This window comes from Dysidea avara, chromosome 1 (genome assembly GCF_963678975.1).
Source record: "Dysidea avara chromosome 1, odDysAvar1.4, whole genome shotgun sequence".
NCBI lineage: Eukaryota > Metazoa > Porifera > Demospongiae > Dictyoceratida > Dysideidae > Dysidea > Dysidea avara.
Genome location: NC_089272.1, coordinates 64020969 through 64165147, shown reverse-complemented (window position 1 = coordinate 64165147; position 144179 = coordinate 64020969). Strand labels below are relative to the sequence as shown.

Sequence of the window (144179 nt, the reverse complement as noted above, 5' to 3'; positions counted from 1 at the left end):
TCTACTTAAATATCTAGGGTTGGTATGAGGTCTACACATCCTACATGAAGGCTGAGTTTAGGTATAAGCCAAACTTGTTCTGGGCAGTTCATGGTGACACTTGCAGAACTTCACTCATAGCTATGTATACACTTACAGCTACTAGTTATAACCTGCTAGTGGTGTGTGAGGTACCTAGCTAGCTCATACAAGGAAACAGCTAATATACAGTAGATGTGTATTGTAGATCTATCCACTGTAATGTCTCAGAACACAAGCAAACTGGGCATAATAATCTAGTTTCCACTGAAGCCATAATCCTCAAGGGATGCTGTTGGTTAATAGGTACTTTGTTATTCAATTTGTTAACTGTGACTGATTACCTGTTGAGCAGCTGCACTTTAATTGGACAGTGTACACATTACAAATCATAGCATTGTTTATACAATTAACTCAGTGAATGTTACTGTACTAGCTGTGTATGCTGTGTAAGTGATTACTATCAACGAGGAATACTTACATGCCTCACGAATACTTACATGCCTCACGGCAATCTGGAAGTTTCTGCCCAGTCTGTGGGAGAAACAAGCGTTGGACGTTGTTTGTATTATTATGTAAACATAATTTATAAAGAATGTGTTTGATATGTGTAGTTAATTTTAGGAAAGAAGCCATAAACTGGTGTTGCTAACAAGAATTATCATGCCTGGCAGAGTTAAGCATGCAGGTCACCACAAAGGGAAGCTGCTGACTATTTTGTAGAACATGACAGCTGTGATGATCAACACCAAAGTGACAATGACACGAAGTTTATCAAAATGAAGATTAGTATTGTAATCTAATTATATATGCACTGGTCATGATTAGAAGTGTTCAGATATGCTACACTAGTAACTATGTGAGGTGGTGCAGTACGGCTAACCCTAGAGCCTATTGTGTAGACCCTTGCACAACTGTGACTTTCCAGTAGATGTTGATAATAATTGTTATTGATATGCCCCAGTGGAAGAGTCTGCAACTAGGCCGGATTATTGTTTAGCCCAACTTAACAAAAATCACAGATTGTAGCTGAAAATAAAAGTTGGCTATATTATTTCAATGACCTTGCCATGTTAGCTATGGAAATTGACTGTATTGTTGTGTAGAACGTAGCAAGTTTGGTGGAATTGCATCAATTCAGACAACACAGCAGTAACTGGCAAAGCCAATCCGAAAGCAACTACACCAGACAAGGTACACAAACAATAGCTTTTCAACAATAGCTCTTTGTTCTTGTACTCAATTATTCAGTGAAGTCATACAAAGGACAAATTTATAGCATATTTGAATTTGCCCAAGTGTGAGAGAATAATGGTTACCATAGTATCACTAATAACATTAAGTGTTTCCTGGCCACCACCTCTTTTCATGTGAGATATAGTTTACCTAATATGGTAATGTTCTATATATAGCTAATAGCACTATACACTGTCATTACAGATCAGTTAGACTGTGTTGCTAGTCATTGCAACTGTTTACCTATAGTGAAATAGTTATGATGATGATGAATGGAGGCCAATGTACAGATATGATGGACAAGTGATTCTGACCACTATTGGCCTACTGTACATTACACCAGGAACTGCTGTACAATGTACACTAGTAAAGCTTCATCTGTCACGTTGATAATCAAATTACACTCCTAATACTGACCTTAACTAACTCCATCATTACCTAACAATACTGTCCTGTCTTAGTCCATCTTGAAACAGCATTTTTATGTTGAGTGTAGACTGTAGTGACATCAAGACTGCTGCTGTGTACTTGTGGAGGTCACCTGTCTAAATTTGTCATTAACGTGTAAAGTGATTATCCACCTGCCTCACACTAAAGTGAAGCAGGTCTATCATACCAGCAATAACAGTTACATGTGAATTAATATTCATAACAGCTATGAATAACACAATAATGATCAGTGGACACTGCACAAAGCCATAAATTGATCTAATCAATTATTCACTTGTTCACAGAACTGCAGATATCTATCACAGCTGCAGATGTCTACACAGCTCATAATACAATCCAGTATATATGTTATTTCATTGTAGCAAGCTAGAAGTAGTTATCAAAATGTGGTCTCTATTGTGGCACTTGTTTACTGCATTGCTTTGTAAGGGGGTGAATGTCGGTTTAAGACTTTGGGAGGGAATAGGCTATACAAAAATGCACCAGCCGGACTACTGAGGTGGTGACAGTGTACATAACTACTTCAACACTGAATAACGCTAATACTTGTTGGCTTCATCTAGGCGGATCTGGTGACAGGTGTGGGTACATTGTTGTAGGTTCAATGTTATCATAGCAATAGTTTTGTGATAACATTTAATGATAATGGACTGTACTAACTTGTAACCTCAGGGTTGACTTGGTAGTGATACGTGACATGACCCAATGCGACAATGGAACATGGAAAAAGCTCATAACTTTACATATAGTCATAGCTAACTGCCTGTCACAGAGTATTCACATGCAGACATCAACTCATTACAGCAAAGCACACATTGCATTTAGTCTATTCTATTTTAATTGGAGAAGGCAGCAGATAGCATGATATCAGGAGCTTCTGATGACATGTACAGGTTACAAGGAAGATATGAAATGATAACGAAGTTGTTTTGTCTCTGTGGACACATCACTACTTAACTGGTAACCACAAAATTAGCTGAGAAGTCATATAAGTCCAGGATGACTAGTTGATGGCCTTGTATGGCTGCTATTACAGCAGCAAGCTATCAGACTTAAAAATCATGTTGACAATTCCAACTGTGCCATTCAAACTATGTACTCTTGCCAAGTTGTTGACAGTTGAATAACTTTATCAATTGATACATATAAATTAACAGCCAACTACATACACACAATATGTCATGCTTGTAACAAGGATGGCTAGATGGCTTACAATCGATGACATCAACATAACTAGCTACTGTATACAAAGACATGTAATCAAAAATGTAATAAAAAAAACATAATATTATACAGTATATTATAGTAGTAGCATAGGTAAGGAGATGATGAGTTGTGATCACATTATACAACTATATACTTTGGACCAGTTTCTGATTGGTTGTTGACGCCATTACTATGGGAACATGATACACACTAGGCGACGCACTCTAAATAATACCCACCTTTCATGTTTGAACGTTGCCATGATCTTTTCTCGATGATTGGTAACTATGGGAACACAAAATACTAAACAAGTTAAGAGTATAATAGCTACTTACTCTTGTCCATTTCTCGTCGACGCATTTGAACATGTTTTAATGCTAATATCAAGATGATCACTAATAGCACCACTATGACTACTGCACAGAATGCAGCTACATAGAATATCCATGTGATGCCGTCATCATCATCATCATTAATCTGAGATTCTCTTACCGGTGGTACTAGACCTAAACAAAATGAAACCATATGATGATCAAATATGATACCCGTCAATTTATAATAGGCAACTTGGAAAGTCACAAAGTAGGGCTAAACAAGTTCTCCTAAGGATTTTGGTATTGGCTAGCAAATGTTGGACTTTTCGTGTACTTGTTAAAATGTACTTTGATGTGTGCGCATGCGTGTATGCATGTGGATGTAGTGTGTGTGTGTGTGTGTGTGCGTGTGTGTGTGTGCGCGCGCATGTAAGTAAACTGTTGTGCATCTATAAATCAAACAACTTCTCTAAACTGATTACTGGACTGGATACACCACGGGGATACGACAAGCTCAAGTGAATTGCTAATGGAATTATGTAAAATGCTTAACCCTATTAAAAATCAAATTCTACATACTCTCTGGACTACCCTTACCCTCCAGCCCCTTATACAAACATCAAACGTCACATGTGATCTTAAAATACATAATATGTTTTATTCCAGCCCCCAGAGTCACTTACCCACTTCTGTCACATTAATAGTAGCAGTATCAGTCCAGTCATTTCCTACTGACATGGTGATGCTCACTTGAACACTGTCACCATCTAGTGCTAGCGGCAGCTGCACATACTCAGATAGCTTGGTGGGATCCCTGATTTCCACCTGTTGGTCACCAACTTGTATTTTAAGTACGATGTTGAGGTCATCTGGGATGGGATCCATATTGTAGAACTTCCAATAAATCCAGAAGCCTTTATCAAATGATTGATTCTTGGGGATTTCAGCTGATATCTTTGGCACTATTTGAAATATGATAACACACAAGCCACCGTAACATACATACAATACACACATCAGGGGTCGGGTCATCTGAATTAAATCTAGGCCACTGAGTTACATTTTGTCCTGTCTCATCCATTTTACAAAGGATCTTGGATTTGGGTCATGTGTGATGAAAGTCCACAAGCAGCTTTGAATTGTGAGGCCTGGAGGCCACATATAAATGTACAAGTAAGCTTGAAGAAAAGGCTTACCTGTGTATGCGTTTGGTCAACATATAAATGCTGCTAAGCCTACACTGGCCTACAGTGGATGTGTGTTTAGTGTTGTATGTATTGAGTATGGTACAACAGCTGTGGATGTGATTAACATTCACACCTGATAAATGTACAATCTGTGTTTATTGATTAACCAAATTAGTTGTATCTCAGGCCTGATGAAAGTGGCAGGAATACTGTTAGTGTCCCTGTTCCCCCTAATGGCTACAGTGTGTACAAGACCATCTTTGGTGACAAGACTTAACAGTATGTGTACTAACTACTAAATAACCACACGTGTGTACACATTTGTAGCCAATAGACCAGCAAGTTTATAGGAAAACAACATCAAGAGAACAACAGAGACCCACCCTCAAACAACTACAAACTTACCTGGTGTAGTAGTGTAACAGTTTAACAAATATCCATCATGTCCTTCAGCTTTCAAAGTGACAGTATATATACAATCTGGTTGTGCATTGAACGTCTTCTCTGTGAAAGGAGTGGTAACTACTTCACGACCTTCACTACCAGTTCTACTACAATGGTAGGACACCTAGAAGAGTGGCATAGCAACATATTAAAAATAGATAAAGAGTGTAGATGAAAAGGTGTAATCGCATGGGAAGTTGGATTTATAGTTGATATGGAATATGCTACGGACTTACAACAGGTATCAATTTGTTTCTTGGATTCAATTTGGCACCTGATTTGAACAAACTGAGTGTTGCATGGCATATAGACAAAGGTCACTATTTTTAAGCATAAAATGAACTGTAGAGGACACCAAACCTCAGATCTGTGATGGCTCTATATCTCAAAATACACTTTATGGTAGACAGGTACTACTGTATTGACCAGTTAATAGCCGTGGCTTGTATAATAGCCGCTCCCTGGACAGTAGCCACTCCACAGCTTATAATTATTGTCATAAGAGCCACCCTCAGATAAGAGCCACGACTTGTATCTGAATACATTGATGTAAGTGCTGATAAGACACATTGACATGTTGAAGCAGAAACCGGGCAAAGGAGATGTTTTAAGCCAGGGCATTTTTGAGAGGAATGATAGATGATTAAACAAAGTTAGTCACTTGTGAATCTGTACAAATGCCACGGACTGCTACCACACAAGCCCATAGTACCTGCTTCTGATAGTAGCCGCCCTTTGTATAGTAGCCACAGGGATTTCCTTCCTGAAAGTTATAGCAGCTGTGGCTATTAACTGGTCAAATATGGTATGTGTAAAGTTTCATAGTTTCTTCACAAAGTGCACCATTTACTAGCTATGCTGCTCTACTAACCTGGTATCTTGTCACTACAACATGTTTAGTCCACTGGTAGCGTATAGCAAACGACGAAAGGTTAGTACATTGTAGATTAGTGAATGGCTTGATGATTGCTGGGGATGACAAGGACATACAATATTAATGAAACACCCACACCAGTACTATAACATGATAATGTTGAGTTAATACCTAAAACCTCATCATCCTATGAATGGACAATATTAAACACACACAAGAGATAGCCACCTCATTAGCAGTATTACTTACATCTTGTAGGCTCTTGCATTTAAGATACAGTACTTCATAATCTGACTTGCTAATTTTATTCACACTTAATAGTAACGATGTTTTGATAAGCTAAAGCAGGATACGATGTACTTGGTGGTACAAATTTGCAAAAAAAAGCTAGCTACGAATTTGATTATTACATTTTAGTCATGTCAGTGTTGTTACTACTACTTTAATGTACTGAGCACTACTACCACTTCATCAAGTTAAACTGGTCCTTTATAATCAAATTTCCATGCAGGAAGCTAGATACGCAGTACTATATCAGATTAGCCATTCAAAATATTATCCAATATCAAGAACGTCGGCAAAATATCATATCGGTGTAACACTAATTTTCACTAGCAAAACAGTAAATCCTTCAAAAGTCTATAAAATACAATTACAGTGTACCAGGCATGAGCACTTCAGATGGTTTGATTATGTCATACAATACACATGTACTATATTAGGCTTACATGAATAAGTATCGGGGCCATCCCCTGCTAGATTGTACGTCCATATATAGACATATAATTCAATAACATCCATCAGCTCTTTATTAGAGTGGTCTATTAAGAGTTGTGTAGCATTTTCAGCTGTCAATGCAGCAATTGGTCTATTTATTGACTCGTTACTCTGACTACTCCAGTGTAACTTGTAGCCCTTGATGTCATCAGAGATCACACGATCCCATTCTACTAGTACTGAGTTGTCCTTGACCCATGTGAGCTTGATCCCGCTCACTTTAGTAATAGGTGTAATTGCTACAATAACACAAGACATCATGGTAATAGTACAACATTACCATCTAAGTGCGTTCACCTGAGCACTCACACATGCCAAAAGGTTTAGGAGTACTGGAAAGCCCTTGAATTACTTATCAAAAAAGTACTTTGATATACTAGAAAGAGCACGATACTTAAGCATAAGAGTAAAGAAATAATGATCTCAGGTGAATGCAATCAGTTTGTTTTATAGACAAACCTGCTGGACTTGATGAAGGGCTGGGACTTGCCATTGTGGAGGTAGAGCCAATCAGAGAGCTGCTTGAAGGGGTGGGGCTTGTCATTATTGAGGTAGAGCCAATCAGAGGGCTGCTGGAAGGAGTAGGGCTCATCATTGTGGAAATAGAACCAATCAAAGAGCTGCTTGAAGGGGTGGGGCTTGTCATTATGGAGGTAGGGCCAATCAGAGGGTCGCTTGAAGGGGTGTGGCTTGTCACTGTAGAAGTAGAGCCCATCAGAGAACTCCTTGAAGGGGTAGGGCTTGTCATTGTGGAGGTAGACGGCAACTGAGTGGATGGTCCAGTGGCTACAACAAGTTACGACTAATATAACAACAGCTGCTACGACGGACTAATGGAGCTGATTATCAAGATGTCCTGATTTTCCAGGTAAATTTAAGTACTAAGGGATACTTTGGGACCTTAACTGAGTGTCTGGATTATGTAGGTGTCCTCAAGTGTCCACATTAACAGGTTCCAGTGTACATGTAATATAAACTTCTTGAGATACAATTATTTTTGTTAAGGAATATTATAGGGACAGAATTATTTTTGAAGATACATAGATCACCTTTTAGGTGATAAACAAATAACTTACTGGTCATGCTAATAGGACCATCACCAGCAGAGTTATATGTCCACATTAACACTGTCACATTTCCACTAGTTAAGAAACGATCGTCTACAAATGTATGAAAACTAGAAAGGGTGTTGATAACTTTTCCAGACATTACGTCACCAGCCACCCAGGATATCTTGTAGCCGATGATGTCATCAGTGGTGACACGATCCCATTTTACTAATAGTGTGTTACCTGACACCCACGTGAGCTTGACTCCACCCACTTCACTGGTAGGGATGGTCACTATGGAGACAGAATATTATAAACATTGTCAATATAACACATGCTCCTTTTGGGTATAAAAGAATGACTGAACCTATTGTATTACTAGGATATCCTGAAATGTAGATTACTTGATAATCGGGATACTTGTCCATGGTCCCATTTGTATTAGTGTACACACATTTATTTCCCTGAAATCAGGACACCTCACTAATAAGGACACCTTGATAATCAGGACACTTGTCCATAGTCTCATTATTAGTAGGACATGATGTCATAACGCATATAGTTTTTTTTTGGCATAATGTAATTAAATTCCAATGATAATTACATGATGAAAAACTAATGTACTAGCTACTTGCATCATTGTAGACACCAAAGTTGATTGTATTTACTAGCAGTGACTAAGAATACAGCAAATATTAACACAGGTACCTGAAATATGATTACAATGTATTCTAAATAATGCCCTATTACAAAATTTATTGTAAAATCACTCAAGCTCAATGAAGCTCAACACATGAAACGATTTCTACACTGGTTAATTACTATTTCTGACAATGCTAAACTTCACAATTTACTAGAACTATACCATATGGTAAAAATGTACAGTACGCACATGTCACACAATTATTGTGACATCATGTCCTCCCTCTGATTAGTGTACACACATTTAGACAGACCCCTGGCTTGAAAATCATGATACAGATAAATTTATTATGGTCCACAAGTCCCTAAATGGTTCCACTGTATAACAAGTTAATCATGTGCACATAAAATGGTAAACATTTACTTATTTATTACTATACAGAATGACAAACCTTGTGGGGTGGGTGTGGCTACAGGTGCACGACTGGAGATTGCAGGGACAGCAGAGCTCACCACACTGATCACAGTAGAAACATGACTAGCCAATGTTGAGACTTCCATTGAAGGGGTGTGGCTGTAAATACTTGCGACAGAACTACTTGCAGGAATAAAACTGGAGATTATTTCAACAGAGCTGGTTTGGCTGGACACCAAAAAGCTACTTGATATCATAGGAGCAATGGAACTTGAAGGGGTGTGGCTGGATGTTTGTGTAACAGAGCTACTTGATGAGGCGTGGCTGGATGTTAATGCAACAGAGCTACTTGAAGGGGTGTGGCTGGATATCACTTCAACAGAGCTGGTTTGGCTGGACATCAAAGAACTACTTAGAGCAATGGAACTTGAAGGGGTGTGGCTGGATGTTAATGCAACAGAGCTACTTGAAGGGGTGTGGCTGGATATCACTTCAACAGAGCTGGTTTGGCTGGACATCAAAGAACTACTTAGAGCAATGGAACTTGAAGGGGTGTGGCTGGATGTTAATGCAACAGAGCTACTTGAAGGGGTGTGGCTGGATATCACTTCAACAGAGCTGGTTTGGCTGGACATCAAAGAACTACTTAGAGCAATGGAACTTGAAGGGGTGTGGTTGGATATCACTTCAACAGAGCTGGTTTGGCTGGACATCAAAGAATTACTTGGAAAAATAGAACTTGAAGGGGTGAGGCTGGATGTTAATGAACTCATTGAGGGGGTGTGGCTGGTCATCACTGTAACAGAACTCATTGAAGGGGTGTGGCTGGTCATCACTGCAACAGAACTTTTGGAGGGGGTGTGGCTGGTAATCAACGCAACAGAACTCATTGAGGGGATGTGGCTAGTTGAAATACTTGAGAAGATGTGGCTGCTCAGACTGATTGCACTAGAGACTACACCAATTGGCATGCTTGTTGAGAGGAGGGCATGGCTGGCTATTGTGCTGGAGGGGGTTGGAACATCAACATCTAGTTCATGACGAGCACATCCTGCTTCACTGATCACCACACACTGGTATATCCCACTAGTAACAGCTGTTACTGTCAGGGTATTTCCCTGATTAGTCAACGACATCCCTGAAGGTGTGTTTAACATGATCTCTGGGGTAGGCTTACCAGAAGCCACACAAGTAACTTTTAACTGGGAATCTGTTTGCTCCAAAGTGAAGTTGGTAATTCTGGGAGGATCTGAAATAGAAAATTTTATGTGAGAGCAAATCACCACAAACACACACATGCATGACACAAACCACTACACTACACATGTGTGCGTGCACACACACAGAGAGCAAAAGACAATGGTAGCTGCTACATGTTAACCAAACAATAGCAACACAGGATCACATACATCACCGTCCGCACCAAACAACCACTGTCACATGTGATTCATTTCAAGACAGACCTGAGCAGCATGAACGCACGCACACACACACACACACACACATGCATGAACGTACACACATACATACACACACATACCTACACACACACTAACCTATAACAGTCAGATAATACTGACGTTCCCCAGTTACAGTTTCACCATTGTATGACTGGTTAAATGAGCACGTGTACACACCCTCATGGTCAATAGTAACATGACGAATTGTCAGTATACCACCTTGCCCTGCTCTATTGACAGTACTATTATTAGGAAACGGTGTCCAGGTAATGGAGAGTATATTGTCACCATCTACTACACACTCCAACACAGCTTTTTCCCCTGTAGTGGCGGTGATATTGACAGGAGTGTCACTTTGAAACTCTCCACTTCTGGATTCACCTGCAACAAGAAAGACACTAATGTTAGGACAAACATAAGACACTTACTTTGTTTAACACAATAATAAATTGAGCATTTGTTAGAATTACATCACAATTAGTGTATGTTCTATTAGAGTATTACAACACCATTATAAACTGAAATTATCACTTATCTGAACAATTTTACTATTATCATTGTCAAAGACCATTGGGAGTTTCATAATTGAGGGAGCATTGTAGTCAAACCTTTATCATCACTACCACTTAACATAAGATTCTTATACTGATTTGCTACAGTGACATACAGTGTGATTACCATAGCAACTAATATCAGGAGCTCATCGAATCCTATGGACAAGGGAGCAAGTAACTCCGTACGGGCAAAATTCAAACATGGCATCCAGTGTTACTATGTACATAATTGGTTACATCATTCCTACGCACAACAGGGATACACTGAATGGGCTGATACTCCATCGTCTTATCACTATAATGTAAAGCTGCTTCGATAGGAGATCATCAAGTCGAAGGTAGAGCTTGGAATAGGCAAGTGGGATAATCTCGCGTGATTTTACGTGATTAGTGACTGTAGAAAGACTGTCCTGTTAACCCTGTGCTACTATTTCTCCGTCATGCCATTGAACTTCATTTCCCTAGCTTCGCTTCGTCGCAGCAGAAACGTGATGTATTTGAGCATGCGCCTCTGCAAAATATCCTAATTAGGAAATTTTAAAAGCTACTTATTATAGTACACAGCAGCCATGTTTGAATTTTGCTGTTTACAGAGTTACATGCTCCCTTGTCCATAGGATTTGATGTGCTCCTGCTAATATGGTACCACTCAAATGCAACATCATCTCGCAAGAATGTGAGCAATTATAAAATACTTGCTAATTAAAGAGTGTGGCATCCGTTTTGCTCATGAGTATTCAAATGATGTCACATTCTTTACTTAGTAAGTTTTTTTTATTGCTTGTACTCTCGCAAGACAACATTGCATTTGAGCAGTACCATATAGTTGAAGTCATGAGGTTACACATTAAGTGGTAACTAACTAGACACCATATGAAGCCATTTATATGAACCGATATCATCACACTTTAAACAATAAGTAAAGGGCACATAGAAGGACTTGGAGCTCTATGATGTATTGTAGTTGCTGCTGTTGAGTGACATCAAATAATGAAATCAAGTCTGTAGAGTTATGCTTGTTCGAAGAAAATCGGCTGTCAGATAGTAGTTTGATTAAAATTCTACTTGTCAGATGGCCTTTGGGCTGAATTCTACCTAACCAACATCTTGAAGGAAAGGAAAGGTCAGTGTAGTTATTGTGTGGTATGTTTTGGGGGAAAGTATAAATCCTGCTGTGCTATGTGATGCTAAATAAGTTAGAAAATGGTATTATACAACAATATTATGGCTTCCTGAACATGCCACAATTGAAGCTTGTAGGAGCTTTATCTGCCAAATCTGTTGACCACTGAGCCAATAGCCATGGCAAATTGTCAGTAATAATCACAACAGTGAAAACATTGTTAAACAACATAAAACTCAGTCTAATAGAAGATAGACCTTTCCCAGTCCAGAGACTCTATTATTCAAAAGGCTACTGGCTACTACACACACACGCACACACACACACACACACACACACACACGTACACACACACGCACACTGCTTACTTTGCTTAGTCACTGTCACTGGTGGACTAGTCCAATTCTCTCCTGATACACTATTAGTAGCAGTACAAATATACACCCCATCATGTCTTCTGTTCTTATTACCGGAGAAGGCTGCACCAGATATCCGTAGGTTGCCTGACGGCAGCACTATAGCCTTTCTGGGTAGTTCGTTACTACCAGTCTTTCTCCATGATATTTGTGCCGGGGGAACAGAGGTCACATTCTGGCAAGCAGTTAATACAACATCACTTTTTTCAAATACTTTAATTGTTTGTTCTGCTGCATTGTCAGGAGGTTTGAATTCAACCAATGAAACATGAGCAGGACAAGTCCTTAGCAACGTGTTGTTATGCTCTACAGTACAGTAGTACGACCCTGTTGTGTTGACTGTTAATGTGGTTGTATTGTCAGCAGCACCTGACCACCACAACTAGGAAACAAGACATACACACTAATGCACAGATCATGATTTATAAATTATAATAAATTATAATTGGAATGTCACATTTCAAACAAATGGCTATAAGGCATTGTTGTATGGCATTTAATCAAATTAGAAGCCACAGGTGTCTATTACTGAAGACCTACATGAGACTAAATAGAAGCCATGCTGTTTATTACCCATAGCAGGTTTCTGTTGAACACAATACAATCAACACATACTGTGACACAACTATGTTAGACCCATTGTATAGGGGCACAATGGAACCTGTTAATGTGGACACCTGAGGACACCTACTCTGGTCAGTATCTCATAGTACATAAACTGACTGGGAAAATCAGGACACCTTGATAATCAGAACACCTTGATAATCAGAACACCTTGATAATAAGAACACCTTGATAATCAGGACACCTTGATAATCAGAACACCTTGATAATCAGGACACCTTGATAATCAGGACACCTTGATAATCAGGACACCTTGATAATCAGGACACCTTGATAATCAGGACACCTTGATAATCAGGACACCTTGATAATCAGGACACCTTGATAATCAGGACACCTTGATAAACAGGACACCTTGATAATCAGGACACCTTGATAAACAGGACACGTTGATAATCAGGACACCTTGATAAACAGGACACCTTGATAATCAGGACACCTTGATAATCAGGACACCTTGATAAACAGGACACCTTGATAATCAGGACACCTTGATAATCAGGACACCTTGATAAACAGGACACCTTGATAATCAGGACACCTTGATAATCAGGACACCTTGATAATCAGGACACCTTGATAAACAGGACACCTTGATAATCAGGACACCTTGATAATCAGGACACCTTGATAAACAGGACACCTTGATAATCAGGACACCTTGATAATCAGGACACCTAGATAAACAGGACACCTTGATAATCAGGACACCTTGATAATCAGGACACCTTGATAAACAGGACACCTTGATAATCAGGACACCTTGATAAACAGGACACCTTGATAATCAGGACACCTTGATAATCAGGACACCTAGATAAACAGGACACCTCGATAATCAGGACACCTTGATAATCAGGACACCTTGATAAACAGGACACCTTGATAATCAGGACACCTTGATAATCAGGACACCTTGATAATCAGGACACCTTGATAATCAGGACACCTTGATAATCAGGACACCTTGATAATCAGGACACTATTGGCTGGTCCCAATGTGTTCATATTACACTGTAACCTGTTAATGTGGACACTTGAGGACACCTACATTTAGTTAAGGTCTCAAAGCATCAGATAAAAGGATTACGTCACATGCACAGACACTCTCTACACTAACACAAAATTACACAACCTTACATCATTGTCATGTGTGGGAACAAAGTCAAGAAATGACCTCATTATAAAAACATTGCCATTCACCACTTCCACAACAATAAACTATCAAAACCACACAACCACAGGAGATGTGTTACTCTTTGAGGGCAACTTGAGGCTACCAGTAGACCAATTATGGCCAAACCAACACAGTTAGTGGAGAACTCTCATAATGGACATGTCAGGACCAAGCCCACCATCGCTGCAATAAAGTTGTCCTCTTTAGAGCTAAAGGAGACGACTATGAAGGTTTTTCTATTGCGTCCTTCCTTCAGTAGGGAAGTTTCATTTGTGCGTATGTACACCAAATATCTGCTACGTGTGGTCACAGTGTGGTCTGTCAATACAGAGCTGAAATGGAATAGTTTGTAAACAACTTGAATGTGATATACAGTAGTACACTGGCTGGAATTACTTTTCGCAAGAAGAATTGAAAATATATACAGAAACACACTTAACTACAGGTAGAAATACAAACAGCTTCCCAAAATCTTATCACAAACACCACAATGTACTGCAATTATTTGACATAGCATTAACAACTTGTATGGAATGTGGCCAATAGTATACAATGATGATGTCATTAACATGAAGAATTACTATTACCATCACATACCAAATCCACACACATACACAGCATGTATACTACTAGTGCTGAAACAATTATTTGGTTATTTGACTAATCGGTCAGCATAACACTATTCAATTCGTTAAGACACTATTCGAATATTTATTAGCACTTTGCACACTGTGATTAGATGGATAAAGCCAGTCTTGAAACTTTGGAGTATGAATAAAGTGGCATGTATGATGCTGTAAAGATTCTGTTTTAGAAGAAATAGCTCTCAGGCTTTACCTTCCTCCCTAGCAATACTTATTCAACAGAAATACATGATTAAAGAATAATCAAATATTCAGTCATTTTTTTGTTCACAACTATTCGAATAGTAAATATTGCTATTCGTTTCAGCACTAATGCACACACTACACGCACGCACGCACGCACCCACACACACACACACATTATATACACACACTACACACACGCAAACACTACACACACACACACACACACACACACTACACACACACTACACACACACTACACACACACTACACACACACTACACAAACACACTACACACACACTACACAAACACACTACACACACGCGCGCGCGCGCACATATACTACACACACACAACACAGTATAATTATGTCAATATTTTACTCCTGGGAAGCTATACTTGACAGCCTTGTCTAGTAAATTAGGTGTGCGTATTTTACTGTCACAAATCACAAAGTGTGGTATGTCTGAATTCTATAAGAACGACTTTCTACTCCCAATTAATTTAGCTCAATCCATTCCAGCAGTAAGTTTCAAGAGCACTACATAGCCCAAGATAGATGATTATGCGAAACAGCACAGATATTTCAGTAAATATCCAATTATACAAAATGACATTTGAAAACGCAAATGACAACAGGTATTGTTTGCCAGTTTTCCATGTTATTCAACCAGTATTCAACAGTTATTGTACACACAAGCTCCAGTGTTTTCACTTGGTTTAGTTATACAGCAACCATTAATGCATAAATGTTCTTACAAGCTAACATGCCATTCAACACTCTTGGATACTACTACACTATTGTTTATGGTATTCATTCCATTTAGTAATGGTTAATTTTGTGTGGTCAGTTGCCAAAACAGTAGGAAATCACCTACTTTGTGTGGGTATGGGTTTCCCATCAACCTCGTTGATGACATTTACATGATGTAATAATTGTGTGTGCAGTGCGTATGATGGGGGATATCCTTGTCATGGCCACATCGTAACACACCACTTGACCAGAAGAGTTAAGGGATCCCATTACAGGCCAACAACAACAACAACAACAAGAAGGCATCATGCACACATACTGCTTGAAGTAAAAGCTAGGATATAGTAACTAAACAAAACAATTTACCTTGAAACACTGTCAAGTCAATATGTACTTTGTCTGGTGATACCAATAATATTATGATTGGACATCATTGTAAACAACCAAAATGGAACATGCTCAGACAAACATCAGATGTCCTACCATCATATCAAGCACACTACATGTAAACACTAGCATTGAGGATAACCCAGGCCTGAATATTGTCCAAGATGCTTTCAGTGTCCCCTGGCTAGTCTACCAGAACTTTTAGGCAGGCATTAGAGAAGGTGAAAGAAGCAACTACAAGACCTTCACAGCAGCACAATACTCAGTAACACACACACTAAGGTAATACAAGGCCAATACATTCCTCAGTTAAGCTCAATTAACGCCTCACCAATAAACTATTAATTATCAGGCAATAGGTGTTTAGCCTCCCACAAAGTGTCACACTGGTGATCACCATTAGGTCTAGAACATCACAATTTCAAAGGCCCCATATTTTACATTAATAATATTATCCCTCTCACTGCCACCATACCATATAACCTATTTAAAGCATTTACGTGAGCGAAGATCAAACAAATAAGAGTGGTATTATTTCATACAACACTGAAAGGAAAATACAGCACTGCATATGGAAATTACAGCATTGTTGATCACGTGTCTAACTTTTTAAATCACCAAAAATAACCAAAATGATGCAATCCGTTTGTTTATGACCAAACTTGTACTATATAGACACTTACCGATTGTCTGATGGGTGAAAAGCAACATGGTTTGAGTGTACAAAATGAACGCTCCAAACAAAGACAACCAGAAAGTACTTTAAACCAGTTAATTAAAGCACCATCACGCTTGTGCAATATGAAAGATTGGCACTCTGGTGTAATACAACACTCGTGCTATATTAGTCTCTTGCCCACAGCCTCATGCTATTTTTTTTCCATATTTCACTCGAGGGATGTTCAAGTTATATAATTACTCGCTAACAAAGAATTCGATAATCAAGTTGTTGTTCACAATCATAACCACAAAGCCATTATATAACTTGTAAATTGCAAAAATTAACCCCCCACACCAAATCCCCAACAGTTGAAGCGACTATCTCCAAGTTTAGTATTCAGGCATTTGAACAAGTGCGTATGCACACCACATATACACATGAGTCCACTGATAAGAGATGTACAGTGTTGCACCACACCACACATATAATCCAACTCTTTATTGTCTCTCTTCATTAGCATATAATCAACTACTATGATCATCTACATCAACCTTCCAAAATTGTGTGAAGTGCAATAGTGTACGAGGGACCACTTATCCCTGTTCCTGTTCACTTTAGGGTGTGACCACTACAGGACAATATACTAAAACATTCAATAGAAGTTACAGAGCACTTGTATCCCTGCATTTATCCCTGTCACGGTCACATTCTTATGTGAACCCACCATATGGCAGAATTAGAGTGTTTATAAAGTGATACGACAGCAGTTTACAATCAATTCCACCATTCTGTGGTTATGGCGGTGAGTAATTTACACAGGTTCCATTGTATACCAAAACACACACATGGTGTTAGCCATCACTTCAAATATTGACAGCAATATTACAAAGTTGTTGGAAAAAGACCATTTATGGACAATAATGAGCTGTCTCCATGGTAGCTCAATAAATAAATTATTTAAAGCCTCTCAGTTATGTACAACCGAAATGTTACATCAAATCCTTACTATACACTAACACCCACAATGTGTCTACACTGGGGGTCTTCTATTGTACCAACTTACTATCCTCCCATTGCACGTGAGCTGACCAATATCGGTAGAAGAGAGTACAATGTCCTCAGGTTTACTCAAATCCGGAACACTCTCTACAGTATACGGAGACATAAGGAGGTAAGGCTATGTACAATCACAATATCTATTAACACAACCACTTACAACACTTGCAGACACTATATATTACTAGTAAAATATAAAGTTAGCGCCAAAACGCCAGGAAATCACTCCATAATGACTGCCCAGCGTGTTCCTACCTGATAGTAGGGCGAGTAGTAAGAGTTGGCCGACCAACTTTGTGAATTTCATCGCCTACAACTGTGCTCCGACGAAGATGTTCAGGGTAGCAGTTACACGAGAGGAATACGCCAAAGTGGGAGTACCCGCTGTCCTATGATTCTCTAATTAGACGAACACAATTCGTAACTACGTCACTATGTAAATATGTAATTAATAGCGGAAGCCCTCACTTAAAGTTCCATCCTGTTTGCTGGAGAGCTAGCTATAGGATTGCTGATCTTACATCTATATGTATTAGTTAGCTAGCTACTGGACTGAGTTTTGGAACACAGTTACTGTTGGCTGAATTTGACCACCTAAACATAGCTATCCCCCATTACTATGAGCCGGACAGTTGAGATGAGTGCAGCTGGGCCACTACCAGCTTTCTACAATCAAGAGTCTACTTGATTTTTAAGTTAAATTTTGCTCATCCTGAGTTGAGTACCTACATCGAAGTCTTCCATCAAGAAATGTTTATTAGACGATGCTGCCAGATTTTTCTGGCAAAGGATGTAAGGAGCTGGAACACTAATTAGGTTAAACAGCTACTTATATCAGTTCTTATATTTTATTTTCCTACACATTGTTCCATTCATGGTCCTATTTGTGGTCACATGTTGTCAGAGGACTCACATGCTTTCTTTATTTTTGTACATGTACCATTTTCATCATTCTTCATGATAGTTTTTCTCTCCTTTAATGCTGTATAGCTACACTGTTCACAACAGATGATAGACTGATATAGTGTAATGATATAGTCAGGCTTGATATAGCTTATAGTCAATATCAGTCCCCTGTCCTATATGAAGGGCCTGAATCTGCATGCATACATGTTCTCCCAAAAATTGATTTTTGTGTGTTTTCTCCGGCATTACATATTTTACATGTTAAGTTACTGTCAAATAGCAACTTTTCAAATGATAGCTGATTGAGTGACTGTGACTGATAGCAACACTGTCCTGACTGATTTGTTCATCCATGCTGTCCTGAGCCGGCAAAAAAAAAAAAAAACCTGCCATTTTTGTCGGAATTTCCCAAAGCTACATTTTCCAAAAAACCATGCAGTGCATGCCACAATTGAAGTAGACGACTATAATAACCTGGGTCAGCTTTCTTTACTTTTAGCTGCAACATGTTTTGCCAGCTTGTATTCTCAGTGTGAAGTATTGAGCAAGTATAAACATTCAGTGGAAAAATGTAGCTATAGGGCTAGTATCCGTTAGTAGTAGCTATAGCTACTCATGTATAAAAAGAAGTTTCATGCATGGTAAAAATTGATACTATAATTTGTCAATTAGGCTTGTTTCTCATCTTCCTCATAATCTCATGCTCCTAAAAGTCATGTGTATCTCCATGTACAACCCTGTAAGACTGTTATTCATCACTGAACATCTGGTTCAGCATCATAATTGTGCTATATAATATAACTTATTCACCTTGCATGCATGCAGCTCTAAAGTATGCAATTAAAACTACCTATCACCAGCTATGTGTTTGGGCAGGCACATTTATATGGAACAGTAAGGGCATCTTTGTTATTCAATTCTTTGCCATTCTTGCTTACTCATGCATAAACACTGATTAATTTGTAAAAACTGAAGTATCCGCTGGACACCACCCTTATCACCAGTGGTGTCCATATTGGGACATTTTGGTGTTCAGTTTTTATGTTGTTGCTGTGAACAACAATAATAATAATCTCCAGCCTGTAAAATTCAAGATTTGTGAGCTAGAAACAAGTAGCTAGCTAATCAATACAAGTCATTTGCCCATATGCAGCCTTGAAATTAAGTATTCTATTTTAAAGTTATGATTGCTCCATCATGCATCTGAGCTTCTTTGAAGATAATGAAACTTGGTATGGGATTTATCAATGTGCTGAACATTGCATAAATCTTGGTTTCTTAATTGACTGCGGATCACTTCTAAGTAAATTTGGTGTACAAAGCCATATGCTGATGGTACAGCAAAATATCTCTTGTAAATGTATCAGTGTTATGTGTTATCACAAAACTATTATTCCAGGAATTACAAGATGAAAGTACAAGACTAACAAAGCTTCTTTTATACAATCTGCTAGTTTAATAATTTGTGATTTCATGTGGTACTGCTTCCAAATAATAATGAATCACCCATGCACTTATCTATATACTATATACCTGCTGAGCAGAAAGACTGCATGAATTCTGGCTGGTCACATATAGCCGGTACGTTATTGAGTGGCTTCACCATCAGCTAATCATGCACATGACCATCACACATGTACAGCACTATAGCTCCATCCAATTTAACTACACTAATAATATAACTGTTCTCTAATAATTTACTGAGCATATTATGTCAGTACTGATCTGTATAGGAGAATAAAACAATTTCTAGTAAGTTATATAGTTTAACTACATGACTGGCATAGTTACGTAGCTATACACTTAAAATACTCTTACAATGCCTATACAGTGTTGGTGTTATACTCTGTTATACAGTGTTATACTGTGTTATACAGTGTTATACTATGTTATACAGTGTTATACTATGTTATACAGTGTTATACTGTGTTATACTGTAGGCACAACTGCATGTATCCGAAGATAAAAGGACAAACTTATTACAGCTGTAAGTTTTATTAGTCAATTTTTTTAACCATTTATACAGAAGACAGATTTTTTTTTATTATCTTAACCATGAAGCAGCTGGTTGATACATACTTGTGTATACACTCTTTCATTGTTTAATATGTTAACAGTGCTACATATATGGAGCTACTTTGCATAAAATAATTATTTCAGTGCCTCAGTAAAGAATCTCTTGTTAATCATGATGACCAGAATGCCCACAAGCTCGTGTTCTCAAACACATTGTTTTAGATGTGGACCTCAAAATCAGGAATTCACTGTTGTAGAGATGTGCATGGTAGCTATAGCTACAATGATGCAGTATGCTGAGCATGTATATGATCCAAGTAACTACCAATCCATATAATGTGATCTCTCTAGTAGAGAAGTGTATTGACTGTTTTATTAGAGTGAATCTTGGGTTCATAATAGGAACTGAGAGAGCCATCATTTATGAAGGGTGTACAATGCAACCACAACAATGATCCTAAAAAAGGCCTGCAAGGGTGTAGTGATAAATAATTACAATAGACAAATTAAGAATTAATATTGGCTGGATCCAGCCACGCTCTACATGTTCTTGCCAATAGTATTCATATAAGCAGTGTGTATAAAGTGTGACAACAGATATTCAGATTGGGGGTCCAATGCTTGGAGGCAGGGCAGTGCCCTGGGGCCTTTATCAGATGCCACACCAGGTCTCTAATGGTTACTTATTACACTTCGCTGATCATGATGACATTAGAGCATTTATTATATGATATCATGCACAAGAGCAAATTGTAATTCAAAGGCTGCAGGTACATAGCTACAGTTAATAATATAATAGTATTGTTGATAGAGGTAACAGCATACTATCGTACAGTGTTAAGCTTAGCTGTGAAATGTAGAGCAGTATCCATGCATTATTAATATTACTGTTATTGGTTAGCATTAGCAACAAGGAGCAGTTCTTCCTATATTGAATATATGTAGCTATACAGTGTTCACTAAATCATGAGTTATATTCATCCTGCTCAACCTTTTATATACACATATATATTCACATTTACTATTCAGTGCTCCCTTTTGTCTAAAACAATTATTGGGTTCACACAATTCAAATTGAACACGACGGTCAGAACTTTGATGCATACAGGTAGGGATCGATGGGAAACAAAAGAATCAACTGGGTACCCTGCACATGTGTATATCACATGCTATACAGCATGATGCTGCCTACCTACAGATGTTGATAACTGTACTATCATATTGAACACTTAACTAGATTTGTACACTATAGCAATACGTACATACAAAGTGCAACAGAAAAGCTGGACAGTAGATTTTAAGTAACTATGTAGACACAAACCTTGAGTATACAAATACACTTACTTGCTTGTCTTTCTACAGTTTATGTTGTTATTATATAATCTAACTACCAAAGATTTCACTCACGATGGTGCTACAGAAACACCATCAAGGGATTACACCTAATGGAAGTGAATATAATACCTCTGAAGGTGCCCTCGGTTTTTAGAAAAATATATAGGTGTTGTGGTACCACCTTAATAGTGTATTAAAATGTTTATAATCACTCTAGATCTAGTGTGTAGAATGAAACTCAATCATAAATTTTGCTTTCTGACTGTTAGCTAGCTATGTGGTTTATAACTGACAGGTATTTTGCACTTAGATCATAGTTAGATGCTCATTTATAGTGAACCACTTTTTATTGTGAACTGCTGTTCACAAGATGCCCATATTTGTAGTTGGTGCATGGCTATAGTATGTTCACGTTGAGCTGAATCCTCAAAAACATTAAACTCATGGATGATGCAATTACACACGATCTTGAGATTTGGCTCATTTGTAGTACTGCTTGACCCGCTAAAAATATTTCAAAATCTTGTTGTTCAAATGTTTGACGTAATATTTACGGCCAATCAAAATTTCACAATACATTTCTTGTGTGGAAGCCATATAAGTACAGTGCCCTTTCCCGGACTTGTAATGGAGCCAAACTGTATGTGTCTGTTGTTGACTACCAATAATCCTCTGGTTGGCTGAAATGTTAACTCTGTTGAGAAAAAATCCACTTTTAATTTTTTAGCTGTTTTTCAGGATTCAGCTCAACATGAACATACTATAAATGTGCATGTAGCCAATGTTTAGTGTGTGTTCATGTATGTGAACAGTGTTAGCAACAGTGTGTCAAAACAATAGATCTAGACAAAAGACATTAAGTTCGATACAACTATATCTACTAGGCAATCATCACCTATACATATGCAGTCCTACTTTTTTTTTTTTTTTTTTTTTTTTTTGCAGCAGCAGCACTAGCTGTATACACAACAAAGCCTCACTAAGTGCATGCCATATCAAGTAGTGCATTACTACATCTCATGGTACTTTATGCAGTGTGTTTGGCAGAATAAATCTTGTACATACAACAAACCCTGCAGCACTTTTTGTATACATTGCATAATGAGATTTTATATAAATTTCTGTCACTATATAGTTAGCCGGCTGGTCCAAAATTGTCTCCAGTTAGTCTATTTCATCAACATTTAGTTTGCTGTGAAGAAATAGCTTCAAATCATATTCTCCTGCACTGAAAAGCAAAACATTGTAATGTACAACACCAGACACTTTATGAAGCTCAACAATATGATCCGCTGCATGTGTTCTGAGCATTAAAACCACTTCTGGGGCAGTAAACACTTCACATGGTTTTGGCTTAGTAAAACAATATAATATTTACTATAGTATAAATGTGTAGAAGGCTTGATGAACATTGCCTTGCTTGCAACTGAAAAGAAATGCCTAGACCCAAACCGCCAAGCTGTGAAAAATGGTGTGGCTAGACTAGAGAAAAGGATGTGTTTAAAATCCAAGTGGGCTGGCAGCCAATGCATGGCTGTATACATGTCATTGTGATGGTGTTGATAATTTTTTTTTTTTTACCAATGGCAGAAACTGTCTAGAGTTCACTACTTTTTACAGGAACCCCATACCTGGAGGAAATTTCTACTGCAATAATTGAGTGTTCGTGCATGTGCACAGCAGAATTGTGCTAGTATGTGTGAAAAAAATATCCCTTCTAAAATTTCACATTCTCCAAAAAGGATGCGGGCGGTGGACCAGGTGTGGCCTAATGGTATTTTCAAAATACACAAGCGAAAATGTTTCTGTAGTGGAAAAGTATTATAATTATAAGTGGGAGTTTCCCGATAGCTGAATCATCAAAAGTCGTAGTTTAAACGTGATAGTACCAGCAACTGATTGGACATTTCATTAGAATAGTTAAACACATTGCAGGAAAAACTGTTGAATATTGGCGGACAGCAGTTATCTCAGTACAGACGAGGATACGTGGCTCTGTGACGATATGAAGCAGGCGGTGGCCGTGACCTTGCTACTGCTGTGTAGCACTTCCCTGATTTGTGGAGTACCTCCAGGTAGGCGGCATGATCAACACTATAGTAATGATGTTGCTGGAGTGTTAATAGCTAATTTGTAATTCAATAATGTAGCTAATTGTATTTTTGGATAAATACAAAAGGCCTCACATCCAAATCATACACAATTATACCCATTAAAATCATACATTTTGTTACTGTAAGGCCACTCCAAATATGTTTCCCGTCTACCGCCCGCATCTAGTTACTGTCAGCTCTAAATATTCCATCATTCCGTATTCTTCCATTATATTCCGGTTATTCTTGCATACTGACAGGCTCAGTAAAAGTCATCTTGAAACAGGGTTGGCTCACGTGTCAGCAGTGCTATCAAGTCGGCATAAACTTCACGTTTGTGCTAACAAGCTTAAGCATGCTTTTTATGGTTGTGCCAGGCAAATGAAAAGCTGCCAATCGTATAATGAAATAATGGAAATAGACCGCCCGCCCGCATGCAAATATGCTTGAGTCCAGGACGGGAAACAGAGAATTTATTTGGAGTGGCCTAATGTCTGTCTGTTAGTATTGCAGGTTATGACGACTGCAGTGCACTCAGTGAGAATTTGTGGGATGTGATTAGGGATATGTATAGGTGTTGCAGTTTGTGCTAGTGGCTGTTTGTTTAGGTTTTGTTGTTGCAATGTGACTGGCCTGTGGTGTGTACATGTTGTTCAGATGCTTAAATAGTTACTCGTCACAATCAGATACATTGATAGTAATCACTGCTGAAGCCACAGAAAAGGATATCTTGTAGCTTTACATGCATCTGGATTAGTCTAGTTTAGTGTAATAATTCACAGGCTTTAGCCTTCTCACAGGTCCCTAGTGGGATAGCATTCACATAGAGAATGTTAGCTGCAAAGCTGTGTTCTGTTGATGGTAATACTTTATAACAATTTGTTATGTTCAGCAGCTATAACTAGCCATTCAGTAGTAGCTAATCATCAGGTTTTCAGTTTCATTTAAAGAATTTGCTGGAATAGGTTAAGTGTAAGTTAAACAAGCAGTTTCTGCTGGGCTAGGAGATTCGTATCAGTATATATTATATGTATGTAGTTTTGGATACTGTATAGCTACTGTAACAAATTGTTCAAGGTGGAAAAATTTCGCAGATGCAGTAAGCTGCCATAATTTGCTGGAAAACTTTAAATTTGTAGTTTTTAGGTTTTCTGATTTAAAGTCCACGAGCACTGACTATATTCATGGTAAGTTTTGCGGTTTGCTGACAATCAACAAAACTATTCCACTTTGAAAATTCGCAATATACGGTAACTTAAGGGTACATGGTTCAAAACAAAGGATAGTAGTGGAACTTGGTGTCAAATAACATGTAAGAATTTGTACCCATGCACTGTTGTACCTCTGGAGGCTTATTTAAAAATGCAATGATACACTATCTTGTTCCAGGTATAGCTCCAAGATTCACCATAGAACCAGAAGATAGAGTGGTGGTTGCTCAAAGGAACAATGTGAATGTCATAGAGAGGTTTCCATGTAGTTTTGATGGTTCAAACATCACAGTGACATGGTATCGTAATGATGTGGTAGTACCAGCAGACTCCAGTCATATTATACATGATAATGGTACACTGGAGGTTACTGCCATTGTAGAAGGAGTTGATGCTACTATAGCTGGAGTGAGATATCACTGCGTGTTGTCTAATGAAGTGGGTAGTATTAGGAGTAGACCAGCTCTGTTTCAACTAGCCTGTAAGTTATGCAGTTGTATGTCTTTTTTTGCTACATGCATACAAGTTACTGTATAAAACTTGCAGGAAGAAATTTCAATTAGGCAAGACTTTTAAATAATTTGGTAATGCACATTGCTATTTCTACCTCAGTCGTGTGATCCAGGGTTGAAACGTACTACTGACCAGAGGTCTCACTGATTCAGATAGTACTCTGAGTGCATACATGGAACCCAATTTTGACTCTTATGTAGTTTAATGAAAAGAAATGTGCATCAAGAGCTAGATATTGGCATAGATACTAAGAGGTGTAATTTAGAGAAAAGGTAAACAAATAGCTATATAACAACTAAACAGTACTGTAGAAGCACAGAATCAGTGATCAGTAAATGGGTGTGGCTCCACAGATGGCAGCATACATTTCTGCATATGGTTCCCTTATGTGTTCTTTTGCAAACAGTTGCACACATTCCCAATAAATAGCCATGGAATTACAATCAAGCTTGTTTATTAATCACAAATGGATCAGATTTGGATATTCCAAAGACCCACTTGACCCAGATAAAATGTGACCCAAATGGCCTGGAATATTCAAATGACCCAATTGCTCAAGAGTTAGTAACCACAGAAAATGTTTCATTTCAAAAGAAGACTATTAGTTATTCAAGTTGTAAATCATGCCTATCATTAAAGAAGGAATGGTAGAAGGCGATCTAGCTGTAACACTAGGGATAGTTACAAATACTGTCACAAGACAAGTTCCATTGTATCAGGAGTGATGATAGAAACCTTGACAAAATTGAACCTGTGCATGCGAATTGATTACAAAGTGAACACATCAGAACACTATAAGAAGTATAGTACATGTTGCATGTCGGTTGTCAGTTGTACTATAAAAACTCACATAAAAATTAGCTAAGACACATTAAACATGTTAACAGAATAGTGCTATACAGTTACAAACAAATATGATTGCATGGAACAAGTAGTGATCAATACATAATAAATGACTGGATCCGAAAGAGCCCTACATGTTTAATGCACAAGCCTATATTTTGTGATGGAATTAAGAAAAATACATAATAATAATTATGTGAAAATTATTTTAGAGCTGTTAAAGTGGTTGGTCACATATTATCCCGATGTAGTATTTACACAACCAAGCGTTGTTCCAGGTGCTAAAGCTTGTTTAACAGCTAGGAAAGTAGTACGTTGTACTGAGACTGAGAAGGCTTGTAAGGGCCCTTAGACATATAAACTTTTCTTCAGAACAATTATTAGGAGGTGTCAATGTTGAATTAGTCCCACCAAAAGACTAATGGTATAATGGCTAGAGGGGGTCAATGGGCAAGTTGCTTTGTGCTTCTCTTTAGGATCACTGATATGAATATTTCAAAACTCCTTTTGCTTTGAAGTTTTTTGTCTTTAAATAGTTCTAGAGGAGGTGGAACATGCATCATCATCCATCCCAAAGAAATTGGAAATATTAGCCAGTAGCTTCTCTACGTGTACAGAAATTCACCTATGACTGTGTTTATATGGCCTCTATGGACTAAGGAACTCATTTGGAATGTTTACAACATTGCCTGCAAGATTATTATGAAAGATATGATCAGCTATTAGCACAATATTATCTCTATACATAAGTAAATGAGAGTGCACGTCACTTGCAATATCTTTCATCAAATAGCCAATCAATTAACCCATAACTTTAATTAAATTAAGTGTCCTTTTTTTTGTTTATTCTAGCCACCGATGTAAAGAAAATACCTCAAAATAATCACCTATATGCAGTACTTGACCCTTAGTTTGTTGTTGCAATCTGTTTAGCATACTGTGGTTAATTGGCTAAAGTAGGAAGCATATAAATGGTGATAGTCTCCTTGTTTAATAATTTGTCGTGCCTACAAGGGAAACTGCTTTCTGGAATAGGCGGCATAAATTTGATATCTAGTTGAATATAATAATTGTGACAAGAACTCACATGTTCACACATAAGAACCTAAACATTGAGCAGCCCGATTTCTAGCAAGAAGGGTGTTCAAGCTTAGAAATGGCATTGATAAAATTATATTATGAACAAACATAATTCATGTTTGCTTTATGATACAGAAATATAATAAATATTTACCCTCCATGAAGAGGCGAATCCACTGCTTCATGAAGTATTTCTTCTTTCATTGTTTTTAAACATACATAACTACTTTTGTAGCATGCATTTTTCCAATGTATTTATTTCAATGCCAAAAAAAACAGAATTACGCAACTACAGTTGAGTTTTTGCTCAGTGCATAGGAATGAAACATTGGGGTGGGTAATATGTAGCTAGGAATGTTTGGTCATTTATATATATATATATATATAATTCTTCAATTGTTTGTGATATACATGTGACACACTCGGCAATTGCAATACTAACTACATTCATAGTCATTTTTGTGTTTAATTTTGTTTGTAGCTTTTGGCAATGACTGGAATAGTGTTCCCTCAAACACCACCATGGTTGATGTCACACTTGGTTCTTACATTTTGTTGCCATGTAACCCTCCAATGGCCAACCCAGCTTCAATGGTTACTTGGACACTTGATTCATCACCGATAGACATTTCTACTACTGACAAGTACAAGGTGTTACCATCTGGTGATCTCATTGTTGGAAATGTTAATGAGGATGATATTGGTGATATGTATCGATGTCATGTAGTAAACAGATTGATCTTTGAGACTATTGATAGTCCTTATTCTTATCAACTAAGACAAGTTGGTAAGTTGTGTGTGTAGTTGTGATTTACTTGTTTAATGACTGTTGTTTGTTGTTTAGATCGTTACAGTGAAAACCTTGCCATCTATAACACACTAGAGAATATATTTTTACAGATTGGGTCTAATGCAAAACTTGTTTGTCTAGCTATTGCTAATGATATCACTAGGTTAGAGTCTTTATATAATAAAGCTGGATTTCAAGATCTAGATTACAACATGAGAGCGCCAATGTCAACTACTAGTACTAATATTGATCGTCGTCATACTTTGTTTATTGATGGAGTGAGAGAAGATAATGCCGGAGAATGTGTGTTCAGTGGGAGATTTTGTTTCGGGATCTACCACTATACTGGATATAGTGCCATTTACTATTTCAGTGTTTGGTAAGTACGAATATCAAATACACTTTAAAACACATTTTGTAGTGATACGTGATGTATACTGGCGACATAATCACATCAAGTTTTTAATGTGACAAACAAGTCTTCATATCTCACATTTCCTTTAGTAGCCCTGCAATGAAGCAGTGGCTTTATTTATTATATCCAGGTCATTTCCAGTAGGTAGCTTCATACTTACAGTTTATCAGTTTGTAAAGAAATGATAGTAGGATGGGTCTGTTAAGGTTTCAAAACTATTTTTGTCAGTTTACAATTACTTATCCTAACTACTGAATATCCTAAAATTTAATCAATACAGTAGACTTATTTAAGTATTGTTATTCTCTATAGCTCCTCTGATGATCACCTCATCTCCTGATGACATCACAATGTATACTGGTGACTCCATTGCTATACCATGTGTAGTTACTGGCTTACCTGCTCCTTCAATATCCTACCGTGTAAACACCAACATGTTGTCAGTGACTGATGGAATGTTAACTAGTGTTAGTGTTACTGATAGTGGAGCATACCAGTGTTTTGTTGAGAACATTCATGGTGTTGTCACTGCCTCCTGGACGATAACTGTGAGAGATCCTGGTGAGTGTGTCTCAGTTAGGCCTGTAAATGAACATGTTGTACAAATACAATACATCACTTATCATCCTATAGCTGTACCAGTGATAGAAAACATGTCTGGTGATGGTACGGTACCAGAGTATGGTAACCTTGATATCTTTATTGAAGTTAGTGCTGATCCTATGCCATCAGTTGATTGGCTACTAAATGGTGTCAGCTTTGATTCATCAAGTAGGCAGATGTTTACAATGAGGTAACACAATTACTGTTTTCAGATAATATATTCCATTTAATGCTCTCCATATATACAGACAATACAATACTGCAGCATGTCCAGTCACTTACCTACTAGAACTCAGAGTGATCAATTTTACTGCAAATGACTCAGGTCAGTATAGTGTAGTTATTACCAACAAAGCTGGTACCACACAACCATCCTTCATTCATCTCTTGGAAGGTTAGATAGATCACATGATCTCATCACTTGTATCATGTGATCCCACAGTACCAGCTGCAGTTATAGATTTGAAAGGTTTTAGTAGTAGTTGTATCATTAGAAATGAGAATACCAATTTGACTTGTTTAGTTACTGGAGTACCTACACGAACTATTCAATGGTTTAGGAGTGGTGGTGATGATGACAGGGTAACTATAACAACCGACAGTAAATACACAGTGATGGATAACATCCTAATAATAAACAATGTCAATAATGGTGATGCTGATAGATATGGTTGTACTGCTACTAACATTGTTAATGGAACGGAAAGAACTGATACTGCATTTTCTGTGTGTGGTGAGTCTGAAATTTTATTCTGTAGTACATTGCAAGGAAACAGTAAAAACTCAAGTATGAATCCTTATCCCACCTCATGTGTTATAAAATATTTTGTTGCTTGTAATAATGGTGTTTTTTATGTTTTACTAAGGTACTAATAAATTATATAGGTACGTAGGCGGATCTAGGAGACACTGTCAAGGGGGGCCAAGAAGTTTTAATGCACAGCAGTGTTTATTCCACTAAGAGGATAAGAATGGAATTCTAGTACACAAGTTATATTCATTTGCATAACTTTATTCAGCATATAGCTGGATGAATGATGGACATACAGTTTTTAAGACTGTAGTTGGAGAAATGTTATAAAAATTAGACCTCCTAGGTTTGAATTTGAGAGCATTTTTGATAGTGCTTAGCTAACAAAGTGTATGCTTTGCAAGATTGGTTAGCCTATCTGAGATAAACCTGTTTGATAGTAAAGTGTATACTAAATTAAAATAAGGAATAGCTAGTTTTGTTATGATTTGTAAAAATTGTAAATTGATGACGTTAGAATTGCGACTGTTTTGTTAGGGTAGTGACTGCTCTATTAGAGTATCTCGATCTTGGCACAAAAATTCAAATTTATTTGCTTCACTTTCTTTACAGCGTACAGTTTAGCTATAACTGTAAAGTACATTTATAACTGTTGTCTTCTATTTGCCCATTGGCTTTCTATACTTCTGAATACAGTGTGAATGCATGATTCTAGTTTCTGGTATCAATATAGTACTGTAGGTCCAAGGGGGGCAAGAGAAGGGCCAGGGGGGCACAGCACCCCTTGCCCCCCCCCCCCCCCCCCGATCTGTCTATGTAGGCATATACGTACACTATACAATGAATATAATTATACAAAGATTTTTTGGTATAGGAGTTAAATCCCTCCTGAAGTAATATATTTTTTATAATTAATTCAGCATTGGCTGTACATCTTCGTCTGATTAAAAACACATATGCGACTGGATCTGGGAAAACCGGTCTTGTCACCTAAGACAACAGATTTGATTTTTCACCAAGAACACGAGCTACGTACATGAATAAACTATTTCACAATCAAAATCAGCTGGGCATAAGTGGTCTGCTTTTGCTGGCTGATTTTCCCAAGCCCAGTGGCAAATCGTGCAAGTGATCTAGGACCTTAATGGAGCTCTATCCAGCCTGGAGATGACTGTATGTGAGGCTGTACAGCTACATGGTGTTGAATAAAAACCTGTGCTGTAAATGTCTTATTGTTTTAGTCAATTTTGAGACCACAATTTGGCCCAATTTATCCCTATGTGTTCCTCTTTCATTTTGTTATGTAAACAGCCTCTTTTCCTCTCCTCTATCCCTTTCCATCACCCCTAATGAAGCTTGCCTGACTCTCAAGTTAAACCCTATCTAAAATGGCAGTAAACGTAGCTGTTGTACAGTGAATGCTCTGGAAAGCAAGGAGTCAGTGTAAATTTGGTACCTGTAGCTTATACTATTGGCAAGCTACAACATGCAAAATAGGTGTTAAGCTATTCCTGTAGACATCTTTAAGAGCTTAATATAGTGGAACCTGTCAATAAAGTGAGGACACCTGTGTACCTGGTATGGTCCAACTGATCTGGAAAACCTTTGGTTGGTCTCTAGGTGTCCGTAATACACCGATTTCCATATCTAATGATACTTCTATGCTCATAATTTTAATAGTAATAGTAATAGAAGCTTTACAGTACTGCACAATAGAATACAAAAGATAATACTTTTGTAGATAACATGATTATTTTTGCTTTACTTGAACAGGAAAATCTGATGGTTCATAGGTTTATAGATTTAAGGTTTGTATTTGCTGTGTACTGAAGTGATTAAGCTGTACCTGTTTTTAATGTACATAGCACATGCATTTTTACCTAGTGTAGCTATTTCAATATGTTTATAGTGAAACAGAATTTGTAAACATATGGTGGCTTTTCACCTACTAATAGGTGGTCACAAATGTTCAACCAATCCAAATAGTTTGTTTTTATGCCCTCAATGGGATAACACATGTAGCTATAATGTTTGTGGGACTGTTTATTACATGTCACTATTGTATTAAGGTGACTGCTTAATTAGAGTATCTTAATATTGCAGTTTGCATCAAGTAAATTTGCAGTGGAGGCATACCTTAAAAGTATCAACATGGTCACTGTGCTTTGCTTAGAAAACTGATCATTACAAGTGCAGTTATCAACTTCTTTTTATAATAGAGTGAGCACTCCAAGTAGTTATTGTGGAATTATATAATATCTAGTGTCAATACAAAACTGTTCAGGTATAAGTTTTCCTCACATGAAGAAAATGCCAAGATATGAATGGATATTTGTTGGAACCAAAAAAGCACTTGCCATACATGAACTTATATTATGCCAAAACATGATATATGTATTGTAAGCCTCTAGTCTTTGGACTATGATAAGGCTGGGATTGAAGGGTGAAGATAGGTCAAATCTTCTGGCTAACGTTTAGTCTAGGGTCTAATAAAATGCAGATGGATTTGCATTGGATCATGTACAATAAAAATTGTGCTTAACAGGGTGACGAAAGTGTATATCCTCAAGCTGTTTGCTTGAGAAGAATACAAAAGGAGTGAAATGCAAGAGCAGTTTTGAATCAACTTGACTGCTCTATTAGAGATATTGACTACTAAATTTCAATTGCATAATAATCACACTATAAACCCATTAACTATTTCCATTATCATTTATAGTATATTTGTGTTTACTAGATACTTGAAACGTCATGTAAGAAACCCTTCAGAAGCCTTGTAGCTCAAAACTCTATTAATAATAATAATAATAATAATAAATTGGCTATTTATGACTGAATTATATCCAAAGTGTGTGTAATTATGTGAGCAAATTGTACTTAGTTGCGCTTTATATCAAGTCATAATGTCATCTTCAAGTTTTAGTATGCCATTCAGGGGACAAAAACAACCTTGTATGTAGAATTTCACTAGGAGGGGCGAACAAAACAAAGTATGAAGTTGTAGAGAATATTTCAAGCTGATAGAGAAGAGAAGAAGAACAAGAGACCTTTTGACATCGCTAAAGAAACATCAGAAGTCTGATAGAGAAGAAAAGAAGAACAAGAGACCTTCTAATATTGCTAAAAGGATATCAGAAGTAAGTATTGTAATATGCTATACATAAGGATATGAGGTTCACTAAATGATGAATACAACAGGTATGTATTTCTCAGTGCTATGTTTAAAAGGCTCAAGCTGAGCTGTTTGATAAGGGAAGGTTTAACTCTAGAAAAGAGGTAGTTACTTTGATGAAAATTCTGGTTGGCAATTTTTACATCACATCAATTGTTGCTTTAACAGGATCATCTAAAGGATGAATTAAGAAATAGATAGTTGCTTTACCATAATTATGCGACATGGGTTCAGATACAAATGAGTGAACAACAAAACTAAGGTAACATACATAGTTGTAGTACATCAAATTTAGCATTTATTTAGGGCATAATTATTATGAATAAGCACATATTGTCCAGCAATGTCATGCCCATTGAGGAAAATGAGAGCTAATGAAGGGAATGACAACCAGTGGTATTTAGATGATGTGATGCTCATGATGGATAGCTTATGAATTGGGTAGAGCCTGATCCTATATGGAAAAAAATGCAGGGTTTGTTAAGCATGACTGTTTTTACATAGGTGTGAACATATTTGTGTTTTATCATATCACATGTAAATGCAAAAATGGATGGCATGAACATCACATCATCTAAATACCATTCCCTTCATTAGCTCTCAACCATCCATTGGATGGTTAGATGGTGCTGGAAAACTACATAAAGCATACATTGAATGTATGTTCACACAGAATATGACTGGGTCTTTAAATCAAGGACTACCATGAAGAAATGAATGCCACCAGTTTTGAAGAATGATTCACCGATAAGTTATTTCCGGCTCTATCTCCCAACGCACTCATTGCAAGCTACCACAGGTTCTTCAAACACATTACAATATGTACAGCTATATTACTTTCATTTCCAATACCAGTTGAGAAGAAAAGATGGAGAAAAGCTCAATCTCAAGGAATGGCTTGATTCTAAACAAAAAACCAGATTAGCAAATATAGTATTTTATTGTAACTCTTTTTCAGCAAAGATAGGATACAAATTTAAAGCTTGTTCTGAAGCACATTGTGTAGAAACAGAGTTGTATGCAAGAGGATAAAATGTTTAAACTGACTGCATCAAAACTGACATTGATTCAGGTACGTACATAATATACATATACATTTTAACAACATCTTTTCCTATTTTCAGGTAAAGATTAGAGCTGAGCGATAGTGCAACTATCACTATTCACAACTGATAGTAACTTTTCAACACGATAATGTTATCAAAGACACTCAACCTCACCATGAATAATCCAATTACACACCACATGTCTGCTTTTCTAACACTATATTGTTATGTATTACAGTTGTAATCTTAATAGTGCATGCTCTACTGGACTTTCACAGTTACCTTACTTTAACAATATCATGTTTACTTCTTTTTTGACTAAGCACAGATATGTATAATTTATCATGATAGTATGATAACATACCATCATAATAACAGTTGTTACTCACTATAACGATAATTGATAGATTGCAACTATTGCTCAGCTCTAGTAGAGATGTCTGCTAGTTTTCCTTTCTTTTCTCATACAGTACAGTAGTACTGTATAGTAGGGTTGGGCTTTCTTACCAAAAATATCACTCCGAAAACCAGTCACGGCTTAACGTTATTGGTTAGGCATAGCCAAACCCAAAAAATGCCCTCAGACCCAACATTAAACCCTTCCAACAAGTTTAATTTCTACTAACTAGTTGACTAACTGATGCTTTTAGCCAGACTATGGTTAACACTGTGGGCTGATTTTCTTCACTGTTTGACATCGCTTCGACCCAAGATATGGCTTTTTTGCCAACTGCAGCAGCTACAGTGTATGATTCATGGACTTACATTTGTCCTCCTTTGTGTCCCATTTCTTTCTCCACCGCTGCCACATAGGTGTTGATTCTTGGTAACATGGTGGTGGCTTCAGTGCAACCTGGCTGTCACAAGAATTGTTCACAATTTCTGTAGTGAGTGGAATGATTACAGAGGTGCTTCTTTGTTTGTAACACTGTATAACACCTGAAAACAAAGTGGAATGGTCCTTTGCTTCCCAGCAATTGATAATCAGGTGTGTTTTATCCCAATCTGAATTCTGAATGTGCTTCTTGTACTGTTCTTCATTTGTAACACCGTATAATGGATAGCCAAAGCTGAAAACGAAGCAAAATGGTTTCCAGCATCTGAAAGTCAGGGCATGCATTATGTCTGGCCAGCACCATTCTTCCTTTGATGTGGTATGTGTTGGTTTACCAGTCATAAAGTTTTAATAAACAAATGTAAGGAAATTTTATATCTGAGTAGGGATCACAGATAAAAAAAAAGCAGCAATGAATCAATGGAGGTCATCTACATCAGCACACCTGTAGTGGACATTTTATCTCTACTTTCAGTCATGGCTATACTCTATAGATGACTAAATCACCAGGTATAGATTACCTCCCTTGTTTCATTGTTTTTGTTGTTTTTTTATCTACGATTACCACTAAAATATATAGTTTCTAAATTATTCTTACACTTGTTCTTCATTTGTAACGCCCCAGCTATCAATTGTGAAGCAGCAATTTTGATACAGTTCCAGATATTACAAATTAAGAACAGTACAAGGAGCACCTCTGTCAATCAATCCAGCCACACTATGGAAAGTAAAGCGCTGAAGCCATGCTGTAAGTTATACATGTATTGTAGCTGGATAAAAGGGCTAAAACGATGTCAAACAGTGAACATAGTCTTCTTATCCATAGTCAAGTAATGCTTGGCTGGAGGCATCACTCAGGCAACTAGTTAGCAAAAACTTCAGTTAAATATTAATTTCATAGAAACTTCTTTGAAGGGTTTGGAGTCACTCTGAAGTCCTTATGGGCTTGGTATATATATAATTATCAAATTCACTGTGCCATTATCAAATTCTTAGGGAGACTGTTCTAGCAAAATGTCTCAGTCTGTGTAAAGGAAACATGGCAGCGAACTGAATGTTATGAATGTATCTGCTCAAACACAATAGGTGGTTTTAACTGCATAGATATTATGCTAGAGCTTGGTGAATAAGTTAGTACACAATCTATATATGGTGTTGAATCAGAAGCTCAAATGAAAGCCAGTTCATGATGGCTTACATGGTGCATTCATCACAATATTTGGATGTACGGAATTATGAAGGAGATGAAAATCAAATTTCTTTGGAATCAATAATCAACACCCAAGCTTTACTGTAGTTGGCTTTTATCTCAATTTAAATTTGTACTGTAAAATTGCTTTTTACTGAGTATAGTGTAGATATATACCACTGAATGTTTAGTTGTGGAGTGCACATGTTGATGGTGTAGCAAAACAACACTTGTAAATGTGTCAGTGTGCATTATACATCATCACAAATTGTTATTCCAGGAATTGTAATTAAGACAAACTTACTTATATAACAAAGCTTGTGTTTATGCAATCTAGCTAGTGTACATGTGATTATGAGTAGCTTAAAGTTCCTTAAATAATGGACCACTCACTCACCTACTTGTAAATAGGCTATATCCAGCAGCAAGGTCTCAGTTAATAATTTCTATATAGCTGATGTAGTGTGACCATCAGCTAATTTAACTGTGCAATATACAAGTGGTCTCTTGCACACTAATCATATTGCTCAGTATAGAGGACCTTGTGATTACTGTGATCTCATGACATTCAGAAGGTTCTCAAACATTTTGTATTAAATGTAGAAATTTCGGACCTCAAAATCAGGACATCACTATATTATAGAGATGTGCATGCTATAACTGGTCTCAGTATCATGGAACTATTGGTTGTTGGCTTATGGTTGATCGGTGGATATTTGTCAGGCCCAAGTTTGTTGCTGTATGCTAAAATGAAATGGGTATCTATTTGACAGGATCCATACACTATAAAAATTCAGGTGGCAGTTAAATAGACTGATTTAATTCTGTTGAAAAATTGGCTGCTTTATTAGAATATTTTGATATCACAAATTGAGAGAGCAATAAACTACAATTCAAGGGCTGCACAAAGTTCAATTGCAACTAGTGTACAGTTAGTTGTTTCATGTTGATAGATTGGGATCAAATAATGGCATAATACTATATAGTAGTGACAACTTGTGTAATGGCTTCCAGGGTTCGCCAATGAGTCATGTATATATCACTTACTATAGACAAGTTGGCATTAGCCACATGTAGGAGTGGCTGTACGTTGTTCACTCTATTGCATCCTGCACAGCCTTTGTGCCTGACTATTCAGTACTACCCAACACATAAAATGTTGATGCATTCAGGTAGGATGGGAAACAAATGAATCAAGTATGATCCCCATGTATTGTATTGTATGGATATACAGTATGATACTGTCTGTTTGTGCACCAACCAACCTCAGAGACGTGCTCAGGAGTGCTAGAGGTTGATAACTGTACATAGTTGCAACAAAGTAATACAAATAAATGTGTCCTCATAGAAGTAGCTAGAAGCTGAGAGTAAAGGTGGACATCTGAGATACTGAAAACAACAAAGATTGTATAATGTGTTGTTATTAGTTACGCATACAGAACTAGCCACATGTGATACTACAAATCACATGTATATAGTCTACATGTTGTTTGTTGTATGTTCAGTTAAATTGAAAACCAATAATACCGTGTTAGTGTACCCCCTCAATCAAAACCAATAATACCGTGTTAGTGTACTCCCTCAATCAAAATCAATAATACCGTGCTAGTGTACCCCCTCAATCAAAATCAATAATACCGTGTTAGTGTACCCCCTCAATCAAAATCAATAATACCGTGTTAGTGTACCCCCTCAATCAAAACCAATAATACCGTGTTAGTGTACCCCCTCAATCAAAACCAATAATATCGTGCTAGTGTACCCCCTCAATCAAAACCAATAATATCGTGCTAGTGTACCCCCTCAATCAAAACCAATAATACCGTGTTAGTGTACCCCCTCAATCAAAACCAATAATATCGTGCTAGTGTACCCCCTCAATCAAAACCAATAATACCGTGTTAGTGTACCCCCTCAATCAAAACCAATAATATCGTGCTAGTGTACCCCCTCAATCAAAACCAATAATACCGTGCTAGTGTACCCCCTCAATCAAAACCAATAATACCGTGTTAGTGTACCCCCTCAATCAAAATCAATAATACCGTGCTAGTGTACCCCCTCAATCAAAACCAATAATACCGTGCTAGTGTACCCCCTCAATCAAAACCAATAATACCGTGCTAGTGTACCCCCTCAATCAAAATCAATAATACCGTGCTAGTGTACCCCCTCAATCAAAACCAATAATACCGTGCTAGTGTACCCCCTCAATCAAAATCAATAATACCGTGCTAGTGTACCCCCTCAATCAAAACCAATAATACCGTGCTAGTGTACCCCCTCAATCAAAACCAATAATACCGTGCTAGTGTACCCCCTCAATCAAAACCAATAATACCGTGCTAGTGTACCCCCTCAATCAAAACCAATAATACCGTGCTAGTGTACCCCCTCAATCAAAACCAATAATACCGTGCTAGTGTACCCCCTCAATCAAAACCAATAATACCGTGCTAGTGTACCCCCTCAATCAAAACCAATAATACCGTGCTAGTGTACCCCCTCAATCAAAACCAATAATACCGTGCTAGTGTACCCCCTCAATCAAAACCAATAATACCGTGCTAGTGTACCCCCTCAATCAAAACCAATAATACCGTGCTAGTGTACCCCCTCAATCAAAACCAATAATACCGTGCTAGTGTACCCCCTCAATCAAAACCAATAATACCGTGCTAGTGTACCCCCTCAATCAAAACCAATAATACCGTGCTAGTGTACCCCCTCAATCAAAATCAATAATACCGTGCTAGTGTACCCCCTCAATCAAAACCAATAATACCGTGCTAGTGTACCCCCTCAATCAAAATCAATAATACCGTGCTAGTGTACCCCCTCAATCAAAATCAATAATACCGTGCTAGTGTACCCCCTCAATCAAAACCAATAATACCGTGCTAGTGTACCCCCTCAATCAAAACCAATAATACCGTGCTAGTGTACCCCCTCAATCAAAACCAATAATACCGTGCTAGTGTACCCCCTCAATCAAAACCAATAATACCGTGCTAGTGTACCCCCTCAATCAAAATCAATAATACCGTGCTAGTGTACCCCCTCAATCAAAACCAATAATACCGTGTTAGTGTACCCCCTCAATCAAAATCTAATGGACCTAAGGGGACTGGACTACATGTGAGCAACATCAACTATTTTGGCAGTCTTAAAATAATTGTACCCTAGAATTCTAATGCATGCATATCTCACTCAAGGGTAAATGATGACTAGTTAGCTTCTAAGAGGTACATGGAAGCTTAAGAAACAAATAGCTACAATGAGTGTCTTAGAATCTACACTCCAACCAGAAAGCAACTTGCATACTATAGGAATTGTGCACCTTATCTTAGTATTGAACATATTAATTGACTGAGTAAGGATCTTCCTTGCACACATTTGCCACATTAACTATGCACCCATAGTAACACCTAGCCAGACTCTTCATTGGGTATAGTGGTCTGGTCATGTGAGACTAAATAATACACCTTATCAATAGGACCAGTACTATGATGACTGGCAAACAATTGTTGCCATGTGACATCAATAATCACATGTGATTTTCAAATGTGATCATGCATGAAGTACATGATTCACTATGTATGTACTCAATGTCCTATAGCTACACATATACCATATATACCAATAAATGTGGATGTGTCTACATTTTAAATTCTTGGTATCAAAGAGGCTCAATTTTTACCTCCTTTCATCATCTAGTACTAAAAACTACACACTCTATTATATTATACTATGTTTCATTGCTTAAACTTACATGTTACAATACAGCATGGCCTAAGAGTGATTCACCACATGACTGCATTATCACGGTGTGTGTTATGACAAACATTAGATAGTAGCAGATCATAATCCAATGGGATATGCATAGTAGCTGCTAGCTTGGCTTCAACTGTGACATGAACGCATAATGTATGCATCAGTATTGCTTATCAGTTGGTGCAGTTTGTCATCACAAATAGCTATTCTGGTGGTATGTATGTTTATAGTTAGTGATAAAATACACCAGGCCAGTGTTTACTACACTGGGAATTATTGCATTGATAGCTAGAATGATATTAATTTCATCATATGTTACACATGTGGATAGCTATGTATATTACTGCTGTTACACAAACACTGGACGAGGCATAGACTATGGTACTTACGATAACAAATTATACTGCAGTTAATGGCTAATTAGTTAATCTATACATATTATCTATTTCAGTATAGTAACTTTAATAACACTCTACATGTGAATTGTTTACCATCAGTATATCACCATGTTTACATGTGTGATCTTAGCTAGTGTAAACATTGTCCTATTAAGTATAAACATATTATTTTAGCCACACAGTTATGGGATATCACTTGACTGGTGATGTGCAGATATGATGTTATTAGTAAATAGTGATGTCCTTATAAGGCATTATGTGGTATTGATGGTGTACATATAAAGTGTATCACTTGTCCATCTTACCACACCATATTTGGTGTTTAGATGATCTGTATTAGTCAAACTATTTGGTAACATGATGACTAACTTAGTGAATTCACTGACACTCTTTTTAGGGCACAATGATTTCCTGGAAATTTCTTATAAACTACCTGTACTACTTGTAGCTTACGGGCAAATAATTTCTATTTTGACACTTGTGTATGATACCCACTTTATTATACTGTACCCAGGTATGGCAGATGGCACGCATACACATGCACACTATATTAAACACACACACACACACTACATACACAAACATACTACACACACATCACTGACATAATGTACTACCAAATTACCCTTGAACCATCCATACAACACAATAATAATGGCCCACTCATGACTTAATTACATTACATTCCATTACCAGCAGCTACCCTAGTGAGCTCTGAATCACAACAGTCAATAGATGATCTCCATCCAGTGAAGTCTAACTAATGACATTCCATGAATTAGATCAGTAATGGAATGATCATGAGTACTTAGTATTTGTTAACTTATATGCAAAAACCACCAGACAACTGGACTCTGATCATGAGATGAGACCAGTGAAGTAGCAAAGTATTTTAGTTTGTCTTTTGACCAGCTAATTGGCCAATGAAATACAATGGGTAGATGCACTAGTCAGTTCTATGAATCATTATGTCAGGAAGCCAGTGTAGTAATAGCATGCATGTAGTCTCCTCTCTCATTAAAATACCATAATGGAGGGAGATGTTGATGCCTTATCTGGTGTAACACAATCCATCAACAAAGAAGCAGACAAGATGCTCTCATTGAAGGTCTCACCTGGTGAAAAGAGTTCATGATGTTAAGGAACTCTTGGCAGTGTTGCATAGCAATGGATGTAACGATAGCTACACAGGTGTTATGATTTCACACGGCCAAGAACACTCAAGTAAATCAGTGTGCCTGGTCATACATTGAACTTGCACAACTTGTAGCTACATGATTTGTCCATTAGTATATTATGGAATTATGATAGTGTACACTGTTGGATATGATAACATCTACCTAGGTTTCATCTTTCCTTGTGAGTACAGATAGGCTGAAACCTCCCTTACCACTACAAAGCCCATACATCTAAATGTCATGTTACACCAGAACCTCCTACCAGTTTGGTGTTCACAGTTATGAAGTTTACAATGTGTAACATAGTAGACCACAGCAAATTGTACACTACCTCATAATGTAACAGTGTTCAATATCCACCAGGTTGCCACAATACATACTGTCACACTACACATCTAACATGTGTAAACTTAGTGAATCCCAATCACTCCAACATGTGGTTTAAATGAACAAATGTGATTACTATATTTGATCACACTTTGTACACAAACAACCATATAGTTAACACCCTATTGCCATGATGTCAACTGTGGTTGTCTATTATTAATGAGATAACTGCTGATGTGGCAACTTGACTGAACCAGCTTAACTGTCAACCACACATCACAAATGACATATGGTGGCACAAGTAAACTATGATGAACCTTCATCACCTCTGAACTATCAACATAATATGAAATCATCGGAGGCGTGGCTTGGTAGCTAGTATGTCCATACATACAAACACAGAGATGTCTGTACATTGTCATGTGTGTACACGTACATGGGTATGTAGTAGCTCTCTCTTCACACACATGTACATCACATGTAATAGACACTGATTCATTATCCACACTTATCAAGTTTAGCTATATAGTGTGAGAATCGTGATCATTTAGTACAACATTCTAAATGTCTATTCCAAGGAAGTCTAGCCCTTTAACCTAGAGTTCTAACTCTTAATTGTTTAAATACATTGTTTCTTTCTTATAATGAGGGGGTTAAACACAAAAATAATAAGAATACTATTCTGGGATCACACTTTCTCACCTATTATTTTAACCAGTTAGGCACTGGAGGGTGAACACAGACGGTAGAGTCCATACAAGGTATATATCATTATAGCCTATCAAGTGAAAATCCTTCAGTATAAAGTTTGTGAATAATGTGTAATTATACAATTTAGCAGGAGTGTACCCTTCTTATACTTTTATCACTTATTTCCTATCTAGTGATTGATGGTGACTATGTTTTGAATTGTTAGGGTAAAGCAACTGCCAGCCATGTAGTGTGTGGCCCCTCATATAGCATAAATAGGGTTTCGCATTCACAACACTAATTTAGTAATATAGATCAATGCAGTGTGACTATCACAAGTTTACAACAACACATGGTATCAATGTATGTAGCATGGATATCAGCAAGCAGTTGATTCTAGTAATTTGCTTTCTGGCTCTTACAACATAACCAACGGGTACTTTTAGGAGTGCACCAGTGCAGGATCCAGTTTACAGTAGTTTAATTTAAAGTACATCACTATATTGCCGACTCATTTGACCTGTTCTTATTAATGCACAATATATTCAAATTTTGACGCATGGCTAAATGTGAATGATCAATAGCTAAATGTGAATGATTATTATTATTATCAATTTTGTCAAAATGACAAGGTCGTAAGAAGGACAAACCTGCAAACGTACGTAATGATCAACAAGTGTAGATGTGTTGAGAGTGTATGATGCATACTGCAACTTTACTATACAGCAAGTACACGTTTAAAGCTTAATGCAACTACCCACATGTTGACAAGAGTTCAACTCTGGATGTTGACTCACTCTTCATCACCCACTTTCAGCCACCTTAAGTGAATAAATTAATGCATTGGTGCTTCTCAAAGGTTCTCTTTATAGTATAACACATTTTATCCTCAGATAGATTTAATCCCTTAATATGAACAGCATTCAGGGTGTCCTGTGGATCAACTTAGGAATTCAAATCAGATTTAGTATTGATATAGCTAACTGATGAACATTTTAGTCTAACAATATTAAACACCATCACATCGGATTTAGTTAAAGAAGTTAGCCAGATATTTGTTAGGTGAGGAAACTATAGCTGGTACAGGTATGTTTGCTGTACTGCATGGCTTCGATTGTGCGTTTGTTGCTGTGATCTGTTACAGTCATTGACTCACTCAGTATTCCATACCATTTAACTGTAGTACTCTGAAGGTAGCCTCAATAGACGATATGCACACTCTATTACTCGAACGAAAATTGATCAATTAAGCGTAGACGGCGCAAAACTCGACGGTGACTTAAAAGCGGAAGTCCCATACAAAAGTATGGGAAGCAAATGCGGCTCGAGCAATAACTCACCACTCGAGCTAAGGACAGGCCATCTCGCTCGCCATACACTTCTTTTGCACGGAAAGAAGTGTATGGCAAGCGAGATGGCCTGTCCTTAGCTCGAGTGGTGAGTTATTGCTCGAGCCGCATTTGCTTCCCATACTTTTGTATGGGACTTCCGCTTTTAAGTCACCGTCGAGTTTTGCGCCGTCTACGCTTAATTGATCAATTTTCGTTCGAGTAATAGAGTGTGCATATCGTCTATTCTGGCACCAGTTTTTCTACGTGTCCAACACTTGGCAGCCAGGTGCCAAGGAAGTTCATCTATAGTTCAGGAAAACATGAAAAATATATAGTAGTACATCAACACCAGGAAATTGCCTAGTAGCTATCTAAATTTAAAAAAAAAAAAAAATTTTTTTTAATTCTGAGCACACCAGCATGGCTGAATGCTCAGTCAGAATTTAATAACAAAACACTAACTGCCTCATGTTTCTTATTTATCTTACTAGCTGTATCAGGATAGCGGCCACCCATTGACAACCTCGTCTATTGTTATTATCTACTTTACCAATTAGCTAGACACTGGAGGGTCTATGAAATGAAAAGTGTCATACATTAGCCGGTTACGATTTTCAAGTGTTGATGACATAGCTACGAACATTCAACATTGTTAACGAAAACAGGTAGCTATATACCTCCACTGTGTTCTCATCTTACTTCGTCATGCCCCAAGGCTCATCAATACCTCCATTATTGTCAGTCATTCGTGGGTGGAGACCTGTAATTACCTAATAGTGTTTTCAAAATTTCAAAATACACAAACGAAATTGTTTCTACCTATAGTAGTGGGAGTCACCACTGGAAGTGATTGACGAGTAGTAGTTTAAACGTGATAGTAACAGCAAAGAAAACTGGTTGAATTTTTCATTGGCATAGTTAAACACATTGCGGGAGAAGCTGTTGAATATTGGCGGATAGCTCTGATCATCCAGTTATCTACAAGTTATAGCTACCGAAACGATATGAAGCAGGCGGTGGCCGCGACCTTGCTACTAGTGCTGTGTTGCGCTTCCCTCATTTGTGGAGTACCTCCAGGTAGGCGGCGCGATCAACACTAGTATTGATGTTGCTGGAGTGTTAATGTTGTGGGTCATGACGACTGCTGAATGGCTGAGAATGAATTTTAAATGTTTTGTGGGGTATGAAGTGGGATACGTAGGCTGTGGGATGCGGGCTGGATAGCGGTATGGTTGCGGTTTGTGCTAGTGGCTGTTTGTTTAGGATTAGTTGTTGTAATGTGACCGGCCTGTGGTGTGTAGTACATGTTGTTCAGATACTCGCCGCGATCAGATGAGCTGATAGTAATCACTTGAGACAAATGAGTTCATGGGAAGCCATAGAAAAGAATTCTTGTGGCTTTGCATGGCATCTCTTCCATCTGGTCGGGAGGGATTAGTTTAGTAATAATGTTTAGAATGAGCATACTACAAAGTTTTGTGTATTGTTGATGGCAATCATATGCAGCTACACTATTAGCTATTGTATAAGATCCGTTAAGTTCAGTATAGCATTAGTGACTAAGTCATCAGATTGTTCAATATAGATAAAGATTGTGTTGGACTAGCTATAGGTTAACAATGTACTGATGTAAGGTCACTCCTAATTAATTCTTTGTTTCCCGTCCACTGCCCTCATCTGGTTCCTCTCAGCTCTTAATATTCTATATTCTATTTATTCTTACATTTTATACCGGCCCAGATCTTGTAATAGTGTCAGCTCACATGTCAGTGTGCTATTAAGTTAGCACAAATTCACGTTTGTGTTATTTTTGAAAGGAAGGTACAAGCTTAAATATGCTTTTAGCTTTTTATGGTTGTACCAGGCAATCTTATAATGGAATAATGAAATGGATTGCCTGCCCACATGCAAATATGACTGAGTCCGGGACGGGAATCAGAGAATTATTTTGTTTGGAGTGGCCTAAGTATTTCCACTGATTCGTGTATGTAGGGTGGTTGTGGATAATATGATATACTGCAAGTTGTTCAAGGTGGAAAGATTTAGTCGATGCAGTGTTTATTTCACCAGAAAACCCTTTTGTTTTAAATCCATGGGCATTGACTAGTGGTAAAGGTTTTGCGGTTTCCTGACAGTCTCAGCAAATTCTGAGAAACTTTTCCACCTTAAAGTATTTGCAAATATAGGTTGGTTATAAACAAAGGTTATAGTGGTAGTATCAATTACCTATTGTACCTCTGGAGACTTATTTCAAAATGTAATTATTCACTGTCTTGTACCAGGTACAGCTCCACGATTCACCACAGAGCCAGAAGATAGAGTGGTGGTAGCTCAAAGGAACAATGTGAATGTCATAGAGAGGTTTCCATGTAGTTTTGATGGTCAAAACATCACAGTGACATGGTATCGTAATGATATGCTAGTATCAGAAGACACTAGTCATATTATACATGATAATGGTACACTGGAGGTTACTGCCATTGTAATGAATGTTGATGCTACTACAGATGGAGTGATATATCACTGTGTGTTATCTAATGAAGTGGGTAGTATTAGGAGTAGACCAGCTCTGATACAACTAGCCTGTAAGTTATGTAGTTGTATGTCTTTCTTTGCTACATGCACATATTATACAAGTTACTGACTATGTATAAAGGGGTAGTTGGAAAGGTCAGATATGGTCAGATTCGGATCCAGACATTGGTACACTGGATTTTTACAGTTAATTTTTCATACCTAATGCTGTTCTGTGCAGCAGTCTTCACTCCCAGATCCAGACATTGACTTTGCATAGTGTTTATCCATTATAAACGTATGTGCGAATGATGAGTTAACATGCTACTGAGTACTACAGAGCATATACTTTAACTAGAAATCTAATGCAAAGTCATAGAGACTCAGCTGGCATGCTTCAACTTAATCTCGCAGGCCAGGCCTTAGAGACAAGCACCTTCGCCTAATACTGAAAGTCTTGAGTTCCTGGATCTGGCCTACAAGACTAATCTAGGACATACGTACCAACTAAATCTCTATGAGTATATAATTTTACATTGGATTTCTAGAGCATGTAGTACTCTGCTGCATGCCAGCCTATTCTCCATACATGAGCTTACATGTATGAATAGGGATTCCACCTCAGACATTCCAAGGCAAAATCGAGGGCATCCAAATCGTTTATAATCTCCAACTGTCTATTCGACCTTACTGGACTTAAACTAGTTGTGTGGCTTCAGTGAAATGTGTTAATTTTAGTTTCTTTGATGGTACAAGCCAGTTATATCACATTTACTTGTATAATATCATAGTTATTAACACTCATCCTTGGCTTCGCCTCGAACTCTGTGTAGTAACTGCGATATCATACTTGTACTGTGATATGAAAGAGTACATTATATAGTTACACAACGGCCACGAGTGCTCTGCCTGATATAAACGCACGAGCCTGAGGGCCGAAGGCAAGTGCATTTATACAGGCAGAGCACTAGTGCACGTTGTATAATTGTTATGTACCACTCACCTAATAGGTGGGGAGAGTCTCACAAGACAGCTGTAACACTTATAAAGGCCAGGTTTCTAACATTGATTGTGGGTAACCAAGGCGGACGTTGCGATGATGTTCCCTCTGCAGTACTGCAGCCACCTGAGATATTGAAAGCTAGTACGCTATGGATTATATCACTAACCTGCATTCGCTCTCATCATGTAGTGCTCAGCATGCCAGCGTGATCACTCAATCGCCATATAGACTAAGCGCCAGACTAATCGCCATAGTGATTCTCTTGAGCAAAAAAAAAGCAGCTAAATAGACGGTTTAAGTAAACAAAACCTAACTACTAAACGATACTAGTCTAATTCTTACTATTCACACAGGTTAAACTTGAATCTGGTGGCATGACAAAACTGATTACCACAATCGAACGTAAAGGTGAGAATATATTAGTTTTATTGAGTCATTGTCGAAGTGGACTACAGTTTAATCTGGGCTAAGATGGCACCAGACTAGTAAGGTGTATAGGTACGTTTATATTATGTAGACTAGAGTCGTGGCCACCGCGTTGGCTTTTTGCGATCGCCATTGGCTGCTTGTAAACATTATACGTGTTGGTGACGTTATGGCCCACAATCAACCTTTACATGTCAGGCTATAAAAGAATTCTAGAGATCTGTGAAGTGTCTTTCCACCTATTAGGTGAGGTGTTGTAGTGGTCTTGGCCACCGGCACTTGTGCTATGCTGCACGAAACCACAGCCTGTGCAATATCTGTATATTGCACTGCGGTCAGTGCATTATAACTTATAATGCACTCGTTGCGGTCTACAAAACCGCAACCAGTGCATTATAAGTTATAATGCACTCGCTGTGGTCTGCAGCAGTGCAATATACAAATTATGGCACTGGCGGTGCCTTTGAACTGCCTACGCAGAGTGGTACATATATAAATATTATGTACTCTTGCTAGAATTTATACGCAATTTTATGGCAAGTGGAAAAGAAATGGCAGGATATGGGCTTGTATGTACATTGATATTTAGGCTGATGGAATGTAGTATAAAATGTTTTCTTAGCTGCACAACAGTTTGGCAGACGATTAAGCAGGCGCCTGTTAGTAATTGCTTTGTAATGCTTTGATAACCAAGATGGTCATGTTCTAACAATCCACCTGGTTGTGATACGTAACTAAAGTTGTTGTGTACTGTTCATTACATACACCTGTAACTCACTATCCTTTCACAGAAGTAGTAGCACAATACTACAGCATGTTGTCGAAACCTTTGCCCATTACTTAATTGATTTTATGTCATCGATAAGTAATATTGCATTATAAACTTAAACGGCTTGATGATGTAAACACTGACAAAGTGTCCCTTTAAGGTATGGGAATAAAAATAGTTTTATTGAATGAAGAATGTCACAGGTTAGTCACACATAACAGGGCATGGCACTAGCCATTTAGTATGGTAAACATGCATGCATCAAACGGTACAGTAGTACTGTTTAAGTAGGGATCGTGGTGAAAATTTTGCACGCCACCAAAAATTCCACCTTTAATAATCATCCTAGAGACATTTTACGCACCAAAAGTCACCTTTACGGAATAGTACTAGTCCATATAATATACATTAAACATAACAAATCACTTACAGGTGGCCGGATACAGAATTTAAAAAAAATTGCTAAAACTTGAATTTTAGACTCACTGCCTGCCTGATCACAATCGCAAGGCTAGAGGCCAAACGAAGCAGCACAAGGTCACCATTTTATGAGTGTATGTCCTCTGCGCCTTGTCTTTTCTTTTACCTTCAATCAGGCTGCTTGTCTTCTTCATCCAACGAAACCATATCAAGGCATTAATTTTCTGTATCAACACTTTATTTCAGCTGCATATTTAAATGCCACAGAATTATGTCAGAGGTGGATTTCAGAAACGCTTCAGTCCCAGCGCTACTATAAGAGTACACTTGTTAGATATCTGCAACTTAACGATTGGGATCTCGTTCGTGATAGGTTCGGACCATGCCCCTCAAATAAAGATGTAGGTGGACTAATAGTGATAGATTACGGAGACCCCACCTCTTAACAATCTAGCTATACACAAGATCACCTCACCCCTTATTGGTCTAGCTAGCTGCAAACTCCTTGGCTGACCCGAGATATACTCTAATACAACAGTCACTCTAATTCATGTATGATAGAACAGTTACAAGTTACATTGTTCTGGTAGACATATTTTTATAAGAAAAAGAAGCAAGCACAATATAAAAACATTATTGTTCTAAAGGAGACTGGTACCCCTCAGCAACAGCAAGGTCGACAGCTGGAGGCACACAGGGATGCTTGGATCTAGAACACGATCTCCTGATGCACATTGTTGAAGAGCGCAGTAAGGAGAACTCCAATCAACTCCAAACAACAGCAAAGCCAGCCCATAACCACAGAATATGGGGAACTCCACTTCCAGTTTTTTGTTGTGGCACAACTAGCTACAATGTAACTTGTATTAGTCCACTTGTATATTTCCATATCTGTAGGTATGAGGAGGCAGATACCATCACTTATAAACATCTACCCATTTGTAAACAAACTAGCATTTTTTTTTAAATTGTTATTTAAAAATGAAGTAGGGATCTATGCAATAAAAAGTAGTGAAACAAGAGATGAATGATGGTATTACAGCATAGCCCAGTGGGAAAGTCCCTACTTTGGCACATTAGTTATTATTATTATTTTGTTCAGTGCCAAAGTAGGGACTTCCCATCGAGCTATGCTGTAATACCATCATTCATCTCTTGTTTTACTATTTTTAATTGCATAGATCCCTACTTCATTTTTAAATTAACAACTTTTGGGTATATGTAAAGCTGTCTGTTTGCATTCCATTTGAGTTCACGCATTCTTCTTGCCATTTGCTGCACATATCGAAGTGGTTTTGGCACCTAACAAAGCACTCATCTAGGAATAAGCTATCATTTAAATGAAGCTTCTAGCTGCTGTCGTTTGTCGTTTACAGCGCATTTAGTGCAAGGGTGTAGCTGCTGTAGAAAATAAGCAACTTAATTGCATGATTGGACAGGTACTACTGTGCATCTGAAAAATGACAATATTACTGGCACCATACAGATACTGTAGTTTACACTGAGGAACTGTGTGTGTAATTGGTTGACCTGGCACAACTATTTCACTAATCCTGCTTATCCTTTCACTGCTTAAAGGGTCATACATTACCTTAATGATAAGACATTTAAAATTAACGATAATGTTTAAACACCTGCATGGGGTTTTGTATAGCAACAGGTATAGCTATGTGTCACTACAACATTGCGATGCTTAAAATGCTGCCTTTAAAAATCATTCTAAAGACATCTTGATTGACAAACAAATTTGGTGTTTTGCATTATTCGCTTCAGTATACTTGCAGTATGGTATAAGAAAATCTCACTTTTTTTAAAAAGTAATCACCATGCATAATCAGCTACAAAGCTACATGATGATTAAATAATAGTTATACGGACACAATGTGGAGTCTATGAAATTTATAAACCCGAAGGCCCGGGCTGTAGCGCACGAGTGAAGCGAGGGCGCTACTAAGGGCCTGAGGGTTTATAAACTTCATGGACTCCACATTGTGCCCGTGTAACTGCTTTAGACTCTATTTCACATTACACTCAGATTGCTTACCTCATCCACGGCTGTTTCTGCTGTAGGCTCAGCAAAAGCGACTGGTTTTTTTGCGATAATACTAGCGCCATGGCAACTATGCATCCTCACGTGACAAAATAATCGCGCTCGTTAAATCACTGCACGTGAACAACGCATAGCGATTGGACAAACCTAGATTTTGAGCATATGTTATATTGTGCCTGAAGGCATGGAGTATATTTGAAAACAAGGTGGAGTATATGAGATTTATTACCCACCCAAAACAGCCTAAATAGAATCTAATGCTTGGTCTCTGTTTCGGGCATTAAAACATTTAATGTGGAGACAGTCCTGCAAATAGAGCATGGAATGCTAGTTTAGCATTTGGTACCTGCCCTATGTACAGGACTATAAACATTTTAATGCCGGAAACAGACACCAAGCATTAAACACCGTGTAGCCAGAAGAGGGCGGAAGCGCTTTAGACGCTACTTAAAAACTATTACCTTAATTGCATAGTTCTGTTCAAAATATCACGTGAACCTCAATAGTCTCAACACAAAACCAGCAAATGGTGGGGTTCAGTGGGGTTAACTAGATTTTTAGATCATGCTTTGTGTAAGGATTAAGGTGATGTAATTAGTTTCGTAAAAACGCTTAGTTTTCTAGGCAAAATCCAATGAAACACTATTTCGTGCGTAGTGAGTTTAGCACTAACCAGGTATGTTTATTGTAAGTAAAACAATGATGCCACGCTTTGTTACATCGTCCGCACATTTAGCTGATGCTGAAAAACAAGGGTTTACATAATTCATTTTAACGGCGCTTAAGGTGCTTGCAGGTGAGTTGTGGTACTCATGCCTGTGCGTATGTATCAGGCAAATGACTCATGCCCATGTTAAAACTTTAGTTGATAATGTTTTGGTCATTTGTTTCAGTATATAATTCTTCAATAGTATTTAAGTAAACTTAGTGTACATGTGACACACTCTACAATTGTGTGTTAGCTATATTCATTGTTAGTTTGTGTTTGATTTTTGTTTGTAGCATTTGGCAATGACTGGAATGGTGTTGCCTCAAACACCACCATGGTTGATGTCACACTTGGTTCTTACATTTTGTTACCATGTAACCCTCCAAGCGCCAACCCAACTCCAATGGTAGAGTGGACACGTGATTCATCACCAATAGACATTTCTACTACTGACAAGTACAAGGTGTTACCATCTGGTGATCTGATTGTTGGAAATGTTGATGAGGATGATATTGGTGATATGTATCGATGTCATGTAGTAAACAGATTGATCTTTGAGACTATTGATAGTCCTTATTCTTATCAACTAAGACAAGTTGGTAAGTTGTGTGTGTAGTTGTGATTTACTTGTTTAATGGGTGTTGTTTGTTGTTTAGAACGTTACAGTGAAAACCTCACCATCTATAACACACTAGAGAATATAATGTTACAGATTGGGTCTGATGCAGAACTTGTTTGTCTGGCTATTGCTAATGATATCACTAGGTTAGACTATTTTTATAGTAGAGCTGGATTTCAAGATCTAGATACCAACATGAGAGGACCAACTTCAACTCCTATTACTAATATTGATCGTCGTCATACTTTGTTCATTGATGAAGTGAAAGAAGCTAATGCTGGAGAATTTACATGTTCAGTGCGAGATTTTGTTACAGGAACTGCTCTTGTATTGAGTGCTGTGTCATTTAATATTTCTGTGTTTGGTGAGTACTTTATCTAATGCATATTTTGTTGCTGAATCTTTAGGGATGTTGACACATATGTCAATGTATTAGATATTCTAGCAGTATAGTATCTAGTGAAGATCAATGGCACACTAACTTTTCAATGTGACGTAAACAAACGTTTACATTTCCTTTGACTCAACAAGTTTGATACTGAAATTTGAGTGGCTGAAAATGTGGTTTCTAAATCTCGTAGTGCCACGCTCATGTCCAATAGAGACCACGCTCTGAGGCGATACGAAACACGGATAATTACGTGCCTGTAACATTGGCAACGCACAGGCGTTTAAATGGCTAGTAACAGCCGTACTCGCACTCACAGCACTCACAGCTCACAGCCGTACTGAATTAGAGGGAGGTGTAGTGGGCTTGTTTGTACTAATCAACACTACATTAAATTACTTGTTTACAAGCAGCTGTCAAGGCACAACAACAGTGACAATGAGTTGTAGTCCAGTCGCTCGAGTCCGACATAGAACGCGCCTGTAACATTGGCAACGCATGGGCATTTAAACAGGTAGCAACAGCCATGCTGAGCTGAGATCCCACCGCGTAAAGGGCTTGTTTCCTGTAATTAGCCATACAGTTCTCGTTTACAAGCAGCTGTCAACTCAAGGTACAATAACGAGTTGTAGTCTAAATAAGTTAGACGTCAAGAACCACTCGGTTCTATGGGATTTAGAAAACCCTCAGGCCCTTAGTAGCGCCCTCGAACCCTGGTTCTTGACGTCTAACTATTATTTAGTAGTCTACTGCAGCAAAATGACAGTTTTAAATTAATAGGATAGTATCCAGGTAGCCTTTTTGCATGTGAAAACAAATCTTTTAATAATGCACATGAATTAAAATTTTACACATTGTAATAAATGCTTTGCACTGTAACATTTAAGATTTGTGCTATTATGTATGTTGCAAATCCAGTTACAATTAGAATTACAAAAACCAATTAGATAAAGTTATTAAAACTCTGTAGACCAGGCAAAGTTTCACTATTAAAAACATTGTTGTCTTCAAAAAATTCTGAATTTTTTTCATAGTTTTTAGTAATTAACAGACATGGGGCCAAGTACATGAGTACTTATACTTAAGTACACTTAAGTACAGATTTGAAAGTACTTGTACTTTACTTAAATACTTTCTTAATTTCCCCAATATACTTGTACTTATACTCAAGTACTTTGCTAAGTACTTGTATGTACTTGAGTACTTAAGTATTTGTCAGTACTGCAAACATTGTACGTAGTTTGTACACAGTGGGTACGTAACAAAATTGCATGAAGGTGCAGTGTACAATTCTTCTAGTGCCTTCCCTAACCTTACTATGTGTCATGTAGCCATGATTAATGTCATAGCATTGTGGCAAACAAAAACAATGTTGCTGCTTAAGTTAGTGTATTATAAGAGTTTAAGAGAGTGAATGGTTGACAAAAACCTGAAAGTACCAACCCCACTAGGTATACACTTACATACATACACTGAAAACAGTATCAAGACACACGATAGTGTGTCGTGCGGCCCAAGAATCCGGCGCGCCACACCGTGAGTATATTGACAGGAAGAACGAAAACGTCATTTTCACACCTTTGTATCTCGGTGATCACTTATCTGATTGGAACCAAATTTGCTACACAGTTGCCCGCCAGCCAAGGGAGTCTACATTCCAAATTTGAAGGAAATCGCTACAGCCATTTCCGAGATACGAGCTGCCAAAGTTTCGTTTTTTTTCTTCGTTTTTTTTTTCTTCTTCGTCTTTTCGCACACTTGCAAAAATTGCTATAACAAGCAAACGCGTACTCCGATCGCCTTGACATTTGGCACACAGAAAGGGAGTCCAAAGGCAAATCCTAGCATCAAATTTGGTACAAATCCGATGAATGGTTCAGGAGTTATGACCGATTATTCGCGTAAAACAAGATCGATTTGTTGTCACGCCTACAGGGTAAACCGCTTCATGGAATGAGTTAAAAATTGCTATGTAGATGGAGTAACCATCATAGGAGTGCCTTTTGGTGGTTTGAAAGGAATCGAGATAAAGACCACGGAGATATGACACAAAACCCAACCTGTGTCACAATTACGCGATCGATTTTTATGAATAAAAAGTATTAGTTTTCACGCCTACTAGGCAAACCGCTTAGAGCAATGAGCTGAAAATCGGTGTATAGCTGGAATAATCTTCATAGAAAGTCCTTGCAGTAGTACAGAAGAATCGGATTACAAACCACTGAGTTATGATTCGAAAGCCAACTCCGTGTAGCAAATGCGAGATCGAGATACTCTAATAGAACAGTCACCCTAATAGAGCATTCGGCTAATTTATTTACTCCATTATAGAATTTTATTACATCACAAGTTATTCTGTAGGGAGTTCAGCTGCAAACAGTTAATCTTATAGACAGTTCAGCAAGAAGACAGTCACCATGTGGAGAGTTAAGCAAATATATCACTATAGAGATTCAGAACATTACAAGTCACACTGAAGAAAGTTCAGCTATAAACAAGTCATGCACTGTGTAGAGAATTCAGCTACAATTAAGTCACTCTCTAGAGAATTCAGTTACACAGAATTCAGCTACACACAAGTCACTGTGGAGAGAGTTCAGCTACAAACAAATTACCCTTTAGAGTGATCAGCTACAAACAAAACACTTTGCAGGGTGTTCAGCTGCAACAAATCAACCTTTAGAGCGATCAGCAATGAACAAATCAACACAAATCTACCTGTAGAGAGATCAGCTAGAAACAAATCACCCTGAAGAGAGTTCAGCTACAAACAAATCACCCTGTAGAGACATCAGCTAGAAACTAGACACAATGTAAGGAGTTCAACTACAAGCAATCAACCTGTAGAGAGTTCAGCTAAAATAAATCAACCTGCAGAGAGATCAGCTACAAACAAATCACCTTATAGAGAGTTCAGCTACAAACAGATTACCTGTAGATAGATCGGCTACAAACAAATCAACCTGCAGAGAGATCAGCTACCCACAAATCACCCTGTAGAGAGATCAGCTAGAAACTACACACAATGTAAGGAGTTCAGCTACAAGCAATCAACCTGTAGAGAGTTCAGCTAAAACAAATCAACCTGCAGAGAGATCAGCTACAAACAAATCACCTTATAGAGAGTTCAGCTACAAACAGATTACCTGTAGAGAGATCGGCTACAAACAAATCAACCAGTAGAAAGATCAGCTACACACAAATCAACTTGTAGAGAGATCAGCTACAAACAAATCACCCTGTAGAAAGATCATCTAGAAACCAGACACAATGTAAGGAGTTCAGCTACAAGTAAATCACCCTGTAGAGAGTTCAGCTAAAACAAATCAACCTGCAGAGAGATCAGCTACAAATAAATCACTTTACAGACAGTTCAGCTACAAACAAATTACCTTGTAGAGAGATCGGCTGCAAATTAATCAACCTGCAGAGAGATCAGCTACACACAAATCAACTTGTAGAGAGATCAGCTACAAACAAATCACCCTGTAGAGAGATCAGCTAGAAACTAGATACAATGCAAGGAGTTCAGCTACAAGCAAAATCACCCTTTAGTGAGTTCAGCTACAAACAAATCAACCTGCAGTGAGATCACCCACAAAAACGCACTTGTACAGAGTTCAGTTACAAACAAATCACCCTGTAGAGAGATCAGCAACAAAGAAACCACCATGTAGAGAGTTCAGCTGCAAACAAATCACCCAGTAGAAAGATCAGCTAGAAGAAGTTACCTTGTAGAGAGTTCAGTTACAAAGAAACCATCATATAGAGAGTTCAGCTACAAAGAAATTACCCCGTAGAGAGTTCAGCTGGAAGAAATCACCTTGTAAAGAGTTCAGCTACAAAGAAACCATCATGTACAGAGTTCAGCTACAAAGAAACCACCTGTACAGAATTCAACTACAAACAAATTACCCTTTATAGAGATCAGCTAGAAGAAGTTACCTTGTAGATAGTTCAGCTACAACAATTCACCCTGTAGAAAGATCAGCTAGAAGAAGTCACCTTGTAGAGTGTTCAGTTACAAAGAAACCATCATGTAGAGAGTTCAGCTGCAAACAAATCACTCTGTAAAGAGTTCAGCTACAAAGAAACCGCCATGTAGAGAGTTCAGCCCCATACAAACTACCTTGTAGAGAATTCAACTACAACAAATCACCCTGTAGAGAAGAAGTTACTTTGTAGAGAGTTCAGCTACAAAGAAACCATCATGTAGACAGTTCAGCTACAAAGAAACCACCTAGTAGAGAGTTTAGCTGCAAACAAATCACCTGTAGAGAGTTCAGCTAGAAACAAATCACCCCGTAGAGAGATCAGCTGGACGAAGTCACCTTGTAGAGAGTTCAGCTACAAAGAAACCATCATGTAGAGAGTTCAGCTGCAAACAAATCACCCTACAGAGAGTTCAGCTACAAAAAATCACCCTGTAGAGAGTTCAGCTAGACGAAGTCACCTTATAGAGAGTTCAGCTACAAAGAAACCATCATGTAGAGAGTTCGGCTACAAAGACACCACCATGTAGAGAGTTTAGCTGCAAACAAATCACATGTAGAGAGTTCAGCTAGAAACAAAATACCCTGTAGAGAGACCAGCTAGAAGAGGTTACCTTGTAGAGAGTTCAGCTACAAAGAAACCATCATGTAGAGAGTTCAGCTGCAAACAAATCACCCTACAGAGAGTTCAGCTACAAAAAATCACCCTGTAGAGAGTTCAGCTAGACGAAGTCACCTTATAGAGAGTTCAGCTACAAAGAAACCATCATGTAGAGAGTTCGGCTACAAAGACACCACCATGTAGAGAGTTTAGCTGCAAACAAATCACCTGTAGAGAGTTCAGCTAGAAACAAAATACCCTGTAGAGAGACCAGCTAGAAGAGGTTACCTTGTAGAGAGTTCAGCTACAAAGAAACCATCCTGTATATAGTTCAGCTATATTTCAAGTCACCCAGTAGAGAGATCAGCTGCAAAAAAATATCCTGTGGGGAATAATGGGCATTTAATAAATATATGTATATAATTTGTATAATTACTAATAAAATCAAAAATAATTGAAGTACTAAAATTCTTCTTTAAGTTCTTTTCTTCTTCCTGTAGTAAAGAAAAAAACACATTGGTTTAAAAAGCCCCAAAGCCAGCCATAGGCCGGCTTTGCAGTATACAAATACAAAAAAAAGTGATATCTAATCAAAAACAGCCAAGCTGTAAAAAAAGGTGCGGCCCCCAAAAAGGCCATGGTGAAAAAAGATGTGAAATCCAAGGTGGCGGCCAAGAAATGGCTGTGATGGTAGGTTAATGGTTACATTTTAATAACGACAATTCAGGTAAATTTTGTGCCGCTTGGTCTTGGCACCAAATTCACCTGAATTGTTGTTATTAAAATGTAACCATTAACCTACCATCACAGCCATTTCTTGGCCGCCACCTTGGATTTCACATCTTTTTTCACCATGGCCTTTTTGGGGGCCGCACCTTTTTTTACAGCTTGGCTGTTTTTGATTAGATATATTTTGCTACAACAAAATGTACTTATACTTTACTTGAGTACTTCCAGCATGCACTTGTACTTTACTTAAGTACTCTCTTGATTGTCGCCAGAGTACTTGTACTTGGAAAATTCAAAAGTACTTGTACTTTACTTAAGTACTTTCAAATGTACTTGGCCCCATGTCTGGTAATTAATACAGCGATAATCACAGTTCGCCATACTACAATACGTGTTTAACTTCATTAGTGTTTCTAATAGTAGGCGTGCCAAATTACATGGTTTGTGTTGTAATTAAACCAATTAACCTTTAACCCTTAAACCCACATGAAACTTTTAGGGAATGCATGTTTACACATTTCACACATTCATGGTGACATTAGGTGGAGTAGCTCAACTCACTTAGCCTAAAACTACACGTTGATCAAAAGTCTATTTACTGGGCTACTTGGGGAAGGTTAAATAAACACCTTGTTAATTATATGTTTCTGGTACTACCAATTCCCCAAAATTTACCAGGTGACTAAGCTTCTTTTTTTTTCTTTTTTTTTTTGATGTGGTACACTACAGCAGTACATGGACTTAGCAGGTTACAGGGGAAACGAAGTTGATGTGTAAAGTTAGTGCATCTTTATAAGAAAAAAGTGTTTACAAGACATGAAAACTTTCAACAGATATATAATATTATAAATTATTGTATGATGATTGTGCAATTCATTCAGCAAAAAAAAAAAATAATTACCAGGAAGGGAACCAGAAACATACAGTTAACTTTTCATGGCCTAACAGTGGAGACTTACTTGTTATGAAGCGAAGAACAATGGTGACTAGTGTTATCCATCAACCAAGCTTCTCACCACGTGTTTAACTTCAATTGTGGGCTTAATCACGTGAGCTTTGTATGGCCTAATGCGAAATTTAATGCTGAAGTGAACAAATCTTATTAGACGTCGATTGGAACAAACGCCACCAAGTTATGGATCATTTTGTAAAGATATGTAAAGGTTTTGTGTGTTTATTAAATGAAAAGTTGATTACACTGCAAGTTCTGGCATCGTGCTTTAGCACAAAGGGGAAAGCCTTAGGTATCGTTGTAACACTTTCTACATTATGAGTAGAATGAAGTAAATTGCTTAGCCATAGGAGGTATGCTTCGAAAGTTATAGAACTTTGTTTACAGCCATGCGTACTTGCCTATATATATATATAGGGTTATGCGTGTTTAAGGGTTAACAAGTACACGAAAAAAATTTAGAATTTTCAACTAGCGTAGCAAATTTTTTTGTGTACTTGTTTGTTAACTTTTTTTGTAAATAATTTTATTATGACTGGTGAACCCACATCTGAAATGGCACCGCGTGCCTCAGCTATATAAATTATCGTCTGAAAAGTGAAGTATCCATTACGCTTCGTTGTCAGCTACGTATGTTCAACCCGTTACATAGCATTCGAACCAAGAACTGTTCGTAAAGCACCTCTACATTCCATGCATACCAAAAGAAATTAATAGTGCCACGCGCCCCGATTATATTAATTATCGTCTGAAAAGTGAAATATCCATTACGCTTCACTGTCGGCTATGTTCAACCCATTACACAGCAGTACAATCAAGAACTGTTTGAAAAGCACCTCTACAATCAAAATAGCTACTATGAAAATACGGACGATTTCCATTATGAAGCGAAGCTATCATGTGCTACCGCCAAATCAATGCCTTTCGCTGTCAGCAAAGATGAATTGGACACAAAGAAGGCCACTGGTAAGTCCATGAAGAATGCATTGTACGTACTGCGGTAGGCATCAGTCAGTCAGTCAGTTACTTACTGTCAGTAGAAAATTCCGTCGAATAAAAATTTTTAAGTTCCGTAGCAACTTGTTGAAAGCGTTTCGGGTCTATCTGAAAGCTTGTTTTGGCTTAGTTTTACCTAACCAATACTGCCTCATTGTTGTCAGGGAAAATTAAGGCTGGTTTTTGGGTGATATTATTTCGTGGGCCATGCCTACTCCTTTGTGGTCCCTACTATACAGTTACTGTTGTACTGTATGACAAGTATTGACATTTTTAGTAACCAATCAGAATTTTTGCCATTCAAGTGTAACAATTAATGATATCATAAGTAGCCAATTAGATAAAGAAGCCTTTTATCTTCTAAGTGTCACAACCACCATATGGCAGATAATAACTTATGCGCTTAGTAAATTTTGACATCACTACAGCTCTTACTGTACGTTTAATGATGCAGTGTACTTAACCTGAAGTCCTCACACCCTGGTAACTGGGATAAATGGATCTCTCGTGAAGAGTTACAAAAGTACAGAAAATGTCTTGTCATGAAAGAAGACTGTTTTATTAGTTGTTTGAGTTGTTAATCATGTCTATCATTAAGAGGAATGAAGGAAGACAATCTATAACATTACAAGCTACTTTTGGTGTAAACTGGGTTTGATGTGAATCGCTTTACCAATGAATTAGATACTCTCAACTAGTTTGTAGAGATGGGATTGTTTTTGCAGCTGATTTTATCATTTTTGTGATTTTATTGTTTAATAATAATTTTGTGGTTAACGCTGTGCTAAACAAAATTCCTTGATCCAGTTCCTTATATCATAGGGAGCATTGTGATATATGTGACTGGATCTGCAAGAACCTGAATTCCTGTTTATTAAATAATTTATATGATCTACTTAGCCATGTGCACGCTCTGGCTAAATTTCAGCCTCATATGCTAATAACTTTTGGAGTTGCAACCCTACAAAGTAGCAGCTCAAGAAAGATTGATTTATACAGCAAGTATAGGGAAAATAAATTACAGGCCTTTACTAAAATGGTTGTAACTTATGAGCAGAATGACACGTCAAGTTGAAATTGCACCATCGTGTTCACCATGAGTAGGGAATCAATTATTGGTTAAGTTTTTCAGTTAGATTAATCACATAATATTGTTTCGACATGATGTAAACAAACACGCCTATTGTTCGTATCCTTGCGTCTACTGCAAATCAGGTTTTTATTGTTAGGCCCTTTCTTCACTAAGAACAAAGCATTCAAAAATTTTTATTACATGCAAGTTTTCACCATTGGCTTTATACTGTAAATTTAGGCTTGCACGATTGTGTTGAGTTTTCGCAGATCCGGCCACATAGTTACTAAGTGAATATTCATACAGGTGGCTATTACAGTTACATTTTCCGTCCATGGTATGCTCTGCTAGAAAACCTGACGGTTAGAGGGTGTACAATCACCAGTTAGAGGGTTAATGGCCACACAGAACTAGATACATGTGCACTACAAAGCATGAAGGGTTGTCACTATGTGATTAGTATACAATCACACACTTTTGTGAAATTAGGGAACAATTGTACTCAAACTCAAATGTGTGCATGTGATTACCTGTACAAATTCACTAATAATAGTGTGACAGAGGCAGCACCTGTCAAAGAAAAGTTTCAAGCAAAAGGAACTTTAGTTAGATGGCTCTGGTACTGGCACTCAGAGACGACAAAAATGTAGATATGTAAGAAAGAAAATATGTAAGAAAAATAAAAGTAAACAAGTAGCAAAAGCTTTACAGTTGGTTAATATCCTAGCTATTAAAAATATAAAAGATTTATGGTATATTTCCATACAGTAGAGTTATTTAAGTATTGTTATTCTCTACAGATTCTCCAATGATCACCTCATCTCCTGATGACATCACAATGTATACTGGTGACTCCATTGCTATACCATGTGTAGTTACTGGCTTACCTGCTCCTTCAATATCCTACCGTGTAAACACAAACATGTTGTCAGTGACTGATGGAATGTTAACTAGTGTTAGTGTTACTGACAGTGGAGCATACCAGTGTTTTGTTGAGAATATTCATGGTGTTGTCACTGCCTCCTGGACGATAACTGTGAGAGATCCTGGTGAGTGTGTCTCAGTTATGGAAAGTACAACATGTCACTTATCCTCCTATAGCTGCACCAGTGGTAGTAAACATGTCTGGTGATGGTACGGTACCTGAGTATGGTAACCTTGATATCTTTATTGAGGTTAGTGCTGATCCTATGCCATCAGTTGATTGGCAACTAAATGGTGTCAGCTTTGATTCATCAGATAGGCAGATGTTTACAATGAGGTAACAATTACTGTTCAATGCATATTCCATTTAATGCTCTCCATACAGACAATACAGCACTACAGCATGTCCAGTCACTTACCTACTAGAACTCAGAGTGATCAATTTTACTACAAGTGATTCAGGCCAGTATAGTGCAGTTATTACCAACAGAGCTGGTACCATCCAACCATCCTTCACTCATCTCTTGGAAGGTTAGATAGATCACATGATCTCACCACTTGTATCATGTGATCCCCACAGTACCAGCTGCAGTTACAGAAGTAAAGGGTGTTGGTGATAGTTGTATCATTAGAAATGAGAATACCAACTTGACTTGTTCAGTTACTGGAGTACCCACACCAACTATTCAATGGTTTAGGAGTGGTGGTAATGATGACAGGGTAACTATAACAACTGACAGTAAATACACAGTGATGGATAACATCCTAATAATAAACAATGTCATTAATGATGATGCTGATAGATATGGTTGTACTGCTACTAACATTGTTAATGGAACGGAAAAAGCTGCTACTGCTGCAGACACGTTTTCTGTGTGTGGTAAGTCTGACCTTTTTGGCATAGAAGCATGGAAAACTAAAGTGCACCTACCTCATGTTTTTAGCTACTTGTAAACAATAATATGAAGATTTGTGATATTTGTCATCAGGGTTGGCTGCATACTTAATTAAACGAGGGCACCTGTGTACTTTTTAATTGTCCCAATAGCATATCAACTGATCTGGAAAAATCAGGACATTTTTGTTTGGTCTCTAGATATCTATAATACACTATATGTATCTAATAGTGCCCATATTATAGATAACATATTCTGACTTTAGGTAAATCCGATGTTGCATAGGTTTTAGACTTGTATTGATGAAGTTATTAACACTTACTTAATTTATTATTTACGTAGCATGTGCATTTTACCCAGTGTATTTCAATATGTACAGTATGAAGGACATGTTACAAGTTTTCGTTTATAATTAGCTGTTCACAAGTGTTCAACCAGTCAGTTTGTTTGCAGGTCCTATTATATCTCATGTAGCTATAATGTTCTGTGGGACTGTTTATTTATGAAAGGTAAATTACAAAGTGTTGCCCTAGAAACCACTTCATACATGAACTTTAATTTTTGCCTAAAACAGTGTTTGTATGTTACATTGTTTAGCCTATAGTCTTTGGACCATGATCCAGCAGTTAAGCTGACCAAAAATCAATTTATAATAGTGGTACTTCTGTAAACGTTTTTTTGTGTTGTTTTAAATTCAATCAGGTGCAGTTTCTAATACATAGACCACAATGTTAGTAGTAATTTTACCTACATTGGCATGATATAACAATGATTTTCAATGCCAATGTAGGGATCTTCCCACTGCAATACCATCATTCATCTCTTGTTTATTACTTTTTATCTATTGGATCTCTATTTCATTGTAAAATTATTTTTAAATAATATTAGTTTGTTTGGTTTTTGTGTTATACGTAGCATACAGCTATATGACGTATTTAACTGGTTAATAGTCATTGCTCGTATTATAGCCGCCGTGGATAGTAGCCGCTCCACAGCCTAGAATAAGAACTGGCCTTGGTTAAGAGCTGCCACCTTGTATCTGAATATACTAATGCAAGTGTTTTTAAGACACGTTTGAAGCAGAAACCAGGCAAAGGTGTTGTTTTATGCCAGAAAAATAGCGTTTTTGAGAGAAGTTGAAATGAATAATTGCAGTGAAGAGTGATTAAAATAGGTCAGTCATTCATGAATCCGTTTAAACACCACAGGCTTCTGCCACACAAGCCCATAGTAGCTGCCCTTGGATAATAGCCACCTTTGCATAGTACCTGTTTTCCTTGCTGAAAGTTATAGTTTCCATGGCTATTAACCGGTCAAATACGGTATACGTGTGACTGTTCTATTACGGTGACTGCTGTATTAGAGTATCTCAAATCAGCCTTTCACAGGGTGTGTGTCACTATTTCATATTTTCACTGTACTAGCATTATGAATACAGTTAGACCAGTAATAACAGGGTGTGTCATCATGATCAAGTAAATAGATTGTTAAGAGGTGTGGTCTGGGAGCTTGATCATATAAGTTTGCAGCGTCTGCATATGTTGCTCAAGGATAGTGTTGATATGGAAAATTAACACCTCAAATATGGTTTCATTGCATGAAGAAGGATGTAGGATTGAAGATAAAATAAAAGACAAGGTACAGATGGTAAATGCTTGTCGGAACCCCAAAAGACACATGCCACTGGTGAATTTGTTATTGTGACGTAAAATTGTGAACATGTGCTGCTTTGTTTGATGCGACTGTGGTCAGGCAGACAGACAGGAAGGCTGGCAGTCTAAAATTCGAGTTTGGGTGATTTAAAATTCTTTATCTTGCCGCCTATAAATATTTTCTTGTTTTAATGTTGTATTTGATGTTAGATGGACTAATATTATTCTGTAAAGGTGATTTCCGTCATGAAATATGTCTCTAGGATGATTTTGAAGGTGGCATTTTAGGTGGTATGTCACTTCCTAGATTCCCTACTTAAACAGTACTACCGTACTGTTAGAATATGTGCTGCATACATGGTTTACATTAAAACTGTTCAATGTTGTCATTTTACCATCATAGCTTTTCCAGCGGCCAATATACCTCCTATATCTGGCGAATCAAGAGTTGTTGGTGGAAGTGTGAGGATTAGATGCTCTGGTAGTGGTGATCCTGAGCCAGCATACATGTGGTTTAAAGAGGATGAGGATGGTAAGTACCAGGGATACCATAACATCATAAAAATGTTACAGGTATATTTATATGCTTCATATAATCAAAGCACCACATGCACTTTGGAAATTATAATACATTGAACTAACAAAGACTATCACATTAGCAATGAATAACCACCGCATGTCATTTATATGTTTGAATGGGAACCAGTACAATCAGAGGAGTTGGTTCATGGGCCATAAGGTATATACAAAGATCCTATTTTGGAAGGGTATGGCCCAGTGTGAACACAAAATGACCAGAGATGTACCGATTCAACATTTCTGATTTCGATCCGAGCTATATTTATTACTGATCTACCGATGTTGATCTGACATCAACTTTATCATCATATTGTTCATGTATAGTCTATTATAATTTTTAGGCTAGACCTGGCTCAACTCAGTGTCTCAAACTCCAATTGTAAGATGAATATTGGCCAAAATATTTTTACAAGAGCCACAGTGTGGCCTCAAATACACAACACAGACAATAAGTCCATTCTCAATAAGCAACCAAGGTATGCAATTAAGTTTATGGCTTCTGTGGGGTGCCTGCTTTTAACCGTGAAACTGTTTTCCAATGGCTACAATGTATTTCAGCCTTCTCTTTCTGCGCATGGTACTCAAGCATACTGGATTGTGTTGGAGGCTGCTATGAAGCTTTTTAAACTTTTGACACTGCTCTTTAAAACAGTCCATGTTGGTAGTTCATACCATGAAACATGACAAAAATATGCAGCAGTAGAAATAATTGCTCACATATGACATCATTGTGAGCACTAATCTAGAAAGCACAGAAGACAAAGGACAGTAAGGAACCCTACCAGAACATTAGTACAAAGAAAACATCAATTACAACAAGTAAACTTTAAGCCTTGATGGTTAGATTAAGGGAAACACCACTATCAACGCTGCCACACGTGACAACTAGGTTTACTTAGATGGTGAAGCAATACAGCGCTTGCTAATGGCTACAAGGCCAGAAATCATTTTAAAACTTCACCACAAAGTGCCTACCTCACAAAAGAGCTCTCTCATTTTAGCTGTTTTAACTCCTCAAGACTATTCACACACAAATGATGTCATAATTAACAGGTCATCAATATCTCTGCATATTAACTTCATTAGAGGTCACAGCGCTATTCAACAAGGATCAATTAATAGAGTGGTTACAGGAGCTTCTGAAAATCTGTATCACTAATTGCTACATCAAAGTATACTAGATCAACAGCTAGTCAAAAGTGATTCAAAATGCATTGGAGCCTATGGAAAACAGACTTTCATGGTTAATTTAAGGCACCCCAGTAAAGCCATACAAGAAGCCAAAAAAGTGCGCTACATACTTTAGCCTTATTGAAAATGGACTTATAAGGCACCCACAAAAATATTTTTTATGCAATCTCTACCAAAGACTTATGCCTCGAATACTCTGTGTTGTAAGCTGATGTGGCATAGTATCCAAGTGTCTTACTTCATTTAATGTAGCATTATTTAGAAGGTTGGTAAGTTCAAGTTTCACTGCATGAACAGTATAGTAAACCTGCGTGTGATTGTATGGTTTCTCATAAGGTAGCCAACAGATAAAGAAGTTTTTTACTCTGACATGAATAGGAGAAATGATAGAGTAAGCTCAGTATGCTTGAAGAAATGGAGTTAGACTTAGTTATCAGAAAGGTTAAAGACTGTAATCCAATCGGTGGTTTATACACAAAAATCGGTACTTCCGATTTTGCTCAAATCGTCCAGATCGGCTGCCAATCCGATACTAGATTGGTAGATCGGTATATATAGCTCATGGATTCTGCTCAGCATTAGTTCAGCTTTGCAACTAATACATATCAAACATAAGCTGATTGACCCAGTGGTATGCTACTTGTGGAGCAGTAGATGTCTGGGTTGGGCCAGTTTGACTCAAGAGTCGAAATACTTATCAAAAATCCTGGTCCATGGAGCTCCTTCAAAAGCTATTATGCACCTATCAATGTTAATCCCCACCCACCCCCTCCCGGGAATTACAAGGGATTAGTAGGGGATTTGACCTTTTAAAAAATCAAATTCCCTTCCCATGGGGCATGATTTATGATCAAATCCCCAACTACACACACGGGCTCCACATAGGGGATCATATGGGGATTTGACTTGCTACAATTTTTAGACTGCAGCTCACAAGACTGATGACTGATTCCAAGGTAGATTTCAAAAGTAAACGTAGTGCTTGAAAAACCAAGCTATACAACTAATCAGTAACGTGCAAATCGTTTATAACATAGCTATTGATTTTTTTTTTACAACTTGAAAGCACTTTGTTACAATATGTAATAGTCAAAACAACAATTACTTACTGTCCCTACATTTTAAACAAATATAAAGATCAGTACTAGGAGGTTCAAGAACACCTTCACAATCTCCACAATACCAGGAATCACACATATCACACATAATCCATAACTCTTCTTCTGTAACATCGTCATATTTCTTTTCACACTGTCCACAGCATGTGTCAACATTCACCATATTTTCATTGTCAGTCTGGTCAGATGGTAAACTAACTGGTGATGATGGGTCAGACGGTGAGGTAACAGCTACAGAATTAAATTTTTTAGCTCGCCTTGTAACAGCTGCCTTTGCAGCTCCTCGCTTGCGATTTAACAACACTGTATGAAGATGGTCTAACCAAAACATTACACTATCTGATGTAAGCATGACTTTCTTTGACAGTCGTTGTATAAATGTATCTGAAGGAGGGTAGTTAATCAGCTTAGAAAATTCTTGCTTGATGATTGTAGAAGGTGGCTGCATTATCGATTTAACACATTCAGAATTATTAACATTGATATATGAAGTCTTGTAATGCCCTGGTCTCTCGTCATCCTTAGCAGGAAAAGGAAGTGTTGTAATTGGTGGTCCGCCTACATACCAATTCACAGGCTCAGTGGGCTCTCCTTTTTTGCACACTGGATGCGTACACCCTGGCTTATAGCAACATGTTAACATAAATATGTATTGTGATGGTAAATGACCAATCATATGGCTATTACGAATATTCCAAATGGTCTGAAACTCTTTATAAATGTCTGGATATGTTTTTTGTGAAGTTAATTTTTCTTTTTTAGAGCCTTTCAGGAAAATGATTAATTTTTTCCGGTCTACTGTGTACTCAGAACTGCACTCACCTTTGTACAATTGTATAGTAGTTGCACCACACGGACATCCATTGACCCTATTAATATATGCATCAATAGCCTAATTCAAATTTCTTTTCAACTTTTCCGGATCAATTTCTCCTGTAGTCTCATCCATGCAGCTTCCACCTATAGTGGAAGGAATAAATGTATTGGCGTGACCCAAACTAAGACAGCCATTTTGCAATTCCACTCTGTTAAGAAAGGATGATCCACTACTCCTAGTTGTCACTAAAGTAACTATTTTTTCTTTAGCAATATGATGCTGTGTCCAAAGGAACTGGACCTCTTCATGATTTGGGCCTTCATTTGTTGCTCCATCAACCCTTATACATTCAATTTGTTTGTGTGCACCACTCAAGGGATTGATAAAAGCCAAAAACAGTTCAGGCTTAGACTCCAACATGCATAAATCTGCCATGTGCTGAGTAGGGTTCTTTTGGTGAAGCTTGGCCGCTTTCACTACCCCAACACAAATTTCATCAGTCGTAGAAGTGTGCGTAAAGTTGTATGATGTAGTCTGCAACACGGAAGGGTGCTTGTTAACGAAGTCTGTTCTAGTAGTAAGAATAGGTTGATTTTCCACAGTTGGTGTGGAATACTGTTTACAGGTAGTTAAAGTGTCTAACCGAAATCCTGCTGCATCGTCCCGATTAATGTTCACTATATTTCTTCCATCAGTGTATTGTAATTCATTTAATCCTTTGTAAAATGCACAGCTCCAATGCTCATCAGGATTAAACTTTAGATTAAATCCCTTTCTAGCTCTCCTGTTTGTCACCTTTGCTATTCCTTTGTATCGTGTAGCTGAACGTCTTCTCTTATTTCTGGGTACACAAAGTTGTATCACTGTTCCATATGAAAATTTTCTTTTATAAACATTTTGTAAATACTGACGAATTTTTTCATATGTCACTTTTTCTTTAAGTTTGACATTGCCATCAAAAGTGAGTATGCCAGTGCGTCTCCAAGCATCAGCACCAACATTGTGCTGCTGAACAAAACTTTCAATTTTATCTCCAATATCTGGACATTGCTCTAATATCTTACTGGCTCTTTTTGATTCACGTCGACACAATAATCTTTTCTCTGCTATAGCCTTTTCTATTTTTCGTTTTTTGGTCCTTTGAATTGCCCTCCTTTTTTTCTGGATTAAAACCTTCCCTTCAGCACTTAAAGGTTCTGATACAGTTACAATATCTTCTGCATTGTCAGCTTCTGATTCTGAGATTACTTCTCCATTAATAGATCTAGCAATACGATCACTCTCATGAAAATCTATTTCTGTTGAGCAATATGCAAAAAATGACTGCCTTAACAATTTATTGTTATCTTCAGAAATGTGATTTTTTTTGGAATAAACTTCATATAGTGATTCTGATAATGAGTAATTTATCTCAGTTCCAGTGGAGTCTTCTATTTTTTGTATTATTTCGAACCAATTATATTGGCAGGACTGCAATAATTTTGGCACATCATCAATAGATTTTAAGATATCTAAATTCTCTTCAACTGTTTGCAGTTCATCACTACTTGTTTCCGACTCAGATGAGGAAGAATTTATTACTTCAACTCCACATGAAAGAAGTAATGCCTTTTCTTCAATGTTTGCTAAGTCTGTAATAGCTTCATGAACGGTTTGGGTGTTTTTTATTGCTTCTTCTATTTCTGACATATTTTCAAATCCATATCTTTTACGGGCTTGAGTGGCACTCATACCAGAAGCCTGATAAATTGCAAACCGTAAACATTTACGCTCACTATCAGATTTTGCAATATTAAGCAACAATTTAACAACAGATTTTTCAAGTGGAGTGCTGTTGTCAGAGGACTGCTGAAGAACAAGCCCATTAAAAATCCTGCTAATTTTTAAGTAGTCAGTGTCTGGATATTTTTCCATAAGTATGGCAAAAGACTTTCCTGAGTTCTGCTCACCTATATTAATGGAAACCAGTGGCATTTGGAGCAGTTTTCGTCTTGCATGTTCAGCTGTATATTTAACTCCAGGAGATACTGTCTTAAATGCCTCTGAAAGCATACAATATCCATTATCAAGTACAATTTTTTTTTTTTTTTTTTAATTTGTGCCACTGTTAGCATTCCATTACATTTCTTACAAGGGGTCATATGAAACCGAACACAATTAGCAGTACAAGCAGAAACATACTCGCACAAACTAAGACCACATATTCCAGATACATATACATTTTTAAATTCCTGTATGGAAGTAGAAAGACTCTTTTTTTTTTCTCAGATGAGTAACAGAGTAACAATTCATTTAACGGCCTCCCCATATCACGATGGGGAGGCCCTACTAAAAATACTGACTGCTTTCCGTGTCATCATCTGTACTCTGTGGGGATTCAATATTATCTGGTGTGTTCTCTGTTTGCTCCTTTCCATCACCTATATCCTCATCAGAATTTATTATAATGGATTCAGAACTCACCAATCTGTTTTCATGTGCCCCTTCAGAACAAGTTGCAGTAGAATCAGAATCAAGATGCATGGTTTTTGAGCTCTGATTTTCAGCTTCAGAGCATTCTATTAAACCTTGGCTGCTGGAGACACTACGTTCATAGCCAGATGACGATAATGATGATGTACTTTTTTTCTTATGGCTATGATACCACCTAGACTGTTGTTGCTTTTTATGTAGACATTTAAGTTCAAGATCTAATTTTCGTTTTTCTGATTTCAAGGAAGATATTTGTTCAGTAAGTTTATCACACTCTTTATAATGATGCAGGTTGTTAGCTGATTCTCTACGTTTTTCTTTGAATCCAATCTGGTCTGTTATGTCTTTAACTTTTTCATTGATTTCTTCAATTCTTGACAGACGGACCTCTTTGTTAAGTTTAATACGTTTGGCATCTGAATCTGGACTTGGATTTAATTTATGTGAGCGAGATTTTCCTTTTTTGTACACATATCCATTAGCATCAATTACTTGCTTAGCTTTTTCCAGCAGAGTTTTGCGGTCTGATAAAAGGCTAGGAGTTTCAAGACAAAGATTCATACTACTGCGATTAATTTCATTTTCATATTTAGATAATCTTCTATTTCCCAGGCAGCCATATATTTTAGAGTTTTCTTTAATGTACTCCTCACTCACAGCACTATGAAATTCCTATATTCAAAGTATAACACATGAATACAAAACATAAAGTTACAAACTATGTATACCATTGGTGAACTAAGTTGTATATTCCTTGATAAGTATAATTGAACCATGGATCTACCCTGTTGAGTAGTCTGTGTACAACCCTGTTCACTTCCTTGCATGAGGGATGGGTCCTGCACTGGAACAGTCTACAAATGTTCCAACAAGAACATGTACAGCAATTGAAACACTGGAGTTCAATAATACAGGAGATCATGCAGACACAGCTATATGTGTTACCTCAAAAACAAGCCATGGGAACTACAACAAACAAAATGTATTTGTCATGAGCTTATTACATGTGGTCCACAAAGACTTTGTAGGTGTGGTTCATGGGTGGGTTCTGAAATTCTTGGAAACTGAACAATGAAACTGCCAGACTACACAACAACCCCCCTTGTGATTTTTTCCCCTGCAATACAGATGAGATGCCCTTGCTCTGAACAAGCCAGATCAATGCTAGCAGTTACAGGACAACATACAGAAGAGCAATATCCCCCTTAAGCACATGATGGCAAACATTAATAGTGAGCAGCAAAGCCTGCATCTCAACCAAAACAAAGCATTAGCTATAATTCATGTCCCACCTGTCTGCCAATATGAAAGCTAACTTCATGTATAAACAGCTCTCAGCTGCATAACCCTTGCCAAACTGGTCCCCATTCAGGTAAGTTTATTTTCCAAGTGTTTAAATGCACAACTACTTCACAACACAGCCACACACAACCTTAAATGCATTTTCATAGCTGTAGCTGCCTCATGTATAGCACAGGCTATCATACCTACACACATCAGTGGCTACATGAAACCTTACTTGTGCCACAGGTTTGGCCTTGCGGACTATTCTTATCACAGATTTGTCGCTTATTTCGCTACCATCATAATCAATAAACACGCTTCCCCAATCCTTAGTCTCCCTCTTCACTTGGATGAAAAAGTCGTAGCCTAACAGCACATCATTAAAATGCTCCTTGATAGCGTCAATTAATAGCTGAACTTCTGTTTCCACGTCTGTTTCAGCCGGCTGTTCACGGTCATACACGAAATACTTCACTGTTCTTGTGTGGTCACCCATCAAAACTAATACCGTTCTCTCCCTTTTCGTTTCCATTAAGAAGAATCGCTTAAAAGCACCAACGACGATTGAGACAAGATAAAACTAATTTATCACATGCAGTCATCTATTGCGGAAGTTACTCACGTGCACTTTTTAAAGGTACACTGAAGCATGTCTGTTGCGATCAAATCCCCCACCTTTGGGGCATTGTTCTGAATCAAATGTGCACTAAATCCTCACTAAATCCCCTATGATTCCCGGGAGGGGGAGGGTGGGGATTAACATTGATAGGTGCATTAAGACATTACTTTTCATGTTTTTTAAAAAAAATTCTAAGTATGCAATTAATGCGAATTTCCTGTTTCATGTCATACCTCCTCCGCAGTACAATGTTATCTGGACTCAAATAGGCTATGATACAATGTGTGGGTACCCACCACATGCTCACATGTTCATGTACAACCAGCTACCACTGTATTAGTTAATCACCAAGACAGTAAGATTGGTCCTTATACTGACAGCAGCCATAGCTTTATTCCTCTTGTTACATAATGGCATGTTTGATCCACTCACACCACATAGTTCATAACACACTAATTTGTTGTGTACATGATGCCCAAGAGCCACAGACTAGAGGGTGAAGTGTTTACATATCAAATGCAAATCACATTGGTATTGTTGGTAACATGACTTAATGTAGATGAGTATTCTTACCAAAGTACCAAACTGTGTTATGTATCTGCGACAACCCACCACGATTGTGCAAGCCTAAATTTACAGTATAAAGTATTGAATACAATGGGTGAAATACTTGCATATTATTTAAATTCCTTTAAATGCTTTGTTCTTAGTAAAGAAAGGGCCTAAGCTGGATCTCATCTTAACAATAAGAACCTGGATGTCATCTTATTCACCTACTCAAGAGGAGTTTGAACATCTTTATTTTGTTTGTTGCAGTAGATGCAAGAATATGGAAGTTATGGGTGTTTGTTTACGTCACGTCAAAACGATAGTACACGATCGATCTTTCTTCACTAATTTCACCTTTGTGTGTAGTGAAGAAAGGTGATACAAGGAACAACATTGTAGTGATTGATTTCCATACTCATGGTGAACAGGTTGCAACTCAGTGTGTCATTTTGCTCATCAGTTACAACTGTTTTAGTAAGCACCTGTAATTTATTTTCCCTGTACAAATCAATTTTTCTGTTGTTGCTACTTTGTAGAGCTGTAACTCCCAAAGTTATTGGCATATGAGGCTGAAAGTTTGCCAGAGAATGCACTGGGATAAGTAGATTATGACTATTTAACAAACAGGAATTCTAAAAATGCACAAAATTGTGTCTAATCCCGTCACATATTTTCCATTAATGTGTATCTTTGTATGGTAATGAAGTACGCTTTACGTGTGACACAAGCTACAGAGACACCACAATAATATGTGACCAGATCTGCAAAAACCCAACATTATGGTGCATTTTTCAAATTCTTTATTACTGAATATTTATAATCTACTTAGCCAAGCGTATGCTCTACAGCCCTACAAAGTAGCAATAACAGGAGATCAATTTGTACAGCAAGTATTGGGAAAATAAATTACATGTGCTTACAAAAATGGCTGTAACTTACAAACGCAATGCAGTACAGAGTTGTAACTTGCACCATTGTGTTCGCCATGAATAGGGGGTCCAGTACTGATTCTTCTATTGCCATTCTTCACTACATACAGAGACAACATCAGTGAAGAAAAATCGATTGCGTACAATCGTTTCGACGTGACGTAAACAAATGCCCATAACTTACGTATCCTTTAGTCTACCGCAACGAAACAAAGATTTTTGAACTCCTCTTGAGTAGGTAGATAAGATGATATCCAGGATTTCATCATTGAACTCTTTCTTCACAAAGAACAAAGCATTAAATAGTTAACGAATTTTTTTTCGATTATGCAAATATTTTATCCATTGCAATCAATGGCTTGTACTGAAAATTTAGGCTTGCACCATTATGTCGGCTTTTTGCAGATCCGGTCACATATTAGTCATGGGTTGTTGCTTTTCTCACTGATACAGCATGTTTCAGATAAACTGTCTTATTCATTGTCTTTCTCCTTTGGTTGGAACTCTGGATTTATACATGAAACCAGTAAAACCACTACATACTAGGGCTTTACAAATATTATATCGGTATTGATACCGATATTACAAGTATCGGTATTGGTCAATTGCAATTCTACACTATAGATATTTCACTTGAGTTAGATGTACTATGAACAGTAGTATAAGTACCATAAAAGTGTCTTACTGTACGGAGGGAAACTTTGGAGGAGGAAAAACTTGGTGAATCAAGCAAAATATTACTGTTGGCGAAATAAAAGTGAATTGTTAGCAAAGTGCATGCCCTATTTAATTAATTAGATTACTGATTACTATGTCGGAAGCAAGAACTCTTGCGAGAATTGGGAGTGCCACGCCTCTTTGGCGCCTGGAGCCAGCTATCAACTAACAGTAGATCTACACCCTCTGGAATAGTGAATATCGTACTTAATATGGTAGGACTCACTACTTGTCACGCCTGTTTCAAGGTGAGGTTTGAGGATACCATGTGTACAGTAGCTAGCTACCTAGTGAGGTAGTCAAGGCAGGCTTGCCTCTAGAGTGATGCCTGGCCCAGCAGCCCTTGGTTGAGTAGAAAATTGATTAGTTTGAGGCTTGGTTTGCTATTTTTTTCACCAGCAAAATATTTGGGTGGGGGAAAATTTGGCAAATTCATGGTCTTTCGCCAAATTTGCCAAATTTTAATGGTGCCAAAGTTTCCTTCCATATGGTATTTGTTAGTTGTCAAATGGTAAAACTCTGAAATTCCACTTCTACCTAGCAAGAGTCGTTCTGAGTTCAAATCGCAGGTTGATCAATTTTTTTTCTTTTTCTGAGAGTTTTTTTGCTCAACTTTTTTTGGTTTTTTAGTGGTTGATTTTTTGTTCTTTAATAGCACTGACAAAAAAACAACAGACAAGTTTGGATTTAAAAAACTTTTGTGAACAGTCATAAGTACTAACAAATAAAAGGACTAGATTGTTGAAAAGCATAATAATTGTAGTAATTTAACACAGCCATAGTGATGATCTCTTATGCTGTAATGCATAACAGTTCAGCTTAACATATCGGCTGTGTATAGGTGGACACTACAACTTGGTACGCATCCTTGAAAGAGATTGAGGCTTATCCCCTGGTATGGTTTCTTTATACCTTTGAAGGCCAGACTGCGTATCAAAAAAGAGGTGCCTACTGTATTATTATCATTTGTAGAAGGGATTTATATCACTTGATGACTGCCCACACATCATACTACAATGCATGATGTTATGACATAATGTCTTCCAGCAAAACCTACTAAGTAAAGCATAATTATGTCTTGTACACTTCAACAATAGCTTCTAAGAAGCAAATTTTGTAACTGTGTGTCTTTACTTATACATACAGCTTTTCTTCTCTGATAGCATGATGAAGTATGTAGATTGCAATAATCTGTTTGTTATATTGGGTTGAAAATATCACATTGTAATAATTATTGTATTATATCATGACTATTGTGACATCCCTAGTAAGTACAATGAGTTATGTTGTTCCTATAATTATTGCAGGAAATCGCACCAATCCAATGGTACAAGGTCGTATTCAAGTGGGAGTAGATCATACTGCAATGGACAGTTTCCTTGAGTTTGATGTGTTAGAGATGTCTGATTCAGGCACTTATGTGTGTGTAGTCTCTAACAGTGCTGGAACTAGAGAAAATTCCATTGTCTTGGAAGTTGAAGGTATGTGTACTGTGTAGTGAGTGAAGGGCAAAAACTGAGTCGAATCGTTTGGCTAACATTTAGTCTAGGGTCTCCTTTGATTGATTAACAAACACACAGAACCAATCTGAGGTTACAGATTCGGGAGGCATTGTTTGACCAGAGAACCATTCACTTTCTAAATCGGATTGTTCATTGGATTGCATGCAATGATATTTATGCTTAATAGGGTGATGAAAGTGGGTATCCTCAAGATATTTGTCTGGTGAAACATGAAGAATATGCAAATAATTAAAATGCAGGACTAATTTTGACTAACCTAACAGCTCTATTGACTGCTAAAATTTCAATTGTATAATAAAAATATACACGCCTCAAAGTATAAACCCAGTAATTATCATTTATATAAAAATCTTGACTGGCTTTCCATAACCATTTATGACCATCTCAGCAAAAACCTGACTTGTTTGCACAAGCATGCATATTGAGAAAAACGAAATTTAAAATAATTTGTGAAATTATGCATGATACAAAGAAAGTATGCAAGTATTTATTGGGCCATTACTCAGAGAAGGAAGGCTCAAATCGATTACAACTACATACCATCTTATTCGCCTGCTCATGGAGGGTTTGAAAATCTTTGTTTTGTTTCTGTAGCCCCAACGGTATGCGTGTCAGGTGCATTTGTTCACGATGAGGTAAGCCTAAACAAGGTTATCATCATTTGTTCTACTAAACTGCCTTCATACCCATATGTGTAAGTGACTACAGGGCTAACGTTATACCTTGGCTGATGTGCTAATCCATGGTGAACATTTTAGGGCAAATTGCAACATTGTAGGCTAATGCAAACGGAAGTTAATGCTGCGAATGTAACCACCTGTAAACCTAACCTAACACACTGGAACTGGAGACTTAAAGATTACATGACCTAGCTAACAATAAGGTGAAACAGAAAAGGGTCAAAGAAAGGGAAAAAAAAATCCCTCCTACCCCAGGATTCGAACCGCAGGCCACCCAATGTCTAGTCGAGCGCCACACTCAGTCTCCTCCAGGAGGGATAGATTTTCTTCCTTTAAACCTATATTTCACCAATACTACTCTTTGGTTAATGTATAATTATATGCCTAACTTTTAACGTATAGAAGGAAACTATGGCGGGGAGAAAGTTTGGTGGCAAATTTGGCAAAGTTTAACTATCTACCAATTACTTGTAGTACCTCAGATTACCATCTTTATAGCTACTGTAAACATTGAGCTTGAATTCACCAAAGTTTATTTCGCCAAATGCAATTTAGCTTGCTATTCACCAAAGTTTACCCCAACCAAAGTCTCCCTCTATATGGTATTCCTGTAAATTACTGTAACTCACAACCAATTAATTGTACCTAAAAAGTAAGTCTTCATAGACAGATCCATTTGGGACAAATACTCCCTTCCCACCCCTCTCCCACCCCCTTCCCACCCCTCTCCCACCCCCTTCCCACCCCCTTCCCACCCCTCTCCCATCCCTTCCTATACTCTTTCCTATTAGGAAGAGCTTGATATGCCAGTGAGGCCAAAATAAGTTATACTGACATAATTGAAAACTTTTAGTGTTTAGTGTTTTAAGTCAAAAACTAATTTCAAAGTTCTAAAAATTTTATATCCGGTTTCTTACTTAGCTTTTTTGGTCTTCAAAACTTTCATTCCACTACCTAAGTACATTTGTGCCAAAAGTATGGAATTAAGTTTTAACGATCTTGCTCAAATGAGCAATAGAATGTACTAAATTTCCTAAGAAAAATAGCACTCAGTGATGTCAAGTGCTAAGCTAACTGCATTATGGTAGTATTACATTTCTATACCTTCCTTAGCTGAACAAGGTGGAGGTAGTGATGATGAAGATTTTCCATTGTGGGCCATAATTGTGGCGGCAGTTGGAGGAGCATTAATATTGTTTGTTATAGTGCTATTGATCATACTTCTTGTGAGATACAGGATCAAGTCCAGTAAGTGAACTTGATTTATACGTACTCTTACAAAGATGAATTAAATTCCTTTAATTTAACTGTTTAAAAGCAAAATACATTGCAGTAAAGTGCCTGATGAAACGTGTAAACAGATTGTAACTTATTTAATTCATTAACTATCACAGTGCACCAAGCAATATAACTTACATGTAGAATGTATATTGGACTTGCTATCAATGGTAGTGTGCCTATACTGAAATGGTCATACCCATAGAAGCTCCTCTCCTGGGTTTACTAGTCATATGTAAACTACTTCATGAGTGTTGCATAATCACAAAAAAGTTAACTCACTAGAAGTAATATTTTTATAATCACTTAGATATTGCAGTAAAGTGAATACTTACTTGTGCTGTGAAGGGTAACATTTGATGCTAGCATCCACAGTTTGCCATTTGTTAGCTTACTTTCTGGACCACCAGTTTGGCATGTATCTAGGCATGGTAGCTACTTGATACACCAATGTCATGGTGTGGACGCCATCAACTTGAACAGCCAGATGAAGCTTGATACTAACAGTAACAGTTTGCCATGCACTTAACATATTTTCGCTCTTTGCTTGCTTTGTCTAGGGGAAATTTCTAAGTATTAGTTAGAAAGAGCTAGAGAGAAACAAAGCAAAAAAACAAAACAAATTATGTTAACTATACAAAATTTTGATGAGATGGTCACAGCAATACAGATACTTGATACGTACTTGCAAACAACAGATAGGGGCACTTTCCTACATACTTAGTCAATGTTAAAAAGCAATCCTTTGTGTTGTTTTGTTGTATGAAATACACAATGTGTGCACACAATGTGTAGTAGTATATTATTAATGTAATAATTGGCTTGTTTATTTGTTTACCTACAGATAAATATGAAGTCTCGCAAAAGTAAGTCATGTTGTGTCATCATACAAAATATTATGCTGTAATACTACAAGTATGCACATTTCAATCTGCCACTTCCAAAAAATCAAAACAAGTGGGATACGGTCCAGACATGGGGCCAAGTACATGAGTACTTATACTTAAGTACACTTAAGTACAGATTTGAAAGTACAGTAGACCCTCGGTTATCCGAACCCCTTTGTTCTCAGGAAATGATAAAAGTGTTCGGATAAGTGAATAGTTCGGATAATTGAAGCCCATACATTTATATACAGAGCTCCGTTGAAATACTCTAATAGAACGCACACCTATACTCAAAATACTCTAATAGAACAGTCATTTTCAATTCCGGATAATCGAGGTTCCGGATAAACGGGGGCCGGATAACCGAGGGTCTACTGTACTTGTACTTTACTTAAATACTTTCTTAATTTCCTCAGTGTACTTGTACTTATACTCAAGTACTTTGCTAAGTACTTGTATGTACTTGAGTACTTAAGTACTTGTAAGTACTTCAAACATTGTACGTAGTTTGTACACAGTCTGGCAAATAAGAACAATGCTGCTGCTAAAGTTAGTGCATTCATTTTAAGTGTTTAAGAGAGTGAATAGTTGACAAAAACCTGAAAGTACCAACCCCACTAGGTACACTTACATACTACAATTCACTGAATAAGTGTACATTTCGCTACAGCAAAATGTACTTGTACTTTACTTGAGTACTCTCTTGATTGTCGCCAGAGTACTTGTACTTATACTTGGAAAATTCAAAAGTACTTGTACTTTACTTAAGTACTTTAAAATGTACTTGGTCCCATGTCTGATACGGTCACATTTTAGTCAAAGTTGTAATTGTTGCATGTCACTAGTTGTACTGAATGTGACACTTTATTATGGTAACTGCAAAGATTATCATTAGGGCTGGGACGAATAATGAAATTTACCTTCAAATATTCGCTTGTAAAATGTTCGAACTTTCGAAGCTTCGGTATTAGCTTTCAAGTTACAGGTTTTCTTGTACTTACTAACATCCTTCTTGGGTTTTATCTTTCTAGTCCTATTTAATAAGTTTGCAAGCATTTGGAAAGTGCATAGCAGCAGTACTGAATGACGCGATTGATCAATTGCAAATGGGCGTGTCCGCTATACTGCAATCATGCATAGGTAAATACCAACCAATGGCTAATCGGATGTTTTCCTGCAATATCTATCACTTTATAAGGTGTTTCAAGATTATAACTATGGTAGCAAGCTAAACTGCGATGGTTTAAAAAGTGGGCATGGCACTCGCGAAGAGATGAACATCGATCGCGCAAGATCAATAAACAGCTGCAATAAAGACAACGACGTTTATTTGTAATTCTTTCGTAAACAATGAGTGCATTACGAAGCTTCGAAGGATACTATTAAAATTCGAAGTTTACTTAAGCTTCGAACCACCGAAACATTCGTAGCTTCGTCCCAGCCCTAATTATCATTATAATATATGTGATACAGGAAGCTATGAAAATAGGTCTTTGGGTTTAAAGAAACTGTAAGTCAAAGGTATGACTACAATGATGTCAATACCAATGATATGATAATAATGGAAATTTGTTAGTAAAATAATACAAGACAATTCACCTTTTCTTGGTTTCCATATTTAAACCAGGCACACTCACAGCCTTTTGTATTCTGAAAATCATATACTTGTACGTACTATTAATAAATCCCTTTCACCGCTAAATTTTCTGGGGGACCATACAGTCCGCAACAAATTGCACTATACAAGCTTCACTGTACACTAAACTACTTAGTTACCATCTAAGTAATCGCTATAGACTAAGGACCTCAACTAGGTTGTTTTTGTTTATGTAAATAAAACCACAAAGTGATTACAAGATTAAAAAAATACAGTAAAAACAGCTAAAATAAGTTGTCAGTTGTAAAAGAGACAAGTAATACAATCCATAATACTATTCTAAACAGTATCCTTACTGAGTGATCATTTCTTTGGCTGGTTTCTTCGAATCTTGTGTCATGCATGCATATATACATGAGTGAATCACACCACATTTCTAAAAAATGGCTGATGGTCATCCTTGACTGTCATAGCATATTGATAGCAATCCAGTAAACTTCAAAACGTGACTATCCACTCAAGGATTCATTGAACTCGTCTTTTCTGGTAGGAAAAACTTTACGTTATTATGTTACAAACCCACAATAATGCACGAAAGATCAGAAATGAAACCTCTGTGGGTACGCCCATTTGAGGGCAAGCACTTACGTAGTACTATAAAACGCATAATAGAAGTGGAAGCGCATTAGAATTTGTACTTGGAGTACCTTATGTAGCGTCAACCATTTGTAGCAGTTAAAGAATTAACTGCACCTATTTCTTTATAGTACACACCATTGCGCTACTCAAAGTTTAAATTAGTGCATAAACAAATGCCGATTTTACACTTCGAGGGTTTGAGTGTATCATTCAAAGCTTTGGTGAACATTGTATGTAGCTAAAGCTACAGTCAGCTAGATATTCTGCAGTTGGCATAATTTTGAGTGTATTGTAGCTCAATTCATTAAACAATTAATAGTCGTCGTTCTGGCTTCCTTTGGCAAATGGTATTTCTCGTGTTGACAATATTATTCGTCTGTTTAACAAGATTTGGCAGCAGGAGAAAACACACAACAAGATGTAGCTGCTGTTTAAAAACCTTACAGCAGTACACAGCTCATGAATGTTCTTCCTCTACAGCTTGTCCCAACTGTACTTCTCGATTATCAGTGGGCGTGCTCACTTGTGCGATGCGAGCTAATTGACTTGCCAGACACCTAATGGCTTTGCCTACAACCACCTTCCATTACTTTCTAGTGTCTCAAGTGTAACTGCCCACGGCAAAAACTGTTCATGACATGATGAGCAGTCGGATTCTTGCAGTATTCTGCTTGCCAATATCACCACAGGTTGTGCATGCATGAAATTCAAACTTTGCTTATGTCGTTCGAATAATGCACCCTTCGAACCATCAAACAAATGCAGTACATTCGTTTATGCACTAGTTTAAATCCTCCAACAATGCCACCTTTTATTTTATTTTTGTTCCTATATGCACATATCTTTAGTATTTTGTGTTTGATATATGTGATTGTGGGATTCTGTATATATTATGTTGTCGGACTAGTAAAATAGACATTGATTTGTTACCGAAAACTGCATACAAGTAATAACTAACCTTTTATCCAATGTATCATTCATCTATCTCTTACTAGACTATAATTGTCACTCTTGTTGTACAGGAATATCATTATAATACACTGTCTTACCACAACGTTTGCTGTGGTAAGCAAGTGTATTATAAGGGTATAGTTACAAAATAATTTGCTAGAATTATACCACAACTGTGAACTAAAACCCACAATTGAAAACTTTAAGTATTTACGCATTACATTAATTTCCTCATCATTTTCCTAATGAACAAACTAAGTGTATAACTTTGTTTTCTACTAAATGTATAGAAATGGCTTGAATGGAATGTTGAGTGCTCAAAAATAATCTACAAACAAATAATATACCAATTGTAGTTCCGAGTGTTAATGCTGTAAATGAATAACTGCTTGTCACAATTTTAAGCCAAATCATCTTATGCAATAAGCAGCTTTGTACCAGTAACAGAATTTGCAACTCGTGATCATGTACACATCCTAATGTGACTGTCTCCTACAATATCTACAGTGGTATTTTTTCCTGATAAATATTCAATAAATACTTACAATTTGATTGTTTCGTTATTTTAGATATAGCGTATATACAGGCACAGTGTGGAGTCTATGAAATTTATAAACCCTCAGGTCCTTAGTAGCGCCCTCGCTTCGCTCATGTGCAGCCCAGGCCTTTGGGTTTATAAATTTCATAGACTCCACATTGTGCCCGAATAACTGCTTTAGACTCTATTTCACATTACACTCAGATTACTTACCTCATCCACGGCTGTTTCTGCTGTAGGCTCGGCAAAAGCAGCTGGTTTTCTTACGATAATACTAGCGCCATGGCAACTATGCATGCTCACGTGACAAAATAAGCGCCCTCGTTACATCACTGCAAGTGAAAAATGTATACTGATTGGATAAACCTAGTTATGAGCATATGTTATATTGTGCCTGAAGGCGTGAGTATATTAGAAAACAAGGTCGAGTATATGAGATTTATTACCCACCCCAAACAACCTAAATAGAGTCTAAATAATAGTTAGACACCAAGACCAAGGGAACTAAGCAATTTAGCAACCCAAGGCTGCAGCATCCCGAGCACAGCGAGGGCACTACTAAGGGCCAGAGGGATCACTAAATCGCTTAGTTCCCGTTGGTCGCGGTGTCTAACTTATTTAGACTATGGTTTAAAGTACGTACCTTTATAGCCAGAGCATTAGGGTGGGGTGAAAGAGCAATGCAGAACAGTAGAACGGGTTCTGCCTGAAGTCCTTACAGCGCCCACGAAAATAATTATTCAACAGGTAACCAAAGTAACAGCTAGAGCTACAGTACATATGCTGTTTAGTCTACTATTTGTCCAGAATTATTTGTGGAACACGGAGAAGAAGACTATTACAGTATTATCAAGTACTGCAGTGTGCCTTTCGTGTTATAATTATTTATCATGTACAAAATTTCCTGAGGGCGGGTTACTAAATGAACATGTGTAGGTGACTAAATGAGCATGTCAGGTGACTAAGTGATTTAGTAACCCTCTAAATGAGCTGTACCATAGTCTAAGTATGTATATACATGCATACATTAGGGTTGTGTGGTAATAGTAAAACCTATATCTTGATAAGTGACAACCATTTTATCTTGATAATCGATATTATCTTGATAATGGAGTAATGTCATAGCACTGCGTAGTATTCAGTTTTCATACGTATTTGTTGACTTGCCGTGGTGTATTATTCTCAATTAAGTCAGTAATTTTATCACTGCCCCAACTTTTCCTCAAGCTTTCCATCTCAGTGTGGTTGGTATACAATAGATTACAGAGATATACTATTATTTTGATAAGTAAATTGTTATCTTAATTACTATAGGTCATTTAGGTATCTCGATAATCTTTTTATCAAAATTATCTCCCAGCTCTAGCATACATACATACGTACGTACGTACGTACGTACATACATACATACATACATACATACATACATACATACATACATACTAGGGCTGAAACGGATAGTAGTTTTTACTATCCGGATATCCTGAACAAAATCTTTCCAGATATCCTACGGATAGTGACATCATCACTTGCTATAAAAGCATTGTTTATTTTGTTGTGAACATGTTTGTTTTACTAGTACTTTAGAATAAAACATAACACTTAAATGAAGATTAAGTAAGTTTGTAATAATGTTTAACTGGATCAAGGAAACATTAACATAAAATTGCTTCAAATTATTAGAAATTATCCTGATGGCATCAAATCACTATCTGGATATCCGGATAATACGGATATCTGTTTCAGCCCTAATACATACATACATACATACATACATACATACATACATACATACATACATACATACATACATACGTACATACAGTACATACGTACATACATGCAGTGATGTGATATAGTGGTGATATAGTGTATATCATTTCTTCTCATTGTTCTCTGTAGTGGTGGTCCTCGTGGGAAAGATGAAGAAGATGATGATCAACCCTATAATCCACAATATGAAAGTTTACCTGCCCCAAGGCCCATCAGGCCACCAGAATACAAGCCCACACCAGAGTATCCATCTTCTGTGGCTGCACATACTCCTGTACCATATGGTGGCAGTATGATGGAGATGCAAAAGGTTTCAAACGTTGACCTTTCTAAAGCTCACATGTATAACTATAATTCTACAAGTGCCCTTACTAACCAGGTGTGTAATTGGATGTAGTGTGTTGTGTGTGCGCGCGCGCGTGTGTGTGTGTGTGCGCGCGCGCGTGTGTGTGTGTGTGCGGTACAGATTTGATGTATCATCATACTTAGGAGTAACGAATTACAGTGCTCCCTCAATCATACAAACCTTTATTATTCTAACACTTGGTTATTCAAACAGTACAGATGACTGCTCTATTAGAGTATTTTGTCTAAGATGTATGTTCTATTAGAGTATTGGAGCAGGGATCTGTAAGAATGGGCTTTGATTATCCAAACTTCTTGGTTATCTGAACATGTCTTGGTCTGGGAGGGAGTACTGTAAATGTGAAAATGTCATCACTCATAGGTTCTGCAGCAGAATCTTTTACTCCATCACTAGCAAATTACACACATGTCACTTGTCTATCTGAAATTTCCTTTTCTTAAAACAGCTCTAGATGGCAACCAAAGGTCTTAAAGGTTATTCCTAAGTATCCAGTATTAAAAAACAGTTCTCTGTTTACCATATAGAGCAGTTTATGTAATCGTAGTTCTACATCAGGTAGTGATAGAAAGGCATGTTACTAAACCTGGGAAATATTATAGCAGTGAGGAAGGCAACTAGATACTAATTGGCTAAAAAAAAAAAAGATGTACGGGTGCAATTGTGGATTTATTAAGCACCATAGATTTCAACACTATTCCTGAGGTTGACACATATTCTTTACCTGAGGTTGTAGACGGCCCTCTATACCATCATCTTGCTTGTGTTATACAAGAAATTTAGCACTTTAAGAGTGGTCACAAAATGAAATACAGCAGTCAGCTTTGGCTTGTCTGCCATAAGTAGTTTAAACACTTCCATTTGACATAGCCAATTGTCATTTCTCGGGTTCACTCCATAATGCTGTTAGCATCTGTATAGAAAGTGGCGTAGTTGTTGTAGTGTCTACAAGTGTGATTGGTGGTGTGTATTAATTAGAATGATGGTAAATGTGTTTAGGATCACACAATTACAATAGGTTGAGTGCCTCACTGCCCTTATAACAGAACAGTAGAATTATAATAATGTGTTGTTTATATAGGACATGACTGATGGAATGCAACAACCGAGATATGATGACTTTTTGTCTAGTGATGGACAATTTGTATAGCATAACCATACATTCTCCTTATTAGTGCTTACCAACACATTTTCACAATCAAATCAATGATATACACAACAGTGTGGCAGTTTGCAACTTTTATTATAAACTCTAATATTTTCTATTGTTGTAGCTACCATCAGCAGTTTGTTATTATAGGAAAATGTTTTGTACTTTTATTACCTTGATATATATTATATATTATAAGCATTTGCCATACACACGTGCCAATACATAACACACAATATGATTATTTATGATAGAGGCAGGAATTGTACAGTTAATATTGCAATATGTCCATAGTATGTATACCCTTGTACATGTTGAGTGAGGTAGTTTATCTAGCAAAGTGTGTTATTTATTGAATACAGCATTAAGTAGCTATAGTGATGTGTAATGTGGCTATGGAGGTGTGTGTGTGACATTGTCTGCTAGTTTTGGTGATGATGTTCATAACTAGTTACGTGTGGCCATTACTGAAGGTTCTTCTCCGGTATGTCACCATATTTCTTGGGTGGGTACATTGCTCCTGTAGACACACACAGCTACTCATATAGGGGTATGTTTGTTAACATGATTACCGGTGTTGTCACATCTCCTGAAGGTACTATAGTATCATCAACTATTGATTGGGGACGCTCTGGAGTAGTAAATAGATATAGTGTATGATAAAATAGTTTCACGTACTGTATGTGATAGTGATGCCACGATATATTGTATATTGCGATAATCATTATAGAAGCATTGCATTGCATGATAATTGTGATAGAGAAAACCTATATCATGATATAAAAGCAACTTATTTAGTGAAAAGTGACTTGATATTTGCAAAATATCCTCTGATGATGCATAAAACGTAAGTGTCAACTTTGTCAAAATCATTGTTATAAATTGATTGAATAACACTTGTCCTGTGAAAACATTAACATATTCAATTCATTTAATATATTACTAAGTCCCATGATATTGTGATTATCGTGATATTAAAATTTTCATATCGTGGCATCACTAATATGTGACCAGCTTTGCAAAAAGAGATCTTTGTGCATATACGTTTGTAGTTCTGAGTGATGGATATTAACCTTCACCTATTTTGTCCTGTTGTAGATTGTTGGATTTGGGAAAAGGGTTGCATGTATGGAAGGCTCTTTGCAAGCCCGCAACATGAGCTTACCATTTAGGTGATCAATGTTGGATACTGTATCATCAGAGATGTCAATGTTTGAGCTTGCAGGTTGTAATGTGTGTAGCTGTGGTGCTGGATCCTCTACACATTGGGCTGCACACCAATCGATAATTTTGATAGCATGCAATATAGAATGTACCATATAACATTATATTCATTGTGCAACACTTATCTGATGTGTATGTTGTCATCCAAATGGACATGTATTTGGGTTGAGCCAAATAAATAATTTTATTAAACAACAAAATATAATCTAATACTTTCCATTAGTAACTTATGGGCTTGTGGTGATTACCCAATATAATTATTGTTATTACTGCTTTACAGTGTCCAGCACTGAAGGTCTATAGCGTTCTGCACCTAATACGACTTAAACATTTGACATTACGCCTAATAATGTGAAACAGAAAAGAAAGGAAAATCTCTCCAACCCCAGGATGGGGTATAATAGATTAAGAAATGAACATACACTAAGATAGCACACATAATTATTCCTATATAGATACAGCAGAGCACATATAAATACTCTAATAAGGCAGTCAACAATAGGACTATATATTATGAAGTATAATTGGACTGGGCATCATTGCTATATACAATATAGTCTGAAAAGGCACACAATGTACCTATTAGTTCTAAACAATGCAAATATAAGATTTTCACTTCCTGTATGTAGTCCTTTTTTAGTAGCCTCATGTAGGTAATGATATGCTACTTACAACACTTTATATGGTATACTACACTTACAATGGATACTATTATTAGATGGTGATCCTGGTGGTTGGTGGTACCTGACCACAGCCTGTCCTTCTCTTACTTCAATGCTAACTTCTGCTTCTTTCTTATTAGCAACTATAAGCAACACATATTAGTTGAATCCCCTGGATATGATAGGTTAATATGTTGAGGATACATTGTGATTGCAAAATGAGACCAGAACTTTCTTGGTGATTCACAATGATATAGTTACATCATTAATAACAATACTCTAATAAAGCAGTTATGTAGTACTGATTACTAGCAGAACTGTCACTAAGCAGTAAAGAACTATACTTCTTACTATAGCCATTGTAAAACTTTCATGACCTGAGTATGATCCTGATGTATATTATAGCTTGAATCAGATGTCTACCAGTAATATTTTATTAGTACACACTTTTATGTGACCAGATTTGTAAAAGATACCTTTTCACACATTTTACATATCAGCAAATAAAGTTTACAAAACTTTACCGCTTAAATACTGATTAAATTCTTTAAATGTAGCCAAATGTTGTAACATGTGATGGAAAATTTTATGTAATGATAAATAAGTTATGAAATTTCAAAGTTTACAAAACTGGGTCAAATTCTGTGTGTGAAAGTACAAATCCAGTCACATATACATAGCTTTAATTTTTGCTCCTAATACTGTCTGGACCTGCCTATGTGATTTTCCCCTAGGTCCCTGCTAAAATTGCCATTTGTAGCTTCAAACCTTTTGGAACTATAACTGATATACCACTTTGCTGTGTTGTCATCTTCCTTCTCTCATCTGCAACTGTTACTAGACACTGACTATAAATGCCTACCAGTGAAAACTTACTTCTTCTTCGTCGTAGAAATAGTACACCTATAACAGAAAAATTAATGTGCATCATTTATTGCATACATACAGTACAGTGGTAGCTCCAACACAAGCAATATACATCACTGGTAGACAGTGATGTGAGTCTTATCTGTACTCTAATAGTTAACCTAGTTTACTACAGAACTTGATACTGACGTCAAACTAATACCCTGCACCATGTTTGAGAAACTAGTATGTTAACTGACACACAAACACTCTTGGGTGTAGCTAATAACATCTTCATGATAAACCAATTTAGAATCGGAAGAGGGAGCAACTATAATGTGTCTACTGTTGAGTAGGTTTGCTGGCAAAATTTTGGAAAAATACATTGGTAAAAGTAAAGAGCAAAACGCTGGAAAAATAGGTGGAAAATTGGAAAAATGGGCACCAAGGAATGGCCATTTTATATGAAAAAGATCGAGATACTCTAATAGAGCAGTCACTACTCTAATAGAGCAGTCACTATGTAAAAAATTCTAATAGAGCAGTCACACACGTTTGTAAGCTTGACATTCTGCAATTAATTTTTACTGATGTTCAGCAAAATAGAAAAATTTTGAGCAAAATATGCAAGAAATAAAAGAATTGCTGGAATGAAAAATAGGTGGAAAAAAAGCAAAATAGGCTCATCCCTACTGCTGAGGCAATTCCTGACTTTTACCAATGCTGAAATGGAACCTCATACACCTACACTATAACTGAACATTTGAATATCCAAATGCCAAATTGACTGCTCAATATTATTAGAGTATTTTGTCAACAAGTGTATGCTTTATTAGAGTAATATAATTGAGCAAAGCTCTGTATATAAATGTATGGATGTTCAATTGTTATGTACTTTTCAATTACACAAACACCCTTCCCCCAAATAGTTCAAATAAGGCTATGCAAAGTTAACTATATGTTTCTGGTCCTACCAATTTCCAAAAATTGACCAAGTGACTGGGCTTTTTTTTTGCAACTTTTGGATGTGGTACACTACATTTGACATAACAGTTTTCGAATTATAAAGAAAAACAAATAATAAGTTAGTGCATCTTTATAAGGAAAGAGTGTTTACAAGACATGAAAACCTTTCAATGGAGATAAAATATTATAAATTATTGTATGGTGATTGTACAATTTATTTACCAAAAATGACCAGGAAGTGAACCAGAAACATATAATTAACTTGTCGTGGCCTAACAGGAGTTCTACTGTATTATGTATTGTGTTTAAAGTATCAAAAACCATTTTTTTGTATGTTTAAAATAATGGTATAAGCCTGAAAATTTAGAAGAGATTGTCTTCCCTTTTTCAACATGTCTTCTTTTAATTAGCAGCTATTAGTTGTGATGAAACGTATATATTTTACAGTAAGTATACAACTAACCACTAAGGTAAGTACCTGCTATTAGGAATATAATGCTTGTTATTATGACACCTGCAAAGAAGATTCCAATAGCTTGACCACTAATGGCTGTAGAATCGTGGTGGTGGTCTGTGTGCAAACAAACAAACACATTATCAACAGATGTAGTGTATATACGTATGTAATACAACAGTCTGCCAAATCCTTTACCCTCAGCAATTTTGAGTATGAAAAGAAACCTAGTTCATAAAGTAAAGAATAAAATACAGGGAGTATCCACTATAGCCTGTACAAAGCCATAGTGAATATAAACCATCTAACCTTAACACATACAATACAAATGTTATGCTGATGGCTTCATGTATTTCATTCATTTGTATGTGGTAGGATACTATGAGCTCTTGGTAAACTACTTTCATTGCATTGTGTATAATATGACTAAATACAGGACAACAGACTGGATAAACTGGTGTACCAACTGAGTTGTTCACTAACCAGTTTGACGAGTTGGACTGGTTGGTGTAATAACATCTGATGATTTAGTATATACACTGGTGGATGTAGAAGTGACTGTGGACAAAGCTGATGTAATCACTGAAGTGACTATTGGTATGGCCATGATTGAAGTAGTTGCAGCTGCTACAAGAAATATATTATAGTGACAATAATTTTTCACTACAACAGTAATGCTTGATTTCTTATAACATTATACTCAACACATTTTCCAAACTTTCACAGGAATTCAATAATATACTTGCAGCTAATTTACAAAATTGAAATCAAAATCTATAGCTATAAAATTATTATGTCTACAGTAGCCAGCTGTGTAACTATCATGAACCTATATAAAATAGCATGGCTGTTTATATAATCAGATCACAGTACTAAATGTTCCCATACAGGAATGTATATGGTAACAATAATGGCACGTCTAGTCCTACCATACAAAGCCAATGAAAAATGAACATCTCCTTCATACGAAGTGTTGGAAAGTTTTACAAATCAAGCTAGGAAGTTTGATGTAACTTTTAAACTTGTGTGACTGCCAAGTTTGATCAATTTGTCCTCTATGCAGCAGTCAATGTTGATTGTTGATTGTGTTAAACGAAAGTTGATAAATTTGCTTCAGCACAAACCATAATCAAGCCAAACTCTTGTTTTTTATGCATGCAGTGCGGTAACTTTGTATCTGTGTACATAGCCTTACCAGTTGTAGGATCAAACATTTCAACGTGAGACACAATGTCTACCCCTTGCAGATTCTGTCTGCAGTGATAATCACAAACACATCGGTATTTGGTTACATCACTTGGTTTTCTTTGTGGGCCTACTGCATGAGGGCTGGAGGAACCTCCAGTAACATAACAGCGAAATGACACATTAATACTTAATTCACAATCGATATAAATGTGTGTAGTGTTGAATGGTGATATGACAACCTTAACAAACTCCAGAGGACAATTTCCTAGAACAATAATAGATAATGTGATGATAAACACTTAATATTCTAGAACCTGTACAATGTTTTAATTGTACAGAACATCAATTTAAGCACAACACTTATACATGTGGTAAAATGTAGATTTTGTCAGTGATCCTAATGTACCTGACTTATCAAGTGTGGACTAAAATCTTTCACAAGCATTCAACTATCTGCAGTGTTTAATTTAGCCTTATAATTATGCGTGCATATGTAACTTTACACTATATTTGTTCTACATATACAGGTTGACTTGGCTCAAAGTCACCTTTTTAGTCCCCTAATGCAATCCCTGATTATAGATACAGTAACACTGTACTTGTTATAATTGCAGTGCAGGTAATAGAAATCTTGCAAGCTTTTGATCTTAAGAGTATTGCTGTTTTTTTGAAAGTGAAAAGGACTCACTCCCACGATGTTTATATAACTACATTTTAATGATTAAACAAATTTAGTGATACATTTCATATCCGAGTCACATGTCAATGGGTATATAGTTGTAAGAAAGTCAAAACCTTAGGGTATGACTGTATAACATGCAGTTGCTCAATAAATTCCTCCTGATGTTGACGATATGAAAACACATTGCTATACTGAAACTAAAAGATATTATTAGCCTAAATAGAGATTTTTAGTGCAATTTCTACTTTAGCAAACAAAATATTATGGAAAGTAGCTATACATATGTGCGATAAACATTGTATTTGTTAGATATTACTGAAAAAAAATGTTGTCAACTAAATTAATGTGTTATGTATGTTACACATGACAGGTATAAAAGAATCTCTTGGAAATAGCATAGAGCTAGCTAATAGGTGATGCATACACATTTGAAACTAAGCCACTATAGGTCACAGTATAGCTATAGTCACTTGGGCTTTGGTTCAGTTAACATAAATAAGGGTGGAACTTGAACGTCATCTTAGAACTCATGTTAAAATGGAAATTTACCATCCGGTACTATAACTTCAGTTGTACAAATTGTCAGTATCTTGTAGCTCTGGTGGTGGGCAATTGTGCAGCTCATCTAGCAGTATGCATATAGCTAAAGAAGTAGCCAACCATACAGCTAAGCTACTGCATGATTGATGGAATCAATTATTGCATTGATTGGGTATACAGGCTATGCCTTTACCTGTATTTAATCATAATCATCACTAGCTACTACATTTTCAGTAGCTATAGCTACTGCCACATGTAATGAAATTCTTTCACACTACTCCTTCAAGTGCCTTAGCTGTAGCTACACTATAACATTGATTAAGAAACAGTTTGCTGCTACAGCACTTTAAAGTTAGGGCTAAGATAGATAGATAGCTAGATTGATATTTTTAACTCCACACAACCGACTAAAGCCGTTCTTCCTTGCTGGAGATATTACAATAGCTATACAAATGTATAACACAACTACAAAAACAAACTCTACAGTTATAAACAAGACAATAGGTAAATATCTATAAACCCTAACCCTTAGCTGTATAACACTGATTAGCTAAGTATAGTAGCTAGCAGTTTGCTACATACCGTAGCTAGCACTCTATGGTCATGCATGAGCTTACCATTCAAACAACTCTGTGCGGGGTACACAGTTGTTGTTGTAAACAGTTCCTTGTTGTCATCACAGCTGCCGCAAGAGTAAACACCGTAATCGGTTAGCGCTGCTGGCGAGGTTGCTTCGCGGATCTCCAATTCAGGAACAGTGAAGTTCAATACCTCATCATTTCTTCTCCATCTGTAACACGTCTCCCGTCTTGCCTGGGAGTTATTACCACCATAACACGTGTCATCATTAGGGTTACCAAAACAAGAAATACTTAGTCGTTCACTTATTATTAACTTCCTGCAACAAGATAGAGCCGCTGAGCGCGGGCTGACAAGAAACAAGCAAAGTGCTGCAAACAACGGATAAAGAGTGGACATTTTTTTCCTCGCACGACACACCATCCTGTAGATAACTACGTATATAGTAGAATCACAGTGAATGGCCTCGCGCACCAACTTTGGAGGCGACCGTTTCTAGGGGCGTGCGCCACCGAACATGCATACCGTATAGCGGAAAATATTGGCGGGAGAAATTTTTGGCGAATTGATCATTGGCAGAAATTGGCGAATAATATTTTGGCGAATGTATGACATTACTTTGCCTACGCAATTTTAATCTGACTGCGTAGGAGACGAAGCTTTGCGATGTTTACGGACGAAGTACTACAGTTCAATGCCTCTCATTCGAATCGACGCGCTCTTATGCAAATAGCTAGCTTGGGAGCTAGCTGTAATTAAAACAAAATGCACTAGCTCGCTAAGTCACTGGAACGCGCATGGCAAGCGAAGCGAAGGCACTGAGCTGAATTGCCCATCTGCCTGAGCTATTAGTAGTCTAAAACCATACTGTATTCAATGGGATAGGAAGACTAACCACTCACCGCTGTAACAATATTCACCCACTGATGAACAGCGTCTACTACACTTTCAGTGTTTAGAAAAATGGCCAGTAAAATTTTGGCGAATCAATGCACGCTCGCCAAATTCGCCAAAATTTTCTCCCGCCAAAATTTTCCGCTATACGGTATCTACTAACAGCTTACTGTGACACTGTGGAGTATCAAATTCTTCAGTACCCTTTCCCAGTGCGTGGTCCTATTTCCTCGGGGGTAGTGCTTATCGATTAGAGATTATAAGCGCCCACCTCGGAAAACGCCCTTATATGATTGTGATTTGGGCTGATGCTTACCGAATCTCTAATTTGTTTATTTTTATTTTATTTTTACAATCTCTAATCGATAAGAGCCACCCCCGAGAAAATAGGGTCTGGGTACGAGACTATTCTTGTCTCTGAAACCATAGGGCTGAAACCAACGAGGACGACTTAAATTATTACATCAATGCAGGAAGTAATTAATGCACAAGACACGTGCAGTTCAGCTGTTATACTAAAATTAATTCTATAGTAGCTAGCTATACTGGTTGTATAGTTACTGTACCTAGATATACCTAGAGAGTTACTACTTAGAGATATTGTAAGAAATATTGCCGGCTAAGCTAGTAGAAATATTAATTATATTGTGGGTGGGGTTAACTTTATTTATCTCATAGTGATGAATCATAAGTAGCTTTTTTCTACAGGTAGCTACAATGAGAGATACTTGCATTAAAAAGTCAAGTTTTTAGCAATACACTTAATCACACAATAATGTAGCTAGCTATATAAAAGCAGCTTGCAATTGATAATTGTGACACATATTGTAATAATGTTTTGTTGCTGATAATTTGTGTCACAATAATTTTAATTGTAAGATGCGTTGTATTAATTAGCCAAAAGTATACAATTAGCTAAGTGTTCTAGATCTATACATCAAAGAGCTAGATCGTGTGACCGAATTTGATGTATTAAATTGTATGATGTGATAAAGTGTATTAATTTTAACACATTATTGACTTTTTGCATGCATGGCATACATGTGATAACTGTACATATTTAAAAACAACTTTGTTGACTTTTTAATGCATAGCTAGCTATAGGACCTTTCATAATAAGTTTCGTTATACTGTATAGCTACTTGTGACTTTGTAGAAAAAAGTACAACAACCTATGATTTACTATTGTAACACAAAAAACTTTATGTTTTAGACTTTACAGCACAAGTACTGAAGGTCTGTAGGACACCTGGTCCTACAGCCTGTTTAAAGTTGTTACAGAAAGTGTGTTTGAAAAAGTGGAGAAAGGAGAAAAATCCATGACTGGACCTAGGCAGCCTTGAACCTGCAGCCATCTGATTAATGCTCGAACGCTTACAGGAGTCTGCCAGGCGATCAGGATGTTTTCTCCTTGTCAATTGTATATGTATCCAAGGGACTCTAGAGAGTGACTTATTATCTTAAAGTAGCCCATGTGGAACCAAATGGATAGTAGTTTATTTCTTAAGACTTTATAGCACAAAGGTGTTAAGGGTTAGAATAAAGATATTAGAATAGAATCACAGTTTTCTCCTGAGTGCCTTAGCACTATGGAGCTCCACCCACAATTGATTTATATTTCTAATATTTTCTACTGTATTTCCTTATATCTGCATATAAAATTATAAAACAAAGTAAGTTAAAGAATGTATAGTTAGCTAGTCTATACAACTATGCCACCATACAAGAAGGATAAAATTTCCTCTATTCTAGTGCAGCTAGCCTCTAAAAATTGGTTGTCCTTAGCTTCTTCACCAGCACCAGCAGCCACTAAGCAGCTGAAGCAAATTGAGTGGTACACCTGTTAAAATAAAATGACGACCAAGAAGAAAATCAGGTTAGTGAATATCTTCTGGACAAGAACCATCAGAGGTTGATATACTTGTATACCATGTTCCCAAAGAACACTGGAGTGATCTTGTAGCATAGGCATAGTGTACCACAGAAACCAGAGCATTATGTTGCTGAAAATGTAAGCGACTATGAGAGCAGCCCAGGAGACAGTAAACTGGACAAAAGCAAATAGGCACTCACAGGTACAAAAAATGATAAAGGAAACAAAACAGCACAAGCGAAGAGCAATAATAACCTCATGGCAAACTAGCTTTAAAATGGTTGCTAAAATCTCTGCAAATGGCCAAGCAGCAAAACACGAAGGAAGAGATCCTAAAGAGCTAGGAAGAAGGTGAGTCACCTTGCAAACACTTAGACAACTCCACCTGAAAATCTTCTACCATAAGCAATAAGTTCATCCTGAATGTCAGAAGATTTATCTATCAGATATTTTAGAGTTAAAGAATTGAGGGACCCCAAACAGGGGAGCCTAAGAGCTCCAAACCACTGCTTTCAGAGTTAATACCCTTTAAATGAGATGAACCAAGAAATTGAAGGAAAATGACAAAAGGATTGGACCCAGAATATCTCCCTGTTGGACACCGCAAAGCCAGAATACGCCCGTGACCAAACCTCAGCTCAACTGCAGGGTTGCTTATAGCATTAGTATACCAAGGAGCAATCTAAAGAAAATCCTTAGAGACATGGCCAAGAAAGATTACATTTAATAAAAGCATTCTTCATGTCTGTTTATATGTTAAGCAGAGCAAGTAAATCATCACTACAAGCAAGGGAAGAGAATACAGATTGTATAAATAGTTGCTCTGTGACTATCTCTGGATGACAAAACCTGATCCGACAAAACCTGATCCAATTGACCATGAAGAAGGAAAACATCTGGGAGTGAAGGTTACACAAACTGACAGCACAAACAACTGGTAAAATGGTAGAAGATCTCACCATCAACAATTGGACGAACACCTCATTCCTTTTAACAAGTGCTGCTAAAAGGGAACCACACAACCAAAGGGCCAATAATACTAAAAAACAAAATTAATGTTTAATTCATCAAGTGAGTAATAATAAAAAATCTTCAGCAGATGGCATCATGTGCACTATTTCAGAGGGGGTTTCTGGAAATCCCAGAAACCCCCTAAAACTGCCCCTGGGTGTGGCCGCTAATCATGAATGATACCTACAAGAAATTCTATCAAACTGACATATATAGGAGCACAAACAGGTAACACAGACTTTGTAGCAGAGCAAGTAGATACAGGATGGCACTGAAGCATGTCAAATCATTGTTCTAATCACCCACACCAGTAGAAGTAAGGACTGCATGGCATTACTGTACCTACATACCTTCGCTTTCCCAGAACAAAGCTCGCAAAACATTGTATGAAGTAGACTGAAAGCTGTGCCAGATTGGAATAATTAATATAAAGATCATCTTGTATCAAGCTTGTGGACAAACCATCTGGGTAGCTAAGACCATGCAAATAAATTATACCAAATTGTAGTGTCCCAGGTTCACTCAGGTTGATACCTATACCTGCTGGGTAGGCTGAACATTTCCTTAGTTAACAATCATACAGTTGGCAGTGTTGAGAACAATATGAGCATAAAATTTCTCACATCATACAGGGAGTTGTTATTGGCTGTTCATATCTATACAGTTTACATTAACTCCAGCAGGAGACTACACCATGACTCATGGACTACACCATGACTCATGGGTGAAGGAGACTACACCATGACTCATGGGTGAAGGAGACTACACCATGACTCATGGGTGAAGGAGACTACACCATGACTCATGGGTGAAGGAGACTACACCATGACTCATGGGTGAAGGAGACTACACCATGACTCATGGGTGAAGGAGACTACACCATGACTCATGGGTGAAGGAGACTACACCATGACTCATGGGTGAAGGAGACTACACCATGACTCATGGGTGAAGGTGTGGGCATCCAAGGAAACTTTACCTGTTAGTGACCTAGTAGTAGTACATGTGATGTGGCAAATAAGTATATTATTACTTGTGATGACTCTATACATTGGTAGTCCTTGCAATGCCCATAATGATTCCATATAAGGCACTGTTTGTGACTGCGTGTTGCCTGAGGACTCACATAGTGTCATGGTTTTTTACCCATTTGTACATAGCTAGCTACTTTTCATCACTGATGATGGTTCATGTTTATGAGGTAGCTTGCTTCTATAGCTATACACCTTGTAAACAATTAATGGGTTACAGATATATTACGTTATTCATATCAATGACACACTTTGTATTATACATGCACATCAAAGATTATCCTCAATACACAGAAGGAGTTTCACAATGCTATTCATACCTTTGAACTAATTTATATTATGTGCTTGTTATTGATACAGTTCTCTGAACTGAATGGGGTTTATTTTCATATTTACTGATAAAGTAGCTATTTGTTTACATGGCCTTACTGCCTATCTCAGTTCTCTGGTTGTTACTTGGCCTTACTGTAAGTTATTGTATCTCAGTCATCTGGTTGTTGATCCGAAGTGTGCACTGATGTAATTAATGCTGAACATACAACACTGCACTTGATTATGTTTACATTACTAATTCACATGATTGTGTCTCATTATATCATCGTCATTGCGGTGACACATGTCAGACATTTGACAATTTAGTAACACTGATGTTGACGACTTCTTTACACCATCTCTGGCCAGGAATTACAGGAGGACATAAATTAAAACTATGCAAGTACCATTCCTATTTGTTGAGAGTAATTTTTTCTCTCATCATGTAATAAACACATGGACCCCACAACATTGAATCATGCTCTTTAAATGACAAAAGCTGCTATGTACTGGACTGACAAATATTGCTTTATTGTATGTTGATTTGGTGTACAGGCTGTTTTAGCCAAAATACTTATATACATCTTCATTCCTTCATTTGTGATTTCAATGAGGAAGCTCCTCAACACATGTACATGCAACACAGTGCTTTGTAGTTAGCCATATAAACTATTTATCAGTCTCTTTCTTCCCATGCATGTAGCTAACATGTGCTGTACTCTGCACAACTGGCTATATATGTAGCTAAATGGTCATCAACAGACTTGCTTAGCTAATTGTTATATAATCTGGCCATACCGGTATGTGATCTCTTAAGTTGTTAGGCTGACCATATTAGCTATTCCGCATCACATTATGAGAAACAACACAAAGCTCATTTAGAAGTGAAGTGCATGCTATTTCCTCAGCATATTGACAACACCATAGTATAGATAACATTCAGAGGGAAACATTACAAGCCATGGCAACAGTATATGCATGTTACATACATTCTAATATGTATGTTAACATGCTAACTATAGCAAACATGTATGTTAACATGCTAACATGTATATTACATACATGCATGCATGTTACATGGATGTTAACAGAGAAGTGAACTACTTGTTTAGTGTTAACAAAGGAAAATCAATAGATGTTGGGTTGCCATGTTTTACTTACGTAGCATTGCAGCAAGTGTGAAGTACTACATAACAGTAAGTGATAGCTAATTACCAACAAGTTAAGGAGAGAATAGTTACAGTGAAACCTGTATGTGTATGTGTCCTGATTATCAAGGTGTCCTGATTATCAAAGTGTCCTGATTTTTCAGGTCAGTTTACACGTTAAGGGATGCCCTGGGACCAATAGCTATCAGGTGTCCAGATTCTACAGGTGTCCTCATTTCCGAGTGTCCTGAATAGCTTTTCTCAGAGAGTGGTCAATGATTGGAACAGCCATAGTACAGTCACCCAATGTTTTTCTAGTAAGAAAAAACTTGATGGACATTGGCAACGATTTCATGTTGATTTTCTGTAAACAATTGTCTTTATTATTTGTATCTACAATGTTTTACCAAAATCGGTACTGATGCATTTCAAGAGTACATATAAAGCACAAACCAGAGTTATCTTATGTGTATCAGTGGCGTAGCTACCATTGAGGCAACCGAGGCAGCTTCCTCGGTAAAAAAAAATGCTTAACTGAACAGGCTGAGCAGGCCTGAGTATTGGCACCCCTTAATTTTCTACTCAAACATTACTAGACAGCGTTACTGTACCACACACAATAGTATTTATGGCTGTAGTACTAAGCAGGGTCAGAATCCTTGGTGACACAGTCCGGCATTGGAGGATCACTTTTCAGCTACTTGAGGTTGTAAAAAGATCGTGATACTCTAATAGAGCAGTCATCGTAATATACTCTAATAGAACATTCAGTACAGATTATAGCCACTGTTCTCATTGCACTGCTTGGTTTAAATCATTCACATTTATGTTAATCAATTGATCATGCATATCATGTATTAGCAGTTACAATAAGAAATAGCCTCCACATGCCATTTCAAAGCACATATTTTCAAAAATTTCCTTAAGGGAGCATGCCCCTAGACTCACTAGTTTGACATGATTAGTACATGCAGTTGAACATCACATCAAAGAGATAATCTTTGACTTAAAACATCACAGCAGATCAATGCTGAAAAGGTAGTGTGCATGACTATGACTACCATTGCAGTCCACGATGGCCTGATCACTCAAAATATCCCCGGAGTAGTCTGATTCAGTTTTTGTGTTGAGTGCAATTACACTAGTCTAAAAATTGAAGCATGTATGGTATACTGTAGCATTAACTAAGCTGGAACATTACTTATGACATGTAGAAAATGCCCAGAGTCTTCTGAAACAATTTCTTCCATCCAAACAGAGAGTCAACCTGCAAATGCTGTACCACCCAATCTTGAAAGTGTGTGTGAATCAGTTGAGTCAGAAGCTGACCCTCTCAGTTATTTCAATGAATAAACTTTGCCTCGGTAAAAAAATTTTCCTGGCTACACCACTGTGTATAGCTAGTAACTCTGTATCTCATTCTGCTAGCTACTGTCACTGCATGAAGGAGCTACAGGGAGTATTGCCTTCTATGCTGGAAATTCATCTAAACTTATCTAACAATAACAGTAGTTATGCAGTGACCACACAAAGTGCAGTGTAAAATAGACCCGAAAATTTGCCATTAGGCCAATGAAACTTGATTACCAGTTTCTCGCTCAGATTTTTGAAAATTTGATGCGGGCGAGCGGTTATTATTCATTATTCATTATTTTCCAAAAGGCACAACACACATCCCAAACATGAAGATTTCTGCCAAAAAAGTGAGTCTACATTGATTACTCCTACATTAAATACGTTACTAATCCATATAGCTAACAAGTGATTTTTCCATTAGAGTATAGCTCATTGCTCCATTAGAGTAAAAGTGACTGCTCTATTAGAGTATTTCAATCTGAAATACCAATAATGAAATTCCATGCGGGTGTATCAAAAGCATGCGGGCGATGACGCGAAACTGCTAATCAAATTTCATTGACCTTGGTAAGGCATATTATATAGTGCCGGCAGTCACGTGCATTAAAAAAAACTTAGACAAAAAACCTAAGAAAGCAAAAAAAAAAAAAAATGAAAAGTCTCAGCAGGGGCTCGAACCCGGGCATCCGTACTCATAAGCAATGCTCGTAACCATTATACCACCGGTGCTGCAGCTACTCACCTTCCTTACTTTCTACCTTATAAACATCCGACTGAAGTGACTTCTATATATAACAAGAGTGAAGAAGAAACCAAAGCTGAACCCTAGCCTACCCCTAACGCTAAGGAACTGCTTTTCGAATCCCCTAAAGTTGAATGCTCGGGGCAACCTACCAGACGCGGCGTGCCCTAAAGTTGAATGCTCGGGGAAATCTACTAGACGCGTGCCCTAAAATCGAATGCTCGGGGCATATTGGACGCGTACCAACTCTAGCTCGCCTAGAGACAACTGGTTTGTTTGATAGTCCAGCAAATGATGGACTTCTGCCGGTAAAATAGCCGTTCACGTTCGTAACCGGTGCCGGTACTACATCCACTTTGATTAGGTAATTAATTTGCGCATGCCTCTCGCATGCCAGTTGAGACTACCTGACACCAGGGACTACCTGACACCAGGGACAGATGGAATCCTCGCAGTCAAAATCAGACTACAGCAAGTCTGTTAATAACTCACTAGCGTTACAAGTTGAACGAGTGCACAAGTTCTATGGAAGAGGACGCAGCGCCTATCACGTGTTGCGCTCGCTCGACATGGAAGTGCAGTACGGATCAGTGTAAGCCAATAGTACTACAAAGTTGTTCTGACCTTATAAATGAACTTATCAATGTCCCCCCCCCGTGGATCACTATTAGTCACTTGTTAATAAATATTACCCACTGTCAGTGAGTATACCCAACCTATTATATAACAAATAGCTATCTTAAGAGGTTTGGGTTTTTCTGGCTAAAAATATCACCAGCTTTACAATACCATTATCCTGGTGCCTTGGCAGTATTGGTTCGGTTAACAAAGCCTAAAAGTACCTTCCGTATGACCCTAAATGCTTTCAATAGATTGTTACTAAATTTTTAAAAATATATATGGAATTTTCTACTAACCAGCTGCCTGGTGCTTTCAGGCAAGTGTAACGGCTAAGGCTACAGGCTTGATTTTTTTTTTCAGTGTTCAACGTTGCTTTGTCCCGAGATGTGTCTTTTAGCACTGGATTGACTTCTACTGTTCTTTGTTTGTTATGCTGTGAAACGGGAGCTGAAAGCAAAATGTAATGGTCACTTCCTAGGCCACTTCAGTGCTGATAGTTGGGGTGCATGAATTGTCCATGTTTTCATGGTGACTGGATTGATTGCATGTGCTACTGTTCTTCATTAGTAGCGCTGTGTAACAGGCTGAACATATATAACTTAAAGTAAAGTGTAATGGCCACTTCGTTTCAAGTCAGTAATTGATAGCTGGGGTGTGCATTCAGGCGAAAACATAACATTAACTCTGACACTATTCTTTCATATAATACGGTATGCATGGATTCACCAGTTATAATGATGTTACAAAAAAGTGAACAAATTAGTACAAGGATTTTCATTAGGGATCATAGAAAAAGTAGGGAAACAAGGGAGGTCGCCTACACCTGCACTCCTGCAGATATACCAATGGACATTTAATCCCTAATTCAGTCATGGGTATAGACTTAGGGATTAAATGTCCACTAGTGTATCTGCAGGTATAGGTGACCTCTCTCGTTCCCTACTTTTTTGTGTTCCCTAATTGAACTTAAAATCTTAAAATTTCCTTATACTTGTCATTATTATGGTTGATCAGGGTACCAGTGCTAGTGTAGTGGTAATGGTCACCACTGTATAATGGTCACAAGGTCCAAATTTTCTCTTAATATATCATTTTAAGTGGTCAACTGTAAAGCACACAAGGCTAACATTCTTGTTTCCCCATCACCTGCTTTCCCTACAGCATTAGTAATTTTATTGTAACTGAAATAGATATATCTGTTAAAGATTGAGGTACTCTAATAGAGCAGTCAGCCACTTTAATGTAACGGTCAGTTACAGTATTCTACTGCAGCGATCAAAGTTATTAATTATTTACTAGGAAACATGTCTATAGATTCAAGGAAATATATATATTATGTTACTTTGAAAGTACAATAGAACAGTCACCGCAAAAGTACTCTGAATTAGACTTACATGTGTTATGTTAATTATCTTAAGCAAAATAGAGTGTTTCTGGAAAAATATTGAGCATAACAGGATAAAGGAGAATTACTGGAAAAAATATAGTAGGAAGAGAAAAGCATGCAAATACTCATTCTTATTCACGCGATTACTTTAATAAGCCTGGTGCCATTGTTTCTATTGGTGCCAAATATGTTGGTATACTAGGTATAATCATGTCATCACAAAAAGTAGAAAAGGCATTTTACATTTGAGAAAGGGTTTTAAAAGTAATAAGCCGTGCAACTAGGGAGCTTAATTTATCTGTGAATGCACCAGACTATAGTGTTGCACCGATAATCAGTTCAATAATTGGTATCGGCCAATATTGGTTACTAGCCGATTAATCAGTTTTGATTAAGTCAAAGGCAATGTTAATCTCCACTGTATAATGATGTCGGGGAGGCTAGACATAAGTTATTTGGCATTTTAATTAAGGTATGTGTTGACAGTTTAGCGGTAACTTTAGGCCATTCCCAACTGTAAACAGAGGTTTTAGGTTTCTATGTAGTACCAGCCACTTGTCTCAACTGTATAGCAGTAGTAAAATGTACTTAAAACCTGTTTACCATGAGTAACTTTTACTTGTGGTATATGTCTAACTTTACATTTTAGCCTAGAATAAGCTGTATATCAATACTTATACGTATCACTAATATGAGCCATTTAATAATGATGAGGATGAGTGTTAGTGTTATTAGTGTATATTGGATCGGTTATCGGTATTGGCTAATTTTGTTGCTTAATATCGATTATCGGAATAATTGGCTAATTTGGATATCGGTGCAACACTACACCAGACATCTCCAGTCATGGTTATACTAAGCTGTATTTGACTAAAGTATGTGACTCCAAAGTCATTTCAATACATGAATTAACCTGCAAGGAAAGCGAAGAAATGCAAACAGATAGATAGCATAAATAATGTGTGCTGTTTATCATTTGATTTTCTTCTTGTAGTTATGGTCTCCTTGGTGCTAGTGGGTGTGGCAAGACCACATTATTACGTTGTGTCCTGGGACGTTTACCCATCCAATCAGGACACATCCTCATCCTGGGTAAACCCCCTGGGACTAGGGGACACAGTGTACCTGGAAAGGGAGTAGGCTACATGCCTCAGGTGAGCTGGTATCATTTCAAGTTGACTTGTTCTATCAATGACATTACAGGAAGAGGCGATAGCTTACAACTTTACAATGAGAGAATTGTTGTACTACTTTGGAACTTTCTATCAGATGAAGTTAACATATATTAGGGAACGGACAGAATTTTTGAAAGAGTTTCTTGATCTGTCTACAGCTGATGTTCTGTGCAGCACGCTGAGGTCAGTGGTTGGCATACAGTATTACTGTTAAGATGTTGAACAAATATAATTGGACTATGTGGTTTATTAGATATTAAAATAATTTATCTATGAGGCTTAGATAATCATAAGTTTACTACATACGTTAATTAGGTACCAGCTATGCTAGCATAATTTATTTTGAGCATGATAGGTGTTGTACCTGAAAGCATCAGAACAATTCAGGATTAAACTTTGCATCAATTAAGATGACATAGAGCATTATGGCTAACATATTAGGATGGTTTTCAAACTTGTTAATTAAAAAGTACATACAACAAAAATTAAACACACTACACACCATTGAACACACTACACACCATTGAACACACTACACACCATTGCTGTCAAAAATGTGTAACATTATTACTTTTACTATTTCTTGGCTGGTTATAATTACACTTAGTGAACACTCTAATAGAGCAGTCACTTACTCCAATAGAGCAGTCAACAATGCTGATATACTCTTAAGAAAACAGTCAGCTCTCAATTTTATTTAACCTCACAGTAATTGGCATAGCCATTCTTCCTTACCGGACCATTACACACATACGGGGTTACACATAAAGTACAATGACAAGCAGACAAGGTGACACATACAAAAACAACTATATTACAATAACAACTATATTACACAAATAACACAAATACAGTTAACTATTCACTACACAACAAGAAGAAATCTTGAGATAATAGGCTATTTTCTAAGCATAAACAGCTGAAGCCTATTCAAGAAACTTAATGTAATAAATTGCTCATGAATAACAGAATAGTCAGCTATTCTAATAGAGCAATTATTCATCCTCCTCAGAGTTATGTTGACTACATAACTATTTAGCAAGTTGTATAACCTAGTAGCAACTTCAGAGGATACCAATGTGCAAAACACTGCAATGCTAAGAATATTTGAGCATAATTATGAGCATAATATTTTAGGTCAAATTTATGAGCACTGTAGCATAGCATAGCGTAACAGGCAAACAAATAAATACTAGTCTGCTCCCTAGTGTTGATACTAATAAAGGATCATTTCACCGGTTTGTGTTCTCTGCGTCAGGACTTTAGGGGAACTGGGGTAGAATATGAAAGTGAGGCCTACAGTATGTGGGAGATAACTAAGACAAAATACCCTGACTGGACCGATTAGCACATGTCAACAGTGCAGGACATCACCCCACCAGTTTAAAATTAATGTGCAATCTAAATTCACTGAAGTTTGAAAGTCATGCAGTAGCATGTTGTACTAAAAAATTCAGTACTTAACTGTACACTACCTGAAGTTTTACAGATCTCTACCGAATACATTAGCTAGTATGTCTCTGTAAAATTATGTGATGGGTATTATGCACTAGCGATGGATGCTTGTTAGCCTAAACTGGAACACTTTTAAAATGACAATCAAGACACAGATTATTAGTAGCTGTAGCTAATAACTAGTTACTTATTTACTTGCCACTTAAAGATGCATTTTGTTTTTCATGTTAAACTAAATCCGTACAAAAACAACCAAGCCATGAAAAAATGGTCCGGTCTTTAAAATCCTGGGTGAAAAAAGTTGTGAAATCAAAGTTGGCAGCCAAGAAATGGCTGTAATGATGTTAATGCTAACAAATTTTAACAATGATGATGCACACAGCCATTATATTTTATTAGCATTAACATCATTGCAGCCATTTCTTGGCCACCACCTTTGATTTCACAACTTTTTTCACCCAGGATTTTTAAGGCCGCACCATTTTTTCACAGCCTGGCTGTTTTGTGTGGATTTCACTTCTTTTTGTAGGCCCCAAAACCAGCCTATGGCTAACTTTAAGGTTTGTTTTTACTCACATTTTTTCTTTTCTATAAAGACACAATGATGATGACTGAAGACAGACTTATTATTGTATTGCTTCAATATTTGGTAATAATATTATTGTAATACTCTAATAGAGTGCACATTTTTTGAGGACTTCTAATAGAATATACATAGAATGTTCTAGTACTTCTGTTGCTATAGATCTATGAAATTACAAACATGTATTTATAAGCAGATTTAAACTAGAATATTTATTTATTTATAAAGCAGAAATTAAGTGAGGTGATTAGCCAAGATCGCAGTGGTTCAGTGGTAAAGGGTGCAGGCGTTAGGTATGGAGGCCCCTGGTTCAAACTCTGGTAAGTTTTTTTCCAACATTTTTGTGCACCTTTTAAACCCAATGTGACTGTTCTATTAGAGTATCTCTATCACAAGATTTTACACTTATTTGGTTTTTGCTTTATAACTTTGTAGCTGTAACTCCATTCAAACTATCACAACGCTTTTGTACTGCCATGATGGTCAGCCTATGTACACACCAAATTTCAAGTTATTCCTCATACTCGGTTTATCCTGTAGCCATGACAGAAGTTTGATCTATTTTTACATGAATAAATGCTCATAACTCCTTGGATATTCATCAGATTCCCAACAAACTTGGTATGCGAATTCACCTTTATACGCTCTTCATTTGTGCCAAAGATCAAGGCAATCAAAGTACACATTTATGTTTTATAGCAATTTTTGCAGTGTGCAAAAATAAATCGAAGCCCCCGTAACCCCTGTATGGCATAAACGAAGAAATCAAATTGAAAATTTGAATGCCTATATCTCGCAAATGGCTGTTGCGAATATAATCAAATTTGCTGTGTGGCCTGGTGGACAGCTATAATGCAAAAATGGTGTGCTTTGGAGAAGGGCCATGGAGCTCTGCACATTTAAAAAAAGTTGTTTTCTTTTTTCCTGTCAATATACTCACGGTGCGGTGCACTGGTTACTTGGCCCATGTGTCTTGATATACCAAGCAATGTGATCATACTATTACTATTAACTGACTGCTCTATTAGAGTATGCTGTTATCACACACAGATTTATGTGTTTCATGAAGAGTTTTGCTTGTAAATATTATTCTGACACTTGTATGAAGCTTGAGCCCTAGGCCTGGTTCCCCTATGCCTAGGCATATGTGCTTATCCCAACACTAGCCCCAGTCTCTTTCAGCCACAATGAAGTACCATTTAAGCTAAAATCTGGCAGGCAACAATAGGTGAGTGTTAAAGTGGTAGCTTTGAGTGCTCATCCATTGTTGGATCAGATGTACCTTAGGACTATTCCATGTATGGTACCACTCAAATGTGATGTTATCTCACATGAGTGTGAGCGATTACAAAAATAGCTAATTAAAGGGTGTGGCATCCATTTCACTCACGAGTATTCATCCTGTTTCAATATTTGCAAGCGAAACGGGTGCTGCACTGTTTAATTAGCAAGTTTTTTAATCACCCGTACTTGTGCGAGATGACGTTACATTTGAGCAATGCCATGTAACACTATAATTTACATTTCTACCAAAAAATAACTATCAACCACATTGTTTCACTATTAGTAATGCATGGTGTGTTGTTTAGCTTCTAGCCTTTCAACTGTGGTCAGGCAGACTGGCAGCAGACAGACCAAAAAATCAGGCATTATCAATAATTCAATACCAGCATTTTTGTAAAGGTTTTAAGTATTATATAATTTGTAAATGCTGATGTTACATATCCTACAACTCTTCTGTATGGTATTTTTTATCATACAGATATAATTTGCAATTGCTTAGTTTTGGGGATCTCTATACTATACAGTACTACTGATATTTTTATCTCACTCTAGTGGTGGTCAGAAGAGACGTGTGTCCTTAGCTGTTGCTCTACTTCATGAACCACCATTTTTGATTTTGGATGAACCAACTGTTGGACTGGATCCTTTATTGAGAGCAAAGTAGTGTGACTATCAATTGAGAGGGGTTAATAATTAGGGTGTGCTATAATACAGGATCTGGGAACACTTGCTAGAGATCACCTCAACTGGTAACACTACTATAATTATTACTACTCATTATATAGAGGAAGCCAGACAAGCTAATAGGGTCAGCTCTATTTTAACATGTGTCTCAAATTTGGATACAAACTATACCCTAATATAGGTCGGTCTAATGAGAACAGGTAGACTGCTAGCAGAAGCTCCACCAGAAGAACTCATCACTACTCATGGTGTAACTGTAAGCTGCTAGCTACTGTAGTGTTTGTATTGTGATTGTATGTTGTAGAACTTGGAGGATGTTTTCTTGAAGATATTGGAAGGACAAAGTCATCAAGTGGACAAGATTACTACAAAAGGAGCATCAATTGTAAGGATACCCTTGTTGGTGGATTGTTTCTTATTGAATGCTCTTCATAGCAACAAGGTGATAAGGAGCCCACAGAAGACACTCCGTTATTAGGCAACGTTGAAACTGTCAATTATCCCTCTTATTTCTCTGGTTAGTGATCACACATCAAGTTTGATTTGTGACATGTTTTCGTCAGGTATCCAGCTAGGTGTACCACGTCTTCCTAAACTACCTAATGTTATTGCTCTGTGTTGTAAAGAACTAATGAAGTTTGTCCGAAGTTTATTGTGAGTTTTTCATTACAGGTTTTTGCAATTGAATTCGTCGCCTTTGCGATTGAATTCGTCCCGTTTGCAATTGAATTCGTCGGTATTGCAATTGAATTCGTCCCGTTTGCAATTGAATTCGTCGGTTTTGCAATTGAATTCGTCGGTTTTGCAGTTGAATTCGTCGGTTTTGCAGTTGAATTAGTCGGTTTTGCAATAGAATTCGTCGCGTTTGCATTACAATTCGTCATAAACAAAACGGCTCCAAGAAACCAACCCGTTCATTAAGAGATGAACTATTTATGCCTTGGAGAGTTACACTTGAGACACTAGAAGGTAATTGAAGCTGGTAGTACGCGAAGTTGATAGCTGTCTGACAAATTAATTAACTTGCTCGCGAGTGACCACACCCATCGCGAATGGCGTAGTAGAGTTTGGAATGTTGCTGGATAGGCTGTAGAGGAGAATTATTCCCTTATAAAGAGTTGTTTACTACCGCTGTACTTGAACAAGTTCTTGTAGCAGCTGCTACATCATGTTTTCGTGTTTGCTCCAGCTGCCATTCTTGTTACGGACGAATTTAACTGCAAAAGCGACTAATTCAATTGCAAACGGGACGAATTCAATTGCAAAACCGACGAATTCAATTGCAAACGGGACGAATTCAATTGCAACAGCGACGAACTCAATTGCAAACGGGACGAATTCAATTGCAAAGTCGCCGAATTCAATTGCAAAAACCTGTATCATCTAATTTAAATATATCTACAGTGCATGGAACCTCTGTGGACAATTGGGGACCACACTTGCTTATCCTTTATATGAAGTTTTCTTTTGTAGGGAGGGTGAGGTTATTCTTAAATTTGTTTAATAATGATATTTAGCAATAACTGTTGAGCTATTGCAGTTATTGTATTTTAATAGTATGGAGGGTCGACTTTATAAGGAACGAACTGCAACTCTTGAACTGTTAGTAAAAACATGTGTTCAATACATGACAGGGTCAGGTTGTCTGTTAGTTAGCTGTTATAAAGAGGTGTCCATTGTACAGAGGTTACTAGTATACTGTAAGCATGCAGTCAAAGACCATGTCATAGTGTCTGCATGTAATCAGGAAGTTTCCATTACAGGAAGTTTCCATTACAGGAAGTGTCCGAGGTTCTATACTGTATCTATAAATCAACATGCAACACATAAATCATTTATTAACTGCGTTTTTTTTTCTGTGTACGAAATAATAGTGCAAGTGAGAGAACAAACTATTGTCTTGGCTTTTGTAAATCAGTTTCATGCTAAAAGAACAGATTTACTAGCTTATACTGTAAGCAGCTGTCACTGTTTAATTGCCATTCACAGCACAAAGGCTGGGAGCGTACTGTACTTAACATTCCAGTAGCATAGATATCATTGAGGTAAAAAGATCAGCTTGGGTGAAGAAAAGATAGTATTGTATTACTGTCAAATGTATCCTATCCACTATTAAACCACGCCCTAGAATATATTGAAAAAATGACTTTGTATGTTCCGAAGATATTGATATAAGCTTCCTACCACTAAGAAAGTAGGAGTGATTAGCTATTGATTTTGATGTGAACAAGATAATAATCCATTACTGTATTAATGGCAAGAGTGGATGATCTGAGGATGTGATACACTTAGTGTTAGCAAATTTGCAACTTTATGAGTACCTTCAGTAGTTTTGCTATATACATATCGATATAGATTGTAATACCATACCTGTTTCACTGCCCATACAAAAGTCTCAATAGTAGCAGTGAAATTTATCCCGTATTTCACTGACAGCAGTGAAAAAGTTGTAATTGCAATTACATTGACTAGAATTTATGTTAACAATGTAGCGCCAATTAGTGTTTACGCGTGTTTAGTACATAGTGACAAATTGCGTACAATGCACAGCATGTGTATATGTAGTGAGTATGGTATTAACTAGTAATAGCATGGGTATAGCAGTGAAATTTGGGATAAATACCACGAGTGTTGTATTGAAAATGGTAAATTTCCAATACAACACTCGTGGTATTTATCCCAAATTTCACTGCTACCCATGCTATTACTAGTACAAACAACTTCACACAGAGAAGGTACACAGATATATATCCTTTCATTCTCTCACTACACAGCTTACTGTTCCATATCATGGTCCACTCTACCATTCAAATTAGCGTAATCTGCCTGGCATATGGACAAGCCATCAAAGACATCAAAATCTACCATACTAACTTTGATACTGGTAGGATGTTATTATCATTGTTGTGTTGATGCTGTTGTGTGTATGAGTGTTGTGATATCTTTGTTATATCCCAGTGAAGCCATACTTCAAAAATTTGCTGAAACTGTATGGCAGCTGGGCAGTAACTAGCTACCATACTGTCTATGTATTAAGGTGTTCAATTATCACCTTTGCTGAAAAAGAAGTGTTTATTGCAAGCGGAAAATGCAACAAAAACAATTACACAATGTATACCATATTAACACAAGTTTTTCCTCTAGTGATTACAACATCAGAATAATGCATCTATGCAAGCCATATATGAAGCCATATAATTATATCAAAACTAATAACACGGGATTGGAAGCTCCATTCGCAGACTCATTATAGTGTGTATATTCCAAATAAGCACTCCTCGTAGTTTTGCGGACTTGCCTATCAGTTGGTGAAGGCTACAAAAGTCTGGTTATTTCAATACCAACTTACGTAGCTAAGGGTAGTGAAGAACCAAGGTGAGTGTATAGGATGATATATGAGCTAGAATTTCTATGCAATTAAGCTCAAATTGTCTTGCAGCACAACTTAAATCGGGGAACACTATGAAACCGTATTTTGTACTCTTTGCCAAGTCTTTGAAGTCATACAGTGAAAACTAATGCTATTGTATAAAAGTACAGACAATTCCAAAGGACTTGTGCCGCACGTTGGTCCAGTTTAACACTTTTCCAGAAGATTTTTAGTGTTAACCAAACAACAAGTGACATAGTTTGTGTACCTGTTTTAGTGTCCTCCAGACAATTACTGAAATTATGGCGAAGCTAAGTGATTCGAGTGTGGCTTAGTGTAACAATTACAGTTCTTTGTTTTGTATGGACCAACTTACAGCTTGTGGAACAAGAGCCAAATCCCTTCCTGTGATAATAGAACATAGCAACCAAGATAGCAACATAACTAATAACATGATACAACCGTCAAATTAACTACTTCCGGTACAACGAGGAGTGCTGGCACGCGAAACAGTTTCCAATCCTATGTTTTTAGTATAGTATCTATGGTTCTACAGAATTTAGAAACCCGAAAGGCCCTGTGTTGTGGCACACGAACAAAGCGAGGACGCTACTACAGGGCCTGAGGGTTTCTGAATTCTGTGTTTTGATGTCTAGATAATTTAGACCACAGCTCATTCATGTACCTTCCCAGCTGCTTGTAACACGAGAAATGTAGCATTCATGAGTAGAACAAGCCCCCTGTAACTTGTAATGGCACTTACTATCCAGTTAAACGCCCATGCGTTGTCAATGTTGCAGGCGTATAATTGCTATGTTTTGTATTGCCCCAGAGACAGGGATCTATTGAGAGGGATCTACAGGATTTAGATACCTGTACGTAGCCAATGAAATTCGAGTATTTCAACTTGCTGTGGTCTAAAATTGGGATAAACTGTTGCTGGTTTCCTTGCATGAAGAAGAAGACAATCATGTAATTGAAGATAAAAGGAATGGTGAAGTGCAGAAGGCAAACACTCGTTGGAACCACAAGGCACCAGTGAGTTTGTTATTGTGGCATGAAATGGTGGCCGTGCACCATTTCATTTGGCCTCTAGCCTAGTGACTGTGACCAGGCATGCAGGAAGGCAGACAGGCCAAAGTATTGTTTACTTGAGATATCAAGATTATTACAGCACTCAAGTACTCTATTAGTATCTCGATCATACCACTCATGTTTAACTTTCATACAAACTGGTAACAATGCTTAAGTTGTGAATACATTTTTGATGGGAATAGATGCTAGCTAAATCTTCTGTTAACTTTGTCACATCTGTGTGTTTGAAAGCTTTGAAAGGTGTTATATTTATGGTACGTGGATTAGTTGTTCTTTAGTAGGTATATCAGAAACTACTACTAATGTGGCACCAGGTAGGCCAGCACCTTTATTATAAGATAAGGTACATAGACCCAGCCCAGAATTTTTATCGTCAATGCTTTGATACTGGTAAATAATATTTCAATATGCTGTTATCTGTAGCTTACCATTCTGATTTCTTCAATGGAACATTTGATCTTGGTAGATCATTTCTGTCACACATTGATCATGATACTATTGATCTGGTGAGTGTACTAGCTGGATGTGATGTACCTACAGTTGAGCCCTTAAATTTATTCAAAAGTACTAGTGGAACTCATGAGGTAACTGGTACTTACCGTCAACAGGAGAAACTCTTGTTTAAATGACCATCTCAACTGTGTTTCTCAATCCCCAATTGATTATTTTTAAGGCTGTCCTGCAAATAAAAATAATGCCATAAAGTGATAATGTTGTAATGTCAAAGTGCTGGCTTATTAATAAGCAGTTTCATTGTGTCTGTTTGAACGTGCAAGGATTTCTGTGTGATTTATAACTAAAACTTTACATCTTAAGTAATAATACATGCCATTTACCAATGAATTTACATTGTATCCTAAAGGTAGGTTTCTGGTCACAATTTGGTTATCACTGTACTAACTTTTATCATATTTAAAGTTACTGGGATACACCTTAATATGATGTGCAAATTAGGAATCAGCCATTAATGTGGGAGAAGGGAGAGACAAGATAAAGGATGGATCAGCCTGGGGATATTTTAGTATTCCTAAGAATTACAGTCAGAACTATATAGACAGGTTTGTAAGTGTTACATATAATAACACAATAATATCCTGAGGTGATATAGACTTGTGAGAGTGTGTGAAGGTGTAGAAGATGGTAGTCCTGTTTATCCAGATGAAGTGAGTGGAGCTGCCATTGAGTTAATCCTGGATATTACTGGTAAGAATGAGTAAAGAAGAACTTCAGAAATTTTAGTATAATTATCAGCACTAACAGTGGAGCCAAACTCCTTGAGATTAGGGTGGTCTATAAGTCTGAAACATCGAAACTGTGTATAAATAACCTTAAAATACAGAACGTTCTTTAATATTATCAAATACCCTAATACTCTAATAGAGCAGTCATTTCCACAGTTCAGTTAACCAAGGATTCAGATAAGGGGTCCGGATAACAGAGGTTCCACTGCATCTTGTTTGTTGACTGCTTTGTAGTATAATTCATCATCATACAGTACGGTAGTACTATTTATCCGGGATCATCATGGCATGGAGGTTTGGGTTTTTCTGGTCAAAAATATCACCCAAAAACTAGCCTCACAATACCATTCTGGTGCCTTGGCAGTATTGGCAGGTATAGTCAAGCTTAAAAGTGCCTTCAGTATGGTCCCGATAGATTGTCCCAAAATTAAAAAAAAATTTCTACTTCAAGCATCAAAACCATACCGAGGCATTAATTTTCTATATCAACACTTTTCTGTAGACACCACAAAATTATTTCAGAAAGCGCTTATGCTGCTGAAAGAGCAGGGCACTTATAATTTCAAGTGTTGCATGTCAAACTTAAAATTAAGGCTGCTGAGTTGTCACTTCAACTTTTGCCAATGCCTGGACTGCAATCGACGAAGAGATTTGAGACGGACTGATACTCGATGGCTTGTTCCTCTGAACACACTGACTCAGCCACTAGTGCCGGACAGCGAGATCAGCAAGTGATTCATGTGACTGGATAGTACTCGAGTGGAAATTGTATTATGTTAGTCGAGACTAAGCTCCAGACAACTGAAAGGGTCTGTTTGTTTGAACAACTTCCGGCCGGGTGAATAGAGCGCGGACCATCGTACTGAGTCAGGTCATACATCTGAGCACCACTGCGGCTACTACAATCAAAGGTAAGCTATGCATGCTATATACTACAGGCCTATGTGCTTCCAATTTTGGCACAGTATGTACTTTAATAAGCTGTAACTAGCTAGCTATGGTACAACAAAAAACTAAACAAACTAGTATTTTAAAAACTGTTAATTTAAAAATGAAGTAGGGATCTATGCAATAAAAAGTAGTGAAACAAGAGATGAATGACGGTATTACAGCATAGCTCGGTGGGAAAATCCCTACTTTGGCACATTAGCTAAAATTTTGCTCAGTGCCAAAGTAGGGACTTTCCCACTGAGCTATGCTGTAATACCATCATTCATCTCTTGTTTCACTACTTTTTATTGCATAGATCCCTACTTCATTTTTAAATTAACAATTATTAAAAATACTAGTATATGTACTTTGTGACAAATAAACTTAAACATGATGTTCAAGCACTCAACAATCATGTATTGGTATGCTAAAGGTTTGAGGCTTAGGTAGAGATTTAAGATGATATCGTAGGCTCTATATGTTAGAGCAAATCAATCGAAGTATTACAAAAAAGAGAAGTGAGAAAATAACAATTCATTTTGTCTAAGGAGTCATAGCTCCCAGGCCCTTGTTTGTATTGCCTGTGATGATACCTGCTCATTGCTGCTTACATTTTTGTATTTTCATCATGTGCAGATTCACAAATCATTTTTGCTTTGAATCAATCACTCAGCCAAACAGCTAAGGTATGTGTGTATGTATCTTATGTATTTAGTGTCTGGAATATACCACCTTAGAGGATGAGGAGGGACTTCCTCAAGAACACTTCAATCCCAGAGTACTACTTTAATCCACTAATAAATGTACATACATTGTTAGGTTATACATTAACATTATATCTCTGATCAGGTCAACAATGTGGTGTATGGAGGAACTGACCTCGACTTCACTGATTATTTTGCTCCAACCATGATTGTTGGGTAATAAGATAATTTAAATAAGTAGGGATCCAAGTGATAAAAAGTAGTCCGTCAGAAACAGGAGATGTGGTGCAGGGAATTAGAATCTTGACATCAAAAATGTTTGAATATATATATCTCCAAATCATGACATGACATCTTTAGGAGAGTGGATGTCTGTAAGCATCAACCCTCGGTCCAAAATGTTTAAGCATAGATTGAATTATCAATTCCAGCTGTGTTGTTCCTTAGCAATACTATGTAGACTACTGTAATTAGAGTAAAGCTTGTCAATGTAGGGGGTTAGAATGTTGACATCAAAACTCTGTTGGTATAGCCCAAGTGAATGTTCAATGTAGCATCTGCAGATCCTACAGGCTACAATGTCAATTATGATACACAAGTAGCTCTGATGTTTAACTAAATTATTAAAATACATGAGGATTTAGTGAGCAATAAATTATGTGTACATGTTCTAGGGCTTGATGTTCATCATAGTGCCTCAACTCTGTTGCTACTCTTAGCATCTTTCATCAAATTCAATCAAAATCTTAAAAACTCCATTTCAAATCTCTGTAGCTATCTATTTACATGCATGTTAACTTAATTGGACCCAAGAAGCTTTATTTAGTAGATGCAGTAACAGTGAAAGCATTAAAATTACATCATGTAGTGGTGGCTGTACATTATAAGGTGTAGTGGTGGCTGTACATTATAAGGTGTAGTGGTGGCTGTACATTATAAGGTGTAGTGGTGGCTGTACATTATAAGGTGTAGTGGTGGCTGTACATTATAAGGTGTAGTGGTGGCTGTACATTATAAGGTGTAGTGGTGGCTGTACATTATAAGGTGTAGTGGTGGCTGTACATTATAAGGTGTAGTGGTGGCTGTACATTATAAGGTGTAGTGGTGGCTGTACATTATAAGGTGTAGTGGTGGCTGTACATTATAAGGTGGAGTACCGATGTGGTACTGTATAGCTCTAACATACGTACACTGCTACAATATGTAACTAATCTGATGATCCTCACATGTAAAGTATTATGTACGATCATGTGTTATGTTATAGTAACTCCGTAACAAACAGATTTGTTAGTGTAGCACTGTAACAAACTTATTTAAAATTTTGTAGTTACTAAAGGTGTCAATTGCACGTATGTACCAGGAGCTACAGTGAAGATGAAATGTTAGTAATTATAGGTTTGTTTGTTACAGAGGTACGATGTATGTTGCTATAACTCTCACTGCAACTAATCTGATCGCGATAAGAAAGAGTGGACTGTATGATCGCACATGGGTGGCAGGTACGTAACTTATTATCAGCCCCACCCACTTGTTATCATCACATCCTACAGGTGTTAGTGTTATAGAGATAGTCATATCACAAATGATGGCTAATGGTATTGTATTGTTGTTACAAATGGTCCCAGCAGTCTTCTTTGTCATTTATGTCTTTAATGTGAGTTATACTGTGTACTATTCTTGTCTGTGAATACTAATGTATGAACTTAAGTTTTAGTAAATACTGTTTGGCTAAAGAAGCAAAATTTGAACTATGCAGTTAAAAAATTCTTTGTTCGAAGGTACGATTAATTACTGTGATCTGAATTTGAGCCTTTGAGTGAAATGTGAAATATTTTTTGTACATCTGGTATTTCATCTGGTATTTGCTAAGGTAAGATGTAATTGGCAGGCAGTCAGTCAGTTAACAAAAAAAAATTAAAGTTAAAATTAAGGGTTGCTCTTAAGCTCTAGCCAACATTGCCAAGCTGTTATGAAGGAAAAATGAGGCTGGTTTTGGGTGATGTTTTGGGCAAGAAAGTCCAAACCTCCATGATCCCTGCTATATATAACTGACTGATACCTCCAGCCAAGCTATGTATAAGGCAACAGGCTTGATTTCTTCACTGTTCAACATCACTTCAACCCAAGACATGTTTTTTTGCCAACTGCAGTAGCTACAATACACACATCAGGGGTTTTTGTGTCCAATTTCTTTCTCCACTATTGTATAGGTGTAGGCTTCAGTGCTTTATTTTCCATAGTGTGACTGGATTGGTTGCAGAAGTGCTTCCCATACTGTTCTGTGGTTATAATGCTGTATAATGGGTAGAACATAGCTGGAACTGAAATGAAGCGGCCACTTTGCAATTGATAACTAGGACATATTTTCAACTGTAATTTCCATAGTAACAGGATTGTTTGTAGATGCACTTCTCATGTTGTTGTTCATTTGTAAAGCTGTTATGATGGGTGGAACACTTTGCATTTCAGTCATTGGTAATTGCGATAATATCATCCTATAGGTAATGAGGGAAGGAAGTATTGCACTAGTTATATTAATATCATACATTGAGGGAATCAGTGGACTTGCATTAGGTCAGTGACACATACCATATACATGTGTTAAGATGCTCAGTTGTCTGGGTCCTACTGTTCTGAGATAACACATATCTTTCAAGTAAAGTAAACACAATGAATAATAAAGCTAATCTTCATGAGTGTTTATACAGTCCCTAAATTCTATAATGAAGGCTTCTTTTCTGTAGCATAAAGCCTGTTAAATGTATGTATGTGTCATTTATAGAATTTAGGTACTGTATTACACACTTGTGAAGATTAGCTTTCTTATAAAACTGTTTTCACTGTATATACACACATACATACATGCAGAAGCACAATTTTTCCAAACCAATTTCAGGAACCACCCACCTGTTGTAATAATAATAATAATACATTTCATTAGGACTTGTCTAACTATGCTGATAGTATCTCCTTAACCTTCTTGATGTGGTTACACCTGCTTTAGTCTTAGATGAATTCCGGATAAATGTAACTAAGTTATGTATTTATTCATGAATGATTATATGTTTTAGCTGAGACTTTTACTGCTACAGGTTTGATATTATCAGCATTTCTATATGATGAAGCAGCAGCTCTACAAGTGGCAGCTGCACTCTTCTATCCTCTTATACTCATTGCAGGTAAGTAACAAGTTACCTATCAACAATTGGTTTCTCCATACATTGAGTATAAAGATTGTTGTGTGTTATTATTTAACAAGTAATTTGTGTCATATAATGAAACAGGCAAAGTAAGTGTCTTGTATATTTTTCAGTGCAAAGCTCTTGCTAAGTTGTGTTTGACGCAAAGAATTAATTGATTTGCATCATCTATATAATAGTTAGACAACAAAAAATACTTTGAAGACCCGGGTGTTGTGATGTTTGAGTGAAACCAGAAGGTTCATGGGCCAGACGATTTCTATAGCTTGTTAACCCCATGCATTTGCTGCTTAACTCTTTTTGACTTCAACACAATTATTGTACCTTCACTGTTGCTTTGACAAAAACCAAGATATTATAACCAAAATGGTGTGGGAAAACAGCTTTTGCATTATCCATAACAAAGGGTTCGTGTTGCCATTACTTCATGTGTGAGCTATACAGTGTTTTGTAAAGCTATCTTAAGTATAGTCTATAAAGTCTTGCAAGGTTCCATGGAATTTAAAGATCTTTTGTTCTGTATATGCATGCTTTAGTTACTTAGAATTACTATTGTAATATACTTTATAGCTCGTAATAACACACAATTATTGTAAAGAAACACTTTCTGACCTGCTTGGTCTGTCAAATTAGGCTCTGAAGCAACTTTTACTTTGATGAGGCTCATTGTATCCTATCTGAACTCAAGTTTCATTACCTGGTTGGAACTTTGCCTGTACCAAAATTTTTAATCCACAATGTTCTCTGTCCTCACAGACAGCAAGCTTAATTGTGTATGTAATGAATCCTTTGTGTATCCTCAAAAGTATTTTGCAGAAAATTTGAAACCTAAAATTAACAATTTGTCTCTTAACAGAATTCCTCCAATACAGTATCACACTGTGAATATACATATTGCTGTAAACCTGTTGGTTGACGCATTAGTATGGCTTATGAAAATAATTATAAATAAAAAGGCTTTTGTGCTTAGCTTTGTTGGCATTGAGAACTGTGTACAGTAAACTTGAGGAACTCTCTACATGCACAACTCCATTGTCAGAATGCCTAGTTAGTATAATTGTTACAATTTACTGTAGGAGTGTTCTGGCCCATCCAATCATTTGATAAATGGTTGCGGACTATTTCATACCTAACACCAGTAACTTATCCTGCTGAGGGTGCAAGGAGTGTATTATTGAGAGGTATGCATATCGTACTATCAGTTGTTTGCTGCATGTTGTTTGCAATAAATGTTCCTGCAGTTATAATGATAAAGTGTATGTATATGTGCTGTGTGCTTTATGCTCTAAATTATAGACATTATAATTTATAAGGCACAAGATGAGGTGTGACAAAAGCATATTAACCATTATACCTAACCAATACTACCAAGACACCATGAAGGTATTGTGAGGTAGCTGGTTTTAGGATAATATTTTTGTATATACGACCTGAAGTGCTTCCACAAAGTTGCTACGAAATATTTTAGTGGAATAATGACTGCTTGATGCCTTCAGACAAACGTAACTCAATAACAGCTAAGGCTATGAATGGGCTTGATTTTTTTTTCACTGTTAAACATTGCTTCAGCCCAACTGGTGCCTTTTTGGCATACCGCAGTATGTACAATACATGCTTCATGGACCTCCTTTGTGTATCTTCGCTGACAGTACAAGGTGTCGATTTGCAGTAGTGCCGTGTGATGGCTTTCCTATGTTGAAGGGAATTTTCTGCGTTTTCCGTTGTGACTGGATCGATTAAAGAAGTCAATTCTCCTAGTGTTCTTCATTTGTAACGTTGTGTAACAGGCTGAACAAAGCTGAAAACAAAGTGTAATGGCCATTTCACCATTTCAGTAATTGATAGTTGGTCAGATGAAAACAATAAGCCTGGCACCATTCTTTCTTCTAATACAGTATGCACAGGTTCATCAGTCATAATAATGTTACATAAAAAGTAAACAAATAAATAGCTATACTAAAATGTAGTGAAACAAGGGAGGTCGCCTACGTCTGAAAATATACTAGTGGACATTTAATCACTAATTCAGTCATGGTTATAGACTATAATCTGTATGCATTTACCTGAGACCCCACCAAATATATAGTAATATCAAAGAGGTGAACAAGTGTTCACTCCCAATGGTTTTGTACTGGAACAAGCATGTTTTCATGTTGTAAACATGTTTGCGCACCTGAACTAATAAATGTATGGGATATTTTTAAAACCTCATAACTCACTTGTTCTTGCCCGCATCAAAGCACTTTTTTGATTACCAGTTCCGGTGTTTAAAGGGCTTCACAGCTCTACTAAATGTTTAGACAGCTGGTCCATGTAACAAGAGTTATTAACAAGAAACCAAGGCTCAGGTGAATGCGAACTGACTATAAAGTAGAGATTTAATGTCCATTAGTATATCTGCAGGTGTAGGTAATCTCCCTTGTTTCACTACTTTTTTTTCGATGATCCCCTAATCGAATATATAATTCTCAATTTTTTCCCTTGTACTTGTAATAGTACATATCATATTTGCTCATTAGCTACAACCTATAAGTAAGTCCAACCTTTTATTAGTATAAGCCAACAGCCTACCAGTACAAGTGATACAAGTGTGCAATGCTTACAGACACATGTGTCTCTGGAGTAATTCAGCCACAAAAACACACTTTGTTGTAGTATCTTGACCTCAAGGGAATTTCCCATCTCATACATTATCATTATTTGTTCATGCCTGCAATGCTGCCATGACACAATGTGCATTAACAGTGTAAGCTGGGTCCACAAACAACCAACAGAGAATTCCTTCACTGGGCAACTGCCCCAAAAACATGTCACACCTTCATATATATGTGTTGATGTGTGCATGTACAAAGATTGTGTTACACAAAGGCCTATTACAGTTGTATGTCAATCAACAGTTCTTGCTATACAAAGTAATGCTACAAAAATAGATTATAGATACAAAACTACACAATACAATTATTCAATCACCATTACAACAGGAAGTAATGCTTTATAATTTCCACATAATATATATGTTACTCATTACTCTGTCATGTAACACATGTAAAAATAATATTATTACGAAACGCATTACTGTAGTGAACTGTTTGGACTACATGATCAGGGGCGTAGGCAGGATTTCCAAAAGGGGGGTTCTGCCCTAAGTATAGAATTTCGTAGGTGTGCACATGTAAACACGTGTACACGTGTAAACATGTGTATTCTTATAAATTCATTCACAATAGCGAGTAGAGGTACTTGAATTCCTCTGCCTGAAGACCTGTAGCTACCCATTTCAGTGGATTTGTGTAAGTTAATTCAGTTCTAGTTAACCAGTATCACGATTTAAAAAACTTAACTCTGAAAAGGGGGTTCGTCCGAACCCTTTGAACCCCCCCTGGCTACGCCCCTGATGATGTATGCTGCTATAGATGATTTGTTATTCTAATTACAGGATGGGGTATAACAGATGAACCAGTGTATCTTGGAATGGTTGTACTTGTGAGCTGGATCACCTTGTTTTTGTTCATGACATGTTTAGGATTACAGATAAAGAAATATTGACAAACTGTATTCTACTCCAACTATGCAGCTAATTCCACAGATAGAGCTAACTGTATCATTTTATATAGTATTGTAGTTGTAGATTGATATCACAGTCCACAATGAAAGGGGTCAGTGGAAAAGGGCACATTTGAAATATGAAGTGGGTGTGTGGTGAGCATTAAATAGACTTTTTAGACATTGATAAATTCTGGGGTGACAGAGTATAGTTTTTGTTCTCTCTGGTGTAATAATATAAGCAAGAGTTCGTAATACATTAGTGAGGGAGAGCATCTAACTGGAATGCACTTATCAAATGCACTGCCACTAGCTGAGTACAGTATCAACACCTCACTCTGTTCTGTAGAATAGAAGCTTCACCATAATCAACACCTATCAAGAGTTCTCATCTTATCAGTGGAGTTGTATTAAACACCTCTCCACACAGGGCCACCCAGAGAAATTAAGGGACCCAGGGCAAAGAGTTAAAGTGGGGGCCCCAGGTTTCCATTCTGAATCACAGCTTCATGCTAGCTGTAAGTTGAAGACAGGAAAAAAGGTCATTACATGCTGACAATGACAATAGCTACCCCTCACCAACCATTTATAAGCTTGCTACACTGCTCCTCTGAAGAATACTGTGACTGCTCTATTAGAGTATTTAGATCTGACTGCTCTATTAGAGTATATCAATCTTTTAAACAGGTATTCCTGGGGCCCCTTTCAGGCTGGGGTCCGGGGAATGTGGGCAGCCCTGTCTCCACATTAGGAAAGGTATTAATTTCATCTTTTGTAGAGGGTATATTGAGTGTTTGATATCCTCCCTCTCTTAATATTATGAACTCTTGATATAAGTCATTTAATATCGTATCAAGATATTCTGAGTTATGAGTAAAATAAAGCTATAGTGTGCTACCTATGTCAGAGGTAGCTATACATGTGCAATTTCAGTGATAACTAGTTTGCTAAAGCATTTCATTAAAAAAATGTTTGGGTGATAGTTTTCAGTCTAGCCTGTATAACTGGCTATCAATCTCCCTTAAAGATGCTGTGATTACAGTACAATTTTTGGGGAAAACAGGTAAGTATGGGAAACAAGGATTACACAAGAATTTTGAGACAAACGTGCAATTTGCACAAGTTTGTATATACATGTGTGTGCTGTTGTAGTGAAGAATAAAAAAAAGTGATTGATGCCATTAATTGGTTACTCAGATAATGCCATACAATGTGACGTTGGTTTTGGGGTTCAAGCAATCTTTGGTTAAAAGTGTGGAGACCATTTCAGCAAGAACGAAAACACATTCATAGGAGGACTGTAATTAGCTGGAATAATTGCTAGACTATCGGTGGTATAAAATCAACATTACGGTTCTTGCATGGAACAACATTGGAACTTTAGTCATTGTTTTTCAATCTTCCTGCCCCTTTATATCACCCATGGGCCAAGATCACTGATTTTTACCACATAATTAATGTGCTGTCAATGAAATGTTTGTTGGGGAGAGATCTTGGTATTATAGTTATAAGATATCATGACTGCAGGACATTATGAGTAACAGAAACGTGTAAGGATTCCTCCTTTAGGAAGGAATCAAACTGGGGTAGCTGGGTGAATGTCTATAATATGGTAGCTAGCCACACTTGCCATCTGTGCAGATTATAAGCAATTTTCAGTCTCCACTCTAAAAATTGCAATTGTGAGTGACAACTACACTGTTGTAACGACCAAAATGCTCTCAGATACAAGTTATATATTCCAATTAAGTTTCTCCCCCCATAACCCTAGAATAAATGCTGAAATATTTCATATAGACATGTTTATAATACCACCAGTACATGACTCAGTGAGATCAATTGTCATAGCCATTACTACTGGTAGCCACATTGTTCCCCACCACAGAGACACCTATGAACTGTATGACTTTTGGATGATGTAGCAGTGACAATCCATATACAATTCCATTGTATGGCCACTGTTCCACATATTCAACCAGGGTACAGTTAACTGCACAGATCCGGCAGTGCACTGTAATATCCAATATTGTACTCTCCCATTTCTTTGCAACCTAGTTTAGTGGCTTCATTACAGAACTGCTAGACCTTGTCTTACCCGGAATCATTCTTCTTTTGGAAGATATAGGCAGAGGCTAAAACTGCTCAGTTTTTACTATGTACTAGCCCTGGTTTAAGAGCAGGAGGTAGGAGGAGGGGAAACATGGGTACTTGATACACATCATGCATGGTTGACACTAAGTATATATTTAATGCCTTTCTCAGAACTTTAAATGTAGCATGTTGAAGAAAGGCATGTGTGGTAATTATCAACATTCTGGTAAACATGCTCAGCATACTACGTTTATCAACTTGTATAAATCATATATCCACCCAGTGTTAGAGTATGTTAACATCATCTGGGGATCGCAATACATTCTAGATCAAGAGCAAGATCAGTACAGAGAAGAGCCACAAAATTGGTCCAGGATCTTCAAAAAATGCACGTGCAATGATCACCTCACTGCTTTAAACTTACCATCACTTAAATTCCATAGACTGCGTGGAGATATGATAATGTTCTACCAGCTATTATGCAGACATTTCAGTCTAGATACATCAGATTTGTTTACTACTGCAACTTTATCAACAACTAGGAGTCAAAATTCCAAGTTATTTAAACCTCAAGCAACATCAAGAGTGAGATCTACTTTTTTCACTGTACGAGCCATCAATGACTGGAACAGTTACCCAATTACATAGTTAAAGCACCCACAGTCCCACACTCAATGATTTAAAAACTTTTCTTGATAGTAGCTGGTATATTTTATCAAATTAGTTAATTATTTTGTATATAAGTTTTTGCTATGTAATTGCAAATTTGTTAATTCTTTTTGTACAGATCAGGCTTTACAGGCTCCTTGAGCCTTCTTCACCTGTAACACTAATACTGAGAGCTGTTTTAGCAACACAATAATTATTTTAGAGGCGCTTAATACGCATGTGGGTGCTGGGTCACAATTTCACAGTTAGTTTGACTTTGGGGTAAAGTGAATTTGTAATAAATTCTAGTAAAATGTGTATATTTTTATGAGTTATATTGGCCTGACATAAAGTTTAGTATTACAGTATAATGAAAAGAATTATCACTCCACCACAAGGTGAGAGGGAGGTGGGGATCTGCCCAAAATTCCCTATCCTGGATCCGCCATTGCCAAGACAGCTGCAGCTGAGCCTGGAGTCTAGCCTTTTTTCTTCACAAAATGGCCCACCAATCACCTTACATAGCTATTTTTCCTTAATCAACTTTTCAGTGTTTTGCTCCAGTTTCAAGTTTGTGATATTTTTCAAAAATTTCCTCATCCCCATAGCTACTATACATGGTCAAAATACTGAAAAATCTTGTGAATAACTGCTAGTAGTCTGTTAACTTTCTTGGCAACTGTGGTGGTATGATTGTGAAACTTTAACTGATTGTCAATCATTATTCCCAAGTCCCTTACAACATCACAAGATGTAATAGCTAGCAGTGCCATCAGTTACATATTCACCAAATCCATGAGGTTTACCTAAGCTTTTCTCTTAAGACTTCACAACCATCTACAAAGGCTAAAAATCAACAGACTGCAAAGAGGTGATTATTTTCTGCTTCAAAAATGCAGCAACTAACAAGAGAATGACCCAGCCACCTACAAGTTAGCCTGTTTGTACCCCTCCCCCTGGATCCACCTCTGCTTCTGGTATTTTTAAGTGAGATAGTATACATATCTACACATGTATAGTTTGCAAAAGAGATTAGAATAGCTCGTGAGTGTTTTGAGGTGCAGGTTGCTATCTCAGTCTGCTTTTACAACTAGCCCAGAATCATGATCATATTTGACAACAAAAATTGCAGTGGAGAGCTCAAATAAATAATGTGTGTAAAAAAGACATCATACTATTTATATGTACATGCTCAGCATTCACTGTGAGTCCCTGATTCTATCTAGAATTGACTATGCACTACCCATATGGGGATCATTCCTTATAAAGCACAAGTGGTGTGTCTTCAGTGTTTACAAAATGGAGCCATTTGTATTGCAAAGTGTTTGAGGAAATATGATCATGTCTCTTCACATTGTAATTGGCTACCAATTTCCTATCAGATTATGTTCAAATCATCATGTCTCATGTATTGCCACTATCATTACAATAGCAAACCTGTTACTTTTAATCCACCCATTATCCCCAACCACACGCTTCAAGACAGTTTTGCCAAACCTGATAGCTAAATTGCCATCTATCAAGCACCAAGAAGTACATCCAGTCATCTGCTTCTGCATGGTGGAATTCATTAATCACCACTGTTTCCAGCTAGTGATTTTTTATACCCTCCACAAACAGGGCCGCCCACAAGGGGGGCAACTGGGGCATTTTGCCCCGTACCAGTTTGAAAGATAGATATACTCTAATAGAGCAGTCAATACCTATATATTCTAATAAAGCAGTCACAGTATTCTTCAGAGGAGCAGTGTAGCAAGCTTATATAAATAAAGAGATAGCTGGTGAGGGGTAGTTATTGTCATTGCCAGCATGTAATGGCTTTTTTTTTTTTGGTCTTCGACTTACAGCTATACTGAAGTTGTGATTCAGTGTGGAACCCTTCTTAACCCTGGGGCCCCACTTTGACTCTTTGCCCTGGGCCCCTTAATTTCTCTGGGCAGCCCTGTCCACAAAGGACCTTTGTAATTTCTCTCATTTTATGTTTGTCTGTTTTTGTGTGTTGTTGTATGGTTATGTATTGTATTGTTTTTGTTACTGTACATACGTGTGCTCCAGTAGGAAAGAACGGCTCTGCTAACTACTCAGTCTACTCTGAGGATAAAATCAATCCTCCGGGCCAAAGTCAGTTACTTTTGGCTGCATCTAGCCCCCTTTTTAGTAGCCCTGGCCTGGATGTAGCTGACCAAATAAAGCAACTGTGCATCTTTAAACAAATCCCAGACTCTAGTAACAGAATTTACGTGAAAGCATAGCCATAGAAACAAAAGCACTGACGCTCGCATTCATCAGTAAACTGCGCATGCGTAAACTGATTCTAGTTACCGGTACGTAAGCGCCTGAGCGGAAACTCGGAACAACTGAAACAACTGACAGCTCACCACTACAGATGGAATCCTCACAGTCCCGATCGGATCACAACGTGTCTGCTGGTTCACTGGCGCTACAAATTAGACAGGTACACAAGTTCTATGGAAGAGGACGTGGCGCCTACCACGTGTTGCGCTCTCTCAACATGGAAGTGCAGTTCGGATCAATGTAAGCTGATAATCTTTGTATTCTGGTTCCTCTGACAACTTTGCAGGGCTTATTTTACTGCAAGTAAGTTGTTTTTGGACTTTATATGGCCACCATTAGTCCTCTAGACAAATATGATTAAGTGTTTCTTATCTCCCGGGACCCGGCCCACGTCACTACAGAAAGCCACCCTGTAGAGAGATCAATTACAAACAAATCACCCTGTGGAGAGTTCAGCTACAAAAAGCAACCCTGGAGAGAGATCAGCTAGAAACTTCATCCAGTTACACTGCTGTGAAAAACTCAAAAGACCCCATTTCATAAAATCACTTTTCATACAATATTCATCATCGGAAATCAATGAAAATCCAATGAAACTTTTTCATTGGCTTTTTGTTTTCAATGCATTTTTCAGGTCTTAGTGCGTACACTGCCTCAAATTTCATTATATTAGAGCGGCTTAACCAAAATATTTGTGCACTTTGTGCAGAAAGTATGAAACTTTGCACATAGTGTCTACCTACCATGAAGTGTATTTTGAGATATGGGCCATCGCAGATTTGACCTTTGTTGTCCTACATTTTATTCCATACTAAAAAATAGTGACCTTTGTCTATATATCACCCATAAAACACTCAATTTGTTCAAACTAGGTGCCAAATTGAAGATCTTTATCCAAGAAACAAGTTGATACTTGTTGCAAGCTCATAGCATATTCCATTTCAAAGTTGTGGTAATTTTTACCAGCAGCAAATTCATATAAAGTCAACTGCCCACGCAGTTACACCCTTAATCTACATTCTTTGTTTGCCATTTAATTTTTTAAAATCTAACCATGAGCACTGCAGGTATATATACAGCCAAAACATGGAAAGATATCCAGGAGTGAGGCATAGAGGTTATGTACAATACTCCTGTGAGATAAATCAACAAATGTCATAATTTATGTATAGTTTTGTCATCAGATTAAACTCAAATTTGAGGTTGTTTATGGCTATAATTTATATATAACAATAATATTTTTATGCATAAAACTCTAAGGTTATACATGTTACTATCAGTCACGTTTGCTGAAAAACCTTAAAACCTTATATGTTATCTAACATACCGTATTGATAGCTAATTTTGTGAACTGACTATAGGGAGATTATGGTCATGAACTATACTTACATCTTGTATCCCCTTACATATATATTTGCCTTTAGAGAGACACACACCCAAGATGTGGTGGAATCTGAGGGCATAACCAACTAGACAACTTGTGTTTCACAATTTGGTTCTATATAGTTAAATGTGTTCCGTGTTTTCAAGTGTAGCTAAAAAGCCAACGACTTCAAAGAAACTATTTTCCAAAGCTTCACAGCAATAAAAATTTAGCATACAGGTTTTAGAAACAGTACTATCAGTCATACCTTCATCTAGGAAATGACTACAGGGGAGTCACAGTGAGAGTAATGGGGGACAATGGTATAAAGATCTTTGTGTTCATAACTAGTTTACACATATGGCATCTAAAGAGGCATGCCATGCAACCAGGATATTTTAGACTCCCACAGGTGAATTCTCAGCTACAACCTCTAAAGTACCTGAGAATGACGAGAAGTTATCTCATGCTTGTATTCTCAGGTACAGTTCTGGGCTATTGTACCAGGAAAAATATATGCATTTCATTCAATATTACAGTTGTTGTTAACGTATTCACTGAGATTTTGATTTATAATTTAAGGAGTTCATTTATCATAGGGGGTAAAAGGGGGGTAAAAAAGCACCCCCCCCCCCCAAAAAAAAAAAAAAAAAAATTAATTATTACAGGACCCCATTGTCGTTAAAATTGTTGATAGAGCAACAGACTGCAGCACATGTTGCTGTTAGACCTTCAGTGCTGGCCACTGTAAAGCGCTAATAACAATACGTATAATTATGAACTTGTATTTAACTACCACAAGAGAGGAGGGTACATGCCCCACCCCTGGATATCTCCACTTTTTGGTTGTATATGTAACCTGCAGTGCTCATGATTATCTACAAAAATTGAGTGGCAAACAAGAATGTAGATGAAGAGTGTAATTGCGTGGGCGGTTGGATTTATATGAATTTGCTGGTGGTAAAAATTACCATAACTTTGAAATGGAATATGCTATGAGCTTGCAACAAGTATCAACTTGTTTCTTGGATGAAAATCTTCAATTTGGCACCTAGTTAGTGTTGTATGGGTGATATATAGACAAAGGTCACTATTTTTTAGCATAAAATGAACTGTAGAGGATACCAAAGGTCAAATCTGCGATGGCTCCACTTCTCAAATACACTTCATGGTAGGTGAGTACTATGTGCATACTTTCTGCACAAAGTGCACAATTTGCTCATTTTTGCTAGCTAAGCTGCTCTACTATTATTGCTGTTATCAGTAATGTGCTCACATCAGAATTGTATTGGGGTCAGTACTGCTGACCAACTGACCCAAATAGTAATCCAGATGTGACCCAGTTTAATAATTAAAACAGTGGTGTGCACCTAGAGCTAGATTTTTAAAAAGTCTCTCAGTCCCAAGCCCCTTGGTTACATAAAAGGATCATGTGCAAGTAGTAGTGAGTAGTAGTGAGTAGTAGGTACCAAAGAATATTTTAACAGATTATCAAGGTTGGTGTAGCTAATTGTATACGCAGGTCTACTGCCAGCTGCAGCGATGGGCTTCCATGACTCAAGACTAATTACCCGATAAGTGGGTGTGGCTCCATGTTTCCCTACAAATACCAAAACACATTCTTGAATGATGGGTGTGGCTCCACATAAGTTTCTTCAGTATGTACAATTGCATGCGTTTCATTGAGTTTATAAATTTGGTAACACACAGGGTTGGATCCAGAATTTGGCAAGTGGAGAGGCACAAACAAGTTCAGATGCACTCCATTAAAAGGGGAAGCCATTCTGAACAGCTAGTATATATCTGGCTAATTGATATTTATTTATTAAGACTTTACAGCACAAGTGCTGAAGGTCTGTAGGACTCCTGGTCTGTTTAAATTTGTTACAGAAAGTATGTTTGAAAAGGTGGAGAAAGGAGAAAAAAATCCATGACTGGACCTAGGCAGCCTGGAACCTGCAGCCATCTGATTAACGCTCGAACGCTTACAGTGGTCTGCCAGACGGTCAGGATGCTTTCTCCTTGTTAATTTCAAGTACATGTATCCATAGGAACCGTAGTGAGTGACCTTACAGTATTTTTTTTTTAAATTAAGGCTTTACAGTAGTGCTGAAACGAATAGCACTTTTTACTAATAGTTGTGAACAAAATGACCGATTATTTGATTATTCCTTATACATGAATAAATATTGACATCTTTGTTGGGCAGTAAGGTAAAATCTGAGAGCTATTTCTATCTCTTTGAAAATGGAATTTTTCTGTAAAAATGTACCAATCTCAAGCTTCTAAGTTGGCTGTATTCGTCTGATCACAGCTTACTACACTGCTAAGGAATATTTGAATAGCATGTTAACGAATCAAATAGTGTCATGCCGACCAAATAGTCGAATATCCGAATAATCATTTCAGCACTACTTTACAGCACAAATCCTGAAGGTCTGTAGGACACCTGGTCCTACATCCTGTTTAAAGATGTTAAGTGTGTTTGTCACTTTCGTTGCGTGTGTGTTTTTGTATTTATAAATGATGCATATATTGGGTTCCACTGCTTTTCACTGATCGGATCCCCTGTTATAATATTGCAATTACAATTTGAGTCTTAATTCTGATAAAATCTTGGATTCTTCAGGATACTAAATGCATGATCACATGTATTTATACTTGCAGGTGTCGTATAACTGATCATCTCTCAAGCTCGTCAGCTCTCGCCATCAGTTAGCCTTGTGACTTGACTCTTGTCTAGTGACTCTCAGGACTTTCTTGTCTAGTGTTGCATTTTTTAAATAAGTCAATCTGTATAACTCTAATCGGTGTTAGCTTGCTATACGTGCGGCCAGACCACTAGTCTCATGACACATCTGTTATTATATTTACAAATGCTTCAGTACAGCTCCAGAGTGTACTAGAAAAATATGAACACAGTTATAAAGTCAGCAGGTAGCTACTTCAATGCATGGAGATAAAACAGCTGTGTTTCTGATTTGTCAACTCAAGCAAAAAGCGTCACAGAGATGTGGGGCAAACAAGTTATTTTTTGCTCTTTTGTCTGTAGGCTGTAAATGCATGATATATGGAAGACACACACGTAGATGCTTCTTAAAATAGGCAATTATTAAAATAGGTAATTAGTCCAAGGAAATTTGATCCAAAATCACTTCATCATATGAAGTGATTCTGCAAGGAAAGTAAGTGACAAAGAAAGTAAACAGACAGACCAATTCAGTTTACACTATTGCAGAGTTTAACTTGTAGCTAGTATGACCTGTATGAATACATAAGTTATACACCTTGTGTATGTGTTTAATATAACATGTGGTTTAATGGTTATCTCCTTGTAGTTATGGTCTTCTTGGTGCTAGTGGGTGTGGCAAGACCACATTATTACGTTGTGTCCTGGGACGTTTACCCATCCAATCAGGACACATCCTCATCCTGGGTAAACCCCCTGGGACTAGGGGACACAGTGTACCTGGAAAGGGAGTAGGCTATATGCCTCAGGTGAGCTGGTATCATTTCAAGTTGACATGTTCTATCAATGACATTACAGGAAGAGGCGATAGCTTACAACTTTACAATGAGAGAATTGTTATACTACTTTGGAACTTTCTATCAGATGAAGTTAACATATATAAGGGAACGGACAGAATTTTTGAAAGAGTTTCTTGATCTGTCTACAGCTGATGTTCTGTGCAGCACACTGAGGTCAGTGTATTATAGTTGGTATACAATATTACTGTTAAGATATTGAACAAATATAGTAGGACTATGTGGTTTGTACTAGTAATAGCATGGGTAGCAGTGAAATTTGGGATAAATATCACGAGTGTTGTATTGGAAATTTACCATTTCCAATACAACAAGAGTGGTATTTATCCCAAATTTCACTGCTACCCATGCTATTCCCAGTTAATACCATACTCGCATATATGCATGCTGTGCATTAGCGTTGCTATGTACGCAATTTGTCACTATGTACTAAACATGTGTCAACACTAATTGTTAACATAAATTCTAGCCAATGAAATTGCAATTACAACTTTTTCACTGCTACCAGTGAAATACGGGATAAATTTCACTGCTACTATTGAGACTTTTGTATGGGCAGTGAAACAGGTATGGTATTAATAGTAGTAATAGCAGGGACAACAGAGTAAAAGTGAAAGTGGTTAGGCTCAGTCTGGGGGCATGCCCCCTCCCAGCAAGGTGCTAGATAGATACCTGACCTGATGAATGATATAACTGTAAGCACCTCTTTTTTTAGTAAGCAACACGTAATATTCTAAGGTACGTAACAGTTTAATTCATTATTCTAAGTAGTCATGAAGTCTTATGAAGAATATTTTCAGTGAGTTTTCACTGCCCCCTAAAACCAAAGATTCATGAGTCATTGGGTAGGAATTGTCCCTTTTGCCTTACACGATGAATATACTGCTATAACTCAACCTTTATACTAATAACATACGTACTTGTCGTACTAAGAGCTGACTAGCACTAACATGCTAAAACTAACCCAAATGTTTGTCACCACTATAGGCTGTAATACATTTTTGATCTGCAAAACTCGGAGTGTTACAGAAAAGTTACGGTTAAAATGACCACGCCTAAAAAGACAATCCGTCTATATGCATATGAAACTCTTAATAGCACTATTTTGCCATTAATTTTCCATCATTTCATGCCAATGCTATCCTTACACAGCTTAAATATTAAGGGTTTAACAGGATTGCTTACCTGAAGAAAAATTATTGTTGGACTTGCATTATCCAATCATCTTGTACAAGTTCGGTGCTCAGATAGGCAAGTTTGTTTGGATAGGTTGATTGATTAATGTACAGAGCTTATACGGACCTGTTGATGACAGATGTACTTTAGTCTCCTATCATTTACATAATCAGAGTTCAGAGATCCAGCTGTATTTGTATAGTAAACTTACCACTGTAGTACCACTAGTACCATTGTGATAAGTAAAGTATTTCTCTCACTCTAGTGGTGGTCAGAAGAGACGTGTGTCATTAGCTGTTGCTCTACTTCATGAACCACCATTGTTGATATTGGATGAACCAACTGTTGGACTGGATCCTTTATTGAGAGCAAAGTACTGTGACTATTAATTGAGTAGAGCTAATAATTAGGATGTACTATATTACAGGATCTGGGAACACTTACTAGAGATCACCTCAACTGGTAACACTACCATTATTATTACTACTCACTACATTGAAGAAGCCAGACAAGCCAATAGGGTCAGTTGTAGATGCTCTTATTCTGACATGTGTCCCAAATGTGGGTACCAATCCCATCCTAATGTAGGTCGGTCTAATGAGATCAGGTAGACTACTAGCAGAAGCTCCACCAGAAAGGCTTATTACACAATATGGTGTAACTGTAGGTTGATGTTGTTTCTACTATAGTGTTTACACTGTAAGTTTATATTGTAGAACTTGGAAGATGTTTTCTTGAAAATTTTGGAGGAACAAAGTCATCAAATGAGCAAGGTCACTGCAAAAGGAGCATCGATTGTAAGAACACCACCTGTTGGTGAATTGTTTCTTATTAATGCTCTTCATAGCAACAAGGTGATGAGGAGCCCACAGAAGAAACTCCATTACTAGGCAATGTTCAAACTATCAATTATCCCTCTTATTTCTCTGGTCAGTGATCACACATCAAGTTTGATTTGTGACATGTTTTCACCAGGTATCCAGCTAGGTGTACCACATCTTCCTAAACTAGTTAATGTTATTGCTCTGTGTTGTAAGGAACTTATGAAGTTTGTCCGAAGTTTATTGTGAGTTTGTCATCAGCTTAGCACACTAGCGTAGTAAATATTGTTAATACAAAAATCCAAGTGATGAAAAGTAGTGAAGCAAGATATGTGAATGATGGTATTACAACGTAGCTATGTGGGGAAATCCCTACATTGGCATGTCATTACAGTTTATTCAATGCCACACACCTATGTTGCAATACCATCTTGTTTCTTTAGCTTGGTTTCCTGATTCGTACAGTTTTTGATACACTGGTCTGCTTGCTTTTTGTTATAGCATGCGGTGTAGCTATTTGACTGTTGTATTGAAATATTGCAATGACTTTTGTATTGGGTGACTGCTTTATTTGAGTGTCTTGATCTCGCTCCTGATCTTAAATGAGCTATGATAGGGTTGGCAATGAAAAAATCGACCCCCTTTGGATTAAATTGTTACTTAGAGGATGGAGCCTACCAATGGTCTAGTTTTAAATGGTGGGTGCGGTCGAGACCAAATGCCTTCCATTTGGGATATAGCTGTGTCATAGATTTTGATGGATTTCAGCTCATATTAATAAAAATGGGTAGGAACATATGGAATGTTGTCCAGTACCTTTTGGGGTTATTGGGTGACATGTTCTACAAAATACACTTGCTTAAAAGGTGATTTGCTGTACTTCAATTTTCGCTAAAATGGCACTTGATGGGTCTGCAATGAAATATCAACCCACTGAGACTCACGTAACAAAGTCCAAGATTGTTTTATTAACTCCCAGACACCTTTTTGGACCTTATTAAGTGGAGCTTACAATGTTTACGTGCCAATGCAAGCTGATGCTCTTGCTCACACTATGGTTTACAAACTCGCAGCCTCCGTATCCCCGAGACTGCACATCCGTTTTCGATAGTATGATGACCACCACGTATTGTACTATTCGTGGAAACATTGAAGCACGCTAAACAGCATCGTTGATGCTGCTGCCCATTTTTATAAAAACCTGAAAAATTGCAAAAAAATAAATAAAATGCGCACTACAGAAACAGCAAGGGGAACCACCGTATTATTACCCTACGGTTTTGATGTAGACTTAGGTAGGATTGATCACCCAGATTTGGAGGAGAAACTATAGAGGCTGATTTTTTCATTGCCAACCCTATAGCTATGATAGTAAGGTTTTGTAAATTTAACATCATGAACACATTATTTTTACTACCATATACAATAGCACAAAATTTGATGCATAAAAAATGGATTGGACAGCCAGGCATTTAGACTAGTAAAATTTTGATTGAAATGGTTTAATAATTTTGTACTGAATGACATTTTTAGGAAATTTTTTGACAAATTGCATAGCATTATCTTATTCATAAAAATGTTACCTGTTGAGCTACACAAAATGTACAATCATTTTTGTTGTTGTATGATAAGCTATGGAATGAAGGTATAAATACTGTACCTTTGATTATTAAATTGTAGATTGAAATCCACTTAACTAATATATATCATGCACAACAACCAAGCTGTATAAAAAGGGTGTCACTTCAAAAGCCTGGGTGAAAAAATTGTGAAATCAAAGGTGGAGGCCATGAAATGGCTGCAATGATGTATCCACAAAGCCATTATCTCATTGCAGCCATTTCATGGCCGCCACCTTTGATTTCACAATTTTTTCACCCAGGCTATTGAAGTCACACCCTTGTTATACAGCTTGGTTGTTTTTGCATGAATTTCACTTATTTTAAATATCCCAAAGCAACTATAAACTGGCCTTGAGGTTGTTTTTCACAAATCATTGTGTTTATCGATACAATGACGTTGACATAAGCCAAACTAGTGCTCTACCAATACAGAAAAATACCTATCAATCCAATACCAAAGGCAAAGGATCTATGCAATAACCACTTAATACTGATAAATGCTGCGTTTGATTGTTCATGGCTATGGCTGTATAAGTAAAGTTGTGTTATACCGTATAGCTGGTTATTTTCGAAACAGAAATTTTCGCACAAGAAGCAAAATCTGAATTTCGAAAGATATTAATTTCGAAGAGTGTATATTTCGAAGTCCGGATGGATTTCAAATAAACGGAAATTCGTGTCACAAATTTTGAAGATGCGTGAATGTTTGCCGAATACTGACTTACTGATGGAATAATCCCCATTCCTGTGCACTGGAGAGAAGACTGAGGGAGTCTCGGGTGGAGTGAATTCACTGGCACGATCACGCTCGATCATAGCTAGCTATCCTACTATAGATTCTAGAGCAGACGGCATCAATTCCCATTCTGGATCACCTGTTTTCTGGTTATTGGTACAGTAATGATACAGTTTACCCATTATCATAAGCAATACTGAGCTAAAACTCGAGGAATACACGAACGAATCACCGAAAGTTGGACGATTGCTTTCACTTGTGGGAATTTATTTTCGAAAACAACCGGACGTGGGAATTTATTTTCGAAGAGAAGGGCCTCTTCGAAATATCCGAAAATAAAAACCTTTCGAAAATTACTAGCTATACGGTAGTGCATGTATTTATTTGCAATAGTGTTTTGTAACAAAATAAATTCCTTCCAAGTTAGATATGCATGATTGTACCATTTGTCTATATCTTGCAGTGACTGTTTTATTAGAGTATCTCAATTTTTCATGTAAAACATGATAAGTTGATTGATTAGTGCAAGTAAATAATAATCAGTTTTGATTCGATGGAATACAAGAGAAGTTGCAGTGGTATTGTATCAGATTTTATTTAATTACTTTTGTAATACCACACATTTTTGAGGATTTCTAATAGAACGCATATAGAATGCTCTAGAACAATCCAAATTTTCCATTGGTAAATCTATGAAACTATAAAATATACTATTGAGTAGAAGTTAGCTAGAATTTTCATTTATCGATAAAGTAGAAATTAAGTGAGGTGAACAGCTGTGATAGCAATGGCTCAGTGGTTAAGGATTTGGGTGTTCAGTATAGAGGTCTGTGGTTTGAATACTGGTACGTTTTTTCATCATTTTTCATGCACCTTTTTACCCCATGGTGACTGTTCTATTAGAGTATCTCAACCCCACGATATACAGCTGTCCAGTTTTTGCCTTGTAACTCTGTAGTTGTCAATGCAATTGTTTTTAAACCACAAAAGGTTTGAGCTATGATGGTAACCTACTGATTTTTTTAAAAGTTATTCCCATAAACAGTTTACCCGGTAGGCATGAGAACAAGTCAATTTGTGACCGGATCTGCGAAAACAGGACATAATCACATTTTTTTCAAATTCCTGTTTATTAAATATTCATAATCTACTTAGCCAAATGTATCCACTGGCAAAGTTTCAGCTTCATATGCCAATAACTTTGAGAGTTACAGCCCTACAAAGTAGCAACAACAGAAAAATCGATTTGTACCGCAAGTATAGGGAAAATAAATTACAGGCGCTTACAAAAATGATTGTAACTTACCAACGGATTGAGGTACAGAGCTACAATATTCACCGTCGTGTTCGCCATGAACAGGTGAATCAATTACTGGGTACATTTTTCCTTTACTCACCTTCTTCACTGCACACAAAGGCAAAATTTGTGAAGAATAATTGATCGCGTACGATCGCTTCAACATGACGTAAACAAATGTTCATAACTTACGTATCCTTGGGTCTACTGTAATGAAACAATGATTGTCCAACTCCTCTTGAGCAGGCGAATAAGATGATATCCAGGTTTTTATTGTTAGTCCCTTCCTTCACTAAAAAACAGGGGTTAGACAATGTACGGAATTTTTCAATAATACACAAGTATTTCACCCAATGTATTCAATGCTTTATACTGTAAATTTAGGCTTGTGTGATTATGTCCCTTTTTTGCAGATGCACATTTATGCAATAGTTGTCCATAGCTCTATGACTATTTGTCAGATTTGCACCAAACGTGGTACGTGATTTTGCTACAGTACATTTTTAAAGTACACATATCGAAGTATGCATTTACATTTTATAATGGTTTTTGTAAAGTGTGCGAAAAGAATATTCTAAACTTCCCCTAAATGTAGGAAAAAATTAAGCTGAATTTTGAGGGCTCCTATATATTTCACAATTGCAGTAGACAATCTTGCTCAAATTTGGTACGTGGGGTACTAAAGGTGGAGGGAATCTGCAGTAAAGGGGCACGGAGATATGTATGAGTGAAAATTGTGTTTTCTTTCTTCCTGTAAATATACTCACAGTGTGGTGCACTGGCTTTCTTGGCCACACGACCCACTACCGTGTGTCTTGATTTTCATTCTCTCACTACACAGCTTACTGTTCCATATCATGGTCCACTCTACCATTCAAATTAGTGTACTCTGCCTGGCATATGGACAAGACATCAAAGACATCAAAATCTACCATACTAACTTTGATACTGGTAGGATGTTATTATCATTGTTGTGTTGATACTGTTGTGTGTATGAGTGTTGTGATACGTATCTGTGGTATCTTAGTGACCACAATAGACTATTATCCTAACTCCAATGGTCTTAGACGATGATATCAGTTTTGGATACATAAACAAGGATCTCTATATTAAAGTCAATTTCACAGTATTGTATGTAATGTAGTATAGTAAGAATGCATTATGATCTTTTATAGAATGTTGGTGGGAAATAGACACTAACCTTTTATCTATGATTATATGTATCAGGACACAATATTGTCCTGTGGCCAAGTACAGCTAGTGCGGATGCGTGACAGACAAGTGTGTATTGTAGAGGAACAAAGAAAATGCTTGTAGCTCTATAGTACCTGAACGGAAATTAACTAATTCTGCTTTGGAAACTCCCTCAGGATAGAGCACCTCCTATTCCAAATTTGAGTTGAATCTGCCGAGATATGTGCCTTCAGAGTTCGTCTTATTATCTTCATATTGTATTTTTCTTCATCTTCTGCTTGTTTTTTCTTCTTTTCGCTCCACTCACTATAATTCGTGCTAGGTTTAGTTGATTCACTTCAAATTTGGAGAGCAGTAAGAGAATATTGGTGTACAATTACAGCCCAATTGTTGTAGAGATCAAACTAAGAACAACAGAATTATGCGTGATTTTGAAAATTTCAAAAAACAATTTGTTGTCATGCCTACGGGGTAATCCGCTTGACGGAATTACTTAAAAATTGATCTGTACATGAAGTTACTATGATAATGCAAACCTTTTGTGGTTTGAAAGTATTTAGAGTATTAGCTTAGGAGATATAAAGTAAAACCAAACATGTGAAAAAAGCTTGATCGAGATACTCTAATAGAACAGTCACTGAGAAGTTAAAAAAAAATGTGCACAAAAACGTTGGAAAAATTCTCCAGGTTTCAAACCAGGGACCTCCACACCTATATACCCAAGCCCTTTACTACTCTGCCACTGCTGTCAGTTACTCACCTCACTTAATTTCTACCGTATAAATGAAAATTCTAGTCTAGTACACTAGAATGATAACTCGTAGATCTATCAGTGAAATTCTAGAACATTCTAAATGTGTTATATAATTGAAGTGGTCAGAAAAAATGTGTGCTCTATTAGAGTAGCTATATAGTACAAAAATTATGAAAATAGTCTATCGTGCAGCCAAGTACAGCTGGTGCAGGCAGGTGACATACTTGTTTTACAGAACCAAGGAAACACCATTTCATGTATCCGTAGCTCGATAGTGTTCTGCTGCGGAAACTTCTTCAGGCATCTCCCATGAGTCGAATCTGTCCAGCTATCTTCGTGCCATCAAAATTCAGTTCTTTATAAATACATATAGCCATGCAGTCTCCCAAAAAGAAGTGATATCCGCACTGTGCATTATTAGCTTTAACATCATCACAGCCATTTCTTGGCCACCACTTTTGATTTCACAACTTTTTAACCCAGGCTTTTTAAGGCCACACTTTTTTTCACAGCTTGGCTGTTTTTGTGCGGTTTTATCTGTTAGTCTCCATGGCTTGTGTACTTTGGCAGTTGCAAGAGGTAAGGCACCAGCTAGCTAACTATGCCAGCATTATTTTGAGCATAATAAATGATTGAAGTATACATCTATAATGCTTTTATTGGGAGAATAATTATACTATGGAAAAGTATCAACATATACTCCAACAGAACAGTCAGTAACTCAAAATTAGATAGGTCATCAGGCAACTCTATTTGAAATGGTCAAGTACGTTTTATTGGAGCATCATACAGTACGGTAGTAACTGTATAGTAGGGACCACAAAGGAATAGGCGTGGCCCACAAAATAACATCACCCAAAAAACAGCCTCAATTTTCCCTGACGACGATGAGGGAGTATTGGTGAGATAAAACTAAGCCCAAACAAGCATTCAGATCGACCCTAAATGCTTTCAACAAGTTGCTACGGAATTTTAAAAAAATTTTATTCGACAGAATTTTCTACTGACTGACTGAGTAAGTAAGTAACTGACTGACTGATGCCTTCAGACAAGCGTAACTTGATAACGGCTAAGGCTACGGGCTTGATTTTTTCACTGTTCGACGTCGCTTCGGCCTGACAGGTACCTTTTGGCATACCGCAGTACGTACAATGCATTCTTCATGCACTTACCAGTGTCCTCCTTTGTGTTTGCTGACAGGGAAAGGTGTCGATTTGGCATGAGCACGTGATGGCTTCCCTTCAAAACGGAAATGGTCCGTATTTTTCATATTGGCTATTTTCATTGCAGAGATGCTTTACGAACAGTTCTTGATTCGTATTGCTGTGTAACAGGTTGAACATAGCCGACAGTGAAGCGTAATGGATACTTCACTTTTCAGACGATAATTACTAAAATTGGGGTGTGGCACCATTTCTTTTGGTATGCGTAGATTGTAGAGGTGCTTCCAGAAAAGTTAATGCTGTGTAATGGGTTGAACATAGCTGACAACCAAGCGTGATGGATACTTCACTTTTCAGACAATAATTGATATGCTGGGGCACGCGGCGCCATTTCAGATGCGGTATGCATGGGTTCACCAGTCATAATAAAATTATTTACAAAAAAGTTAACAAACAAGTAAACGAAAAAATTTGGAATTTTCAACTAGAGTAGGGACCATAGCACATCGATAAAAAGTACTAAAACAAGTTGGAGTAGTCCATGATATTAAATCACTGTAAAACAATAAGAAGTGTTATATCCCTACTGTGCAATCTTTTTTGTGTACTTGTATTATAAGTTACCTTATAAAATTTCCACAAGTATATATATTTAAGCATGTGCTCATAATCAAAATGTTATAAAGTTCATCAACACTGAGACAAGCATAATAATTATGAACATGATGGGTTTAATTTTAAGTGCTGCGTATCATAATGTAATAGGTGCTTATAATTGTGTTTGTAATATAATTAATTTATCAAAGTTTCAAGTGATTGATGTATATGGCTGTTGCAGCATTACTCTGTACAACTTGACTGACACTTTGATCATAAGAAACATTTAGACTATAAATACATGTGTCTGTGTACAATTACAGTATGTACACATGTGGTGTATAAGTCTTATACCAGAATGCATGAGAAAGCTTCCTGCGATGATAATGTCATTATTTACTACCTGTAGGTTACCATTCTGATTTCTTCAATGGAACATTTCATCTTGGTAGATCATTTATGTCACATATTGATCATGATACTATTGATCTGGTGAGTGTTTGATGTTAAATATTGTGTACAAGTTTTATTCTAATTCAAGGAAATTTTTGTGAGACGTTTTGAAAACAATATTCTGGGAACCAGTGTGTGGTTTAGATGTACTCCAGACATTGCCAGTCCTTAATTAAATTCTCTGTTCATAACAATTCAAAAGTAACTTTCCAATGGTAAAACTCTGCATGGGGTAACACGTGCGTGTATCAAAGGATAGTTGAAAATGGTAGACATGGATGCAGACACGACCATTTTCACAATTTTACATTTATATAGCAGCTAATTTCCATACTCCATGTTGTATTGTACCATAGTGTCTTATTCATGTTGTCTTCATATATACCATAGAGTTGGGTTGTTGAGCGCATGTGTCTATTAAGCACATATTATTTGTTAAAACGCGTACACATTTCTTGTGATTAACCATGGCTGATAAGTGCACATGGCCCAATACAAGGCTTACACGCAACAAAGCTACACACGGGGAGAAAAGCTGGAAAGTTAATGTCTCCTCAAGTGCTTTCATCTGACTTGAAGTCTCCCCATTACTATGTACACCTGTATACAGCAAATCAGCCTTCTGGATTGCGTTCATCACAAAGGCTTTCACTCAGAAATGGAGTCAAATATCCTTACACACTGGCGTGGTGACCGCGAACTACTCTATTATAACGTAGTGATTCCATGTTAAACACACCATAATTATTACCGGTAGTTAGGTGTATGCACCTAACAGATAGTATTATTTTTACAAAAGTTTTCTCCGAAAATTATAAGCACATGCGCTTAATAACCGGACTCTACAATAGTGCTTATCCATTTACAGTATATGCATGTGTGGAGGGTAGGCTGACATGTTGTAGACTATAGTATGTACAAGTTGAGCTGGATCCTGAAAAACAGCTAAAAATTAAAATTAATTTTTTTCTCAAGAGAGTTAATATTTCAGCCAACCAGATGATAAATGGTGGTAGCAAAGGTGTCAACAACAGACTTGCACAGTTTGGCTCCATTACAAGTTCGGGAAAGGACTGTAATGGACACTGCACTTTTATGGCTTCCCACAGGAAATCTATTGTGTAAAT

General features: G+C 37.2%; 5 protein-coding genes and 3 long non-coding RNA genes across 15 annotated transcripts; 4 read left to right on the top strand and 4 right to left on the bottom strand.

Moving 5' to 3' along the window:
* Positions 1-2813: 2813 nt before the first annotated feature.
* LOC136240934 (uncharacterized) lies at positions 2814-18075 on the bottom strand. 2 transcript variants are annotated; one of them, XM_066032034.1, is made up of 15 exons: positions 17909-18075; positions 17661-17743; positions 12118-12547; positions 10169-10453; positions 8931-9861; positions 8650-8891; positions 7583-7849; positions 6966-7292; positions 6458-6745; positions 5727-5824; positions 4817-4979; positions 3908-4186; positions 3246-3416; positions 3150-3195; positions 2814-3100 (listed from the first exon to the last, which is right to left on the bottom strand). In XM_066032034.1, exons 1-15 carry the CDS (start codon positions 17958-17960, stop codon positions 3049-3051), a joined length of 3714 nt encoding a protein of 1237 aa, XP_065888106.1. In that variant the 5' UTR covers positions 17961-18075; the 3' UTR covers positions 2814-3048. The 2 variants fall into 2 exon arrangements, with proteins under 2 accessions (XP_065888106.1, XP_065888100.1); XM_066032028.1 differs by having other exon boundaries at positions 8650-9861.
* Positions 17624-20691, top strand: LOC136240945 (uncharacterized). Its single transcript, XR_010694053.1, has 2 exons — positions 17624-17768; positions 20500-20691. It is a non-coding gene; the product is annotated as an uncharacterized lncRNA (long non-coding RNA).
* A 3046-nt stretch (positions 20692-23737) lies between these two features.
* Positions 23738-34724, top strand: LOC136240902 (contactin-2-like). 6 transcript variants are annotated; one of them, XM_066032002.1, is made up of 12 exons: positions 28591-28819; positions 29168-29416; positions 29489-29648; positions 29707-29852; positions 29901-29927; positions 29982-30191; positions 31130-33346; positions 33408-33485; positions 33550-33643; positions 34055-34180; positions 34237-34453; positions 34506-34724. In XM_066032002.1, the coding sequence occupies exons 1-7, from the start codon at positions 28732-28734 to the stop codon at positions 31201-31203; spliced, it is 954 nt and encodes a 317-aa protein (XP_065888074.1). In that variant the 5' UTR covers positions 28591-28731; the 3' UTR covers positions 31204-33346; positions 33408-33485; positions 33550-33643; positions 34055-34180; positions 34237-34453; positions 34506-34724. The 6 variants fall into 6 exon arrangements, with proteins under 6 accessions (XP_065888043.1, XP_065888074.1, XP_065888056.1 ...); XM_066031984.1 differs by adding an exon at positions 33688-33856 and having other exon boundaries at positions 29901-30191; positions 33979-34180; XM_066031991.1 differs by having other exon boundaries at positions 29901-30191; positions 33181-33346.
* LOC136240931 (uncharacterized) lies at positions 29000-30023 on the bottom strand. Its single transcript, XR_010694037.1, has 3 exons — positions 29531-30023; positions 29350-29437; positions 29000-29302 (listed from the first exon to the last, which is right to left on the bottom strand). It is a non-coding gene; the product is annotated as an uncharacterized lncRNA (long non-coding RNA).
* A 9664-nt stretch (positions 34725-44388) lies between the features above and the next one.
* On the bottom strand, positions 44389-45275 carry LOC136240897 (uncharacterized). Its single transcript, XR_010694019.1, has 3 exons — positions 44969-45275; positions 44827-44919; positions 44389-44452 (listed from the first exon to the last, which is right to left on the bottom strand). It is a non-coding gene; the product is annotated as an uncharacterized lncRNA (long non-coding RNA).
* LOC136240877 (inactive tyrosine-protein kinase 7-like) lies at positions 44958-86873 on the top strand. Its single transcript, XM_066031945.1, has 14 exons — positions 44958-45226; positions 46432-46734; positions 52334-52639; positions 52697-53023; positions 62190-62438; positions 62491-62650; positions 62699-62844; positions 62894-63193; positions 65265-65393; positions 76444-76617; positions 78453-78587; positions 79462-79483; positions 85132-85381; positions 86448-86873. Exons 1-14 carry the CDS (start codon positions 45154-45156, stop codon positions 86514-86516), a joined length of 2643 nt encoding a protein of 880 aa, XP_065888017.1. The 5' UTR covers positions 44958-45153; the 3' UTR covers positions 86517-86873.
* On the bottom strand, positions 86671-94785 carry LOC136240886 (uncharacterized). The gene is made up of 11 exons (XM_066031956.1): positions 94722-94785; positions 93696-93891; positions 91864-92121; positions 91152-91295; positions 90693-90785; positions 89279-89305; positions 89171-89233; positions 88441-88545; positions 87682-87786; positions 87089-87147; positions 86671-87036 (listed from the first exon to the last, which is right to left on the bottom strand). Exons 3-11 carry the CDS (start codon positions 91880-91882, stop codon positions 86968-86970), a joined length of 684 nt encoding a protein of 227 aa, XP_065888028.1. The 5' UTR covers positions 91883-92121; positions 93696-93891; positions 94722-94785; the 3' UTR covers positions 86671-86967.
* Positions 94786-102231: 7446 nt separating this feature from the next.
* Positions 102232-123418, top strand: LOC136240831 (ABC transporter G family member 20-like). 2 transcript variants are annotated; one of them, XM_066031892.1, is made up of 23 exons: positions 102232-102332; positions 102389-102616; positions 105027-105186; positions 105236-105390; positions 109082-109189; positions 109244-109337; positions 109395-109469; positions 109518-109598; positions 109649-109730; positions 109777-109867; positions 111988-112097; positions 114102-114184; positions 114633-114736; positions 114787-114881; positions 116486-116535; positions 116587-116652; positions 116699-116769; positions 117964-118052; positions 118104-118207; positions 119055-119127; positions 119646-119732; positions 120830-120934; positions 123190-123418. In XM_066031892.1, exons 2-23 carry the CDS (start codon positions 102465-102467, stop codon positions 123297-123299), a joined length of 2145 nt encoding a protein of 714 aa, XP_065887964.1. In that variant the 5' UTR covers positions 102232-102332; positions 102389-102464; the 3' UTR covers positions 123300-123418. The 2 variants fall into 2 exon arrangements, with proteins under 2 accessions (XP_065887964.1, XP_065887972.1); XM_066031900.1 differs by lacking the exons at positions 119646-119732; positions 120830-120934; positions 123190-123418 and adding an exon at positions 119495-119628.
* Positions 123419-144179: the final 20761 nt, after the last annotated feature.

Coding starts and splice junctions, on each gene's coding strand:
- LOC136240902 (XM_066031971.1), top strand. CDS start 23,916: ATGAAGCAGGCGGTGGCCGTGACCTTGCTACTGCTGTGTAGCACTTCC. Junction 23,986..25,392: donor GATTTGTGGAGTACCTCCAG/GTAGGCGGCATG, acceptor ATCTTGTTCCAG/GTATAGCTCCAAGATTCACC. Junction 28,438..28,494: donor TTATCAACTAAGACAAGTTG/GTAAGTTGTGTG, acceptor TTTGTTGTTTAG/ATCGTTACAGTGAAAACCTT.
- LOC136240831 (XM_066031892.1), top strand. CDS start 102,465: ATGGAATCCTCGCAGTCAAAATCAGACTACAGCAAGTCTGTTAATAAC. Junction 105,391..109,081: donor GTTCTGTGCAGCACGCTGAG/GTCAGTGGTTGG, acceptor ATCTCACTCTAG/TGGTGGTCAGAAGAGACGTG. Junction 114,737..114,786: donor AGTCAGAACTATATAGACAG/GTTTGTAAGTGT, acceptor GAGGTGATATAG/ACTTGTGAGAGTGTGTGAAG.
- LOC136240886 (XM_066031956.1), bottom strand. Junction 89,234..89,278: donor ATTTCTACGACGAAGAAGAA/GTAAGTTTTCAC, acceptor GTCTAGTAACAG/TTGCAGATGAGAGAAGGAAG. Junction 88,546..89,170: donor ATCAGTTATAGTTCCAAAAG/GTTTGAAGCTAC, acceptor TGTTGCTTATAG/TTGCTAATAAGAAAGAAGCA.
- LOC136240934 (XM_066032028.1), bottom strand. CDS start 17,960: ATGAAATTCACAAAGTTGGTCGGCCAACTCTTACTACTCGCCCTACTA. Junction 10,454..12,117: donor AGTGACAGTGACTAAGCAAA/GTAAGCAGTGTG, acceptor TTCTTGTTGCAG/GTGAATCCAGAAGTGGAGAG. Junction 5,825..6,457: donor TGGCCCCGATACTTATTCAT/GTAAGCCTAATA, acceptor TGTCATCCCCAG/CAATCATCAAGCCATTCACT.
- LOC136240877 (XM_066031945.1), top strand. CDS start 45,154: ATGAAGCAGGCGGTGGCCGCGACCTTGCTACTAGTGCTGTGTTGCGCT. Junction 52,640..52,696: donor TTATCAACTAAGACAAGTTG/GTAAGTTGTGTG, acceptor TTTGTTGTTTAG/AACGTTACAGTGAAAACCTC. Junction 76,618..78,452: donor CATTGTCTTGGAAGTTGAAG/GTATGTGTACTG, acceptor TACCTTCCTTAG/CTGAACAAGGTGGAGGTAGT.